This window comes from Loxodonta africana, chromosome 21, assembly GCF_030014295.1.
Source record: "Loxodonta africana isolate mLoxAfr1 chromosome 21, mLoxAfr1.hap2, whole genome shotgun sequence".
Taxonomy (NCBI): domain Eukaryota; kingdom Metazoa; phylum Chordata; class Mammalia; order Proboscidea; family Elephantidae; genus Loxodonta; species Loxodonta africana.
The window spans coordinates 10618992-10746623 of NC_087362.1; the positions used below are offsets into that span (position 1 = coordinate 10618992).

At 40.9% G+C, this 127632-nt stretch overlaps 2 protein-coding genes across 3 annotated transcripts in view; one reads left to right on the top strand and one right to left on the bottom strand.

Moving 5' to 3' along the window:
* The window catches only part of SPCS3 (signal peptidase complex subunit 3), a 14006-nt gene extending 11556 nt beyond the window's left edge, over positions 1 to 2450 (bottom strand). Inside the window, exons 1-2 of the mRNA XM_064273552.1 lie at positions 2229 to 2450; positions 271 to 346 (exon numbers count right to left, since the gene is read on the bottom strand). Of these exons, the coding sequence (XP_064129622.1) occupies positions 271 to 346; positions 2229 to 2371 (219 nt within the window). The 5' untranslated portion in view covers positions 2372 to 2450. The remainder of the gene's footprint in view (positions 1 to 270; positions 347 to 2228) is intronic.
* Positions 2451 to 70718: 68268 nt separating this feature from the next.
* ASB5 (ankyrin repeat and SOCS box containing 5) lies at positions 70719 to 119926 on the top strand. 2 transcript variants are annotated; one of them, XM_003415821.4, is made up of 7 exons: positions 70719 to 71069; positions 110519 to 110598; positions 113911 to 114018; positions 114756 to 114906; positions 115063 to 115197; positions 117797 to 117988; positions 119107 to 119926. In XM_003415821.4, the coding sequence occupies exons 1-7, from the start codon at positions 70874 to 70876 to the stop codon at positions 119232 to 119234; spliced, it is 990 nt and encodes a 329-aa protein (XP_003415869.2). In that variant the 5' UTR covers positions 70719 to 70873; the 3' UTR covers positions 119235 to 119926. The 2 variants fall into 2 exon arrangements, with proteins under 2 accessions (XP_003415869.2, XP_064129623.1); XM_064273553.1 differs by lacking the exon at positions 70719 to 71069 and adding an exon at positions 104085 to 104549.
* Positions 119927 to 127632: the final 7706 nt, after the last annotated feature.

Consider the following 127632-nt stretch of genomic DNA (forward strand, 5'->3'; position numbering starts at 1 on the left):
AAATCACAAATTCGAACTCTATTTTGTAGCTCAGGTCTAATTTGTTTCTTTGAAGAACTGAAACTATCTTTACACAATATTGTTAACTCATAAATCTATAGAAACGTTTTCTGCAGGTGTTAACACTACTTTACCAATGAAAACCTAAGCACAAAAATCGTCAAGGCTGATTCAGTTCGATAGCCACATTTCCTGTCCCCAAAATCATTAAGCAACATTTATCTCATTATAAAACTACAGAAAAAGCAACAAATTGTTTTCTTAAAGGATATCAGCAGTTATATCAAATGTAATGAATCCCAGATCACTTCTTTCTCTAGGTCCAGTGAAGTCTTCTACATTTTTTCTAGAAGTAAAGATAACAGCTTTACCATCCTTGAAACACAACAACATACAATATTCACATGTCCATAATTCCTTAAAGTAAAAGGATCTAGTCGTATGCGCAGGTAAAAGAGCAATTCCACAGAGAGAAAAGTAAAAACCAAAGAAACTTCTAAGTGTGCAAACAGGGTAAACATTCTAATCCGAAATAAAAGGAGGTCTTTAGATAATTACATATGCCTTTAAAAAATTCCCTAAAAAAAAAAAAAACACCCTGGGATACTGAAAATTGTTCAAAGAAACTGCAAATGTTTGATGTAAAGCAATCTGATTAAATGAGTAGAAGAAAACTTACATATGAATACAGGGTGGTGTGAAAAGCCAGTATGAAATGGTAACAGCTGCTATTTATTGAATGCTTACTTTGTTCTGAGGAGCCCTAGTGGTGCAGTGGTTAAGCACTCGGCTGCTAACCCAAGACAGTCAAACCCACCAGCTGTTTTACAGGGTCGCTATGAATTGGAATAGAGTCTAAGGCAACAGGTTTGGTTTTGGGTTTACTTTGTGCCAGGCCCACTGTTCTTCAGTTATTTTAAAAAGCCTTCACATCAAGCATATAAGTTGGTATTACGTTCATTTCAAACAAAAGGAAATTAAGGTCCAAAATGACAAGCAACTTGCTCAAGATAACAATAGCTAACATTTGTTGAATATTTACTCTGCCAAGCTCTTAGAAAAGAGCTCCACTGCTGAGTTCCACTGCAGGTCGATGTGAACCTCGAACAGCATGTAACAAGCATCAATACAGCACCAAAAAAAAAAAGGCGGGGTGGGGTGGGGGGCACTCATGACTAGCATGCTGGGGACTCTGACAAAGACATAAAGGAAACTAAGACGAAGAACAAAAGTGAATTGTTGGAGGATGGACTCTAATAACAGGACAACAACAAAAAGGTACGTATGGAAGACAAAGCTGGAGAATCAAAAATTGTAAGATTAAAAAACAAAAAAAGGCTGCAGCGAAATGACACTGTCACTCCGAAATTGTATTTTGGCATTTTCAGATGTATCCAAACGACTGGCTCTTCAAAAGGCACCCACACACCCCGCATCAGAAGCTAAGATGTTGATTATTCCCCTTGCATCCTGAGATCTGCCAACTTCAAGGCAGCTCCGCGTATCTACTGGCTTTTGAAGGTGGAAACAGAAAACGGTAAGGGAAACGTCAGGCAGGGACAACTCCGGTGACACAGAGGCGGCCCGCCTCCCCAGCCTCTCCAGTCTCCCCAGCCTCTCCCTCCAGCCTCTCCAGTGTCCCCAGCCTCTCCAGTCTCCCCAGCCTCTCCCTCCAGCCTCCCCAGCCTCCAGTCTCCCCAGTCTCCCCAGCCTCTCCCTCCAGCCTCCCCAGCCTCTCCCTCCAGCCTCTCCCTCCAGCCTCCCCAGCCTCCAGCCTCCAGCCTCCAGCCTCCCCAGCCTCCAGCCTCTCCCTCCAGCCTTCCCAGCCTCCAGCCTCCCCAGCCTCTCCCTCCAGCCTCCAGCGCTGCCGGCCCGCGGCGGACCCCCGCCGGCAGAGGCAGCCCCCGGCCGCCGAGCGGAGCGAGCCGAGCGGAGCGGAGGGCGAGCCGGCGCCGCGGCCGTGCTGTTGTGTTGCTCCCTGATTGGCCGGGCGCGGCGGGCGCGGCGGAGGGACAGGACGGAAGCGGGGCCGGCGGCCGACTCCCGCTCCCAGTTAGTTCGAGAGCAAGCCCGGGAAGGCGCGGCGGCGGGCGAGCTCCGGGGCTCCCGGGGAGCCGGGGCGGCCGCGGGGCCCACCGCCGACGTCTGCGCGGGCCGGGCGCCGCTCGGAGGGCTCCCCGGACTCCCGCCCGGGCGCCCCTCCGCCGCCGGGCCTCGGCCGCACTCACAGCATGATCCGCGAGACGTGCAGCCGCACCGGGACGCTCCGGTCTTTGAAGGCGGTGGTGATGAAGCAGCCGAAGGTGAGCGCCGCCATCACGCTCAGCGAGAAGGCGAACAGCGAGTTCGCCCGCGACAGCACCGTGTTCATCGTGACGGTCTCCCGCGAGCCTCCGCACGCACAGCGGGCTCCCGTTCCGGCCCCGACCGGCTCCCTGCGAACCGCGCCGCCTGCGCTGCGCGCCTCCCGGGAGCGCGCGCCGCCCCGCCCCGCCCCCTAGCCTCTCCCCCGACGCGAGCGCGCGCGCCCCCGCCCACCGGCACACACCCCCCGGGCGGGTGGACGGCCGGAAGGGGAAAGGCCCGCCCCTTTTCTCCTGGCCCGGCACCGCCCCGCCCCGCCCCCTAGCCTCTCCCCCGACGCGAGCGCGCGCGCCCCCGCCCACCGGCACACACCCCCCGGGCGGGTGGACGGCCGGAAGGGGAAAGGCCCGCCCCTTTTTCCTGGCCCCGCCCCGCCCCGAGCCTCTCCCCCGACGCGAGCGCGCGCGCCCCCGCCCCCGGGACACGCCCACCGGGCGGGTGGATGGCGCGGAAGGGGAAAGGCCCGCCCCTTTTTTCGTGGCCCCGCGCCGCGGCCAGTCAGCGATGACCAGTGCGGGGGCGGGGCTTCGTCAGGAAACCCCGCCTCCTCCGGTCCCCGCTTCCCTTCAGCCGCCGCCTTGGCTCGGAGAGCAGGGTGCTGGTCGCCCGCCGTTCTTACTTGCTTCTTAAGTCCAGGGACGTAGGACTGTGGCATCTCGATTGCTTATGTTCCGTGAATTTGCGATTAAAACTGGCACAAAAGCAAGGTGGTTTGGAAGGAATTCTTTACAAAACGGCTGGGCTTTGTCCAACCTGGTCAAAGTTGACTTCAGCTTTTAGGAGGGTGAGGGGAGAGGGAGGAAATGCGGTCAACCAGGTCCCTAAAAGCAGTCAAGTGCACCGGCTTTCCGCCTTTACCGTACGTTCCGCCTGCAGCCTTAGTCCTATACCTGTTAATGCCTTTGCCCCTTGCAGATAGCTAAGGCTGCTTTAGAAGGTAAGAGTTGATGGTACCGATTCTAAATATTTGCCTTTTATCAGGGGGTTATCTGATCACTAAAAGGATGCCCTCACCTTAGGCTTAAAGAAGATAATGGCTGTGAAATCGCCAGACAGCATAACGGATAAGAATTTAAAATTGACAAGCCATCAATAAATAGCGGAATTAATTCAGCAAATTTGCAGTACCCTGAGGGGCTTTAGGGGTTCAGACTGAGCCAATTGACCCTGAATATAGTCTGCCAACACCGGTGTTTCTTTCACACTCCGGTTTTTGTAATTATAAAAATGGAATTGAGCTGGTCCAGTAATCCGATGAAATATATATATTTTTAATTCTCAGTTCATAAATGTAAAGAAATTAACACCAGAATATGATAGGTGCAAACCACAAAATGATAAAGATCTGACCCTGATGCTGGTTTTTATTTTCTTGCTGAGCCCTTGCTTTTTTGCATTATCCGTTATCATTCAATTAATTTTCAAAAAGCCATACAGGCGGGATTATTAACAAAGTACCTACCATGTGCCAGATACAGTTCTAGGTCTTGAGAATACAGCCTTAATAAGGCAAAATTCTGCTCAAATGGAATAGACCCAAGTAATGAAAAATGGATAAACTATGAACTAAGGCAGATCCTTACTTGAGTTTGAAACCTTAGTTTTTATTTTCCAGACAGCCATAGTTTATTCAGTAAAGTAAATATTTATTGAACACCTACTGGGCTGCAAGTAATGGAGAGATGTGTGTTAACTCCTTTCTACCCTTTGGAAATTTGTAATCTGGGAGAGTTAATAAGATAAAAACACAAAACTCTGAAATGCACAATAGATACAAATACCAAGGAAAGGTACAGAGTGCTATGGACTTCAAAGGAGGAAGAAATCACATCTGTGGGATACAGGACACAGCAGTGTATGTGAAATACTGAACAGTGCCTGTACAACTCATGCCGGCTATATTCTGTTAGAGTTTGGCTCAGAGGAAGGATGACCAGAAAGGCTATTCCAAGTGATGCTGAAGTGTAAGTACAGGTGTGTCTAAGAGATACCCAGTAGTCTGGTCCAGCTAAACAGTGTGTACATAAAGGATTATGCAGAAATAAGGCTGCAAAGGTGAGTTAGGGGACTGCTGTAGAAAACTAGGCCAAGGAATTGGGACTTTATTCCATAGGAAATTACAAAAATAGAGTTATTAAACTATCAACCATGAGTTATATGCGGAGGGTAAGTGGCTGTGGATGGTGACAGTAGGACTGGAAAAAGGAAGTCTGATGGGAGGGACATTTCAGAGACAAAATCATATGATTTAGCAACTGTTTAAAAAACCGGAAAACCAAGCCCATTGCCATCAAGTTGATCACGACCCATAGTGACCCTATAGGACAGAGTAGAACTGCCCCATAAGGTTTAATCTTTATGGAAGCAGACTGTCACATCCTTCTCCTGTGGAGCAGCTGGTGGATTTAAACCACCAACCTTCCAGTTAGCATCCAAATGCTCAACAACCACTGCGCCACCAGGGCTCCTCTAGCAACCCTTAAAAAAAAAGCTAGATAGGAGTAAAGAAGAAAAACACCAAGCCCATTGCCGTGTGTCCAGTGGATTCTGACTCTCCGTAGCCCAAGTGTTACCAGGTAGAACTGCTCCAGGGGGTTTTCTGGGTTGTAATCTTCACGGAAGCAGTTCGCGGAGCTGCTGGATGGGGTTTGAATGCTAACCTTTAAGGTTAGCAGCTGATGACAAACAGCTAACACCACCCAGGAACTTTAGATAGGGGTAGTGTCTGCAAAACAGACTGAAAGCAGATCGTGAAAGCACAAATGAAGTTGATGTGATTGTTATGACACCATTGTTTGAACTTGAGAAGCTGGGCATTCCAGAAACACATACAAGTCTACAAAAGGAGCAGGATAGGGTAGGATAGTGAATTCTCTTGTTCTGTTGTATTTTTTACATTTGTTCCTTTGGATTTTCCATCCATCATATCACCTACACCGCAGATGATTTTATCTTTTCCTTTCCAATTCTTAAATACTAATTGTTTCCTCTTGTCTAACTGCAGCGGCTAACACTTCCTACGCCATGCTCGAGAGCAATGGAGACAACTGGTACTTGTCTTGTTCCTTTCATTTCTCCAGCAAGTAAAATGCTGGCTTTGGGATGGAGATGTGTCTCGTGTGCGTATGTGTGTGTGTGTGCCTGTACATATGCCATTATATAACATATATTACATATTAATGTTAAGGAACCAAACCTATTGCCGACAAGTCGATTCCGACTCATAGCTACCCTATAGGACAGAGAAGAGCTGCCCCATAGGGTTTCCAGGGAGCGGCTGGTAGGTTCGAACTGCAGACCTTTTGGTTAGCCGCTGAGCCCTTAATTGTTGCACATCATTAATTCCTATTTTATTGAGAGATTTTGTTTTGTCTTACTCTGAACAAGTGTTGAATTGTTTTCAGATGTATTTTCTCCATCTTTAGAGGTGATCATATAATTTTCCCCCAAGCTGTATTAATATGATAGATTATATGAACGGATTTCCTAATAGTGAACCATTGTGCATTTCTGGAATCAACTCCCATTGGTCACGATAAATTATTTTTTAATATAGTCTTGGCCTCCACTTAAGTTTTTTGTCATCAGTATTCACAGATATTGAGTAGTGGTTTTCTTTTTTGATTATAATTTTATACTCAAAATAGAAAGTGCAGTTGTATGTTTTCATTCTTTTTCTATGCACTGGAATATTTTAAGTAACATTGGGATTATCTGATCTTCTCTAAAATTTTGGTAGAAATTCCCCTGGAATACTGTTCTTCTGTTTTGATGGCTATTGTTAATTCTAATTAAATATATTTATGCTTTCTACCCTTGTTACTTTATTATTTTAATTGGTGTTTTTTTTTTCTTTTAATTTTTTTCAAGGAATTAGCTTTTGTATTTACTAATTAATTCTACTTTTTTTTAATTCATTAATTTTTGCTTTTAACATTATAAATTCTTTTTCATACCACCAGGTTTTGCTTTTTGTTTTGTGTTTGTTTTCTAACTTTTGGGAGTGGATGTTTAATTGATATATTTTCATTTTTATTGTTATGATAACTACTTTAACTATATCCTGAAATTTACGATGTATTGTGTTTAAATATTTCTCCTGTAGTTTAATTGTGTGTGTGTTTAAATTTCCGTGGGGAAGGACATTTTTCCTTTTGATTGTTTTAAATTAATGTCTGGTTTATTAAAAGTAGACAGAATACTGTTCATATTATTTTTATTCTTTGGATTATTGAGGTTTTCTTTGTGCCTAAGATAACGCTTTTTGTGAATATTCAACGTGCACTTGAAAAGACAGTGCATTTTCTATTATTGGTAAACAGAGTTTGGTATATATCTATTAGATTATGTTGTTTATGTCTTTTGTATCCTTATACGTTTTTTGTTTTCTCGATTTTCTTGAATTGTTAAAGTCTCCAAGATTACTGTGTTTTTGTCTGTTTCACTTTGCATACCCTTTGTAAAAGTTATGTTACTGGGAACATAAGTATTAAAGAATGTCGTATCTTTATTATGAATAGTAGCCTTCAGTATTAACTGACTCTTTTAATGCTATTTTTATCTCAATTCTACCTTATCAAATATCAAGATTACACAGAATGAAATTGAGCCTGCTATCTCTAAAATAATACTGTAGTTGTTGTTCCTAGGTGCTGGCAAGTTGGCTCCAACTCATAGCAACCTTACATATAACAGAACAAAATGTTGTCCAGTCATGCACCACCCTCACAATAATAGGCATGTTTAAGCCCATTACTGTAGCCACTGTGTCAGTCCATCTCATTGAGGGTCTTCCTCTTTTATGCCACTTTACCAAGCACGATGTCCTTCTCTAGGGCTGGTCCTTCCTGATAACATGTGAAAAGTATGTTTGTAAGGAGCAGCTGGGTGTAATTTCTCCTAGCAGATTTGTTCATTCTTTTGCCAGTCCATGGTACATTCAGTGTTCTTCACCAACACCATGATTCGAATGTGTCAATTCTTCTTCTGTCTTCCTTATTCATTGTCCAGCTTTCACATGCATATTAGGCTCTTGACAATACCATGGCTTGAGTCAAGCCCACCCTAGTCCTCAAAATGACCTCTTTGTTTTTTAAGATTTTAAAGAGGTCTTTTGCTTTTTTGCAGCAAATTTGCCCAATGCAATGTGTTGTTTGATTTCTTGACTGCTCCTTCCACGGGCGTTGATTGTTTGACCCAAGTAAAGTGAAATCCTTGACAACTTCAATATTTTTTTCCATTTATCATGATGTTGCTTATTGGTCCAGTTGTGAGGATTTTTGTTTTCTTTATGTTGAAATGTAATCCATACATTTACAACTTTTTGTAAAATTTATGGCATTTGGCTCAGTATTTTGTATGCCCTGGGGGTGTAGTGGTTAAGAGCTCGGCTGCTAACCAAAATGTTGGCAGTTCAAATCCACCAGCCACTTCTTGGACACCCTATGGGGCAAATCCGCTGTGTCCTATAGGGTCATTTTGAGTTGAAATTGACTCAATGGCAATGGGTTTGGTTTTTTGTGTTAATTTTGTACTCTGATAATTTCCACTCCGAACCTATTTACAGTAATGAGGGGAGCAAATGGAATGCCTTGCTAGCACTTTAATAGATAGGGAGTAGTCAGTTTGGGAAGACATATCTAAATATATTTCTGAGGAGTAGGAGGGACCCTAGGTGTGGTGTGATGGATTGCTTTTGTGTGGTCTTACTTTCCGTGGTCTTGTAACTCCCACTCAAGTGATTGGGTAGGACTGTGCAAATAAGGTAATTGTGGCCTACCAAGAAAATCGGTCAGTTTTGCCATCCCTCTAGGTTTAAAATGAGCGAGTCCAGAGGCAGGAAGAAGAGAATCTCACCACCACCAAGGAGGAACAGCCAGGAGCAGAGCATGTCCTTTGGACCCATGATCCCTGTGCTGAGAAGTTCCTGGAACCAGGAGACAGAGAAAGAGAGAGAGAGCTGTAACAGTGAAGACAGTGAGAAGTGGTGGCAGAGAAACAGCAGCAGGAGAGAACAGCAGAAGAGAGCCTGATGGGGTTCATAGCCCATGGAGTGAGAAAGCTCTGTGCCTTCGGACAGGAGCCTTGCTGGAGGAGTAGGGTGCCTCTGGGCACTTGTTGGAGCTAGATTTGCCTACCCATGGAGCTGGAGCTGAGCACCTTTGGGCCAAGGCCTACTGGCAGAGTGGGGTGCCGGAGCAGGGCAGAGGCCAGGGCCTGAGAGGCGTGCCTGTGGGCATGGCTGTGAATAAGCTGTCCTAATGGAAGAACTGTATCCTGAATATTCCTGAACCTGACTTGTTACCTGTTACTTCCCTAATAAACCCCATAATCATGAGTATTGTCTGTGAGTTCTGTGTGGCCATTGCGATGAATTATCAAACCCAACAGAGAAGTAGAGAATGCCGTGGGAGGGACAGTTGGTGTCGGAATTAGTAACCATGGCAGAGAGAGGAAGCATGCCTGACCTCTGCCTCATAGGAATCGGCCTTGGGCTGTTGATTTTGATTCTCTTTTCCCTTGTGATGGAAACCCTGGTGGCATAGTGGTTAAGAGCTATAGCTGCTAACCGAAAGGTGGGCAGTTTGAATCCATCAGGCGCTCCTTGGAAACTTTATGGGGCAGTTCTACTCTGTCCCATAGGGTTGCTATGAGTTGGAATGAACTCGATGGCAATGGGTTTTCCCCTTGTGAAGTTAGAGGAAGTGAGAAACCACCCGCACAGTTGTTCTTACACTAGGAGAGGGTAAAGTTTAGATCTTATTTGCAAATAACATGCTTCTGTAACATGACTAAGAAGAGGAAAAAGAAGTAAATCATTTTATGAGAAGATACTTCAAATAAAGCTGTATGCACATAGACAATTGAGCTTTGTAGAAAGGAGATAAACCTAAAGACATGAGCATCCTGATGAAATATATTGTTGGGATATCTAAAGTGTCCGTGAAGCGTCAAGCTACACAAGGAAGTTGCCGTGATGGAGCTTGGTATGGGAGTGGCACATTGAGGACTCCGATTTGAAAATATTTTTCAGAAAGGGCTTATAAATGATACCCTGTATCACGTAGGATCAGGATCACGTATTTGCTGATTTTGTTTTGTATCCTTTACTGTAATAAACCTTAGCCTTGAGTATGACTATATGCTGAGTCCTAGCAAATCACTGAGCCTGAATGGGGCTGGTGTTGAGAACCCTGACAAAGACTGTTTCCCATTTCCGAAATTTTCATATTCAGAAACTTAGCCCCATTTTATTCTGTAAGGAAGAAGGTTTTTGTTTTGTTTTTCCTTAATCCTAAATCCTATGAATAAACTAAATCTTTTGTCCAGGACACTGTTCTGCTCATAAATTTGACCTATTTTACCTTGTTTTTCTACTATACTGTGGTGGCTTGCATGTTGGTGTGATGCTGGAAGCTAGCCCACTGATATTTCAAATACTAGCAGGGTCACCCACGGTGAACACATTTCAGCAAAGCTTCCAGATTAAGACAGACTAGAGGAAGAAAGGGCTGGAAATCTACTTCTAAAATTAGCCAATGAAAACTCTATGGATCACAACAGAATATTGTCCAATATAGTCTGGAAGATGAGCCCCCTAGGTTGTGCGAAGGCACTCAAAATACACAGTAGTTTGAACAAAGAACCCAAGCATAGCAGCAATTGTGAAGATGGTGCAGGAACGGGAAACGTTTCCTTCTGTTGTTCGTGGGGTCATCATGAATAGAAGCCAAGTGGACAGCAACTGATAGGAATACCTTGCTTTCATTCTGTGTGACCCTCGGATTCCTTGCCTTCTCCCTTCTGGCTCCCAATGCCTGCATAAGGCCCTAGTGTCCTGTTAACCCATCCAGACACATTTCTCTAGGTTCCTGACCTCAAATCACCTGTTCAATCTTGATTTGCACGGTCTTCTTGCTTCCACACACATCCACAGCATTGGATGGGAAGTACTTTCACTGATAATTCTTAACCATTGAGCCATTCAGTGGCTTCATCGGCTCATCTGACCTCCCTGTCAGGGGAATGATTCAGGCAAAATCCATTATTACAGTCAAGTGTTTTCTTTGTGTGGACCTATTAACACTTTCAAGCTCTTATGTATGTAAAGCTGAAAAGAATTTAAAATTAACATACAATGAAAAGATTTGAAAACCCTGCCTACACTTTTTTGTTGCTTAGAATACTAAAAGTTAAAACTCTATATCCATCTCTATTATTCCATGTTGATTGAAAAAATGAATAAAAAAATAACAGGAGGCGGGGCCAAGATGGCGGACTAGGTGGATGCTACCGCGGATCCCTCTTGCAAGAAAGACTCAGAAAAACAAGTGAATCGATCACATACATAACAATCTACGAACTCTGAACAACAAACACAGACTTAGAGACAGAGAACGAACAAATACGGGCAGACAGCGATCGTTTTCAGAACCAGGAGCCAGCGTACCAGGCAGGTGACCTTCGGAGCCCAATCTGGGGCAGAGCTCAGGGGGGCAGACGGCACAGACAAGGGGCCCAGCCCTACCCCCCGAACTCATCCTGGGAGAGAGCCTAGCCGGTTGGCGCGGGCGGCGTAGCGGCGCAGCCGGTGGGAGAAGCACCCAGGAGGCAGTGACTGATCTTGGAGTGGGGAGAGCAGCGTCCCAGCCGGGGAGCCGTCCCGCTGGGAGTTTGGCGGAAAGCGGATGTGGCGCGAACGTGGCGATCAGCTATATTTCCCTAAAGCGACCCCGGGGGCGGGCCCAGCCATTCGTGCAGGCGACGTCCACCCAGTTCGCGCGAGCGGTGCGGCGCACCGGAGGGACAAGTCCCCGGGAGGAAGTGACTGGTCTTGGAGCGGGGAGAGCAGCATCCCAGCTGGGGAGCCGTCCCACCGGGATTTTGGTGGACGCGGGCGGAGCGTGAACGCGGGGATCAGCTCTATATTCTGAGGTGCTACACTCCTAGCTCTCTGATCCCTCCCCCACCCTCCCCAGGCGGCTCCATTAACATCCGAATACCCTGAGCCAGAGGGAGAATTCAGATAGGGATCTGACTGCATTTTTTTTTTAGCTGATTACCTGGGAAAACTAGTTTCCCAGTGATGGCTTGGAGACAGCAGTCCATATCAAACCACATAAAGAAACAGAGCATGACAGCTTCTCCAACCCCCAAACAAAAGAATCAAAATCTTTCCCAAATGAAGATACAATCCTGGAATTATCAGACACAGAATATAAAAAACTAATTTACAGAATGCTTAAAGACATCACAAATGAAATTAGGCTAACTGCAGAAAAAGCCAAGGAACACACTGATAAAACTGTTGAAGAACTCAAAAAGATTATTCAAGAACATAGTGGAAAAATTAATAAGTTGCAAGAATCCATAGAGAGACAGCATGTAGGAATCCAAAACATTAACAATAAAATTACAGAATTAGACAACACAATAGGAAGTCAGAGGAGCAGACTCGAGCAATTAGAATGTAGACTGGGACTTCTGGAGGACCAGGGAATCAACACCAACATAGCTGGAAAAAAATCAGATAAAAGAATTTAAAAAAATGAAGAAACCCTAAGAATCATGTGGGACTCTATCAAGAAGAATAACTTGCGAGTGATTGGAGTCCCAGAACAGGGAGGGGGGACAGAAAACACAGAGAAAATAGTTGAAGAAATCCTGACACAAAACTTCCCTGACATCATGAAAGACGAAAGGATATCTATCCAAGATGCTCATCGAACCCCATTTAAGATTGATCCAAAAAGAAAAACACCAAGACATATTATCATCAAACTTGCCAAAACCAAAGACAAACAGAAAATTTTAAAAGCAGCCAGGGAGAAAAGAAAGGTTTCCTTCAAGGGAGAATCAATAAGAATAAGTTCAGACTACTCAGCAGAAACCATGCAGGCAAGAAGGGCATGGGACGACGTATACAGAGCACTGAAGGAGAAAAACTGCCAACCAAGGATCATATATCCAGCAAAACTCTCTCTGAAATATGAAGGAGAAATTAAGATATTTACAGATAAACACAAGTTTAGAGAATTTGCAAAAACTAAACCAAGACTGTAAGAAATGCTAAAGGAGATTGTTCGGCCTGAGGACCAATAATATCAGGTACCAGCACAATACAAGGTCACAAAACAAAACGTCCTGATATCAACGCAACTCAAATAGGGAGAGCACAAAAACAAACAAATTAAGATTAATTCTAAAAAATAAATAAATAAACAAAATAATACACATAACAGGGAATCATGGAAATCAATAGATAAACGATCACAATAACCAAAAAGAGGGACTAAATATAGGAGGCATTGAACTGCCAGATGGAGAGTGATACAAGGCGATATAGAATGATACAAGTTAAGTTTTTACTTAGAAAAATAGGGGTAAATAATAAGGTAACCACAAAAAGTAATATCAATTCCATAACTCAAGAAAAAAGCCAAGAAAAACGTAACGACTCAACTAACATAAAGTTAAACATTATGAAAATGAGGATCTCACAATCTACTAAGAAAAATGTCTCAGCACAAAAAAGTATGTGGAAAAATGAAATGGCCAACAACTCACATGAAAAGGCATTAAAATGACAGCACTAAAAACTTATTTATCTATAATTACACTGAATGTAAATGGACTAAATGCACCAATAAAGAGACAGAGAGTCACGGACTGGATAAAGAAACACGATCCATCTATATGCGGCCTACAAGAGACACACCTTAGACTTAGAGACACAAACAAACTAAAACTCAAAGGATGGAAAAAAATATATCAAGCAAATAATAAGCAAAAAAAGAGTAGCAATATTAATTTCTGACAAAATAGACTTTAGACTTAAATCCACCACAAAGGATAAAGAAGGACACTATATAATGATAAAAGGGACAATTGATCAGGAAGACATAACCATATTAAATATTTATGCACCCAATGACAGGACTGCAAGATACATAAATCAAATTTTAACAGAATTGAAAAGTGAGATAGACACCTCCACAATTATAGTAGGAGACTTCAACACACCACTTTCGGAGAAGGACAGGACATCCAGTAAGAAGCTCAATAGAGACATGGAAGACCTACTTACAACAATCAACCAACCTGACCTCATTGACTTATACAGAACTCTCCACCCAACTGCTGAAAAGTATACTTTTTTTCTAGTGCACATGGAACATTCTCTAGAATAGACCACATATTAGGTCATAAAACAAATCTTTGCAGAATCCAAAACATCGAAATATTACAAAGCATCTTCTCAGACCACAAGGCAATGAAGCTAGAAATCAAAAACAGAAAAACTAGGAAAAAGAAATCAAATACTTGGAAAATGAACAATACCCTCCTGAAAAAAGACTGGGTTATAGAAGACATCAAGGAGGGAATAAGGAAATTCTTAGAAAGCAACGAGAATGAAAATACTTCCTATCAAAACCTCTGGGACACAGCAAAAGCAGTGCTCAGAGGCCAATTTATATCGATAAATGCACACATACAAAAAGAAGAAAGAGACAAATTCAGAGAACTGTCCCGACAACTTGAACAAATAGAAAGTGAGCAACAAAAGAACCCATCAGGCACCAGAAGAAAACAAATAATAAAAATTAGAGCTGAACTAAATGAATTAGAGAACAGAAAAACAATTCAAAGAATTAACAAAGCCAAAAGCTGGTTCTTTGAAAAAATTAACAAAGTTGATAAACCATTGGCTAGAATGACTAAACAAATACAGGAAAGGAAACAAATAACCCGAATAAGAAACGAGAAGGACCACATCACAACAGAGCCAAATGAAATTAAAAGAATCATTTCAGATTACTACGAAAAATTGTACTCTAACAAATTTGAAAACCTAGAAGAAATGGATAAATTCTTGGAACAATACTACCTACCTAAACTAACACATTCAGAAGTAGAACAACTAAATAGACCCATAACAAAAAAAGAGATTGAAACGGTAATCAAAAAACTTCCAACAAAAAAAGTCCTGGCCCGAAGGGCTTCACTGCAGAGTTCTACCAAACCTTCAGAGAAGACTTAACACCACTACTACTGAAGGTATTTCAAAGCATAGAAAAAGACGGAATACTACCCAACTCATTCTATGAAGCTACCATCTCCCTGATACCAAAACCAGGTAAAGACATTCCAAAAAAAGAAAATTATAGACCTATATCCCTCATGAACATAGATGCAAAAATCCTCAACAAAATTCTAGCTAATAGAATCCAACAACACATCAAAAAAATAATTCACCCTGATCAAGTGGGATTTATACCAGGTATGCAAGGCTGGTTTAATATCAGAAAAACCATTCATGTAATCCATCACATAAATAAAACAAAAGACAAAAACCACATGATCTTATCAATAGATGCAGAAAAGGCATTTGACAAAGTTCAACACTCATTCATGATAAAAACTCTTACCAAAATAGGAATTGAAGGAAAATTCCTCAACATAATAAAGGGCATCTATGCAAAGCCAACAGCCAATATCACTCTAAATGGAGAGAACCTGAAAGCATTTCCCTTGAGAACGGGAACCAGACAAGGATGCCCTTTATCACCACTCTTATTCAACATCGTACTTGAAGTCCTAGCTAGGGCAATTAGGCTAGACAAAGAAATAAAGGGTATCCAGATTGGAAAGGAGGAAGTAAAAAAATCACTATTTGCAGATGACATGATCGTATACATGGTAAACCCTAAGGAATCCTCCAGAAAACTACTGAAACTAATAGAAGAGTTTGGAAGAGTCTCTGGTTATAAAATAAACATACAAAAATCACTTGGATTCCTCTACATCAACAAAAAGAAAACCGAAGAGGAAATCACCAAATCAATACCATTCACAGTAGCCCCCAAGAAGATAAGATACTTAGGAATAAATCTTACCAAGGATGTAAAAGACCTATACAAAGAAAACTATAAAACTCTGCTACAAGAAATTCAAAAGGACATACTTAAGTGGAAAAACATACCCTGCTTATGGATAGGAAGACTTAACATAGTAAAAATGTCTATTCTACCAAAAGCCATCTATACATATAACGCACTTCCAATCCAAATACCAATGTCATATTTTAAGGGGATAGAGAAACAAATCACTAATTTCATATGGAAGGGAAAGAACCCCCGGATAAGTAAAGCATTACTGAAAAAGAAGAAGAAAGTGGGAGGCCTCACTCTACCTGATTTCAGAACCTATTATACAGCTACAGTAGTCAAAACAGCCTGGTACTGGTACAACAACAGGCACACAGACCAATGGAACAGAATTGAGAACCCAGATATAAACCCATCCATGTATGAGCAGCTGATATTTGACAAAGGACCAGTGTCAGTTAATTGGGGAAATGATAGCCTTTTTAACAAATGGTGCTGGCATAACTGGATATCCATTTGCAAAAGAATGAAACAGGACCCATACCTCCCACCATGCACAAAAACTAACTCCAAGTGGATCAAAGACCTAAACATAAAGACTAAAACGATAAAGATCATGGAAGAAAAAATAGGGACAACCCTAGGAGCCCTAATACAGGGCATAAACAGAATACAAAACATTACCAAAAATGATGAAGAGAAACCAGATAACTGGGAGCTCCTAAAAATCAAACACCTATGCTCATCTAAAGACTTCACCAAAAGAGTAAAAAGACCACCTACAGACTGGGAAAGAATATTCAGCTATGACATCTCAGACCAGCGCCTGATCTCTAAAATCTACATGATTCTGTCAAAACTCAACCACAAAAAGACAAACAACCCAATCAAGAAGTGGGCAAAGGATATGAACACACATTTCACTAAAGAAGATATGCAGGCAGCCAACAGACACATGAGACAATGCTCCCGATCATTAGCCATTAGAGAAATGCAAATTAAAACCACGATGAGATTCCATCTCACACCAACTAGACTGGCATTAATCCAAAAAACACAAAATAATAAATGTTGGAGAGGCTGCGGAGAGATTGGAACTCTCATACACTGGTGGTGGGATTGTAAAATGGTACAACCACTTTGGAAATCCATCTGGCGTTATCTTAAACAGTTAGAAATAGAACTACCATACAACCCAGAAATCCCACTCCTCAGAATATACCCTAGAGATACAAGAGCCTTCACACAAACAGATATATGCACACCCGTGTTTATTACAGCTCTGTTTACATTAGCAAAAAGCTGGAAGCATCCAAGGTGTCCGTCAACGGATGAATGGGTAAATAAATTGTGGTATATTCATACAATGGAATACTACGCATCGATAAAGAACAATGACAAATCTCTGAAACATTTCATAACATGGAGGAATCTGGAAGGCATTATGCTGAGCGAAATGAGTCAGAGGCAAAAGGACAAATATTGTATAAGACCTCTATTATAAGATCTTGAGAAATAGAAAAAACGGAGAAGAACACATACTTTTGTGGTTACAAAGGGGGAAGGGAGGGAGGGAGGGAGAGGGTTTTTTTATTGATCAATCAGTAGATAAGAACTGCTTTGGGTGAAGGGAAAGACGACACTCAATACAAGGAAGGTCAGTCTAATTGGACTGGACTAAAAGCAAAGAGGTTTCCGGGATAAAATGAAAGCTTCAAAGGTCAGCGGAGCAGGGGCTGGGGTCTGGGGAACATGGTTTGAGGGGACTTCTAAGTCAATGGGCAAAACAATTCTATTATGAAAACATTCTGCATCCCACTTTGAAATGTGGCGTCTGGGGTCCTAAATGCCAACAAGTGGCCATCTAAGATACATCAATTGGTCTCAACCCACCTGGAGCAAAGGCAAAGGAAGAACACCAAGGTCACACGACAACTAAGAACCCAAGAGACAGAAAGGGCCACATGAACCAGAGACCTACATTATCCTGAGACCAGAAGAACTAGTTGGTGCCCGGCCACAATCGATGTCTGCCCTGTCAGGGAGCACAACAGACAACTCCTGAGGGAGCAGGAGACGAATGGGATACAGACCCCAAATTCTCATAAAAAGACCATACTTAATGGTATGACTGCGACTAGAGGAATCCCAGAGACAATGCTCCCCAGACCTTCTGATGGCATAAGACAGGAAGCATCCCCGAAGACAACTCATCAGGCATGAAAAGGACTGGTCAGCAGGGGGGAGAGAGATGCTGATGAAGAGTGAGCCAATTAAATCAGGTGGACACTGGAGAGTGTGTTGGCAACTCTTGACTGGAGGCGGGATGGGAAGATAGAGAAAGAGGGAAGACGGCAAAATTGGCATGAAACGAAGAGACTGAAAGGGCTGACTCAATAGGGGGAGAGCAAGTGGGAGAAGGGAGTAAGATGTATGTAAACTTACATGTGACAGACTGATTGGAATGGTAAATGTTCACTTGAAGCTTAATAAAAATTAATTTAAAAAATAAATAAATATGGAGAAGTTAAAAAAAAAAGAAAATATCAGAATTCTTCATATTCTTACTGTGAAATGCCTATTCAGAAAAAAAATTTTTTTTTTCAAAAGATCTTATTAGGGCTTAGCTCCTGGATGCTGGAACGTGTTCAGTGTTTTTCTGAACTACTACACTTCCTAGGGAGCCGTGGTGGCACAGTGGTTAGGAGCTCGACTGCTAACCAAACGTTGGCAGTTCAAATCCACCAGCCACTCAAGGAAGTACAAACTACCACTCAGGAGTTGTGAATGTGCTCTAAAACTGAAATGGTTGGAGCACAAACTCTGCTTCGGTGGTTTAGTCATATGGCTCTTGTGGGAGTCAGTCACAAGGCATGTGGTATTCTAGGAGCACGTGGTGAAGAAAAGGACTTGTGGCCTGGCAGAAGATCTGATAATAGGTGCTGAGAAACAGACCTTCCAGGTGCACTGATTTTACCACATAAAGGAGCAAGACCCAGGGTCTGGAAGTGTTGCAAGGGCCATTGTGACTCTGCCCAAGTCAGCATATGGGGTCTCAGCTATACATGATCCCTTCTGGGTGTCTGTCTACATTTGTGGTGTTCATTTCTGTGGTACATTTCACTATAGGTTATCAGATTTACCCACTGCCATCAAGTCGATTCCGACTCATAGCGACCCTATAGGACAGAGTAGAACTGCCCCATACGGTTTCCAAGGAGCGCCTGACGGATTTGAACTCCCGACCTTTGGTTAGCAGCTGTAGCACTTAACCACTATGCCACCAGCTTTCCATATCATATTTAGTAGATAATAAATTTTGCAACAACTTTGCTGAGAGAGATTCCAAGTGATTTTTTACACAAAGATCCCTAGAAGAAAGCAGTCAATAGATCATTTCTCCCTTATTGTCTCAAACAAGGCTAAAGAAGAGGCAAACATTTAGTCAAACCACAGACTGAATTTCTTTTCTCCCTTCGTTGAGCCTTTGGATAAAGATGTGTGGTGGACAGAAAGGAACACACTTGTCACTTAGCTTCCCTGGGATCAGCAGCCTAGAGTGAACTTACAATTCTATCAATCTTTAAATCAATATTTTTTTTTTAAATAATTATTGTGCTTTGAGTGAAAGTTTACAAATCAAGTCAGGCTCTCACACAAAAACTCATATACACATTGCTACATGCTCCCAATTACTCTCCCCCTAATGAGACAGCCCGCTCCCTCCCTCCACTCTCTTTTGTGTCCATTTTGCCAGCTTCTAGCACCCACTACCCTCTCATCTCCCCTCCAGGGAGGAGATGCCAACATAGTCTCAAGTGTCCACCTGATACAAGAAGCTCACTCCTCACCAGCATCCCTCTCCAACCCATAGTCCAGTCCAATCCACGTCTGAAGAGTTGGCTTCGGGAATGGTCCCTGTTCTGGGCCAACTGAAGGTCTGGGGGCCATGACCGCTGGGGTCCTCCTAGTCTCAGTCAGACCATTAAGCCTGGTCTTTATATGAGAATTTGGGGTGTGCATGCCACTGCTCTCCTGCCCCCTCAGGGGTTCTCTGTTGTGTTCCCTGTCAGGGCAGTCATTGGTTGTAGCCAGGCACCATCTAGTTCTTCTGGTCTCAGAATGATGTAGTCTCTGGTTCATGTGGCCCTTTCTGTCTCTTGGGCTTGCAATTACCTTGTGTCCTTGGTGCTCTTCATTCTCCTTTGGTCCAGGTGGGTTGAGACTCATTGATGCATCTTAGATGGCTGCTTGCTAGCGTTTAAGACCCCAGACTCCACTCTTCAAAGTGGGATGCAGAATGTTTTCTTAATAGATTTTATTATACCAATTGACTTAGATGTCCCCTGAAACCATGGTCCCCAAACCCCTGCCCCTGCTACAACGGCCTTCAAAGCATTCAGTTTATTCAGAAAACTTCTTTGCTTTTGGTTTAGTCCAGTTGTGCTGACCTCACCTGTATTGTGCATTGTCTTTCCCTTCACCTAAAGTAGTCCCTATCTACAACCTAATTAGTGAATACCCCTCTCCCACCCTCCCTCCCTCCCCCCTCTCGTAACCACAGGAGAATGTTTTCTTCTCAGTTTAAACTATTTCTCAAGTTCTTATAATAGTGGTCTTATACAATATTTGTATAATTTCACTGGCTAATTTCACTCAGCATAATGCCTTCCAGGTTTCTCCATGTTATGAAATGTTTCACAGATTCCTCATTGTTCTTTATGGATGCATAGTATTCCATTGTGTGAATATACCATAATTTATCCATTCACCCATTGATAGGCACCTTGGTTGCTTCCATCTTTTTGCTATTGTAAATAGTGCTGCAATAAACATGGGTGTGAAGGCTCTTATTTCTCTAGGATATGTTCCGAGGAGTGGGATTGCTGGATCATATAGTAGTTCTTTTCTAGCTTTTTAAGGAAGCGCCAAATTGATTTCCAAAGTGGTTGTACCATTTGACATTCCCACCAGCACTGTATAAGTGTCCCAATCTCTCTGCAGCCTCTCCAACATTTATTGTTTTGTGTTTTTTGGATTAATGCCAGCCTTGTTGGAGTGAGATGAAATCTTATTGTAGTTTTGATCTGCGTTTCTCTAATGGCTAATGATCGTGAACATTTCCTCATGTATCTGTTAGCTCCCTGAATGTCTTCTTTAGTGAACTGTCTATTCATATCTTTTGCCCATTTTTTAATTGGGTTATTTGTCTTTTTGTAGTTGAGTTTTTGCAGTGTCATGTAGATTTTAGAGATCAGGCACTGATCAGAAATGTCGTAGCTAAAAACTTTTTCCCAGTCTTTAGGTAGTCTTTTTACTCTTTTGGTGAAGTCTTTGGATGAACACAGGTGTTTGATTTTTAGGAGCTCCCAGTTATCTAGTTTTTCTTCTGCATTCTTAATAATATTTTGTATACTGTTTATGCCATGTATTAGGGCTCCTAACATTGTCCCTATTTTTTCTTCCATGATCTTTATCGTTTTAGATTTTATATTTAGGTCTCTGATCCATTTTGAGCTCGTTTTTGTGCATGGAGTGAGGTATGGGTCTTATTTCATTTTTCTGCAGATGGATATCCAACTATGCCAGCACCATTTGTTAAAAGACTGTCTTTTCCCCCATTTAACTGTTTTGGGGCCTTTGTCAAATATCAGCTGCTCATATGTGGATGGATTTATGTCTGGACTCTCAATTCTGTTCCATTGGTCTGTGTATCTGTTGTTGTACCAGCACTAGGCTGTTTTGACTACTGTGGAGCTATAATAGGTTCTAAAATCAGGTAAAGTAAGGCCTCCCACTTTGTCCTTCTTTTTCACTAATGGGTTGTTTTTCCGGGACCTCTTTCCCTTCTGTATGAAGTTGGTGATTTGTTTCTCCATCTCATTAAAGAATGTCATTGGGATTTGGATTGGAATTGCATTAAATGTATAGATCACTTTTAGTAGAACAGACATTTTTATAATGTTAAGTCTTCCTATCCATGAGCAAGGTATATTTTTCCACATATGTAAGTCTCTTTTGGTTTCTTGCAGAAGTGTACTGTAGTTTTCTTTGTATAAGTCTTTTACATCTCTGGTAAGATTTATTCCTAAGTATTTTATCTTCTTGGGGGCTACTGTAAATGGTATTGATTTGGCGATTCCCTCTTTGATGTTCTTTTTGTTGTTGTAGAGGAATCCAACTGATTTTTGTATGTTTATCTTGTATCCTGATATTCTGCTGAACTCTTCTATCAGTTTCCGTAGTTTTTTCGAGGATTTCTTAGGATTTTCTGTGTATATAATCATGTCATCTGCAAATAGAGATACTTTTACTTCTTCCTTGCCAATCCGGATACCTTTTATTTCTTTGTCTAGCCTAATTGCTCTGTCTAGGACTTCCAACACAATGTTGAATAGGAGCGGTGATAAAGGGCATCCTTGTCTGGTTCCCGATCTCAGTGGGAATGCTTTCAATCTCTCTCCATTTAGGGTGATGTTGGCTGTTGGCTTTGTATAAATGCCCTTTTATGTGTTGAGGAATTTTCCTTCTATTCCTATTTTGCTGAGAGTTTTTATCATGAATGGGTGTTGAACTTTGTCAAATGCCTTTTCTGCATCAATTGATAAAATCATGTGATTCTTCTCTTTTGTTTTATTTATGTGGTGGATTACATTGATTGTTTTTCTAATGTTGAACCATCCCTGCATACCTGGTATGAATCCCACTTGGTCATGGTGAATTATTTTTTGATATGTTGTTGAATTCTATTGGCTAGAATTTTGTCGAGGATTTTTGCATCTACATTCATGAGGGATATAGGTCTATAATTTTCTTTTCTTGTGGCGTCTTTACCAGGTTTTGGTATCAGGGATATGGTGGCTTCATAGAATGAGTTTGGGAGTATTTCGTCCTTTTCTATGCTCTGAAATGCCTTTAGTAGTAGTGGTGTTAACTCTTCTCTGAAAGTTTGGTAGAACTCTGCAGTGAAGCCGTCTGGACCAGGGCTTTTTTTCTTTGGGAGTTATTTGATTACCTTTTTAATCTCCTTTTGTTATGGGTCTATTTAGTTGTTCTACCTCTGTTTGTGTTAGTTTAGGTAGGCAGTGTGTTTCTAGGAATTCATCCATTTCTTCTAGGTTTCCAAATTTGTTAGAGTACAATTTTTCATAGTAATCCGAGATGATTCTTTTAATTTCAGTTGGGTCTGTTGTAATATTGCCCCTCTCATTTCTTATTTGGGTTATTTGCTTCCTCTCCTGTTTTTCTTTTGTCAGTTTGGCCAGTGGTTTATCAATTTTGTTGATTTTTTCAAAAAACCAGCTTTTGGTCTTGTTAATTCTTTTAATTGTTTTTCTGTTTTCTATTTCATTTAGTTCTGCTCTAATTTTTATTTGTTTTCTTCTGCTTCCTGTGGGTTTCTTTTGTTGCGCTCTATTTGCTCAAGTTGTAGGGATAATTCTTTGATTTTGGCCTTTTCTTCTTTTTGTACATGTGCATTTATTGATATAAATTGTCCTCTGAGCACCACTTTTGCTGTGTCCCAAAGGTTCTGATAGGAAGTGTTTTCTTTCTCATTGGATTCTCTGAATTTCTTTATTCCATCCTTATTGTCTTCTATAATCCAGTCTTTTTTGAGCAGGGGATTGTTCAGTTTCCAAGTGTTTGATTTCTTTTCCCTCCTTTTTCTGTTATTGATTTCCACTTTTATGGCCTTATGTTCAGAGAAGATGGTTTGTAATATTTCACTGTTTTGGATTCTGCTAAGGCTTGCTTTATGACCTAATATGTGGTCTATGCTAGAGAATGTTCCATGTGCACTAGAAAAGAAAGTATAGTTGGTTGCTGTTGGGTGGAGTGTTCTGTATATGTCTATGAGGTCAAGTTGGTTTATTGTGGCAATTAGATCTTCTATGTCTTTATTGTGCTTCTTTCTGGATGTCCTGTCCCTCACCAAAAGTGGTGTGTTGAGGTCTCCTGCTATTATTGTGGAGCTGTATATCTCACTTTTCAGTGCTGATAGAGTTTGTTTTATGTATCTTGCAGCCCTGTCATTGGGTGCATAAATATTTAATATGGTTATATCTTCTTGGTGTATTGTCCCTTTAATCTTTATATAGTGTCCTTGCTTATCCTTTATGATGGATTTAACTTTAAAGTCTATTTTGTCAGAAATTAATATTGCCACTCCTGCTCTTTTTGATTGTTGTTTGCTTGGTATATTTTTCCCCATCCTTTGAGTTTTAGTTTGTTTGTGTCTCTAAGTCTAAGGCGTGTCTCTTGTAGGCAGCATACAGACTGATCTTGTTTTTTAATCCATTCTGCCACTCTCTGTCTAATTATTGGTGTATTTAGTCCATTTACATTCAGGGTAATTATGGATAGGTATGAATTTAGTGCTATCATTTTGATATCCTTTTTTGTGTGTTGACAGTTTCTTTTTCCCACTTGATTTTATGTGTTGAGTAGATTATGTTTATATATTGTCGTTTCCTCATATTTGTTGTTGTTGATTTTGTTTCTGCTGAGTCTCTATTTTTTTCTTGTATTTTATTTTGATGAGTAGGATAGTTTGTCTCCTTTGTGGTTACCTTATTATTTACCCCTATTTTTCTAAATTTAAACCTAACTTTTATTTATTTGTATCACTGTATCTTCTTCTCCATATGGAAGGTGTATGATTACATTTCTTAGTCCCTCTTTCCTATTTTAATATTGCCTTCTGTATAATAACATCACTGTTACCCTGTTTTGAGGTTTTTTGTCTTTTTTTTTTTAAATAATCTTGCTTTGTTTTTTTGGATTTCCCTGTCTGGGTTGACTTCTGGTTGCTCTGCCCAGTGTTCTAGTCTTGGGTTGACAGCTGATATTATTGATTTTCTAACCAAAGAACTCTCTTTGGTATTTCTTGTAGTTTTGGTTTGGTTTTTACTAATTCCCTAAACTTGTGTTTATCTGGAAATGTCTTAATTTCACCCTCATATTTAAGAGACAGTTTTGCTGGATATATGATTCTTGGCAGGTAATTTTTCTCCTTCAATTTTTTTAAATATGTCATTCCATTGCCTTCTTGCCTGCATGGTTTCTGCCGAGGAGTCTGAGCTTATTCTTATTGGCTCTCCTTTGTAGGTTAGTTTTTGTTTATCCCTCGCTGCTCTTATAATTCTCTCTTTATCTTTGGTTTTGGCAAGTTTGATTATGTCTTGGTGACTTTCTTTTAACATCTACCTTACGTGGAGTTTGATGAGCATCTTGGATAGATATCTTCTCATCTTTCACAATATCAGGGAAGTTTTCTGCCAACAAATCATCAGCAATTCTCTCTGTATTTTCTGTTATCCCTCCCTGTTCTGGCACTCCAGTCACTCATAGGTTATTTGTCTTGATAGAGTCCCACATGATTCTTAAGGTTTCTTCATTTTTTTTAATTCTTTTATCTGATTTTTCTTCAAATATTTTAGTGCCAAGTGATTTATCTTTCTAATTTCTTCAATTGCTTTATCTGTGTGTTCCTTGGCTTGTTCTGTGTATTGCCTCATTTCCTTCCTGATGTCTTGAAGGGTTCTGTATATTAAACTTTTGTATTCTGGCTCTGGTAATTCCAGGGATGCACTTTCATCTAGAAGATCCCTGGGTTCTTTGTTTTGAGAGCCTGTTGAAGTGATCATGGTCTGTTTCTTTATGTGACTTGATATTGACTGTTGCCTCCGAGCCATCTATAAGTTATTGTATTGGTTTATGCTTGCTTAGTGTGTCATAGCTTCTTGCTTTGTTTTGTTTGGGTATACCCCAATGGGTTGCTTGAGTGAGCTAGCTTGATTATTTTCACCTTTGGAGCTCTGACGTTCTGTTCCCAGCTGGCTAGAGCTGTTATCCAGTAAATCAGTCTAGGAGTCCATTCACTTTTCTTGTATGAATTCAGCTCAGGTTTCCAGGTAGCTGATCATCAAGTGTGTGGTACAGGCTCTGTCCTACAGTCTTAGAGGGGCAGGGGTGATTGGTGTAGGTACCGGTATCTGATTGCACCAGGGGGTCATGCTCTGAACAAGGCAGGGGGCTAAGAACTGAACCCCGAGTGTCTCTGAGGAAAGCATGTCCCTGTTCCCTAGAGCATGCAGATGGGTGGGTTCTGCAGACGGACCACAGGCACCCAAAGTTTTTGGTTGTAAGGACTGGGAGGTACCAGTTATCTTTGGACCCCTGTTGTGGGTGGCTGGGTGACCTGAGTGGAGCTACCAGTCCTTAGGTCCCTGATGTGGGTAGGTGAGGACCTTGTTTAATAGGCAAAGCAACGTCAAACATTAAACACCCACCTCTCTACTGCACAGCTGAAATGGTTGGAGTCTGCCAACAAGGGCCTATTCTCCCAAAATAGGCCCACACAGGTCCATGCAAGAGGGAAAGCTGCTCAAAGTCCACGTATCATTTATGTCTGGACAGGAGCCGCTTTTGTCCTGAGCTCCCCTGGTTAGTGGAGCTGGCAAATTATCTTTTCCCCCAAATGCAAATTTTTTCCTTCCCCAAGGCCGGGAGTGTGGCTCTAGTTGCTCAACAGTACCTACTTCAGCCCCAGGTAGTTCAGCCGCAGAAGCCGGCTTGGGGACGGGGGGAGCACAGTAAAATATACACAAGTACTTAGCTTTGGCTGAGAACGTCGTTCTTCTCAGGTTCCAGAGGTGTGAGTAGGCTGTGTGGCTGGCTGCTTCTCCCTGAGGAAACTGCAGCTGAATGCTAGTACCTGTCCACCGCTGCCGCCACTGCCACCGCTCCAGGAATGGTGCCTGAGGGCTCCCGGTGATTCAGGTCCTGTAACTCCCCTCTGCTTCTGAACAGTCTCTTCCTCCCCCTGCCCCTCAGTTCATTTTCTAATCTTGCCTTTGAAGCTCAGGGCTCCCAGCTTGTCACAAATATACTCGTTTCACTTGTTCTTTTCAGGTCTTTGTTGTAAAGAGGGCTTGCCAGAACCACCTGTCTATTCTGCCATCTCGGCTCTGCCTCCTTGAATCAATATTTTAAAGTAAGAATTATTTATTATGTGTGTAACACATTTTAATAGTTAAAGATTTGGTGAGAGTGTTTCTAGAGTAAAACACACAGATGATAGAATTCTAGGGATATATCTTGACCATTTACACTACTTCTTACAGAAGTAACAGAAGTAGTTCTTGGTAAATCTTTTCTCTAAAAGTTGCATTTTCTAGAACCATCACCTTGACAAATTGCATGTACTCATTGGGCTTGATTTTCCAGTTATAAGAAGAGATCAGTAGAGACCATCTGTAGATATACGCATAGTTAATTAGTTAAATTATTTTCTATTACCTGGAGTGAAAGAATGACAGAAACATTGGGATAGAGAAATGAAATCATATAGAAAGATGCCCTTAGGAGGAAAACCACATATCTAAAAGCTAAATGTGAATAGACTGCAGATTAGCAGTCAAAGTCTCTGGTGTTTAGAAAGACATGGCTTCCACACTGTAGTGGGCCTTTAGAAACTGCAAGAGCTACCCAGGTCCATTTATACACTCACTGTACCTCTGATGCTGAGTGGAAACAGCAGGACAACCACTGAAGCTGCTGCTGTGACTGTCACCTGTGCTCTCAGACCCAGCTACAGCTGTAACTAGCCCAGTTTCAAATTTGAAGCTACACAGAGCTACAGAGCAAATGCATGATATAGTTGAAATAATAAATAGTATATAACAACAACAACAACAACAACAAAACAGGCTGAAGGAGAGAATGACTCCCCTAATTGCCCTTCCCCATTACTGTTTGTAGCTCTAGCTCTGCCTGTGGGAGAGGAGATCTCTTTGAATGAACGAGGTTTATTAATTACCATCATCTTCAAACCACGGACCTTTCTGTTAGCAGCCAAGCACCTAACAACTACACCACCAGGGCACCTTATCTTTGTAATACCAAAAAACCAAACCCATTGCCATCCAGTTGATTCTGACTCATAGCGACCCTGTAGGACAGAGCAGAACTACCCCATAGAGTTTCCAAGAAGCAGCTGGTGGATTCAAACTGCCGACCTTTTGGTTAGCAGCCAAGCTCTTAACCACTGTACTACCAGGGTTCCTATCTTTAGATACTATTTATTTAAAAGCTTAATGTGTGCCTAGTGTGGTGCAGGACTGGGCAGTGTTTCATTCTGTCATACATAGGGTCGCTATGTGTTGGAACCAACTAAAGGTACCTAACAACAACAGTGTGTGCCAGGCATCATGCTAGGCATTTCATTTGATTCACTAGGTATACAATAATGGACAAAGCAGATCTAGTCCTACGTGTCATGACTTACAGCCCAGTGGAGGAAATAGTCTTTAAACAAAAAATCAATGATTCAAAATTGTAATAAGTGCTGTGAAAGAAAAGAAGGAATTGCTAAGAGAGATTATAACAGAGCTGACCAACTTTTGAGTGTTTACGGGAGCCTGTAGGGAATTCGGAGCCCTAGTGGTGCAGTGATTAAGAGCTCAGCTGGTAACCGAGCAGTTCAAATCTACCAGCTGCTCCTTAGAAACCCTACATGGCAGTTCTACTCTGTCCTATAGGGTCGTTACGAGTCAGAATCAACTTGACGGCGACAGGTATAGAGAATTCAGTTAGGATGCTGAAAGCATCAGAAGAAACAGAAGCTCTGAACCAAGGAGCTCTAAACAACAAGTGAATCTCTTCTCTCATGCTTGGTAGTTTGAAGGTAGAGCAGGATTCACGGTTGGTGGATTCAGTGACTCAAGTGTGTTATCAGCGGCTGGGTTCATTTTTCTTTTACTCTGCTGCTCACAGTATGAGCTTCCTTTTAAGACTGAATCTTTTTATGGTTATAAGATGTCCCACATAAAAGAGAAGCTTATTTCTCTTTCACTTAATGAAGAATGGTTGCAGCTAGGATTACTTGCATTCTTGGTCACATACAGCAAGAGAGAGAAAGAGAAACTCATAGAATAAGCCCTTCCCTTCAGTCACATTAGGCCACTGTGACAGAAAGACTGCCAGTTGTCCACTGTTATGGATTGAATCGTCTCCCCCCAAAATGTCTGTCAACTTGTCTAGGCCATGATTCCCAGTAGTGTGTGATCGTCCACCATTTTGTCATCTAATTTTCCTATGTGTTGTAAATCCTACCTCTATGATGCTAATGAGGTAGGATTAGAGACAATATGTTAATGAGGCAGGACTCAATCTACAAGATTAGGTTGTGTCTTACCCTAATATCTTTTTAGATATAAAAGAGAGAAGCGAGCAGAGAGACATGGGGACGTCATACACCAAGAAACAAGGGCCAGGAGAATAGTGCATCCTTTTGACCTGGTATCTCTGCATTGGGAAGCTCTTCAGCCTGGGAAGATTGATGACAGGGACCTTCCCCCCAGAGATGACAGAGAGAGAAAGCCTTCCCCTGGAGCTGGCAGACTTCTAGCCTCCTAGAATTTTTGTTTGTTAAAGTTATTCACTTGTGATATTTCTGTTATATCAGCACTAGATAACTAAGACATCCACCAATATCCATTATCTTCATTTTTCACGGGCACATGGGCAACTGGAATAAAGATTACATTTTCCAGCCTCCTTTGCAGCTAGATGTGGCCTTCCGACTAAGTTTTTAGCAATGGGGTGTAACTAGAAGTAATTTATGTCATTTCTAGGATATATCTATGCAAGAATGGTGGTGTATACCTTTCTTTTTCCCTTCTTCTGGACGTGATGGCTGAAGCTCTGCAGCCACATATAGAAGAGGGCCAAGCAACATGGATCCTGAGTGCCTGACACCTGTAGCACCATACCAGCCCTTGACCATCTCCCTCTTACTTCTTTCAAATGAAAGAGAACTCAATTTCTATCTTGTTCAACCTACTAGTTGGGGGTATTTTCTGCTACATACAGCTTCTAATAACATATTCTCTTAAGTCATTGTCCAGACAGCGGAATGCCATATGACTGATTAGTTCTAGTCAGTATTCTTCCCTGGACTAAGGATTTGGTCAGATTCCTGAATTACATAGGTTGTATGAGGGAGGGCTGGACAAAATCAAGGTGCTGTTAGGAAAAAAGGGAGAAATGGAAGCTGAGTAGCTGACCAACAGTGACCACCACCGATTATTAGTTAGCGAGGCAAAGAGAGAAGGGCAGAGCAGGACAGAATGAAGGTATACGTGGAGTCTCTGAGTAAGAATGAGCTCGGAGGTGGGTATGTTCAAAGAAAGGGAAGAAGAGCTGTATGATTAAGGAAGGGGAAGAATGACAGAAGACAAGGGCCAGATCATACAGGGCCTTATTGCAAAGCTATCCATATGTTCATGTTTGCCCAGAACTATCCTAGTTTAACCAGGTTGTCCTGGAAAAATTGTAAGAGTTCCCTCTTTTGCTTTCAGAAATGTCCTGGTTTGGATGATAAATTCTATGATTATCCTATGAGTGAATATAGCCCACATTAAGGAATTTGATTTTATTCTGAATAAATGGGAAGCAGTTTTTTTCCTAATTTTGTCTTAGAGCACACATCAGGCTTTTACAGTTGTCTCAAACTTTATCTTCTAGATATTCCCTTGTTTCTTTTGCTAGGTTGAGTTAGAAAGTTCTTTCTGATTTGGTTCCCAAGGTTATCTATATCTAGTACCAGAAGCACAGATAAATGCCTGTTTCTGCCTCTTCTGAGCCACCTACAAGATTGCTTTTGACGTTTCCCACAGGATCGTTTCTCTCTCCCTGGACTTCTCATCCAGCAACACAGTTTTGGTATAAGCAATCTTGTGTCATTATAAACTATCTGTATTTTAAACATTACCTCTATGTTTTAAAGAACCTTGCTTATGGCACTTTCAAACCTTTTCTAACATTATTTTGACTGGTCATATAACTACCCAGCCTACTGAAAATTAACCTTCTGTCTGCTTTGTGACTTTGGCAACTTACTGAGCCTTTCCTGGACCTGTTTTCTTATCTGGAAAATTAATCTGATAATAGTATAACCTCATATGATTATTATGAGTAATAAATGAGACACTTCAAGTAAAGCACTTAGAATAGAGCTTTATATTCTGAATATATTCTATATATTATCTATATATGTACTTTAGAATATATAGAAACCTACATTGTTGTTGGTTACTGTCGGTTGATTCCAACTCATGGCAACCCCACGTACAACAGAAGAAACGTTGCCCAGTCTTGCACCATCTTCATGATCATTGGTACCCTCAAGTCTGTTGTTGTGGCCACTGTGTATTTTGAGTGATCTTCCAACTGAGGGAGCTCATCTTCCTGCAGTATATGGGGCAATATTCTGTTGTGATCCGTAGGGTTTCTTGTTAGTCTGTCTTAGTCTGAAAGTTCCACTAAACCTTTCCACCATGGGTGATTCTGATGATATTTGAAATACTGGTGACCTAGTTTCCAGATCATAGCAACACATAAGCCACCACAGTATGACAAACTGACAGATGGGTGGTAGATAGAAATATAAAGAGACGTTTCTTTATATTCTAGATTTATATTATAACTAGTTAAAAACCAGATGCTGTCAAGTTGACTCTGACTCCTGGTGACCCCACATGTCATTGAGTCGAACTATGCTCTACAGAATTTTCAACACCTGATTTTTTGGAAGTAGATCTCAGGCTTTTCTTCCAAGGTGCCTCTGGGTGGACTCAAACCTACAACCTTTTGGTTAGTAGCTGAACACAGTATCCATTCGCACCACCCAGGGACTCCATATTTATATTATAATACTCAATAAATGTTATTTCATATTTTTATGGTTATTATTTATGTTTTTTCTCTAGGCCTTAACTTTTTCTTTAAGTCCCTGCCCTCCTCTGTAAGTCAGCCTGTATATCCGTGTTCTCATGCCATGGGACCATCGTGCACCAAGCAGCCTTTAATCAGTCATTCCTCATCCAAATCAATGCTTTTCATCTGTAAAACCTGAAATCGGGAAAACAAAAGACTTGGAATATGAGTTAGTTACTTCATTGAGACCAGAGTGGAGAGGTACAGTATCGTATACAAAATGAATTGGGATGAAAACTGTTTTTTTTTTGTTTTTTTTTTTAAGTCATACTAAGTGTATTTGAAAGATTAATCCAATACAAGCAATATAACACCCATGATTATGGTCATGGTCTGTCAGTTCAGAAAAGAAAAAAATCCTTTGTTTTTGGTGACTTCAATGCTGACACAATTATATGTGCAATCTTTATATTTCTATAAACTGTATACATTTTATTCACAATCTCTAAGATTTAAATAATAACTACACCCTGGTGGCATAGTGGTTAAGCACTGTGGCTGCTAACCAAAGCGTCGGCAGTTTGAATCCACAAGGTGCTCCTTGGCAACTCTATGGGGGCAGTTCTACTCTGTCCTGTAGGGTCGCTATGAGTTGGAATCGACTCAACGGCACTAGGTTTTTTTTGGTTTATATGATAGTTAAACTTTATTTTAATTCTCCATTAAATATATTGCAGATCCATTAGAAATGCTAGGAAAGATATTCTTGTGCCCCATAATGTAAAGTATCAGAGCCAAGATACTCTTGAACAATTCTTCCCAAATGGTGGTCCATGAATTGGCTGCAATAGAATCACCTGAAACAATTAAAATATAATTTTCTGGGCTCCACTGAATCATAATTTCGGAGGGTGAAGTCTACGGCAAGGTGTCCTTCGCAAATTATACTTGTTGCAAGGGACCTAGCTTTGTAAGGCTAAGATTACGCTAAAGCTCATGAACACCAACGTGTGAAGTAAGGTGACACTCCGCTATATGTAGTTATACCCCCTGATTTTGTTGAAACTTAAGAATTTGTGGAAATAACTTGAATCCTGCCTACAATTGGGGCTTATAGACAGTAAGAAGGAAAGTGTTTCGCAGTACAGAAGATGTTGATGGAAGCCTTATTACAGCACGGGAGAACATGGAACCTGATGGGGGTATGCAAATTGGCATCATTAGAAGCCCTCTAAATTCATGAGGGGGAAGAATAGGCAGCATTAGCCCAAAACTGATTCCTGTGAGGAGGAGGTCAGACATACCTCCACTCTCCAAACTTTCTACCAATTCTGACACCAGCCTTCCCTCCCCCAGCACTGTCTACTTCTCTGCTGCATTTGATAATTCATTGAAATGACCACACAGAACTCACAGACCATAGTCATGATTAAGGGGTTTGTTAGGGAAGTAACAGTTTACAATTTAGGATCAGGATCAATTTGGAAGCAACAGGAACAACTCAGGAGATAGGATACAATTCTTCAATCAGGACATCTTCGAACCAAAACAACTCTCAGCTCCTATTGCCACCTAGAGAGCTGACCACCTTTGGGCAGGAGGCTCTCTGGTAGAGCGGCGTGCCTCTGGGCACTTATCAGGGGGAGCTAAAGAGTTGTAACACTTGCCCAAGCAGAGCAGCAGGCCTAGCAGATCATCTTAGCAGATCTACAAACCCAGAAAGGCCAGACCCTGGGTATACCTCTAAGTGGTAAAAGCCAGAGACACCTGGGGCTTATCTGGCCCTTTGAAAAATATACTTACATCCCAAAAGGTTAGAGTAAGAACCCAAGATGCTATCCATCCTGTCTCAAAAGAACAATGGTTTATTGTTGTTGTTTTTCTCTCTTTTCATGAAATGAAGGGCCACCCGTCTCTCTCATGTATTTAAAAGGAGAAAACCCATTGTTCTCTATACTTCACCCATGAAATATTGGCCATGCAGGAGGTTTTTCCAACTGGCTGTCATTGCTTTGCCCCAGAGGGAAGGTCTGAGGAAAGAGATCTAATGTTCTTATTATTTACTATAAAGTAATTAATTTAAAAAGGGGGGGACCCCTAATTCAGAATAAAATTAATAAGGATAAACGTTAAAAACTCAATGCCCCCCATCCTGCCTTCCCAAGAATAGTACACAAGAAAAAAAATTTTTTTTTTCCCTCCCTGGTGGTGCTAGCAGTGACTACAGATGACCCAGGTCTAGAGGCAGGTGGGGCAGGAGCCAGGGGGCAGGTACAGGCACAGAGAGAGAGAGGATGCCAGAAGGGCACCAGAAGTCGAGGACATCGGTCCCACACTCGCAGTGATCTGAGCAGCAGGCAGAGGGCATTAAAGCGCCCCAAACCAACTCTGGTATATTAGACAGCTTCCAGGAAAAGAACTGTAGACGGTGTTTGAACAACTTCGAGATTTCTAGCAGAATTCAACAAATGGAATGGGCTGAGGTCTTCATGGAATGCGGATGACAACTCTTGTTAGGCACAAGCTCTGACCCATGTGCTAGTGAAACCTAGAGAACTTTCTTACTGTTTGCTGCTGGTTGAAAAACTATTCACATTTTCTACCAAGGATATGAAGAAAGGAAAAAAGAGGTAGGAAGGTGAAGAGAAATCTCAGAAGCAACTACAGTCTTCAGAGAAAGGGGTGGAAGAGAAAGCAGACCCAACGCTGTAAACGTTAGCATCTCTGGTCTGTACAAAAACGAAACCCATTGCTGTCAAGTTGATTCCAACTCCTAGCGACGCTGTAGGATCGAGTAAAACTGCCCCGTAGGGCTTCCGAGGCTGTAAATCTTTACGGAAGCAGACTGCCACATCTCTCTCCCAAGGAGCAGCTGGTGGGCTCAAACCGCTGACCTTTCGGTTAGCAGCCGAGTGCTTAACCACTGTGCCACCAAGGCTCCTTGTACACCTATAGTTGGACACAGAAACTAGACTTAGAGTTCTATACAAAGTGAGCATTCAACATCTTTGTGGCTCACTGAAAAATAACAGGTGTGATTGAAGCATGTCCATCAATATAAAATGACAGAATGTCTGTACAGGATATTTTTTGGGGATCCAAAGATACGCTCTGGGGGTGAGTAAGAGTTAGTGGCAATAGATGCACACTTTTTAATTTCTATACTATTTACGATTTTTTAGGGTAAACTTTTTGGCTTCGTCATTTGTTTACCGTTTTGTGAGTCATTTCATGCTCTCATACTGTATTTTTAGATGCCGACTGAACCGCTACTATTTTAAGTAGAACTATTTGGTAGAGACCTCAAAATGAGGGCTATCTGACAGTATTTGTCATAGTGGACTGAGGAAAACAAAAATATTTGATGATTTCAAGTGACCAAAGGCAACTTCTTAGATAGTGTAGTGTTGCTGCTGTTAGAACAGATAAATTGGCATTTTTATTTATAATCTCTGTGAATCCACATCATGCTTTTGGTAAATTTGGTATGAAAACTAAGACAATGTCATTCTGAATGATCAGAAAACTGTAACATAAGTGTAAACTAATAGAATTATTATTCTTAATTATAATAGTATATTGTTAAACTGGTCAAAACTAAACATACCAATTTTTCAGTTAAACCAGCCACGTTAAAGAGTAAGAGTCAGGTTTATAGGCCGTGAAACACTGGTTGGATATCTGCATTGTGTTTCTTTTTTTATATCTGATTGGGAGTAGTTATACCCGAGGGGTTTTGTCTTTATAAAAGATTGCTTTAATGACGAGTTGTTCATCATCTGCTTTATTGCTGTCTAACAGTAATTTTTGTCCATGGCCCGAGTTCAATGCAGATAGAAAAGGGCAGCGTAGATTCCAAATTAGCTCATTTATTATTATCTCCTAAATCTTTCTTGAGGAGCCCTGGTGGTACAGTGGATAAGAGCTCAGCTGCTAACCAAAAGGTTGGCAGTTTGAATCCACGAGCTGCTCCTTGGAAACCCTATGGGGCAGTTCTACTCTGTCCTATAGGGTCACTATGAGTCTGAATTGACTCTTAGAGTAAAGTAAGAGTCAAATGAATGGGATCTTTCAACCTAGTTTTTATTGGTATTAAAGGTGATATATAGATTTTAATTGTGCTTTAGGTGAAAGTCTACAGCTCAAGTTAATTTCTCACACAAAAATTTACATACATATTGTTTTGTGACATTAGTTGCAGTCCTCACACCTTTCCACCCTGGGTTCCCTGTGTCCATTCAACCAGCTCCTGTCCCTTCCTGCCTTCCCATCCAGCCTCCAGACAGGAGTCACCCATTTGGTCTAGTGTTTCTGATTGAACTAGGAAGCACATTCCTCACATGTATTATTTTTTGTTTTATAGTCCTGTCTAATCTTTGTCTGAAGAGTGGGCTTCCCGAGTGGTTTTCGTTCTGGGTTAACAAAGCGTCTGGTGATATTTTGACCCCCCATCTTTGCTATTATTATTTGTCTTCTTTCTATGGGAAAAATAAGAGGTATTATTTATCAGACCCTCCAAAGAGTCTTATTTTCTTACACTGACCGGGGTCACTGAGAAATAAGTTAGCAGCATGGTTCAAGGCCTTGGGGCTTAGACGTTCATGTGTAGGCAGTGCGTGGTGAGCTAGTGTGAACGCTGGCTTACCCTGTAGGTACACTGCGTACTTTTAGGCCCATCCCACTTTTACAGGTCCATGAAAATGTTTTAATTTCTTTTGAACTCTGAAGAAAAGAAATGGATATAATTCAGTATGGATTATATTTGACTTTATGCTTTTTTCAATTGTAAAATATAATTTTTAATATACTTTTAAATTTTTCACTAATATTTTTATGGAACCAAAAAACCAAACCTGTTGCCTTTTAGTTGATTTCAACTCATAGCAACCCTATTAGACAGAGTAGACCTGCCCCACAGGGCTTCTAAGGGGCAGCTGGTGGATTTGAACTGCAGAACTTTTTGGTAAGCAACCTGAGCTCTTAACCACCGTGCCACTGGTACTGCATTTTTGTGGTAGGGACTCATAAAGGCAAAAGTGCCTAAGGCCTACAGAAGCCGTAATGCACCCACACTTGGAGGTTTGTAGGGGCCTATATTGATTTAAGATGGACAGCCAATTATAGTGGCGCAGTCAGCTTTAAACTGCTATGACATGAGTTAAGGTGGCCATGTGGACGTTGACCCCGATGGGCGCATGCGGCTTATCGTGGCTGCTCCTCACTGAGGAAGAATCGCAAGTGTGCGAGGCTTCCAGCAGACAGCACTTGGGTTGCGTTTCTCTCAAGCAAAAGCACAAGGACTTCAGCAAAGGTGCAATCTCGGGGTACAGGCTACTGCAGCTTATCTTTAACATACACTTGACATACATTTTAAGAGTGTGGGGCCTCAGTAGATGCTAGTGAGACCAGCTTCTCAATAAGCAGAAGCAGCTGGAACAAGGATTCATTATAAAGAAAGAAAATCTTTCCGATATTAGGAGGCAGAATGTTTCTGTTGCTTTTGGAATGAAGGATAGCAGGTTGCTTTGCTCCCACAGAATATCAGTAAGGTTCTAACTATAAAATTAGGATGCCCCAAATTCTACACTCAGGTAAAAACTGGACTGTGGCACATCAGCCTTGACTTGATATGGCTTTTCCATGGATCAAATATAAAAAATACTGAAAGTGGGTAAACTTCAAACTGACATAGTGGGTATGAAGAGTAGAACCAAGTTGCTGATTGAACCTGAACTGCCCAGATTGAGGGAACATTCTCCAGAGAATTTTAGAATTCAAAGTAGAGGTAAGAGAGTGTCTGGAGGAATTTATATAGGACTCCCGAGGCCTTTCATGGAGCAGACATTAACGATCCCCAAAGTAGCTTCAGTTCAGGAGTTTTTTGAGAGTGATTTCCCAGCTGGAACAACTGTGGGGAACTTGTTGAACACCTTCTTCAATATACAGATTTTTTGTTGGTGGTGTCATTAGGTTCCATTGAGTTAGTTCCGACTCATAGGGACCCTGTGTGCAACAGAGCAAAACACTGCCCGGTCCTGCACCTTCCTCACAATTGTTGCTACGTTTGAGCCCATTGTTGCAGCCACAGTGTCAATCCATCTCACTAAGCCTTCCTCTTTTTCACTGACACTTTACCAAGCATTATGTCCTTCTCCAGGGCCTGCTCCCTCCTGATAAGATGTCCAAAGGATGTGAGAGAAAACCTCGCCATTCTTGCTTCTAATGAGCACTCTGGCTGTACCTCTCCCTAGACGGATCTGTTAGTTCTGCTGGCAGTCCATAGTGTATTCAATATTCCTTGCCAACACCATAATTCAAAGGCATCAATTCTTCTTCAGTCTTCCTTATTCATTGTCCAGCTTTCAGGTACATATGAAGTGATCGCAAATACCATGAATAAGGTGCACCTCGTCCTCAAGGTGACATCATAGTCTTTTGGACACTTTTAAGAGGTCTTTTTGCAGCAAATTTGCCCAGTGCAATATGTCCTTCAATTTTTTGACTGCTGCTACCATGGACATTAATTGTGGATCCAAGTAAAATGAGATCCTTGGCAACTTCAATACTTCAATATATTCTCCATTTATCACGATGTTGCTTATTGATACAGTTGTGAGGATTTTTGTTTTCTTAATGTTGAAGTGTAATCCATACTGAAGGCTATATAGTCTCTGTTCTTCATCAGTAAGTACTTCACGTCCTTTTCACTTTCAGCGAGCATGGTTGTGTCATCTGCATATCACGGACTGTTAATAAGCCTTCTTCCAATTCTGAGGCCCCGGTCTTCTTCATATAGTCCAGCTTCTCGGATTATTTGCTCAGCATACAGATTTTATTCAATCGGTTATGGTGAAAGGATATAACTCTGATGCACACCTTTCCTGAATTTAAACTACAAAGTATCCTTTTGTTCTGTTCAAATGACTGCCTCTTGGTCTATGTACAGGCTCTGTATGAGCACAATTAAGTTTCCTGGAATTCCCGTTCTTTCCAATATTATTCATAATTCGTTATGAGCCACACAGTCGAACGTTTTTGCATAGTCAGTAAAACGGTAGACGTCTTTCTGGTATGTTCTACTTTTGGCCAAGATTTATCTGACATCAGCAATGATATCCCACATTCCATATCTTTTTCTAAATCCAGCTTGAATTTCAGCAAGCTCCTTGTTTATTTACTGCTGCAACCATTTTTGAACTATCTTCAGCAAGATTTTACTTGCATGTGATATTAATGATATTGTTCAATAATTTCCACATTCTGTTTGATCATCTTTCTTTAGAGTGTGCATAAATATGGACTCTTCCAGTCAATTTGCCAGGTAGCTGTCTTCCAAATTTCTTGGCATAGATGAGTGAGCAGTTCCAGTGTTGTTTGTTGAAACATCTCAATTGGTATTCTGTCAATTCCTGGAGCCTCGTTTTTCACCAATGCCTTGATACAGCTTGGACTTATTCCTTCAAAACCATCAGTTCTTGATCACATGCTACCTCCTGAAATGATTGAACATCAACCAATCCTTTTTGGTATGGTGACTCTGTGTATTCCATTCACCTTCATTTGATGCTTCCTGTGTCATTCAATATTTTGTCCATAGAATGCTTCAGTATTGCCACTTCAGGACTGAATTTTCTATTCAGTTTTTTTAGCTTGAGAAATACCGAGTGTGTTCTTACCTTTCGGTTGTCCAACTCTAGGCCTTTGCACATTTCATTATGATACTTTGTCTTCTCAAGCTTCCCTTTGAAATCTTCTGCTCAGCTCTTTTACTTCATCATTTCTTCCATTCTTTTTAGCTACTCTACATTCAAGAGCAACATTCAGAGTCTTTTCTGACACCATTTTGGTCTTTTCTTTTTTTCCTGTCTTTTTAATGACCTTTTCCTTTCTTCATATATGACGTCCTTGACATCTTCCCACAGCTTGTCTGGTCTTCGGTCATTAGTGTTCAATGCATCAAATCTATTCTTGAGATGGTCTCTAAATTCAGGTGGAATACCTTAATTTACTTCGGCTCTCATGGACTTGTTTTGGGTTTTTTGTTTCAACGTGAACTTGCATGTTCTAGTCTGTTCCACACTCGGCCCCTGGCCTTGTTCTGACTGATGATATTGAGCTTCTCCATTGTTTCTTTCCACAGATGTAATAGATTTGATTCCTGTGTATTCCATGTGGTGAGGTTGAAAAGGGTATTTAAAATGAAGAAGAGTTGCAGAATTCTTTCATTCAGTCTCTGGTGTTGTTTCTATCACGAAGACCATATTTTCCAACTACCGATCCTTCTTATTTGTTTCCAACTTTCCCATTCCAATCATCACTAATTATCAATGGATCTTGATTGCATGTTTGATGGATTCCAGGCTGCAGAAGTTGGTATAAATATTCAATTTCTTCATCTTTCACATTAGTGGTTGCTGCGTATATTTGAATAATAGCCATATTAATTGGTCTTCCTTGTAGGCATATGGATATTATCGTTTCACTGACAGCATCGTACTTCAGCATAGATCTTGAAATGTCCTTTTTGATGATGAATGCGGCCCCATTGCTCTTACAATTTATTATTCCCAGCATAATAAACCCTATGACTGTCTGATTCAAAATGGCCAATACCAGTCCATTTTAGCTCACTAATGCCTAGGATATTTATCTTTATGTGTTTCATTTCATTTCTGATGACTTCCAATTTTTCTAGATTCATATTTCGTAAATTCTACTTTCCAATTATTAATGGCTGTTTTCAGCTGTTTCTTCCATTTTGAGCAGTGCCACGTCAGCAAATGAGGGTCCCAAAAGCTTTACTCCATCTACGTGATTAAGATCAACTCTACTTGGAGGAGGATGCTCTACTCCAGCCATATTTTGAGAGCCTTCCAACTGGAGGGGCTTACTTGGCACTATATCAGAGGATGTTCCCCTGATAATAGTAAGGTTTCCATTAGCTAATTTTTTTTTTTTTTTTTTTAGAAGTAAATCACCAGGTCCTTTTTTCTAGTCTGACTTAGTCTGGAAGCTCCGCTGAAACCTGCCCACCATAAGTGAACCTGCTGGTATTTGAAATACAGGTGGCATAGCTTCCAGCATCACAGCAACACACAAGCCACCACAGTAGGACAAACTGACAGACGAGTGGTGGACAGATTTCTTAAGCCTAAACAATTCCATAAGAAAAGACAGTGGCCTTAGTCTCTGAGGCACAAGACTATAAGACACCGTGGAGGCTCTATTACCCTACAGGGCTCATCAGCAAAGCTCGTTAAGTGCAAAAAATGTGAGGTTCAAAAGGAAAATGGAAGTTAAGATGGAAAGAAAGTTAGATGGAAAGAAAAGTACCTCATATAAGATGTGGTGACTGGAACTGTCTCCACCCCATATTTCAAATATTTAAAAAAAGACTTCACTGTCACAAATGCCACTCTCTGAGAGAGGAGATAGTACGCATGGATGGACTTTTCTCTCCAGATACGGTAAATTTATCGTACCAAAATTAAACTCTTACTGAGAAATTTCTTGTCTTTAATTCAACATTGTGGATTCTGTACAGGTGACATCTTTTGACAGGCAATCTGGTGAAGACAAAACTCAGATTTTTTTTTTTTCAATCAACCTTCTCTACATTCAGATACCATTAAATTTCTGACATGGCCTTTGGCAACACTAATACTGGATTCTAGGAATGTAATTTTTCCTGGGATAGTTGCCAGGAGCAGTAGACTGACTGGTTTTCTGCAATTGCTGGGTATATGGCCAGGGCTGTGATAATCCTATATGTCCTACTATTGAACTTTTTAATAAGTGAGGAACATTTGAGACATGGCATTGAGTTAATGCGACTTCTTATGCCCTGAAGGTATTATAGTCATTCAAGTTAGAGCCTAGATAAGAGCCTACTCAAGAATTCCAACTCTACCCAGTTACTGAGAATCACTCTGACTGAGGCTGAACAGAATAAGAAATTAGGAATATTGTGTCTGGATTTTAATGTAGATTAAGATTTTTTTTTTTTTTTAACTTTGGATTGGTAATTTATGAGAGCAAGTAATTTGATTTTGGACTCCAAGCCGTTTACATTTTAACACATTAAGGGATTATTAATCCTTTTTTGAAATTGCAAAATGCAACAGCATATTAAAAAATGCATAAAGCAAATGTTCAACTTAACACATTATTACAACGTGATCACGGAAGTTCAAGAAATAGAACACTGTCCTTTCCCGTGTGCACCTCTGTTATAGACTGAATTGTATTCCCCAAAAGATACATTAAAGCCCTGCCCCCTGTGAACTAGACCTGGTTTGGAAATAGGGTCATCGAAGATGTGATCGGTTAAGTAAACATGAGGTTATACTGGAGTAGAGTGGGTCCTATTCCAATCTGAGTGGTGTCCTATAGAAGAAGACAAGAGGCACAAAGAGACAGACAGAGAAAAGATGGCCATGTGAAGATACATTTACGTGCCTAGGAATGCCTGGGACTACCTGAAGCTGAGAGAGACAAGGAAGAATCTTCCCCTAGAGCCTTTGGAGAGAACAGGGCCCTGCCGACAACCTGAGACAATAAATTTCTGTTGTTTAATGCCACCCGCTTGGTGGCACTTTGTTATGACAGCCCCAGGAAACGAATTCAACTTTATACTTTTTTCACCACCACCAAAATATATATCCCTAAACACAATGATTCAGTTTTGTCTTTATATGAACTTTATACAAATTAAAATTGGGAACCCTGGTGGCGTAATGGCTAAGTGCTATGGCTGCTAACCAAAGGGCCGGTGTTTCAGATCCTCCAGGCGCTCCTTGGAAACTTTGTGGGGCAGCGCTACTCTGCCCTATTGGGTCACTATGAGTCGAAATCAACTCGATGGCAACAGGTTTGGTTTTTTTTTTTGGTATATAAATTAAATCAGATAGTACTGTCTTAGTTATATAGTGCTGCTATAACAGAAATACCACAAGTGGGTGGCTTTAACAAACAGAAATTTATTTTCTTACAGTTTAGGAAGCTACAAGTCTGAATTCAGGACACCAGCTATAGGGGAAGATTTTCTCTCTCTGTCAGTGCTGGAGGAACGTCCATATGCCTTGGCTCCTTGGTGATCTTCTTATGGCATGGTGTCTCTCCTCTCCCCTATCTGCTTCTTGCTTTCTTGTTTAATGTTTTTATATTTTAAAAGAGATTGACTCAAGACACACCCGAACTCATTAACATAACAAAGACAACCCATTTCCAAATGGGATTATAGCCATTTATAGAGGTTAAGATTTACAACACATAATTTGGGGGGACGCAATTCAATTCATAGCATACTTTTTTTTGGCATAAGAAACCATATTCTCAACATTGTAAGACTCATACATGTCCTTGTGTGTAGTTGTAGTTTGTTTTCGTAACCAACTGAATGCCTAGGCATGGTTCACTGATGGCTGACTAAGGTGAAGCCAGCTGGTGCCATTGCGCTGCTGCGGCTGTTCAGTCTCAGTGCCTGCAATGCAGAGGTGAAAATGGATGTGGTCGCTCCACTCAGCAGACAGAATTCAATTCCATTCTCTTAGGTCTGGCCAGTGCTCCCCTTGATGAGCCTTGTTATATTTTCATTGATCCTTGGGCTGTTACCAATGACCTAGCTGATCTGCCACTTGGAAAAATGCAGACTGGAAAATTAAAGACACACTTCTTTGGGTCCACAAACTATGGAAACAACTCACAACTGCTAAATGAACCACCCGTGTCACTCATGTAGATGCCCATGGTAAGGGCCATGAGATCAACTGGAATCAAGCTGCTGATTGAGTCTGTGGTATCCAGTTTGCAAGCATTGCTGCTCTGATCCACCAGCACACTGAATATGGCAATGCTTTTTTTTTTTTTTTCTACTATAATAGACTCAGCACAAAGGACTCAATGTTTTTGATGCAGAGGCCACCGCTGCAGCAGACTTATTACTGCTAATCACAGTTGACTCATTTGTCTCCTGGTGAGGGAGGCCACACTGCATGGGGCATAGCTCCTGCCCACTCCTAGCAGACTGGCTACATCAGGCCTTTGACCTTCTCTTGGAGCCATCAGTGGTGCCTTACCACTATTAACATTTTTTTCTGCTTATGATATTGTTTTGTAGTCCAATCAGCTAACCTTTGTGGCCCTTGTAACTAATGTGTGCCATGTGTTCAGCTTTCTCGACCATTTTCAGTCTGACAATGGTATGCTTTTTATCACAAAAACTACTTATCATGAATTGAATTGTGCCCCCCCCAAAAAAAAATGTCTGTCAACTTGTCTAGGCCATGATTCCAATTATTGTGTGATTGTCCAGCATTTTGTCATCTGATGTGATTTTCGTATGTGTTATAAATCCTACCTCTGTGATGTTAATGAGTTATGTTAATGAGGCAGGACTCAAACTACAAGATTAGGTTGTGTCTTAAATCAATCTCTTTTGAGATATAAAAGAGAGAAGTGAGCAGAGAGACACGGGGACCTCATACCACCAAGAAATAGGAACCTTTGGGCCCAGGATCCCTGAGCTGAGAAGCTCTTTGACCAGGGAAGATTGATGAAAAGGAGAGAAAGCCTTCCCCTGGAGCTGGTGCCCTGAATTCATACTTCTAGCCTCCTAGACTGTGAGAGAATAAATTTCTGCTTGTTAAAGCCATCCTCTCGTGGAATTTCTTTTATAGCAGCACTAGATAACTAACAGTGGGTGGATAGTCAAGGTATTCAGTGGACTTTCCAGGCTCCCTACCCTCCACAGGCATCTGGTATTATTGAGGGTTGGAAGAGCTTTCTTACAAATTAACGCAAAAAACTTTACCTCTCTCACCTCATCCTGATCCTCACACATCTCAGTAAAACAGCTTGGTCACTGAGTTTCTAGGCTTTATAAAATGCCTACATGTCTCTCTTGCATCTGATTCTTCTGAGTGAGAGTAGGAGATTGTTGGAAAACAGATGAAGTTACAGCTATTGAAATGTGACATGGCGATTCTGTGGTACTGGAGGGAGAGCCACAACCTGGGCAGGGAAAGAGGGACAATGAAGATATCTGCCCTTCAGAACTGACCCAGAGCTTCCTCACAAAGAAAAATATCCTAGTGGGGATTTCCGAATCTGTTGCAAGCACCTTCGATTTAATTACCTGCTTGATCTGGTGTCCCCAGCCAAACAGCTTGTGATTGTGTGTCGACTTGGGTGGGCCATGATTCTCAGTGTTTATATGTGATCACCCCCATGATGGAATCTGCTGTGAGTAGCCAATCAGTCGAAAGGGAGTTTCACTGGGCGTGTAGCCTGCATCTGAATATAAGTGGACGTTCAGGCTTTTGCCCTTTCTGAATCCTGCAGCTGCCTCTTGTTTATCTGACCTCTGATTCTCGGGACTTCCACTAGCAACTTAACTGCCAGTCTTCACAGCCTGTGAGCAGCAGCTCTGCTCTCCAACCAGCCAATCTTGGGTTCACCAGCCCCTGCAGCTATGTGAATCATGATAGCCTCTATCCTGATTCACGGACTTGGGACATTCCAGCCTCTACAATCATGTGAGCTGTTTCCCTGATGTAAATCTCTCTCTCTCTCTATATATATATATTTATAGACTTTACTGGTTTTGCTTCTCTAGAGAAACCAACCTAAGACATTTGGTACTCAGAGTGGTTCTAGAGAAACAAAATTGTAAGGATGAGTTTTCTAAATTGGTTCTCAAGTCTGGTTAGTCTCAAAGATGTTGATGACTCTGATTCCAACACTAAAGACGGCACTGCTAATCCATGGTGTGAAGTGACAATTCAAATATGCAAAATATCAACACCAATAGATCAGGTATTGGTGAAAGGCAAGGCTCTGGGTGATTGCCTATATGATACCTTTCTACAGTTTTGTCATAATAAATATAAGGAAGCTGGTTGATTGGTTCTACTTTCACTAGACAAACTGGTGAAAGTAAGAGATGCTCTTGGGGCTTTAGAGTCAAAGCTCAATTGCTGCGTAAACGACCTCAACATTTCCATTTGTGCTCTGAAAGAAAGGCTTATTTCTTGCAGTAACAGAGCTGATATTGCTGAAAACAAAACCCAGAGTCTGATTGTAAAAGTGGCTGAATTACAACGCCAGCTCAATTGCCAACCTTGAGACGTGTCTGAAGTTAAGGTGAGGGCATTGATTGGGAAGAAATGGGATCCTGAAACTCAGGATGAGGACATATGTGCAGATAATCAGGAAGCTGGAGATACTGAGCCCCTAAGCTCCATTGAATCATGCCTGCCAACAAAACCCCTCCCATCTGAAAGGTTACTTCATGTTTGTCTGCTACATCGCCTGCCCAGAAAAACCATTACCCTCTTCACTTCCATCTAATGAGATTAGCCCTAGCCTAGCTGCCTCTAAAGACCCCTTGCCTGAGTCATTGCCTGGGGCATCACCTGAGGCAGATGCTTTACAAGACGATGCTGAATGTTCTCAAAACAGTTCCACACTACATTCTGACTTCTAGACCTGTAACTAGACTTAAGTACCAGCAAGCCCCAAAAGGTGAAGTACAAAGTGTGACGCAGGAGGAGGTACACTACACCCCAAAAGGACTACTTGATTTCCTAATGTGTACAAACAGAAACCTGGGGAATATGTGTGGGAATGGCTATTAAGGGTGTGGGATAATGGTGCAAGGAACATAAAGATGGATCAGCCTGAGTTTATTGGTATGGGTCCACTAAGCACAGATTCTTCATTCAATGTTCCAGCTCGAGAAGTTAGGAAAGGGTCTAATAGTTTTTTTGGTTGAGTTGCTGAAGCATGGATTATGCAGTGGCCTACACTAAATCAAGTTGAAGTACCAGACATGCCTTGGTGTACTGTAGATGAAGGTATCCAAAGGCTTAGGGAAATTGGCATGCTAGAGCGGATTTATCTGGTTAGACCCACAGATCCACACATGGAATGCCCAGAGGACACATCTTTTACCACAACTATGAGGAACAGATTTGTGAAGGGAGCTCCAGCATCCTTGAAGTCTGCTGTGATTGCTATTTTATGTAAATCAGATTTGACAGAGGGAACTACCCTGATTATAATGGGGCTGACTGGACCCTGTGGCAGTAGGGGCCAAAGTGGTAGCATTCAATCAACAAAGACAAGATGAGTGAGGATACAGTGATGGACAGCAGAGTCAAAGCAGTGATCAGAATAGTCTGACTCATATGGACTTATGGCGTTGGCTACTTAGTCATGGTGTGCCTAGGAGTGAAATAGATAGGAAATCTATTAAATATTTACTTGATCTGTACAAAAAGATGAATTCTAGGTCAGATGAAAAGCTGTCTAACTTGAATTGCCAGAATAGAGAGTCATAACCCCTCAATCAGTTCCCAGACTTGAGCGAGTTTAAAGACCACAACCCCTTGAATGAAGGGGAGACTGGGTCCCCTTGAGGAAGGACTCCAATACATTGCCAAAAATTTATACTGTTAATCTCTCTCCAGCCTTCCCCAAAGGGATCTACAGCCTTTTGTGAGAGTGACTGTTCATTGGGGAAAAGGAAATAATCAGACTTTTTGGGGACTATTGGATAGTTGCTCTGAACTGCCACTAATCCCAGGAGACCCAAAACATCACTGTGACCCATCAGTCAGAGTGGGGGCATATGGAGGTCAGGTTATTAATGGAGTCTTGGCTCATATCCATCTCACAGTAGGTCCAGTGGGTCCCTGAACCCATCCTGTAGTGATTTCCCCACTTCCAGAATGCATAATTGGAATAGATATACTCAACAACTAGCAGAAACCTCTCACTGGATCCCTGACAAATGGAATAAGGGCTATCTATTATGGTAGGAGAAGTCAAGTGGAAGCCATTAGAACTGCCCCTACCTAGGAAAATAGTAAACCAAAAGCAATACTGGATTCCTGGAGGAATTGCAAATATTATTGCCACCATCAAGGACTTGACAGATGCAGGGGTGGTGATTCCCACAACATCCCCATTCAACTCACCCATTTGGTCTGTGCAAAAAACAGATGGATCTTGGAGAATGACAGTTATTACTGAAAACTTAACCAGGTGGAGACTCCAAGTGCAGCTGCTGTTCCAGATGTAGTTTCATTGCTTGAGCAAATTAACGCATCTCCTGGTACTTGGTATGCAGCTATTGATCTGGCTAATGCCTTTTTCTCCATGCCTGTTTCAAAGGCCCACCAGAAACATTTTGCCTTCAGCTGGCAAGGACAGCAGTACACCTTCACTTGCCTACCTCAGAGCTACATCAACTCTCCAGCCCTATGTCATAATTTAGTCTGCAGGGACCTTGATCACCTTTCCCTTCCACAGGACGTCACACGGGCTCATTACATTCAGGATATTACACTGATTAGACCTAGTAAGGACGAAGTGTCAATGCCTCTGGACTTATTGGTAAAACATTTGCATGCTAGAGGGTGGGAAATTAATCCCACAAAAATTCAGGCACCCTCCACTTCAGTGAAATTTCTAGGGGTCCAGTGGTGTGGGGCATGTCAAGATATTCCTTCTAAAGTGAAGGATAAATTATTACATCTGGCTGCTCCCACAACTAAAAAGGAAGCACGGTGCCTAGTGGGCCTCTTTGGATTTTAGAGGCAACATATTCCTCATTTGGGTGTGCCACTCCAGCTTGAAAAGCTGCTAGTTTTATGTGTGGCCCAGAACAAGAGAAGGTTCTGCAACAGCTTCAGGTTGCCATACAAGCTGCTCTGTCACTTTGGCCATATGACCCAGCTGATCCAATGGTGCTTGAAGTGTTCGTGGCAGGTAGAGACGTTGTTTGGAGTCTTTGGCAGGCCCCTATTAATGAATCACAGCACAGACCCTTCCAATTTTGGAGCAAAGCTCTGCCATCCTCTGCAGATAACTACTGTCCTTTTGAGAAATAGCTTTTGGGTTGTTACTGGGCCTTAGTAGAGACTGAACACTTAACCACGGGATACCAAGTCAAACCGTGCAGCCTCAGCTGCCCATCATGAACTGGATGTTGTCTGACCCAGACAGTCATAAAATCAGATGTGCACAGCAGCACTCCATCATTAAATGGAAGTGGTATATACGAGATCAGGCTTGAGTAGGACCTGAAGGCACAAGTAAGCCTCATGAGGAATTGGCCCATACGCCTATGGTCTCCACTCCTGTCACAATACCTTGCATCTCCCATTCTGCACCTTTGGCCTCATGGGGAATTCCTTATGATCAGTCAACTGAAGAAGAGAAACCTCATGCCTGGTTTACAGATGGTTCCGTGCAATATGCAGGCACCACTAGAAAGTGAACAATAGCAGCACTACAGCCCCTTTCTGGGACCTCCCTGAAGGACAATGGTGAAGGGAAATCCTCCCAATGGCAGAACTTCAAGCAGTGCACCTGGTTGTTCACTTTGTTTGAGACAGGAGAAATGGCCAGATGTGTGATTGTATACTGATTCATGGCCCGAGGCCAATGGTTTGGCTGGATGGCCCAGGAGTTGGAAGGAACATGATTGGAAAATTGAAGACAAGGATTTATGGGGAAAAGGATGTTGACAGACCTCTCTGAATGGGCCAAAGAAGTGAAAATATTTGTGTCTCATGTGAATGCTCACCAAAGGGTGACCTCAGCAGGGGATAATTTTCACAATCAGATGGATAGGATGATGCATTCTATGGAAACCAGTCATCCACTTTCCCTAGCTACTCCCATCATTGCTCAATGGGCTCATGAATGAAGTGGCCATGGTGGCAGGGATGGAGGTTATGCATGGGCCCAGCAACATGGACTTCCACTCACCAAGGCTGACTTGGCTACAGCCACTGCAGAGTGCCCAATCTGCCTGCAGCAGAGACCAACACTGAGTCTCAGATATGGCACCATCCCTAGAGGTGATCAGCCAGCAGCCTGGTGTAAAGTTGATTACATTGGACCACTTTCATTATGGAAAGGGCAGCATTTTGTCCTTACTGGAATAGATACTTACTTTGAATATGGATTTGCCTTCCCTGCACTCAATGCTTCTGCCAAAACTACCATCTGTGCACTTACAGAATGTCCTATTCACCATCATGGTATCCCACACAGCATCGCCTCTGATCAAGGGACTCACTTCACAGCAAATGAAATGTGACAGTGGGCCCATGCTCACAGAATTCACTGGTCTTACCATGTTTTCCATCATCCTGAAGCAGCTGGCTTAATAGAATGATGGAATGGCCTTCCAAAGACACAACTGCAGCATCAGCTAGGTGGCAATACCTTGCAGGGTTGGGGCAATGTTCTCAGGAGACTGTATATACTCTAAACTAGCATGCAATATATGGCGCTGTTTCTCCCATGGCTAGGATTCATGGGTCCAGGGATCAAGGGGTGGAAATGGGAGTGGCACCACTCACTATTACCCCTAGTGACCCACTCGCAAAATTTTTGCTTCCTGTCCCTGCAACCTTATCCTCTGCAGGTCCAGAGGTCTTAGTTCCAAAGGGAGGCATGTTTCCAACTGGAGACACATCACTGATTCCATTGAACTGAGAGCTAAGAATGCCACCTGGCCACTTTGGCCTCCTTATGTCTCTGGATCAACAGGCAAAGAAGGGAGTTACCATACTTACTGGTGTGATTGATCCTGATTACCAAGAGGAAATCAGATTGATATTACATAATGGAGTTAAAGAGTATGTCTGGAATGCAAGACATCCCTTAGGGCATCTCTTAGTACTACCATGCCCTGTGATTAAAATCAATGGGAAGCTACAGCAACCAAATTCAGACATGACTACTGATGGCCCAGACCATTCAGGAATGAAGGTTTGGGTCACCCCACCAGGCAAAGAAACATGACCAGCTGAGAGCTTGCTGAGGGCAAAGGCAATACAGAATGGGTGGTGAAAGAAGGTAGTTCTATATACCAGTTATAGCCACTTGACCACTGGCAGAAATGAGAACTGTAATTGTTATGAGTATTTCTGCTTTGCATATGTGCATCAAATATTTTTGTTTTCTTCACTTATAAAATATAAGATGTAAAACAGGGCTAGTGCATTTTCGGTTCTATATGTGTTAGTTGTATCATGTTAGGTGTAAGTATGACTTTGCAATTGTCTTTATTCAGAGATTATGTATGGTTTGGGAAGATGTGTACAGATGCCAAGTTGACAAGGGGTGGACTGCGATGGTTAAGATTACGTGTCAACTGGGCTGGGCCGTGATTCTCATTGTTTATATGTGATTGCCCCCATGATGGAATCTGCTGTGAGTAGCCAATCAGTTGAAAGGGAGTTTTCTTGGGCATGTAGCCTGCATCCGAATACAAGCGGACATTCTGGCTTTTGCCCTCCCTGGATCCTGCAGCTGCCTCTTGTTAACCTGACCTCTGATTCTTGGGATTTCAGCTAGTAGTTTACCTGCTGACCTTGGGATTTGTCTATCTTCACAGCCTGTGAGCAAGATTCCTGCCCTCAAACCTGCCGATCTTGGGTTTGCCAGCCCCTGCAGCTACGTGAATCAGGAGAAGCCTCTATCCTGATCCATGGACTTGGAACATTCCAGTCTTTACAACTGTGTGAGCTGTTTCCGTGATGTAAATCCCTCTCTCTACATATATATATTTATATGCTTTACTGGTTTTGCCTCTCTAGAGAATCCAGTCTAAGACACAGCTCTAACCACAAGTTGATCCCCTGAACTTTATTGAGAAGTCAACTGGAAATAGCAGAGGATAGCCTCAGCTCCTGCGACTTCCTATCGGTGCCTTCAGGTGTTTTTTCATGGCCACTCCCATGGCCATCACTTGGCTTTGCCACGGGGTGGATAAATGCCCCCTGGCTGGAGTATACACAAACCAGACAAGTTGGACTGACTCTCCTAGTGCAGTCCTTCCAAAATCAAGGACTAACCTAAATTATTGAAGCTGAACTGAAACTCTAAGATTTACCAGCTGGCTGGGAGGATGTGTTGGGGACCCTGTAAATCTGTGTCCTCTCCCTGTCCCTGACCAAAGTAGTCATTATGTTGAGGAGGACCAAAAATTGTAAACAACACCATGTATGCCCTCTAGACTGGCATTTTTGATGGGCAATCTAGTGAAGACAAAATCCTGTAAAACCTACACATCTTGTGTGGAAGCTATCGGCTTACATCTTAGGAGTGATTTAGAAAACACCACAAGTAGTTTGTGCAGCTCTTAGACCACTATGGAGACCTCTCCAAAATGAGGCCACCTATTTTTTATGATTGCCTAGAAGAGCAACCCACAGGGACAACTGATTCATTCTTTGTGCACATTCTGAGGGCAGCTATCCCTATGATAAGAGTCCTCCAGTTAGAAAGTGGTACAAAAGTTGTCCCTAACTTTAGCTAAAGTGGTCAATGAAACCACTTGGCCCTGGAAAGCAGATCCTGTTGGTTTATGGGAGTTGTTCAGCTATTGGTCCAGGCCCCTGGGGGGCATGGTTGAAATCAGTACTGCAGATTTTCCTCATCCTGCTGCCTGGAGTCCTGTTAATAGTCCTCTTAATTAAATGCTGTATGAGAAAAATGAAATAGACTTGTTCCCAGCCTCTGTTGCTCAGGTTAATCACAGTGGCTGAGAGAGTGGTGTACACTTGGTTAAAGTCACCAAAAGCCAAGATGGTGTAGAAATGAGGGGTGGATATTACTGAAAGATAATTCCCCATGAGTTTTTTGTGCTCTTTTTGTAAGCAGAGGCACTTGCTATCTTTTTTCTAGACTATCTTTTCAAGGACTTGTATCGCAAATAGCCTTGAGAGACAAAGATACTGGCTTCCTCTGGAGCAGAGGGTAGGTTTGTTTTCTGTATAGTATAACAGAGATACAAGATTCCTGACGGCGCAGTGGTTAAGTGCTCAGCTGCTAACCAAAAAAGTCAGTGGTTCGAACCCACCGGCTGCTCCGTGGGAGAAAGATGTGGCACTCTGCTTCTGTAAAGATTACAGCCTTGGCAACAATATGTGGCAGTTCTACTCTGTCCTATAGGGCTGCTACGAGTCAGGTTCACCCCTATGCCAAGGGGTTTTTAAAGCTCACTCACATGTAGCGTACATCTGGACCCCCGACAATGCCTGCGTGGGACTTGGGAGGCAAGACCAACTGACATAAACATGATGTTCATGCTGCTTGCAATGCCATGAAAAACAACGTTCAATCTCAGATCCTTCGCAGTTCTTGTCAGGGAGCATTTTGTTTTTTTTAATTAGTCTGTCTGGGGGTTAATGAGTTTCTTGAGTTTTTGGAATGATATCTTTTACTAATTTGGAGGAAATTCTCAGCCACTATCTTTTCAAATTTTCTTTTCCCCCGTTCTCTCTTCCCTAGATTCCAATTAAGTATATTTAGATTTTCTAATTGTATCTTTCATCCCCTTGTCCTTTCTCTCTTTTAGATCCTGGATAGTTTCCTCTGATTCATCCTCAGATATACTAACTTTCTTATAGTTACATCTAATACGTTGATTAGGAGTCCATGGGTAATGCAGATGGTTAGGCGGTCAGCTTCTAACCAGAGGTGCCTCGGAAGAAAGGCCTGACGACCTGCTTCCAAAAGGTCAGAGCCCTGAAAATCCCACGGAGCGTGGTTGTAACCCAAAGCGTACGGGTCGCCATAGGTTAGAATCGGCTCAGCAGCGGCCGGTTTGCTGCTGGGTTAATCTGTTGACAAGGCATCCATTGAATTATCAATTTCAGATATTGTGTTTTTCAGTTGTAGAATTTCTATTTCTTTTTCACTTTTAAACCTGTGATGTCCTTTTTTGAATATTCCATTTTTTACTGAGATGTTAGTTTGGCTTCTGTCTCCGTGAGCTTAGTAAAATACTTGAGACATATTCTGTTTCTAGAAACTTCAATGTATGAAATACCTGTGGGTTTGTTTCTGTTGTTTTTTCTTTGTGCTCATTCTCATTCATGTTGACATACTTTTTTGGGTGTTTCATTATTTTTGAGTGAGTGCTAGGTATGCTTGAAAAACATGTATAGAAATAATTTAAGGTCAAGAATATTACCTCCCTCCAGAGAGCATTTTTGTTTCTTTCTGTTGGGTGCCTGTGGGTACCAGCAATTTTGAACCATCTTAATCCAATTTCAGGGATTAAAATTTTCTAGATTATCTAGATCAAGGTCTTTGAAAGGGGTTGGTTTACTTCTGGTTCATTCGTACTCCTAGAGTTCAGTCCTTTTGGATATCAACTCCACGTGCGCAGTGACTTCAACTTTCATCCCCCTTGTCCCAAGAGACTGTTAGAAGGATTTCTTAGCCTTTCTGCCTTCTCTTCATGATAGGCAAATGTTCCTAGGGCAAAAGTATCTCCAAATTCTATGTTCTCCTCTATGGAATTTCTTTTCGCCCTTGATTCTTGGTCCAGTGATTTCTCACTTCCTTCGTAGCTTTTTAATGCTATTAGGAACATGGTTTTAATATTTCATCCAGATGTTTTGTTGTCTCCCATGAGAGGGTTGTTCTGAATTAACTAGCCTGCCATTACCAGAAGCCAGGATTTAATTTTTATTTTAAAGAGTGTAATTTACATAGAATAAATGAACAGATATTAAATGTACAGTTGATAAATTTCTTTTTTTTAGTTGTGTATATTTATGTTACCTTCACATGAATAAAAATAGATAACACCCCCATCTTCCTGGAAAGTTTTCTCATTCACCTTTCAACATGCCTCACACTCAGTATGCTGCAAAGGACCTCTTTAAAGTGTTGAAAAGCAAAGATGTTACCTTGAAGACTAAGGTGTGCCTGACCCAAACCATGGTATTTTCAATCGCATTATCTGCATGTGAAAGCTGAACAATGAATGAGGAAGATGGAAGAAGAATTGATGCCTTTGAATTGTGATGTTGGTGAAGAATATTGAATATACCATGGCCTGCCAAAAGAAGAAACAAATCTGCCTTGGAAGAAGTACAGCCAGAATGCACCTCAAAAGCAAGGATGGTGAGACTGCGTCTTACATACTTTGGACATATTGTCAGGAGGGATCAGTCCCTGGAGAAGGACATCATGCTTGGGAAAGTACAGGGTCAGTGGAAAGAGGAAGACCCTCAGTGAGGTGGACTGACACAGTGGCTGCAACAACAAGCTCAAGCATAACAACGATTCTAAGGATGGCACAGGACCGGGCAGTGTTTCATTCTGTTGTGCATAGGGTCGCTATGAGTCAGAACCGACTTGACGGCACCTAACAACAACAACAACACTCTCAGTAATCAACGTAACTTCTGTCACCATATATTCGTATTGATGACCTTTGTCTTAGTTGTCTAGTGCTGCCAAAACAGAAATACCACAAGTGCACGGCTTTTACAAACAGAAATTTATTCTTTCATAGTCTAGGAGGCTAGAAGTCCAAATCCAGGGTCCTGGCTCCAGGGGAAGGCTTTCTCTCTCTGTTGGCTCTGGGGGAAGGTCCTTGTCATCAATCTTCCCCTGGTCTAGGAGCTTCACAGCCCAGGGACCTCAGATCCAAATGACACACTTCGTTCCTAGTGCTTCTTCCTTGGTAGTATGAGGCCCCCTCAGCTCTGCTGGATTCTCTCTTTTATGTCTCAAAAGAGATTTACTCAAGATACCACCTAATCCTGTAGATTAAGCCTGCCTCATTAACATAACTGCCTCTAATCCTGCCTCATTAACATCATAGAGGTTAGAATTTACAACACATAGGTAATTACATCAGATCACAAAATAAAAAAAATGGAGGACAATAATACCAGCAATCATGGCCTACCCAAATTCACAGACATTTTTCTGGGATATAATTCAATCCATAACAACCTTGAACTTCATATAAAAGAAATTACATAATCATTTCTCTTTTCCTCAGCATATGCTTATTAGTCCTTTTATTGCTCAATTGTATTAGGTTGTATAAATATACCACAATTTTTATTCATTCTCCTACTGACAGACGTTTGGGTTGTTCCCAGTTTTTGTTCATGTGAAGATATCTATTATGAACATTCTCAGGATTCATTCTTTGAAATGTCATTTCTCCTAGGAAATGAAAGGGCACTTATATTTAAATCTCTATGTTATTGGAGTCTCCTACATCAAGCTACATCTTCCAGCTTAGTCTTCATCGCTGGTTCTGATTGCCATATTTTTTGTTATTTTTTAATCTATTTATTGAACAAATTCTTATAAAGCAGTATGTGCTAGCCACTATTCCAAACACTTTTAAATATCAACTTAGTTAATAACCATAACTACTAATTGACATAATTAATTGTAATTTACATAGAATAAAATGAACGGATCTTAAAAATTTTCATTTTTTCAGTTGATAAATTTCATTTGTATTTGTGAAATATAACTATAAAGAATATTCATATTTCACAAATGAATAAACAGAGGCACAGACGGGTTAATTAATTTACCCCAAGGTCACAGGTCTAGCAAGTAAGAGAGTCAGGATTCAAATCCAGACCGTCTGGCTCCAGAGACAATGCTGCCTTCCCAGAGTTGTTCATATCTAGATAGGGAATACTCCCACAGGCTGTCAGATAACCTTAGAATAAATAACTAAGACCAATATATAGGCTGCAGATGTTCTTTATAATAAACCACTGGTACAAAAATTGGATAAATGTAAAATAAAATGATCTTATTTGGATAGATTGTTAAATAGAAGCAACTCACCTAAGTCAAAGATGGGGAAAAATATAGTTTAAATACCCATGATCCCAATTAATTTCTCACTAATGGTCACTGACTTATTCAGGGAGCGATCTTTCATTTTCTTCGTGTATCAGTTGCCATATTTATGGGTCAAATATGTGAAAGGATGAAAGGAGTCTTATCTTCCAGTATCCTCAATATTCTAAGGCCGGCCTTCCCTTACCATAAAAAACAAAAAAAAAACCTGATCTTGGTTTTATTAACCACAATGTAATGCATTGTCATTATATTAGGTTTCTCAGGCTGTCATAACAAAATATCACACACTGGGTGGTTTAGAAGAAGAGAAATTTATGTCTCACAGTTCTGGAGGCTAGGAGTTCGAGATCAGGGTGGGAGCCATATTGCTTCCTTCTGTGGGCTCTGAGAGAGACACCGTTCCATGCCTCTCTCCTAGCTTCTGGTGGCTCCTGGAAATCCTTGGAGTTCCTTGGCTTGCAGCTACATCTGCCTTTGTCACAGGACCATCTTTCCTCTGCTTCCTGTCTGTGTATCTTCTCCTCTTTTATTAGGACCCAGTCATTCAGGATTAGGACCTACTATGCTTCAGTACGACCTCATGTTAACCTAACTCATAGCATCTTCAAAGACCCTATGTTATGGATTGCATTGTGTCCCCCCAAAATATGTGTTGTGAATCCTAACCTCTAGACCTGTTGTTATAATCCCACTTGGGAATGGGTTTTCTCTGTTAAGAGACCATTCAGTATAGGGTATGTTTTAAGCCTTTGAGATATAAAAAAAACACAGACAAGGCATAGAGAAGAAGCAGAGATGGGGGAAGAGAGATGCCCAGCCACATGAAGGCCGCCCAGGAGCAGAAGCTCAAAATAGATAAGGACCTTCCTCCAGAGCCAACAAGAGAAGAAAGCCTTCCTCTAGAGCCAGCACCAGGAATTTAGTCCTGGTGGCACAGTGGTTAAAGCCTTCAGCTGCTAATCGAAAGGCTAGCAGTTCAAACCCACCAGCCACTCCACGGTAGAAAGATGTGGGGGTCAGCTTCCTTAATGATTTACAGCCTTGGAAATCCTATATGGAAACTATACTCTGGCCTACAGGGTAGCTATAAATCAGAAATAACTCAGCGGCAATGGATTAGCCTCCAAACTGTGAGAAAATAAAATTCTGTTTGTTAAAGCCACAGACTTGTAGTATTTCTGTTTTCCAGCACTAGATAACTAAAACAGCCTATTTTCAAATGAGGTCACATTTGCAGGTGCCAGGGGTTAGGGCTCCAACATATACTTTTGAGGGACACAATTTAATCCATACCACTCGTTTTTGTCTGTCTTTGAAGCCGTCAGCTTTGGCTGTCTCACAAGCCCACACTGCCTTTAGTGATATTACCAGTAAAGGCCAGGAGGGGGAGCTCCCGGAAGGGTGGTCTATGGAAAGCCTCGCCAGGCCAAGCTAGGAGGCCCTTACCATGAAGAAAAGAAGCTCAAATGGAACTTAAAGGAAAAGCGAGGCGTGAGAATGGTTATTCACCAAGTGAGAAAAACAAGAGAATATAAATGCTAAACTCATGCTGGAATTGGTGATCAAATGAAGACTTCTCTTGACGTTTTGTTACTTTTAGATTCTGGGCATTTGACAAAGAAATGAGAAAAACAAATTGGAAAATCTATTGTTAAAGAGTTGACTTTTTTTTTGTTCCAGGTTCGGACAGAGTCAGCTGATGTTGAGCACAACACCAGGAGAGCCAGGGCCTTATCTGCCTTGTTCACGTCACAGTACGTGCTTGAGAAATACAGCTGAATGAAGAAGAGATATTTGATGTGGTAAAGCAGAGCAGTCCCGAAAAACCAAACCAAACCCGTTGCCTTTGAGTCGATTCCGACTCATAGCAGAGCAGTAGCTGCAGTTAGTTGGTAGTGTAAACTGGAGTTTGCATTATTACTGGAGGTGGAAGAGGTAGGAACTTGTTTCTTATCTTAGAAAGGATCATACAATCAGGGGTTCGCACTCTGAGGTGTTGCCTTTAAAGGGAAACTAAACAAAGCTCGGGGCCAACTCTCACAAACCCTTACAATAAGCCTGTGATATAACTATCATTCTGTTTTATTAAGTGAGAAACCAGGCTTAAAGGGATTAAGGAATTTTCCCAAGTTCACAAAGCTCATAATCAGAGGAGCTGGATTTCAAACATGAGTCTTTGAAATAGCTCGTCCGAACATTTTCTGCTGTCTTATCCTGTCTGTCCTAGGATATACACAATGCCAGCTGCTAGATGCTCCTCAGAGCAAATTCCCAGGCTTTGAAGTGGCCCTGTAGGTTCCATCATCTTCTTTCTTTTACCAGTACAACTTCAATTCATTAGAGTCATACTAAAATAAAACAAAAGATATTTTACCACTACCATTCTTATTGCTACATCTTTGGGTAAAGTCTTGCAGTTCCAGAACCATAGTTTCATAAGCCAGGAGCCATGGATTCCATCGTGAGATCAGTTTCATTTCTAAGACCTGAACTTTCTGGTATCCACCTGGTGTATCTGTTGAGTGTCATGGTCATAGGGTCTGGGCAAATAAAGTATTTCAAAACGTTTGTGGCGAAAAAAGTTCTTTTGAAGTTACAGCTATGTTTCACATCATGAAGCAAAATAAAAATAATTTATATTACATATAACATTGGTTATAAACTCTGGTGGTGGAAACGGGCATATTTTCTAATAGCAGCGGGAGTCTGACAGATTATTTAACTACATGTCTGTGATAGGATGTGAATATAGTACTCCTGGAAATTGAATGTTTGTTTACACAAGCACACAGCAAAATTTCAGTGTCTGGCATGCAGTGAATCCCAATTTTAATAATTTACCTAACAAAATAATAGAAATTGTTACAACGTAACTAGTATTTGTTGAGCTTCTACCCCGTGACAATAAAGTGCTTTATATGAATTATTGCATTTAAACTTCAAAACGTGAGGTAGATACTTTTCTCATGGGAACATTTTACACATGAGGAAACTGTGGCATAGGGAGGTTAATAATTTATTCAAGATTACACAGCTAAGGTGGAGTCAGGGCATGTACTGAGTGATTTTTTTTTTCTATAACACTGAGCGAGATATTTAATATTAGAAGATGATCAGATATTTAGAATTCTTTTCTCATATTGTTTCATCTTATTAAGCTTATGAAGGAAAAACATGAGGTCAGCCCATTTTCTCTTTTCTGTAAATAACCAAACTCTTGCCAACCAGCCGACCCTATAGGCCAGAGTAGAACTGCCCCATAGGGTTTCCAAGGAGTGAACTGGTGGATTCCAACAGCGGACCTGTTAGTTAGCAGTCATACCTCTTAACCACTGCACCACCAGGGCTCCTTTCTATAGAGAGATGGAAGAATAAACTCTTTGCCTCCTTCTTATCTGGGTGCAGTGGTCATGAAGGAAAGAAGAATTAGCCAGATACATACCCCAGGCAGCTACAGTACTCCTCATTCCCAGGTTTATATTAATAGCAGCAAATGTGAAGATGGCTAGAGGGCACACTATGACTATTATCCAGCTAGAGCAATGAACTCAGAAGAAAGGCCTGGAGATCTACTTCTGAAAACTCAGCCATTGAAAACCCAATGGAGCACAATGCTACTCTGATACACATGGGGTTGCCATGAGTTGGAATCGACTCAGTGGCAGCTGGTGGAAAAGTACAGTGAATGGTACTTTGGGGCTATTAGTGTCCTCTGGGCCCTGACGGCTAGCAGGGACAGCCAGAGGCTACGTAGTGGGCCACTGAGAAGGTGACCACCGCGGCCTCCACAGATGTTGTCAAGGGCTACTCTTTGCTCATTTTCTGTGAGATGAGAGTGGTGGAAATGGAGGTGTGGAGAGGAATACAAAGTTGACTGTGAATCATCAGGAAAAGATGAAATATGCACTATTATTGCTCTTATTATATGGAAGTGATAGATTTATAAATCTAATGAGAAAATATTGAAAAATATGAATTTTCTCTAAAATTCACAATTGGAGTTAAAAGTAGACCCAAAAGGACATAAGACAGCACAGTACCTATGTTGTCAAAGAGGCTGCAATCTTAGGATCCTAAACAGGGTCTTTCACAGATCCCAATTTTATTAGCCAGTTGGCCACATCCCAGGTGCCGTGGATTCAGCTGTGTCCCTGCAAAATATCTGTCAGCCTGGCTAGGCCATGATTCCCTGTATTGTGTGATTGCCCACCATTTTGTCATCTGGTGTGATTTTCCTGTGTGTTGTAAATCCTATCACTATGATGTTGAGATGGGTTTAGCAGCAGTTACGTAGACCCAATATACAAGATTAACTCAATCTCTTTTGAGATATAGAAGAGAGAAGTGAGCAGAGAGACAGGGGAACCTCGTACCACCAAGAAAGCAGTGCGAGGAGCAGAGGGTGTCCTTTGGATCTGAGGTTCATGTGCAGAGAAGTTCCTAGTCCAGGGGAAGATTGATGACAAGGACCTTCCTCCAGAACCAACAGAGGGAGAGAACCTTCCCCTAGAGCTGGCGTTCTGAATTTGGACTTCTAGCCTCCTAGACTGTGAGAGAATAAATTTATCTTTGTTAAAGCCGTCCACTTGTAGTATTTCTGTTATAGCAGCACTAGATGACTAAGACACCAGGATAAGTGATATATTTTACCTCTCTGAAGAACTGATTATTATTAATTTCTTAAAGTATATAAGAATTCTTATCAAATTGCCATGCCAGGAATACTTATAAGATCACTGTGACATCATTTCACCTTTAATGTGATCCTACACTTGGATCTCCAAGCTGATGTCACAGTGAAAGTTTTCTCTTTAAATATTCTTGTAGAGATTTGGTTGGCTAAAATGAGGTGGTTAGAACAAATTCTTAATCACCAAAGATTTGGGTGGGGACAGTAGGCTTCAACCAATGAAATACACAAGTGTTTAGCCAAACACTACTTATCAGTCAGCCATCTCACAAATGTTTCTGTAAACCACAGGGCGAAGGAGAGTAGGAGGACAGAGGGTAAACTAGACAGAATATTTCAGTACTAACCTACGAACAATAACCTGACAGAAATGCAGTGAGAAAAACCTGGTTTAGAATCTAGCACTTCCGCTTCAAGATGTATAATCTTGGGCCATTGACTCAGCTTCTTCAAGTCTCAGCTTCCTCGTCTGTTATACTGTCAGGGATAATAACACCTACTCCATAATTTCTTCAGAAGTATCCCAGGAAATATAAACATATCAGGACTTCAGTAAAAGTGACAGAAACTCCAATTCAAATTAGTTTAATTAATAAAAGCTATTACTTCATATTACTGCCAAATCCAGAAATGGTTAGCTTCAGGTACAGCACGATCCAGGTGCTCAAATGAAGGTGCCACGATACTGCCTTTCTTTGTACTCTCTTTGACTCTGCTTTTCTTTGCATTGGCTGAATAAGAAGGCAGGATATTTGCTTAGGGGCAATGACAGCTCCTAGCATCTACAGGCTTAGATCTTGTTCTCTTAGCATCCGCTACAGAGTAAGAGCTTCTTTCCCAAAACTACAGGGGAAGTCCTAGAAATACCTTATTGGCCCGGTTGAGTGAAGTGTCCTTCTCTGGAGCCGGGAGGTCAACTAGAGGGTCTGAGAATGGAGAAGGGTTATTTGCTATAGAAATGCTGAGTTTTCATAGCTAAAATATCTAAAACAGTGCTCAGCGTGTGGTATTTTACAAATATGTATTAATAGTGAAAATAGAGTTTATTTTTTACCATCAAATATGTAGAGCTACCAGCTTTCAGTCAAGACGTTCTGGACTGCACATTTGTGACTACAAAGAGCCTGTTCAAGGCAACCCCTAGTCAGGGCTGATCACAATGTGATGCTCCACGCGACTTAGCTCTTAGGACAAAGGATTTTCTGAGTTTTTAGAGAAGCTCTTTGATTTTCCCCCAGAGGGCCTGGATAAAATCTAAGTTGATGACAACTCCGTGGATAAATATCTTCCTTATTTTTATGGACAGTTGTAATCCTGGCAGAAACCACCCTCTTGTTCAGTTATACTGGAAGTATCGCTAGAGGGCCAAGGGCACGAGTTTACTCGCAGGAAGGAGTCAGAACAGAAGAGCTACCCTGGCAGTGTGCTGGGAGACCCGGGACTCTACACGCTTCCTCTCAGCGGGCGGCGGCGCAGGCGGCACAGCGGACGGCGGGGGGTGGGGGGGGCACAGCGCACCCGGTAGGCGGCGCAGCGCACCTGGCCGGTGGCACACCGCACCTGGCCGGCGGCACAGCGCACCTGGCCGGTGGCACGGCGCACCTGGCCGGCGGCACACCGCACCTGGCCGGCGGCACACCGCACCTGGCCGGCGGCACACCGCACCTGGCCGGCGGCACAGCGCACCTGGCCGGCGGCACACCGCACCTGGCCGGCGGCACGGCGCACCTGGCCGGCGGCACACCGCACCTGGCCGGCGGCACGGCGCAACCAGCAGGCGGCACGGCGCACCTGGCCGGCGGCACACCGCACCTGGCCGGCGGCACGGCGCAACCAGCAGGCGGCACACCGTACCGGGCGGGCCGCAGCGCCGGGAAGGCGGCGCAGTCCACCGGGGTGGGGGGGGGGGCGGCACAGCGCACCGGGGCAGGTGCCTTAGCAGCCGCAGAAGCAGCAGGGGCAGCCCGCCGTCCCAGCCTTGCGCTGGTGCTGCCACCCTCGCCACCTCTGCGCTTCCTCTTCACTAGCACCAAGGCTGAGCAGCTGACTCAAGAAGACTGCTGAATTCAAGGACACTTTCTCCCTTTTTTTTTTTTTTTCTCCTTATTCGATAAAGATACTGAGGGCACCGTCACAACAAAGGAACTTGGAACTGTCATGAGGTCACTGTGTCAGACTCCAGCAGAAGCTGAATTACAAGGTGTGATCAACGAAGTGGACGCTGATGGTAATGGCTCCATTGACTTGCCAGAAGTTTTGACTGTGCTGACTAGAAAAATGAAAGACACAGTAAAAAAGAAATCCGTGAGGCATTCGGCGTCTTTGACAAGGACAGTCATGGTTACATCAGTGTGGCAGAGCTACGACACGTCGTGACAGACAGGAGAAAAACTAACAGACGAAGTAGATGAAAGGACAGAGAAGCAAGTCAACTAGGAAGAATTCGTACCGATGGTGACTGCAAAATGAAGACCTACTTTAACTCCTCCCCCCCTTCACCCACAGAAGAATCAAATTGAATCCTTTACTTACTTCTCATCAAAAAAAAAAAAAATTCATTTCTTCATTCTGTTTCTGTATAGCAAAACTGAATGCCAAAAGTACCTTCTGTCCACACGCAAACAAATCCTGCCTGTATTGGTCGATGGCCGTGCCCCCAAAAGATCAAGCTATACCTCAGTTTTACAATATAAATGCTCGTACTATTCCTTAATGATAAGGAGGCACTTAGTGGGCTCCTCAGAGTTCCATTTGCTAAGGATTAATACACTGTTTAGGGTGGCCAATTTTTCATGCCTGCAGCTCGACGACTGAGCACAGTCAGGCATTTGTATTAAAAATGAAAGAACAAATTCAAAACCTGTTCAAATGGGTCCTAGTTCAATTTGTTAGTGTAAATTTTCATAGCTGGTTTACCGAAAACAAACGTACGTGAAATTGGTTTACCTCAGGATTATATGCAGAGAGATGGGTGAGGGATGACCTGGTGAGATGTAGCCCCACTGGTCGGACGGTCCTCTTGTACTCCCACCTGCTCGCTGGGACCCATGGCGATGGTGACACTCCCTGGTGGCATGCCTGCCTGTGTATGCTGGTTTAACATCTGCATTGTGCTAGAGTGACACGGGGGTCAGTCTGTCACCGTCCACACAAATTTTTAAAAAGAAACTTTTACCAAGGGAGCACCTTTGGACTCTGTTTTAAAAATCTTCCGAACCTGCCTTGGAGTTGGGAGGGTAGGCTGTGGCTGTGAACTTCACACAGCCATCCACATTGCTGTTCAAGAAACTACAATTTACATCCATTCCGAGTTGTAAATGCTGGTCTTTTTTTTTTCCCAATAAAAAACCATTAAAGAAAAAAAAAGGAAGAGCTCTCACCCAAACCTCCCCCAACCAAACCAAAACAAAACCAATTGTAACTGTGATCTCTCCGAGAGCTTAAACTTCATCAATAATTAAGGCCATTTTGTAGGTACCTCGAGTTCTGCTGTGAACATGTCAGCTGTTTCAGAAGCATTACATCATAATGTCCGAACCTGCACGTGGAGTTACAACACCGTGTGTGGGTTCACCTTGGCGAGGTATCTGTTTCCATGAATGCAGCTTTCGGGTACGTGAAATAGCTTATGATTCAGCAGCATCTATTGAATGGAGATAAGGCTAAATTCAGTCATTAACTCCCTTTAAGTATTTCAACTTTAAGTGTAAACATTTTTACTTTTATTTCAAATTCCTATGTATTCTAAACATCTAAGACCCTAGTGTATTTGAATCATATGAGGGCATTATTTGTCTTTATTTTTTCTCATGAAATTTTACTCACCAAAAAATGAGGGTTATATCTTCAATGGTGTTTTATAAAAGTATAACAGTGAGTCATTCCATTACCAGCAACAACTTGTGCAACTTTTTCCCTTTCATCTTCCAGCCTCCACTGGCCTTCAGGTTTATGTACAGATGAACGATTTCTCTCAGTTTCCATTCACTATATACAAGTCACCTTCGACAACCCTGTTTTGGAGCTGGGAAGATGCCTGTTGTACATTAGTGACCTTGCTGTTTGAATTATGTCCCTGTAGTTTTGTAGAATATTAGGAATGCAAAAGTCAGTGGACCCTTTAGATTTCTACAAGGGAACAAGGAATCGTATTTCTTTAAAAAAAAAAAAAGGAAATAGTAATTTCAATGGGGTCACTGTATTTCCTCTACATTAAAATATTTATGCTAAGCTTTATCAATTGGAAAGCACTAGAAACAAACCATTTTTATTATGTCCCACCGACAGTTTCAGTCTAATAGCTGGGATCAATATAGTAGCTACATCAAAACAGGTTAGTCCCATAATCTCTGGTAATGAGATTATCACTTTATGAAAATTTAAGGGTGAACCTGGTCACATTGGAAAGTGCAATCTCTTCCTCATTATATTGACCATCTGAGGGACATGAAACTAAGCTCCCAAACCTTGCTTATTTTGTGTGTACTTCATGTCACAGGGCCCCTCACATCACAACCAAAATGCCAATGCATCTGATGCCAGTGGGTAGCCTGTGGAAGATCTCTCCTCTAATGCCTGTGGTGGTGAGGAGCAGACGGCACCTGGAATGGTGACAACAGGAGGACACCAAGGAGCTTTCTTTCTCTGGAATTTGATTAAGGATCATTCCTGTAACACTGATGTCCTTCTTTCCACTCCAATTATTAAAATACTGAGTTGAGGGTCACCAGTGAACTCCTTCTGGCTGGACCCAATAACCTTTTTATATCCTCATCATTTTTATTCTTAGTCAGTCATTTGACATTATTTTTCACTCCCAAAGTTTGCAATGTACTAATTCTCTCAGCAACCCTATCCTTGTTCTCCTTTGGCCTTCTGTTTCGTCTCCGTGGTTTTATGGAAATGTCTCACCAACACTTGGCTTAGAATAGTCTGGACGCATCAGCCAGGTCATTCTTGTCCACTTACTGAGCACACACAAGGTTCCATCTCATTAAACCATCACAGCATGCCTGCCCTACTAGTTTAGGTACCTGATTAAATATGATCTTACACTGACCTCATTGTGTGTGTCTATGTGTGTGGCAATCTGACTGTGCGTCTCAGTCTCTGTTTGAATGAGTCATATTTGCTCAATCAGATTGTAAACTCTTAAAAATATAAAATATGAGTGACAACCTGAGCATGAATTTTAGAGTCAGAACTGTGTCTAAATAAAACCCGTTGCCATGGAGTCCATTCCAACTCATGGCAACCCTATAGGATAGAGCAGAACTGCCCCATAGGATTTCCAAGAAGCAGCTGGTAGGTTTGAACTGCCGACCTTTTCATTAGCAGCCATAGCTCTTAACCACTGCACCACCAGGGCTCCGTGTTCAAATAAAAAAAACATTGCCATTGAGTCGATTCCAACTCTTAGTGACCTTACAGGACAAGCAGAACTGCCCCATAGGGTTTCCAAGGAAGCAACTGGTGAATTTGGTTAGCAGCCAAGTTCTTAACCATTGAGCCACCAGGACTCCAGAGAGTAGCTCATAATTAACTTTGATAGGTCACTAAAGCTCTCTGAGTCCAAGTTTCCTCATCTTTAAAATGTAAATAATAATACCTACCTCCCTGAGTTGGAATAAAATAGTAAATGAGAAGAGTTATGTGAAGCATATGTTAGTACCTCAGTAAGTGATTTTTTCCCTATTTTTAAAAAATTGTGGTAAATATATATATAACAAAGCATTTGTCATTTCAACAGTCCTCACATGTACCATTCAGTGACACTGTTTATCATTTTGTTCAACCATCACCATTATCCATTTCCAAGTTTTCCATCGCCCTTCACAGAAGCTCAGGGTCCCCTAAGCAATGACTCTCCCTGCCGCCCTCCCTCTTCCCCACCCTTGGTAACCACGAATAAACTTGGCTGTCTACACAATTGCCTATTCTAGATAGCTCTCGTATTTGTCTTTTTGTCACGAACTTATCTAACTCAGCATAATGTTTCCAAGGTTCATCCATATTTTAGCATGTACCAGAACTTCATTGTATATACGCACAACATTTTGTTTATCCATTCATATGTTGGTAGGCATTTAGGTTGTTCCCATCTTCTGATTATCGTGAACAGTGCTGCAATAAACATTGGGGTCCAAGTGTTTGTTTGTGTTCCTGTTTTCAATTCCTCTGGGTATATACCTTGAAGTGAAATTGCTGAATCATATGGTAATTTAACTTTTTGAAGAACCTCCAGTTTTCTACAGTAGCTGTACCATTTTCCAATCCCACCAGCAATGCATGAGGGTTCCTATTTCTCCAGATCCTCGCCACCTTGCCAACACCTGTTGTTTCTGATTTTTTTTTTTTTTTTTTAATCATAGCCTCTTAGTGGGCATGGAGTGATAGCTCCTTGTGGTTTTGATTCGAGTTTACCTCATGACTCACGATGTCGAGCATCTCTTCAGGTGTTCATTGACCTTTGTGTTTTTTCTTTGGTAAAATGTGTAAGTCCTTTGCCCATTTTGTGATTGGATTGTTTGTTTTTTGTTGTTAAGTTGTTCTTTATATATTCTGGATATTAAACCCTCATCAGATATATTGTTATGGATTGAATTGTGCCCCCTCAAATATGTGTTGGAATCCAAACCCCTATGCCTATGGGTGTAATCCCATTTGGGAATAGGGTTTTCTTTGTTATGTTAATGGTCCATATTAGTATAGAGTGTCTTAAACCTAATCACTTCTGAGTTATAAAAAGAGCAAATAGACACAAAGATAGGCAAACACAGACAGGGAGAACATAGACCAATAGATACTAAGTGAAAATTGCCAAGGAACCAATGAATGTCAGGGCTACAGAAGCTGATACCAAGGTCTTTCCCCAGATCCTACAGAGAGAGAGCCTTCCCCTACACCAGGTGCCCTGAATTCAGACTTCTAGCTTCCTAAACTGTGAGAAGATAAATTGCTGTTCTTTAAAGCCACCCACTTGGGGTATTCCCGCTAAAGCAGCACTGAGAACCGAAGACATATAAGGGTTCCCCAAAATTTTCTTCCAATCTGTAGGTTGTCTCATCACACTTTGTTGATAAAGTCTTTTGATGAACAAAAACATTACTGAAAGAAATTAAAGTTGATCTAAGTAAATAGGACATCTGTGCTCGTGGATTGGAAGAATTAGTATTTTTAAGATGTTAATACTACTGAAAGTGATCTATAGAGTCAACACAATACCCAGCAAAATTCCAACAGCCTTCTTTGCAGAAATGAAGAAACCAATCCTCAAATTTATATGAAACTTCAAAGGGCCCCAAACAGGCAAAGCAATAGACAAAAGGGACCTAATCAAAATTAAACACTTTTGTTTGTCTTTCTTCTGTTTTTAACTTCTTTCACATAACCCATCATAGTAACACAGCATTGAGTTCAGTTACAATTACTGTATTTTGGTCTGATCACCCTGTACCTCTTCCTCTCAACGTGGTAAATTACTACTCAACATTTTATATTTTTAAAGAAAATGCCAATGCCAGGAAAATAGGTGCACAGTACTTTACATGTGTCTTTTAAATATTTTGGAGGGTTTATAATGTGAAAAAGGAGCCCTGGTTGCACAGTGGTTAAAGCACTTGGCTGCTAGCCCAGAGGTCAGAGGTTCGAAGCCACCAGCCACTCTACGGGAGAAAAGGTGTGGCAGTCTGCTGCCCTAAAGATTAAGAAGTCTTGGAAACCCTATTGGGCACCTCTACTCTGTTCTCTAAGGAAGTTAAGAGTTGGAATCAACTTGACGGCAGAGGGTTTGGTTTTTGGTGTAATGTGAAAAATGCAGCATCTAGTTTATAGTTGATGCAGTCATTCGCTTGGAGTTATTTTATTTAGCTTTAATTTTCATTTAGGGAGAAACAGAATTAGAGATGAAAATGATGAAAGTTGCTGGGGGAGAGTATACCAACCCAGAAAAAAGAGACAGGAATCAAGGAGCACATAAAAATAACACCTGACCTATCTTGATGTAAACTCCTACATATTTTTTCTACTAGTAAAACCACAGAGGTTTAAAGTTAAATGCTGAATGATGGTAGCCTTCATGAAATAAAAGTGTTCCTCAACCCAAAAGAATCCAGGTTCCTGCTGAGCTGACGTGGAGATCAGTATTTATAATAGCACTTACTGGTAGAGAGGAAGGAGTGAAACCTGAGATAGACACACTGACGTGGCGAAGGCTGGTTTTATTTCTCCACGGATGTGGAGGTGGCTATAGTGACTCAGGGCATTAGGACGGTCCAGCTGTCCACAGGCAGACTTCCAAGTGCAGTCACTCACCATCGTGCCAGAGGGGAGACTGCTGGGAGGGGAACCTCGGGCAAGTACTTAAATGATACGGTCTCACCTCTAGTGCAAGACAGGAACGTTTAGTTAGCACGTGTATTTTCAGTAATTAACTTGGAAGTTAATTTTCACTGATTGCTAAAGTATGCCTGAAATGCCACACTGGGTCTGATTTGAGGGCAGCTCCATCAAGTTTTTTTTTTGCCTCTGATAATGATAAAAAACCGAAAGCAAACACACTGTCACAGAGTCAGTTCCAACTCCCGGCGACCCCACGTATTACAGGGTAGAATTGCTCCATGGGGTTTTCTCGGCCGTAGTCTTTACGGAAGGAGATTGCCAGGAGGCTCTTCTGTGGTGCTGCCAGGTGGGTTCGCACTGACAGCCTTTAGGTTAGTAGTTGATCGAAAACCATTTGCCCCACCCAGGGGACCTGATAGATACCAAGGGCTATTTTCAGAAAGAGCTTGGTAATTTCTTTCTAATATATTGACGTAATTTATTTTTCTGGGAGCCACTCCGTCAATGGGGAAGGTAGAAGCCTGCTTTAGTTGACATACTGATTTTACAACAATATCTCACTCGTCTCAGGAATGTTTCATGGTAATCAGTCCAGGGAATAATGTACACAGCAAAAAATGCATACCCTGAGGCAGATAACCATACTGTGCTTTCAGATATGACCAGTCACTGATACGATTCTTTATTCCAAGAAGAGCCATTTTGATTTTCTTATGAGATACTTTAGTTCTTAAACATATCTTTATTTTTTGTTATTTTGAAAACTTTTTCAGAAGAATTGGGAAGCAGTATAACAACTAACAAGGAGCCCTTGAGGCACAGCGGTTAAAGCGCTCGGTTGCGACCCGACAGGTCAGAGGTTTGACCCACCAGCTGCTGTGCGGGGGTCGGGGGGGGATGTGGCAGTTTACTTATGTAAAGATCATAGCCTGGGGGACCCTGTGGGACAGTTCTACCCTATTCCGTGGGGGTCACTATGAGTTGGAATTGACTTGATGGCAAAGGGTTTGTTTTTCTTTCCTTCCTTTTTTTTTTTTTTTTTAAATAACACTTAACTGCCCCAAACCCAGTCATCAGGTAAACATATAGATACGCTCCCCGTGTGATGTGCGATTTCATGTTTTGGCTTAAGTGCTCTAATGTCGCTGTTCTACAATATTTTTCTTACTAATTTACTCTATTTGCCTTTTATAATCTAGCTAACCAAAGCTCACCGATATAGGCAGTTGCGTTTTATTCATGAAATAAATCAGATTGGGGTTAACAAAGATGATAGGCCTAAAAAGTATATTGTTTTGTTTGGTTTTGGACAGTCTGGATGGAACACTTGGGTTGACTTAATAATTCTTTGTCATATGCTGCTTCCTCTAGGAAGCCTTTTCCGACTCTTCCCCACCAGGATGAAGTTCTTCCTCTTTGTGCTCCCTTGCCACCCTGTCCTTATCTGTATTATATTTGCCTGATTCCTTGTCCATTTCCTTCTCTTGACTGTGAAATCCCTGTGACAGGGACTATTAAATTATCTTGGCATCCCCAGCATCTTGAAAAGATAGCTGACATGTAATAAGTGCTTAAAAAGTGCTAACTGGCTGAATAAACTGCCTAAAATTGTTACTTTATGATTTTCCAGTCTACCCACGTGTAGACAAAATAATTTGTTTTGGACAACAGTGAAAGCCGCATAATTGGCTAATTTCATGAGTAGTCATTAAGATCATCAAGCCCGTTGACTATTTAGTCATCTAGCTCATGGCCCACAGATAGTACCATTTTAAAGACATGAGCGGACTGATTTAATTTTATCTCAATGTTATGAATATCATTGGCATTAACAACAGGAACCCCATGTACAAAATTTTCAAATTATTCTTGATAATTAAATACCCAAAAGCGAAATACTTTCAATATAAATTTCAATATCCAGATTTTGAAATCCAGAGCAAAGAGGTGGGGTGTCATTTTATATTGAGAATGGAAAGTTGAGTCTTGTGAATGGGCCACGTGATACAATTGCTCCCATGGAATATTGTCAGACCAATAGGCGTTTGCAAAGAACTTTTGCGGACTGTATAAATATTTTGAGCTGCAGGCATCATTACCAGCTGATACTTGCTTCCCTCAGGACAGCTGTTCAGGAGCACCCGGACGGTAGCCAGGCACATTTGAGACTTGGATCTGACTGAAGACAGCCACAGATTCCTGTGCAGCAATGTCGGTGTTAGAAGAAAACCGGCCATTTGCTCAACAGCTATCCAATGTCTACTTCACCATACTTTCACTTTTCTGTTTTAAACTTTTTGTGAAAATCAGTCTTGCCATCCTTAGCCATTTCTACATTGTGAAAGGCAACCGCAAGGAAGCGGCCAGGATAGCAGCTGAGTTTTATGGAGTAACCCAAGGACAAGGTATGTTTGTGATAATGCTCTCTTGTTTCACGTTGAATTTAACTCCCATTTGATCCAGAGTTCACGAAAACGTAGCATCTTTTCTTTATGGATTGCTTCAGAGTGGATAATTTGTAATCTCCTCCTTGCAGAAATTATTTGTCAGCTCACTTCATGGATTCATGAAAAAGAAAATGACTTTGCTGGGTAAATGTTTGGGTTGATAAAATAAAGATCAAGGTGTTATTGCAAAAGAGGTTAATGGAAACACACTACTAAATACATATTTTTCTATAAATAAGCATTAAAAACTTTGGACATTTCATTGAATGTCAAGCTGTAGTTTTAGACGTTAATAACTGATAGCAGTTCAATTATTCTTTAACATCTACGTGATTTTTTAATTTAAGGATTATTGAATGATCATTATTTTATTTAATGATTATTAAAAATAGAATTTGAAGATTTTACTTGTTTTTATTTTACTAAGATTAACCATTTGATTGTAAAATAAACCTTGATATGTCAAAAATTAAGATTTATGATGTTTTCTTGATATAATTGTTATTCAGTTGGTCAAAAACTGATTTTAAGAGGATGGGAACATGAATCAACAAACTCTACAAGTGGGCAGTCAGTTTCATTCATGTTTTGTAGAAAAAATTGGCATGTCAGATCAGACGAGAAACAATCATTTTAACCACAGACTGTAAAGATTACAAAACCATTTATGTTGTATTAGACCAATAATCTGTGCCATAGAAATGATTCATATGATGGACTTCAAGAACGTTTTACTTCTTACTGTCTTTTGATTAACTTCTGGTTTAAAAATTAGCAGGCATGGGCACACATTTTGGAGCCCCAAATACTTTGAAAGTAACTTAAATTTTTAAGAATCAAAATTCAAGATCACACAATTAGAAAATATAGATTAAAAAAGTAGAAAGGATGCTTTCTTAAAATCTATTTTTTAAATATTTTTTTCAGTTTCTGGCATAATTCATTTTAAATTCAAGGTTACTTTGGAGGTATATGGAGCGTTGAGTGAAAGTGAAAATCTCTCTTGATGTGTGAGGTAGATGATGAGTATATTCTTCCTAAGGAAAATTGTTTGTACGCAAAGTGAGGAATTTATTTACTCACTCAAGGTGAGGGAAATCTAAACGTCAGTGTGGAAGTCTCCCAGCAAGGGTGAGAGCTAGAGGGACAGGCGATGTGGGACTCTCCCAGCGAGGGTGAGAGCTAGAGGGACAGGCGGTGTGGAAGTCTCCCAGCAAGTGTGAGAGCTAGAGGGACAGGCCGTGTGGGACTCTCCCAGCGAGGGTGAGAGCTAGAGGGACAGGCGATGTGGGACTCTCCCAGTGAGGGTGAGAGCTAGAGGAACAGGCGGTGTGGAAGTCTCCCAGCAAGTGTGAGAGCTAGAGGGACAGGCCGTGTGGGACTCTCCCAGCGAGGGTGAGAGCTAGAGGGACAGGCGGTGTGGGACTCTCCCAGCGAGGGTGAGAGCTAGAGGAACAGGCGGTGTGGGGCTCTCCCAGCGAGGGTGAGAGCTAGAGGAACAGGCGGTGTGGAAGTCTCCCAGCGAGGGTGAGAGCTAGAGGGACAGGCGGTGTGGGACTCTCCCAGCGAGGGTGAGAGCTAGAGGGACAGGCGGTGTGGAAGTCTCCCAGCGAGGGTGAGAGCTAGAGGAACAGGCGGTGTGGGACTCTCCCAGTGAGGGTGAGAGCTAGAGGAACAGGCGGTGAGGGACTCTCCCAGTGAGGGTGAGAGCTAGAGGGACAGGCGGTGTGGGACTCTCCCAGTGAGGGTGAGAGCTAGAGGGACAGGCGGTGTGGGACTCTCCCAGTGAGGGTGAGAGCTAGAGGGACAGGCGGTGTGGGACTCTCCCAGTGAGGGTGAGAGCTAGAGGGACAGGCGGTGTGGGACTCTCCCAGTGAGGGTGAGAGCTAGAGGGACAGGCGGTGTGGAACTCTCCCAGCGAGGATGAGAGCTAGAGGGACAGGCGGTGTGGGACTCTCCCATTGAAGGTGAGAGCTAGAGGGACAGGCGGTGTGGGACTCTCCCAGTGAGGGTGAGAGCTAGAGGGACTAAAAAAAAAAAAAAAGAGGGACAGGCGGTGTTTAATTCTTCACCCACTTGCTCTGCTTAGGAACAGGTACAGCTGTATTTAAATGTGGCATACCGTTGTTGTTGTTGCTCTTGCTCGTTGCCTTAGAGTTGGCAGTGTCATGTGACAGCCTTGTGTGTCACAGAACGAAACACTGAAACGTTGTGCCATCCTATGCCATCCCCACAACTGTTGGAATGTTTGAGCCCACTGTCGCAGCCACTGTGTCAATCCATCTCATGGAAGGTTTCCCTCATGTTCACTGACCCTCTGCTTTACCAAAAATGGTGTCCTTTTCTGGAGGTTGGTCTTTTCTGATGATATTCCACTAAGTGATCCAGTTGAAAATAAAAAATTCGGTTGGTAAATGGAATGTTTTGTTTATAAAAGAGCAAACATAGGGATGTTAGATTTTTAAAACAAAAGCTGTATTTCTAGATATAAAACCCAACAGGTTATATGATAATAGATGATAAAACTTACTCTCCTGAGCAGCTTTGGCTCGTTACCGCTCAGGCAAATCTTGTCTACGTATTATGAGAACTGCCTTACATAAAAATGTAAAATGTTGGCTAAAAAGAAGGAAACACTTTCTGCAGATTAACGGAGGTTTTAGGGGATGTTACTGAAGTTCCTTTTTGTACCCGTTTACAAATAGAAAGAAATACCTGTCCTCCCTTTAAACTGATCCTGGTGTGCTTCTGCTGGGAAGCCACAGGAATATGGGAAATGGTCTCCACTTTCCCATCTGCTCTTAGCATTCTGTCTCAAGCTGTATTAGAACTCTAGGATTTGATCTCAATAAAAGAAAAAAGAAATCAACACTCACTATTAGAAAACATTTTTACATTTTTCCTGGGAATATAAAATGGGAACATATTTTAAACTTGATCTTGTGTTGTTTTCACTGTTAGATCAATTTAACAAAATTTTCCTTCCAGTATCTTGAATTAATCTATACATTAAACAATATATTATTATATTTTTTATTTAGTGTAAACATAATCAGTATTCAATTTTATTATCATTAGGAAAAAGTCGTGTACCTTGAAAATTCTTTCTTGATCTCCTACCTATAAGAATTAATTTTTCCTTGACCTGGAAATTATTACTTTCTCCTTTTTAACATAGCTTTTTCTTTCTTTTCTTTTTGTCCCCTGTAATTAAACTGGAGCCCTGGTGGAACAGTAGTTAAGAGCTCGACTGCTAACCAAAAGGTTGGCAGTTCGAATCCACCAGTCTCTCCTTGGAAACTCTAAGGGGCAGTTCAATTCTGTCCTATGGGGTTGTTATGAGTCGGAATCAACTCAGTGGCAGTGGGTGGTATATAATTAAACTATTTTTTATTTTGTTTGTATCTGTATAATTAATTAATCAGACTTTATTATCTTTGTTGAACCCAGCAATTTCTTCCTTCCTAGGGAAGATTATCACCTCTATGCCTCTTTGAATTAGGTTTCTCATTCCTGCTTTCAAATCTTAGCCACATTATTTCCCCCAACATTTCTGATGTGGAGTTGCCAAATTCCATGAAACATGAGATGATGGGTATATTTTCATATCTTTCATAATCACAGACGACACTGTTGACAGTATTCTGGATGTCCTCCCCCTGGGCAGTAGTATTTTGGTATGGAATAAGGGAAACTATTAGTCTTGCTAGATACTCTAACCTTCTGTTAGACAAATTGGAGTGAATTGTTTAAGCACTTTCCAGTCAGGCTTGAGACCAGGTACAATTACACAACAAGAATACTGAAAAACTAAACAGTAGCTAACTGTGTAAGGTGATTTCTTTCTTGATCCCTTTGCTATTCCAACAAACGTTTCAAATTTACCTTTCCATCTTTTGTACTGAAGACCTTTATCAACTGCACCACCATATTGAAGGGACCTACACTTTTTTTATGCTTTTCTATATAACGACTTTTTATATAGTTCTTGTTGTTGAATGTTCTGGTTGCAGTATTTACCAGAGGTCGAGTCTATTTTTGGAGTTCCTGGGTAATGCAGATGGTTAACGCTGGTTAATGCACTTGGCTGCGAACCAAAAGCTTAGTAGTTCAATTCTACCCAGAGGTGTCTTGGAAGAAAGGCCGGTTGATCTACTTTGAAAAAAATCAGCCACTAGAAACCCTATGGAGCACAGTTCTACTTTGACATACGTGGGGTCACCATGAGTCAGGATCCACTTGATGGCAACTGGTTAATGTACTTTTAAAACCAGCAATATACTTGGAGGCTGACAGTGAGGCTAAGAGGAGTTGAAAGGTGTTTTCAACTGTAATATTAAACAGTGCAGAGAGAAAACGAGAATGCAGGGGAGTACACTGTTGCAAGGACTAGAAGCCATGAGCTCCTAATACCCAAGGACTCTTCAAAAGACAGCTTCTCTCTTCTGTTAAGAGCAATACCTTCGTGTTCTGTCTTAAACTCTGAAGAAAGTCCAGCAGTTTTACCTGTAAGTAGACAGAGCCAACTCTAAAAGCACGTTTTTTGAGTACCCTGATATGAAGACATTGAAGACACGGTCTGCACAAAGGTGAACTATCTTGTTCCCACCCTTAAGTAATTTATATTTTAATTGAAGAGATAAGATAGACACATGTAATAACTTTCCAGATGTATTAAGTACCAAACGAGTCTAGAGAATGAAAGAGTCAGCTCTGGATTTGGACTTGCAGAGAGATCTTCATGGAGGAAGTAGATCCTAAGTGGACCCCAGGAATGAGCAGAGGGGTGCACACAGGATACTGGGAGATAATATATTTGGCTGGAGTGGAGGGTTCGTGTAAGGAAAAATGGCAATAAATTGGGCCCATGTGTAAAAGGATTTCAGTGGGAGGCTAAGCGATTTGGACTTAATTTCGAAGGCAATAGGAGTCACTAAGAGATTTTGGTACGAATGAAGGTGGGAAAATGAAAGAAGACGTGTAAATCTGTAATTTAAAGTATTTTGATACCATGGTAATCTTTGGAGTTGGATAATAAGACAGGCTTGAGATAGTAGACCAGTTAGGACCCTGCTATAAGGAGACGAAGACCTAGACTACTTTAGTAGTGGTGTGGATAGAAAAGAAAGAACAAAAAATACAAAGGAGAAGAAAGGATAAATCTAGTGATGCCATTAAGCAACAGTGGCAGAAGTAGAAAGTGTTACTTTAGGGTATTTGAGTAGGTCTCAGATTTAGATACTAACTTATCTGAAAGAAAACATGTGCCAATCAGAAGAGGGATTTATTAGCCACTGAGGCCAAGTCTGCATTTACCAACCAAGACCACCCCCAGGAGCTGGACCCTTAGCTTCGTGGTAGCTCTGGTGGGTCATCCATCTGTCTCTGGTGGGAAAAGTCAGGGAACAGTGGAACCAGAATTTGAATTCTAGTCTTGCATTAGATTTATTTGATGATCTACTTGGCTCCACTTTTTGATCACCATGTAACATTTGATTCTGATTTGGCTCCCCATCTAGATGTGCCCACAGAAAAAGGGTAGCTGGCTCACCTCAAAATTCTCGTAGTCTTTATGAGATTTATGGTTTTCATTGTAAATTAATATATTTGCACCTTGATATCAATCTTCAGTGCTATGTGTGCTTGAGTTGTAAGTCAAGCTCCGAGAGGTGAATCGCCAATAGGGGGGACCCTGGTGGCGTACTGGTTAAGTGCTACGGCTGCTAACCAAGGGACAGCAGTTCAAATCCTCCAGGCGCTCCTTGGAAACTCTATGGGGCAGTTCTACTCCGTCCTATAGGGTCACTATGAGTTGGAATCCTTGGAAACTCTATGGGGCAGTTCTACTCCGTCCTATAGGGTCACTATGAGTCGAAATCGACTCAATGAAAAAAAAAATGGCAGTAGGTTTTTGGGTTTGGTTTTATTGATAGGTCAGATGTTTGAAACTGCAAGGCTGTGGACAAAGTTTTGGGCTGAGGGAACTCCATCAAGGTAACATGTCTCTCTGGGCCCTGGGTGGTGCAAACAGTTAATGCGCTCAGCTGCTAAGTGAAAGGTTTGAGGTTCGAGTGCACCCAGAGGTCGTTCAGAACAAAGGCCTGGTGATCTACTTCTGAAAAATCAGCCAGTGAAACCCTACGAAGCACAGTTCTCTTCTGACACACTTGGGGTCGCCATGAGTCGGAATCCACTTGAGGGCAACTGGTGACGTGTCTGTGAGGCTGTTTGAGAAGCCTTGTGGTGACACCGCAGCCTTCTCGGAGACTTCTCTCATGTCTGAGGCTCATGTAGAGCACCTGACGGAATACCTGTGCTGTGATCTCGTGAATTTGGCTTCGGACTTGTCCTTAGGCATGAGATTATTTTTTCGTCCAATCGATTGTTAATCTTTTGAAATAGGGTACAGTGTAAATGGTACCACGACAAGTCAACTGACAGAAGTACACTTCATTTTGAAGAACAGTGTAACCGGGGGGAAAAGGAGCTGGAGTTGGATGTGATGGGAGAGGGGATCTTACAGCTTTTTCTTCTCCGTCAGTAAAGTCCATCCCAGGTTAAAAACCAACTTCAGGAATTTAACTTTATATTTATAATGGATACAGCGGTGGCAGCAGTCCTATTCATTATGCCAGTTTCTGAGGAGCGAGTCGTTTCATGTGGTTTTTGGTGTTGTTGTGCTTATTGTGAGGAGCCCTAGTGGCACAGTGGTTAAAGCACCCAGCTGCTACTGAAAGGTTGGTGGTTCTAACCCACCAGCTGCTCTGTGAGAGAAAGATGTGGCGGTCTGTTTCCCTAAAGATTACAGCCTTGGAAACCCTGTGGGGCAGTTCTACTCTGTCCTGTGGGGTCTCTAGGAGTTGGAATCCACTCAACAGCAGTGGGTTGGTTTTGGGTGCTCATCGTGCATGACTTTCATTATATTAGGAACATTTCTCAGAACCTCAGCAATGAAAAGTTTCAGGAAGCAAATCTGTAGGATGGCTTCTTTGATGCTATTCATTACATAAAGATATAAAAATACCCTCAAAATGTGAGAGTTTTTGGACACATTTACTATACTTAGGTGGAACAACTCTGCATGAGAATAACTTTAAATCAATAGAACTGCTGTTCTATAAAAAAGCCATGACATTTTAATCAAAAGTACCACCAATTTTTTAAAAAAGAGGATTTAATTTTGTCTAAATTCTCTGTTTTTCTTTAGTACTGGAGCACTTTTTTGGAAGAGGCCATTATAATACTGTAAATTAAAACAGAATCTGAGGACAAAGTTTCATGTTCAGAAATTGCTTTGTCAAATTTTAATGACCTATTTTCTCTTCCTAGATGTGGGGAAATACCTGGGTTTTTAGAATTAAAGAAATTGAAATAGCTGGTGATGGCTTAGAAGGGAAATCTCTTTTCCTAGGCATTTTTTTCTCACACCTTTTTGTCCTTTTGTTGCTTTCTTTAGTCATTCAATTATTTGTCCTTTTGTTACTTACACCATTTATTGTGTGTATTCTATGAGAAAGGCACTGTGCACATTAGGGATACAGACATATAAGCAAGACCCAGTCCCTTTTATTCTTTAATTGGCTTTATTATACAGAAATTTTAAAGGGTTGACTATATCAATGACACCTATCAAAATACACAAAATTTATTTTGAAAAATGTCTCACCAAAGTGCTTGTCATTTTTCAAGAAGCTTAGTTGAAAAGCAATGGGCAGGCTTGTTCCTTTACTAAAAATAAATTCTCATAACCACAAAACATTGAGCCCTTAGGTAAAGATTTAGCTAGGCCACATATGAGGTAGAAATAACAAGTGGAGAAGTGAAGAAGTTAGTAGAGCGTAAAAGCGGAGAATTGGGAAATTTCTGTGCATCCTGAACAAAGACACATGCACGATTTGGGAAGAGAGTGTGTGTGTTGGGAGTACAGCTTTTCTTTAACTGACTTTTCCCAAGCAGAGCTATGCTTGTCTTTGTGCTCCCTCCTCTGTGCTCCCAGCAACCCCGTTGCCGTCGCGTCGATTCCGACTCACAGCAGCCCTATAGGACGGAGAAGAACTGCCCCATAGAGTTTCCAAGGAGCACCTGGTAGATTTGAACTGCTGACCCTTTGGTTAGCAGCTGTAGTACTTAACCACTATGCCACCAGGGTTTCCTGTACTCCCATAGCACCTTGTTTAACCCTGTGAAATAGCCCTGATTGTTTTTAAATTAAATCACTTGATTAGCCCTCTGTCTCTACCATTAGACTGAAAACTAGGTTTCGACCTTCTGCTTTCCTGTTTACTGTCTCTCTTAGTGAATGATAAATTATTAAAATAAGCTATTTTTCTCATTCATCGATGTAAGTGATATAGTTTACATTTAATTCACTTCAGTAAATACCTGGATGCCTACTCCCTCTCTGGCACAGTAGTACGTGCTACGGGTGTGTTAAACCAGTCCAGTCACTGTGGAGGAGTTAATTCTGATTCACGGTGACCCCACGTGTGTCACAGTAGAGCTGTGCTCCATAGGATTTTTAGTGCCTGATTTTTTGGAAGAGATTGCCAGGCCCTTCTTCTGCGGTACTTCTGGTTGGACTCAAACCTCCAACTTTTTGGTTAGCAGCTGAACATGTTAACCATTTGCACCATGCAGGGACTCCACAGGTACATATACTACATATATATGTATATATAGAGAGAGAGCACCTGCCCTGGTGGTGCAGTGGTTAGCAAAAACCAAACAGTAAACAACTAGAAAATCATAATAAGGTGTTAAACTGAAAACAATCAAGCCTGCAACTAATGGTCTCTCTGGGAGTCATGTCCCTGGGAAGTGTCAATGGTTTGCACCTGACTACTAACCTAAAGGTTGGTGGTTCGAACCCACCCAGCAGCATCATGGAAGAAAGCCCTAGTGATCTGCTTCCATAAAGATTACAGCCAAGAAAACCCTATGGAGCACTGTTCTGCTCTGTAATACATGGGGTCACCATGAGTCAGAACTGACTCAACAGCAATGAGTTTGGTGTTTTATTGGTTTTTTTTTTTTTTTTTTTTTTTTATGAAGTAAGGAACGGAAGAGATTGAGGTTGGAGGGACATGAAATAGGCCTTCAAAGGCAGAACATTTTTGGTTCAATAGATAGAAATGGAGACTCTACCGGCCTGAAGAAAAAGAGAAGCATTTAGAAGGTGGCACTAAATCTTGTGAGCAGTGAGCAGTTACAGGCCTGGTTCGTCCGGTGCTAAGGATGAAGCATAAATGTAACATAAGGATACATAGCTGGGCAGTTGGTGCCAAAAGGAAAAATAATCACACATCTTATAAAGTCATATATGCAAAAATACATCGCTCTAGTAAGAGCTTTCTCTTGCCTTTACTGGATTCAGTATATGAAAAAGAGTTATTAGCTAAAGACAGAAATAATTACCAGCATAAGTATTTTACAAAATCCTTGGTGTCACCATTTAATCTATGAGTACTGTGTATTTCATGAACTGTACCTCTGAGAAGACAGGCGACTTCCTAAAAATGAACTCAGCAGAGCACATTCTCAGAGTGGATCCATGACAGTTCCATGTGTCCCTGCAACAATTTTAGCGCATCAAGTTTATTTTCTACACGGGGAAAGCCAGAGGAAAAAATGGCCCCAGTGACAGACAATCCATCTTACTGAGAGCAGGTGAAGTATTTGGAACGCCTCTTCCTCTGAAGCCACCCTTCAATAGTTTAATAGTGTTTTGGTTTTTGTTTTTTAAGAGAGTTTGCTTACAGTCTATGTAGAACTGTTGGCATTTCCTCTTTCCAGCTGCATAGGGAACAATTCATTCATTCTTTCCAGCCTCTCCTCAGCGATGCCACAAAACAGACCACTGGCTCTTAGACTGGAAATGCAGAAAGAATAGCAGACCGCAGAGGGAGAGGCTTACAGAGTCTGATGATTGTCAAATCGTTAATGCTGAAGGGAGCTTTCACGCGGTCCGTGATTAAACAAGTTCGCTCTGTGAAATTTAGGCTAACTGCGAACATGTATTATTAGACCGTGACTATTTTTCTTAATCCTAGAATTCTCCATTGACTACCCTGCGAGAGTATTTTAAAAATCTGTCCTTTAAGTTGACTTAGCAATTTTCTAGGAGATCCTCAGGGGCATGAGAGGACAAGGTTCCCATGGGCCCCCATCCCCTCTTTAGACAGAGAAGTTTTACTTTCATGAATCTTCATAGGTTGGGCTTTAAGGGAATTTTTTCTTTAAAGAAAGGAATAAAATTAAATTTAGAAACTAAACCGTCCCAGTCTGTTTAAAATATTATTTAAGTTACGGGCGTCTTTGCAGAACCCAACCACTACATAAGCTCAGTTACAGCTGAATTTACAGCTGAATATCTTTTCGACATTTTTTCCTAGGGAAAAAATGTTAGAATGGTCAACATTTTGGGCAAGTCAGTAATGTGCATAACTATGTGAAATGGCGTGAAGGCACTCTTTTTCCATCAGGGCAGCTAAAATTTCCATGTCATCATTAACTACGAGTAAAATAGAAACATTCAGAAATACATAACACTCTTTCCAGAAGGCTTATAGTCTTAAACAATGGGCAGAGCACAAACAAACTGAAATTTAATACCAAAATGCCATTCATGTTACTAAATAGAAGCACAGGCTTATCTGAACTGTTAGGCGTGCAGCTTGATTTAACGAAAGTGATCAAATCTGAGCCTTTGTTGAAAATCTGCTCTTCACTGTCATAACCCTGCGGGGTCCCTTGTTAGTTGATTGAATCAAGTGAGGCTGCCAAAGTGCTAAAGAAAGCCATCCTTCTTCTAAAAAGATCGCAGAAAACTACAATAGCAGTTGAACAATGGCCATTTAGGTAATGGTGACTTTGTGAACGATCAAAGCTGTAAGACAATTAATGCTGTTGGTAGAAAGAGCTGAGGGGCTCGAGCTTCCTTCCTGCAGTATTAAGACTAGGTGTGAAGCTGAATCTCTATCAAGCAAAGACAAGGCTTGACTACTGAAAGCTGGACAGGAATCTGATGGACAAGGACTTTTCGCCAAAATGATACTAACCTGTGCGAGGAGCACTGTCTTCTGGTGACTTCATGAGCAGAAGAGGACCATTTCTGAGAAGCACAGTTGTACAGAATGACCCCGGAAATTTTCAGAAGGCATTTCAGGCTAGCTACTGGATTGAAATGTGTCCCCCAGAAATGTGTGTTGTGAGTCCTAACCCCAGTACTTGTGTTTATAATCCCGTTTTGGGGAATGGGTTTCCTTTTTTATGTTAATGAGGCAGTATTAGTGTAGTGTGTGTCTTAAACCAATCTCCTTTGAGATATAAGAGAGCAGATGAAGCAAGCAAGCCAGCATAGATGGGGAAAAATAGACATCAGACTGCATGAAGATCGCCAAGGAAGCAAGGAAGAAGCTGAAGAGAGAGTAAACAGAGAAGAGATGCTTCCCCCAGAGCCGGCACCCTGAATTTGGACTTCTAGCTTCCAAAACTGGAGCCCTGGTGGTGCAGTGGTTAAGCACTTGGCTGCCAACTGGGAGGTCAGTGGTTCAAACCCACCACCTACTCTACAGGGGAAAGATGTGGCAGTCTGCTCCCGTACAGATTACAGCCTTGGAAATCCTATGGGGCAGTCCTATTCTGTCCTGTAGGGTCACTATGAGTTGTAATCAATTCGATGGCTCCAACAACTACAACAAGAAAAAGCTGTGAGAAAATGAATTTCTGTTTGTTAAAATCACCCACGTGTGGTATTTCTGTTATAGCTGTACTAGACAACTAGGAGACTAACCTAGTCTTTAGTAGACTCTAACGGAATAATCCACGACCTGCCTGTCAGTTTGTTATACTGTGGCGGTTTGTGTGTTGCTATGATGCCGGAAGCAATGCCGCCACTATTTCAAATACCAGCAGGGTCACCCATGGTGAGGATGGACAGGTTTCAGCGGAGCTTGCAGACTAAGACAGACTAGGAAGAAAGGCCTGGTCATCTACTTTTTTTGAAAATTAGCCAATGAAAACCTCATGGATGACAACAGAATATTGTTCAGTATAGTGCTGAAGGGGAAACCCCCAGGGTTGGAAGGCATTATACAGTGGCCACAGCAATAGACCAAAATACCACGATCACCCAAATGGCACGGGATCAGGCAATGTTTCAGAACGTTCTACAAAAGGTCACCATGAGTCGGAGCTGACTGGGAGGCAACTAGCAACAACAAAGGAATAACGTCAATGATAAAATGTTGGCTTTTTGCCCCCTGAGGTGGAAGAAATCCAGTTCTATGTAGTAATATCCAAATTCTAACATTCTGAAAGAAACGTTATTTTTTCAAAATAGCTAAATCCTAGGTGCTTTTCAATTGGCATTTTTTGAGATACTCAAACTATGTTTACAACTCAAAAAAATATAAAATATATATCACAGAAAGTGTGCACACTGGTGCTTTGTGAGCTGAGTGTAAAACAGACTATACACATAACTTAATTTTTGTCACACCATGTAAACTTGTTACTTAAAGAAATCCCTTTAGAAATGCATTTTATAAATATAAATTTTTTGTATACTGCATTTCCTTAAATTGGGGCACATCTCTACCTTGCTTTTACTATAAATATTATATGGCAGATATCATGGGAGGAGGGAACAGAGGCTTAAAAATGTAGAGGGATTTGCTCCAGGCTGTTGATTTGGTTAGATCAAAGCCAACATGTGAGCCCTGGTCTTCTGACATTACTGGTTCCGACCATTTGTACAATTTTGTTTCTTTGATTTATACAGCGAAATAAGCAATGCCTTTTATCCGGAGCTCATCTCTGTATCAGGTATCAGGCTATCTTTCAGGGTCTTTGTGACAGTCCTAGCAAGACATAGGATGACTTAATACTTTCTGTGTTGCTTTCTCCCCTCCCGCGTGATACCCTAAACAAAGTCAACACTGAATATACTATCAAGATGGCATCGTTACTTGTTTGTAAGCCTCACGAAGACAGGGACTCACCCAACCTCACAGCCTAGCACATGGCTGGTAATGCATTTTCAAGGAAGGAAGGAAGCGATAAAAGAAGAAGGAAAAGCCAGAGGGTTCAAATTTAAATAACTAAATGGATTTTACTGCCATCTTTAACACAGGGGTATGTCTATTCTAAATGTGCCTGGCCTGATATTGTGGACCCATATACACTTAAATGTTAGTGGGTAAGTGGGTCTGGGAGTTCATTCTCAAAGAACAAATCTATAGGTAATATCCTCTACTCCTTCTTCTTTTTAATCTTATTGTTCCTTTTCCCTGGTTCATTTTTAACCTCGTAAAATTGGCATTAGTTCCCCTACCCCCAATAAAACAAACCAAAACAAAATCCTTTACATGTTTCTTTTTAACTAGAATCAGTTAATGGCTGTTTAACGTAGTCAAGTATCTTCTTCATGTAATATTAACCCGAAGCTTGCTTACCTTTTGGTGAAGAAAATTACCCGTTCACCTTTAATTTCTCATTTTAAGTAAATATATTTTTATTCTTAATACTTTAAACATCCGAGCCAATCTTCCAATATTCTTAAATGTTTTTTCTTTGTTCATTTAAAATCGAATGCTCAACATGGTACTTCCATGTGTATACACAAAAACACCACTGCCGTGGAGTCAATTCTGACTCATAGTGACCTGTGTGTACAGCAAATAGAAAACACCGCAAACACTGTATGTCGCAGTTAATATAACAGACAGGAGATTGCTGTCTTGTTCTCTAAAGCTGATCAGAAAATTGTCAAGTGCTACTAGGTGTTGCAAGAAAGGATACGGCTTACGCAAAACACAGACTCACTCTCTTAAAAGCAACGCGAATCCCTTGTTTCTCAAATTTCCTGGAATCAGATTTAATAGGTGTGGTTGATGTGCCTCTTTTGACAATACCTCTAGACTTTAGTTCTTTGCCCTTTAAACCATTCTGTACGTAACTCAGGTGCCCCAGATTCTTTAGTATGTATTGCAGTAAAAAAAAACAGATAGTAATTTAAGAAATCTTGCTCTTGCCTGTGCACCTACCTAGACAGCTAGTGAGTTACAATGGGAGGAATGATCAGTCCCCAGCGTTAGGAACTCTCTTCTATGATCAAGGTATCAAAAGAAGGAGAAAGAGCCGCAGCTGCCACGGTGTGGGCCAGACCTCCTCTTTGGACACAGCTGGACAAGGGCAGCAAGCCTGCAGGACACCCGGAGCTGGTCAGCCAAAGTAGATGTGACATCGCCTTGGCTCCCAGAGTTAGAGTTGAGTCCAGCACACTTGGAGCTCCTGAATTCCTACCCTTTCTGCTTTCAAGATGGACTTCGGCAAAAATGTCCAACATGGTGGAGACAAACCTCGGTCAATCCCTCTCTTTAATTTTCACAAAAATTATCAACATAAAATGCCCCAGCTGCTGCCAAGCACCTCAGCCTTCCATGGGCACATAGTTACATAGTTAGTGGTGATAACTACAGAGAGGAGACAGATTATGTGTAAAACTGTTCTTACATTAAATCCTTGTCCACGGTGCGAATCAGATTTTCTTCCCAGCAGCTGTTGTCCTCAGACTTGGGAACAGAGGTTGCTGATTTCATTCCCTGGATGGGTTTGTTACCCTTTTAAATTTCAAGCTGACACTTGGCAGAGATAGAACAGTGTGTGAACAAAGTTGGTAAGGAGAAGGGAAGGAAGAAAAAGGTGTTAGGTTTTATGATGATAGTAAACACACAGTTCTTACTTATTCGCCCAGGGCTGTTCTGAACACATACCACATAAACTCATTTAATCCTCACCAGAACTGTATGATGTAGGCACTATGGATTATTAGATCTGTTTTTGCCTTATTTTATATTCACTCCTTTAGATTTGTTGGCTGGTAACCCACTGAGTGCTTTGGGTGACCTGCCCTCTGTAAGCCTCGGTTCTTCTGCAAAATGAAAGAGACAAGATCAGTGGTTTTTCAACTGTTGTATTGACACTGTCTTTTGTGATTATCTAGAAGCTCAATTTGTAAAGCTGGTAGAATGGAAGCTACACTGTTTGAAGACAGAGTCACAACTTTACAGGCACACTCTGAGGTAGTTCCATTGAACTCAGAGGGTTCTTTGAAGCCATTTGTAAACCAAAGACCTCAACTACTAGATGAAAAGTTCATGATTGAAACCCACCCAGAGGCACCTCTGAAGGCAGGCCTGGCATCTGCTTCCAAAAGGTCCCAACCTTTAATACTCCATGGAGCAGTTCTACTCTGTACACATGGGGTCACCATGAGTCAGAATCGACTCCATGGCAACTGGTTTTAAAGTAGATGATAGCTGAGGTCACTTCTACCTCTGAAATGCTATGACTCTTTAATGTTTTCCTGACAATCAGTAAATCATTTTTGTACCAGAGAGCTTTTAGGGTAGAGAGCCCAAGTGACTTTTTGTGAATTTATCATTCCCATGACCTCAGCCGTCTTATTCCAGAACAACTGTCTTAGTCACCAAATAACATTTAATGACGACTATTTTAGAACACTCCTTGTGGTCTTGCGGACAGTAATTCGCTTCCTTTCTAAGATTGCTCGAGTTCACTAGAAGCACGTTTGTGGCAACTTTGCTCCCCAGCCAGTCTGGAATACTTTTCTGTGTCTGAGACCACATGTTTTCTCATCTTGTCCACTGTGCACACCCTCAGTACTGAAAGAAAATTTCTGGGTCATCTCGGTCTCTTTGTTCCATAGCAGTGAACAGCAACTCCTTAACAGAAATGGGAGAGGAACTAAGTTCTCTCTGTTGCCCTCAGTCATACAGCAAATATGCAGCAGATTTAGGCAGTCAGGGCAAGCAGAAAACTAAAACCAAACCAAACTCATTGCCGCTGAATTGATTCGTAGCGACCCTATAACCAAAACCAAAAAACCCCGTTGCCTTCAAGTCGATCTTGACTCATAGCCACCCTATAGGACAGAGTAGGACTGCCCCATAGGGTTTCCAAGGAGTGCCTGGTGGATTCAAACTGCTGACCTTTTGGTTAGCAGGTGTAGCACTTAACCACTGGGCCACCAGGGTTTCCAGCAACCCCATAGGAGGCCCAATAATACTTCAGCTTGGAATAAAGAACATCAGAGTAAGAAGAGCCAAACACTTACTCTTCTCTTTTTGGGGTGTTGTGTTTTCTGTTAACTTCCTCCTTGAATTTAAAGTCCTTTATGGCTGGACTCTTGTTGTTAATTATTATTTTCTTAATAAACACATGAAAATGTAATTATTAGGGAAATAAAAATCAAAACATAAGCTATTCCGACATATCCATCAGATTTGCAAAAATAAACAATACTGGCAAGCACCAGAAACTCTCAGAGAATGCTGGCTTTACTATAAATTGGTACAACCACTTTGGAAAACAACGTGGTAGAACCTAGAAAACTAAAGAGACACATACCCTATGACCTAGCAACTCCACTCCCAGAGATATACAAGCTTAAAATATACTACAATCAGAAACAATGAAAAGAATCTATTTATAGAATTTAATAAAAGTAAAGCAGAAGCCTGTATAGCTACCATCCATGTCAAGAAAGAGAACATTCTTAGAACCACCGAAGCCTTCCAGGTATCCTTTCCAATTACAGCACTCTCTCCCTAGTCCCCAAAGAGAGGGCGATTACCTTTTATGTAATCATTTCATTGCCTTTCTTTACAGTTTTAGCACCTGTGAAGGCATCCTTCACTGATACAGGTTAGCTTTGCCTTTTTTAAAACTTCTCTTAATATTCTTTCATGACTTTTTTCATTGAACAATATGATAGAAAGATTTATCTATATATATCTAGAGCTTTTCAATACTGTAAATTCAGCTCCTGGTTTGGGAGCGATTAGGGATGATATTGCTGTAAACATGTAGCACAAATTAAGCTTGTATATCTCTAGCAGAGCAGTTGCTGGGCCATAGGGTATGTGTATCTTCAGTTTTTTGATAGTGCCTCACTGTGTTTCCAAATTATTTCCACCTATCAAAAAAAAAAAGATTTTTTTTTTTTTATCTGTAGTAAAACCAGCATTGTATGAGAAATACTGGTGCTTGCCAGTATTCTTAATTTTTTGAAAATTTGGTGGCTACATAGGGCCATCTTATGTTTTAATTTTCATTTCCCTGCCTAATGATATTTCCATATATTTACTGTCCATTTGGACTTCCTCTTTTATGATGTGCCTGGCAGATATTTTGCCTTCTCTTCTATTGAGTCAATTGCCGTTTTTTAAATTCATCCCCTTTTTAGAAGTTATTTATATATTCTAACAACTAGTTGGAAAATGAAAAAAAAAATTGGAAAGACGATTTGCAAATATCTTCTGTGACTTGATTTTTCATTTTTTTGTGATTTTTCTTTTGACGAAGAGATCTTAATCTTCATACTCAAATTTATAAATTATTTCCATTTTGGTTAATGCTTTTGTGTAATTTATTTTAAAAATCTTTCTATTATCCAAGATAATGAAAATGTTTTTCTGTATTCTCTTCTTAAAGCTTTCCTTTTACATTGATCCACTTAGAATTAGTTTTTTGAATGGCATAAGTTCATTTGTTTCCCAAATACAGGGCCAGTTATCTTCACACCATTTATTGGGAAGCCAGTTGTTTGTTCTTTAATCTATTGTCCCTGAAGTGTGTAAGACTAGTGTCTATTCATGCATGGGTCAATTTCCGGACTCTTTTATCAGTTATATTTCTCTAGACTGTATGTACCACACTGTATTGCTGTTTTAGAGTACATCTTGATATCTCGTAGAGCAAGCCCTCCCACATTGTCTATTTTTTCAGTACCCTCAGCTATTCTTAGCAATTTGAAATCCCATATATCAATTTTTGAAGCAGCTTGTGTGGTTCAGAAATCATTTGTTAAGTCTTCTTTAAGAATTCATTAAACTTACACATCATTTATTTGAGGGAGAATTTACAGCTTTGCAATATTGGGCCTTCAAATCAATAAACATGATTTTTTTTTCATTTTATAGTTTTTCCTTAATGTCTCTCAATAATTTTCATTACTATTCCCCAAGCAGGTCTTACGTATTTTTTATTGAGCTTATTCCTAAATGCTGATTTGTTTTATACTGTTATAAATAGTAACTTTTCATTTCTTTCATTTTCCACCTGGTTATTTCTAGTACAGAGAAATTGAATTAAATTTTGTATACTGATTTTTATACCCAGCACTATTTGCATTTGGAAGGTAGAGTACAGGAGCAACCATTTTTACACCCTGCAGTTTGGTGTAGGCACCAGGCACCGTGGCTGCTTACTTTCATTGTCACTGCTCTGCCACCTCACCTCATTGTGGAGCAACCAGGACCTGCCTCTACTTCAACTTCCCCCATCAGATCTTTCCTTCAACTTCTTGGAGTCCTGGGCCAAGGGTATGTGCAGTTCTTTGCTGAAGAGCACCAGCTTCTCTCAAGTCACCTATACCATTGAGGACAGAGTTGCTGAGAGACAGACACTATTACAGATTTTCTTCACAAATTCCAGTTCATCTTTGTCTTCCCCCAGTTCATCTTTAGCTCCCAATGCCGACTTCCAGCTAGGCTGTCTATAGTGACCTCAGGCCCAACATCAGATACAAAGGCAGAGACTTCTTAACCAGCTCCTACAGCTGTAAAAGCAAACCCGTAGCTGTTGAGTCAACCCAAAAATTGTACAAGGTATAAGCTTGTATATCATATAAGCTATAATAATCCTTTATTCTATATCACCCAGAGTGATCAAATCTTTACTGATACATTATTGAAACTTGAAAAGAACACCACAAGAAAGGAATAATTTAGACCAATCTCACTTATGAATATATCTGCAAAGATCTAAACAAAATCCCAACAAACCAAATGCAGCATGAGGGATTTATTCTGATAAGATTTTCTCTTTTAATTAACATCTGGCCCATAAATTAAGCTGAAAGATTTTAATCTATTAGCAGATAAAACTTTGCTTTTGCAGGAGAACATGATCAAACCTACAAAAATTATTTGGGGATTATTTCAAATCAAATCCCAGACTTATCACTGAATCCACAGAGAACAGATCAGGAGATGGCCAGAAAGAATGTGGGGAGAACAGTTAGTAACTTATAGTGTTTTCTGTAGGCTGTTGATGGTATTGAAAATGAATAAATATGGACATAATCAGGTAAATTTAGGGGAAAAATTGACATGGTGAGTAAACAATTGGATTATGCACTTTCAAATAACACATCACCACTTGAAAGCCCTGAAGTAATGGCAATGAAATGTATTAAGAAATTTTCAGTGCAGGATATTACAGGCAGTCCCGGGTTACGAGTGAGATCTGTTCCTAAGCGTGCCTTTAAGTCGAATTTGTAGCTAAGTCAGAACAGGTGCATACAGTTCTCATTTAGCCTGACTTTAGTGCTAGAAAAGTCTCGAAGCCTTTTCAATGATTTAAAAGCTGCACGTGCAGCAAGTAAAGGTGATTGTGATGAACAGTTTGTTGAGAGTAGGGGTTGGTTCGATCGTTTCAAAGTGAGGGCAAATTTACATATCATTACAGGGCAAGTAGGAGTTTTCCGAAAGGTGGACGTTTATAACCCGGCGACTTACCATATAGAGCATTTATTGTACATTTAGGACTATCATCAGTTCTTGGCTAACCTGGCATTTATCTAGTTAGAAACTTGGGTAAAAAGCGTTCAGTCCAATTTAGCAAAGCTGCGTGTTGGAACTGCCTGAATCATCTGCCTTCGTTACCACTGGCAAAACCTTTTGGAAGCTAGGAACCACTGATATTAATATTCAGGAGATGGTGCACCAGAGTGTTGCTTCCAATCACTTCAAAATTTGTGACATTGCCCTTTTTTAAATTTCCTCATTCCTAATACTTTAAATGCTTTTCTTCCAAGTTTTTTGACTTTTACATGAAAATAGCCAAAAAAAAAAAAAAAAACCCAGCGCCGTCGAGTCGATTTCTACTCATAGCGATCCTATAGGACAGAGTAGAACTGTCCCCCATAGAGTTTCCAAGGAGCGCCTGGTGGATTCGAACTGCCAACCCTTTGGTTAGCAGCCGTAGCACTTAACCACGACTCCACCAGGGTTTCCTTACATGAAAATGGCGGTTATATATTATATCAACCAGTATGTTTTTCTTTCCAACCAGCAGAGTCATTCATGCCATAGGTTTGATGTATTTTTGTGTCTGTGGCTCTTATGAGCTGTTTGTATGTTGCTTGGTTTTCATGAGCTGTTTTTGTTTGTTTTGTTTTGCTTATGAAAGGGCAAAGTTACACTGAATGTGCCAAGAACCTTTTATATACACCATAATCATTGAGCAACTAATGAGCCATGAATATTCTTGAGGTTTACCAATAACTGAAGTGCTTGAGAGATATAAGCTTTCAATTTTATTTTTGACTTTAATCCTAGATAGAAAGACAAGAGTAGATGAAGAAAACATGAATGGTGCATTGATATGTAAATTATACACAAGTAGGATTAATGCCATAAAAAGATAACAGTAATTGAAAGCTAACTATGTGGCAGACACTGTTCTGATTTATGTGTTCATTTAATCTCGCAGGAATTCCATGAGGTTGGTGTTATTGTTATCCACATTTTCCAGAGAAAGAAACTGAGGCACAAAGGAGTGAAATAACTTTTCCAAGGTCACTATTTTAGTATTGACTGAGCTGGGATACAGCCTCAGCTTTGGTAGTTCGATTGCTGAGCTGAGACCTTTAGCCAATACATTATACTGGAATATATATGGGAATGAGTAGTTCTATCAGGAACGCTGTCATACTGAGATTTGTTAAATCAGATGTAGCCGAATTGCTGATGCAAGTGAATTTACCAAAAAAAAAAAAGACACCTCAATGAGATTATAAATCTTTTTTTCTAGTTATTGTGATTAAAAAATAAAATTAAGGTTTTTATAAGTAGTATATACTTTCTAGGAGTTCCTGGGTGGTACATATGGTCACTCAACTACTAGCCAGAATGTTGGCGCTTTGAACCCACCCAGCGATGCCTCAGAAGACAGGCCTGTGGATCTGCTTCCGAAAGGTCAGAGCCTTGAAAATCCTATGGAGCAGGTCTCCTCTGCACACATGGGCTCGGTCACCACAAGTTGGAATCAACTCAACGGCCACTAATAACAACAACGCAATAAACTTTCTTATTCTCTATATATTATATGTTTAATGGAAACCCTGGTGGCATACTGGTTAAGTGCTACGGCTGCTAACCAAAGAGTTGGCAATTCAAATCCACCAGGCGCTCCTTGGAAACTCTATGGGGCAGTTCTACTCTGTCCTATAGGGTCACTATGAGTTGGATTCGACTCCTCAGCTCACAACAAGAACAACAGTGATCCACAATGGGCAACTAATCAATACGGAATGAATGGAGGAACGAATGAACTACTTTTTACCACCTTGCTATTTATAATACAACTGAAAATATAATTCAGTAATTTGAGTCTGTGATAGTCCCTCATGTTTTAAGCATTTAGGCATTTTGAACTAAAATTGTATTTTATTATTTTCTTTCTGCATCTAGGGATTATTTGAGCCTTTCAATACTAAAAAACAAAAATGAGGATATTAGAGAAATAATCTTTAAGTAGCAACTAAAGGAAAACCGCCCTTTTTGTTGCTGACTAAGCTTTCTTGTACACTTTAGCATTTCGTCCTAGGATCTGTATTAAAAATATGTTTCGTGTACCACATAATATTATTATTTTAAACTATATTTAACTGGATTTTCTATTATGCTTAGAGTTACTTTTTTAAATCATACCAAATTTGGCAAAATGGAAAAGACGTTTATATAATATTTATTCTCAAAGCCTTTCACATACATGCTAATACAATATACTTCACCAGTATTTGGGCATTGCTGTTAGAGGTGTGGTTTTGCAATGATCCAACTATATTTTCTCTAATTGTGATTCTTCAGACCCTTGTGGCCTTTCCTAACTACTCAGTTCCAACTGAGGAGCTATCGGGGCCACAAGATGTCACTGTAGGTTTCCCAGCAACCTTTGTATAAGACGTGAATGACCTTTGAAGCAAGAGTTAACTGTTGGATAACAATCGCTCTACTTTTCCCCAGACGCTTAAGTTTCTAGTCAGGTTTGCCCCCCAGACCACATCTGCCCTCATTCACCATCACTAGGCCAAAAGATTTAGACATTCATGTTTGAATAAAATAGAGTAGAAAATGACATGGAGCAGGAAGGGGGCTCAGGGATGACTCTCAACACTTATATTATGCATGGCCAAGTAAAGAAACCAAAAGCAGGGCAGCCTCCAAGATCTGAATAATGGCCTATTCCAGATGCGACTTTGTAAAGGTGGAGACTTGGAACTGACAGGTAAAAGGGAATAGAACAAATTTTGGTGATGATTTCAGGTGAATATTTTATCTTGTATTAAGTGAGCTCTTGGTAATTTATTTGAAGAAAATAAACATTTTTTTTAAGGATAATTGCTATGAGTCGGAATCAACTTGATGGCAGTGGGTTTGGTTTCTGGTTTTTAAATCTTAAATATTTTAAAGATATTCAGAAAATGGAGAGACCACAGATTTTACCCCAAGGTAAAGGTTATATTGATTTAGGTATCATTCATTATAGAAGACCGTTTATAAACTGAGCTGCTCTTTAGAAAATGATAACTCACAACTTGTATTTGATGATATTACGGAATTACTGGGTGTGTGTGTATGACTATGATATTGTAATTATATTTACAAAGAGTCCTCGTCTTTTAGAGATACGTACTGCAATATTTATGGATGAAATGAAATACTACCTGAGATTTGCTTCAGAATAATTCTAGTCGTGTGCATAGGGGGTCAGGTGGGTTATGGATGAACCCAGACTAGCCGTGAGTTGATAATTGTTGAAACTGGGTGATGGATATGCATACATGTTTGAAATACCCCATGGTAAAAAATGGGGAGAGGCAACGCTGGATTCAAGCAGGAGTGTATTTATCTTGATCTTTTTCTACAGTGAGGGAACAGTTTCTTATGGCATAAGCCCCACAACTCAGGGGTCTACCCTCAAAAACCATTATCCGTGTATCACTTACTCATCCAAACACCTCAATCTTTCTAGAATGTGTTCTATTTTCCGATTATACCACTTCTTGGAAGCAACGGGCTCTCTAGGTTTGTAGTTGGTTGTGTAAACTAAGAAAAACAGTTTACATTTGTGTCCCAAATTTAGCTTCTAAAAATTACAGAAGGCAATCCAACTTTCTAGTTTTTCAGAATTTATTGAAAAAGCTTAGCCACGTCTTGCACAATTATGTAGAGTTCTGTTATCAGCGCTCTTAGATTTCCACTTTCCGTGTTGGAGGACCTAAGACTGAGAAGGTCCCTCTCCTGCAGAAGTGCCTCCATCTCACCAACGATTTACAGCACTCTTCTTTGAACTGTCCCAGCTTGAACACCACTTTCTTACTGAGGATTGATGACCAGACTGAACACAGGTTTCCGAGTTTCCAGACACATTAAACCAAAACCTGTTGCCGTCAAGTCGATTCCCACTCATAGCAACCCTATAGGACAGAGAAGAACTGCCCCACAAAGTTTCCAAGGAGCGCCTGATGGATTTGAACTGCTGACCTTTTAGTTAGCAGTGGTAGCTCTTAACTAACTACTATGCCACCAGGGTTTTCTCAGACACACTAGCATTGGTTAAAATGGGAGTCTAATGGTTCCTAGTTCATTTCCCATATCCTTCTCACAAGGTTTAAAGAATTTTTTTAGCCTTTGTGGGTAGTCATAGAAGGCCATCTCCAATTTGTAGTACATCTCAAGTGCTGTTTCTGAGACATAATCGTTCACACTCCCTTATCTACTACAGAATATAAGTTCTATCATTTTCCTAAGTGTTTTATTTAGTACCAATTTGCTTTACAATTTCTGCCCACTCATAGGAGCCAAATGATATCTTACAGTTTATCCAGTTCACTTCCGTATTGTTCTCCAATACAAGGTCTAAAATACAAGAATCTAAAATACAGATTCTGTATTTATCTAAAATACACATGTAAATTACACTGGACTGAAGAGGTACCTTCATTGACCATCTTCCAGCCTTTTCTAACTTCACCTGGGAATGGGTTACTCACACAAATAACCTAGGCTGAGCTGGCTCTGAGCTCCAGTTTTACTGGGAATGTCTGGCTTCTTCTGTGGTAACATAATATGCCCAATGATTGTATGCTACCTTGCCCTTTGTGGTTAGCCACAGAATCGAGGTGAAAGAATGTTAGAGAAGAAAGAGTGATCTTACCTAATCTCCTCATTTTATGGAGAGGAGAACTGATGCATCATAAGCTACTTGTCCCGGGTCACACAACCCGTTTGTAGGATTAGAACTTAATTCAGGATGAGGAAAAGATATTCTTGGTATTCGTTAGTGATAACTTTGAGTAAACACTGGCAAAGTAATATGGCAGTGGATATTAATAGGGTAGTGCATGGGAAATAAGTACTGATAAAATGTTTTTTTCTCTTACCCAGCTTGTTATTCGAAGCCAACATTCCCAATAGTTTTTTTTTTTTCCTGTATATACTCGCATAAGGTAGTGCCTAAAAAAAGTGATAAGAAAATAAAGAGAGAAGAACCTGTCACCATTTTTCATCAAGATGGATCTCAATATGTTAATACCGTGTAACGCGATCACCAGCTCAGTTAATCCTTGGCTTCATATAATGGCTCGGTCACTGATCTTTACTCAGCCATGAACTGTGTACCTTGTTCAACGTTACATGCCAATACAAAAAAAAAAAAAAATTCCAGGCACAGGTTTGGTTTTTCCTTTCATCTCTCCAGCTACCCTTCCCTCTGCCTTTTAGGGTGAAAAATCTCAGCTGTACTTAAACTAACTGCTGACGCCTTTTGGTCTAGAAATGACCTCCGGAAAAATCACAATTGTGAGCTGTGCCTATATAAGAGGACCGTGATTTTTGCCCTGAAGCCAGTTCTAAACTTAGATCCTTACAAGATAAAAACACGAGCTAGCTAGCCAGCTGACCCTAACACACACACAGTATTTATTCCTGAGGATGGAGAAAGGCGAGGTAGTCACGGATCTCCATTACCGACCTTTCTGGCTGCAACATTTTGTCTGTAGCCATTTTCGACCGGCAATTTGACGCTTGATTTGATGTGTAGATAATTCAAACAGGCTTTCATATTTTAGAGCTAGAGCTCATTTCTATTCTGATTGACTAGGAAAAGCAGTTTTACCCATTTTTTACTCGGTATTATGCAAACGGTTAAATGCTTCAGGCTGCAGCTGAGTCCAGGGCTTTAAAAATAGAAAATACTCCCGCAGTGCCTGCCCATCCCCGGCCCTGCACCCAGCAGCCCCACTCCGCATATTTCAGAATAGAGTGCCTTGTCCAGGCCGTCCTCCAGCTAGCACACAGGGACCTTTGTGAGAGCCTGAAGGGAAGCCAAGCAGTTGGGCCTCCAGTCGTGGTATTTCTCCGGGCTAGAGCCCTTGCACTTACTTAAGACACCTGGTTGTCGCAGACAGAAGCGTCAACCAGACTATGTCCACAGATATTGCTGTCGCAGGGAACTGCATTGAGCAGATCCTCTCGAAAAGAAGGCTAGAGAGTGTAGAGGAATGTTCTCCCAAACGAAAAGCTAGCTGGGCTATTCTGACCAGCCAAGGTTAGTATAGCAGCCGTTTCCAATCGGTGGGTGTCCGGAAATGAATGATATCTGGCCTGTTTTTGTAAATACTAACTGTAAACTGTGGTTGCTGTCCAGGAGGCAGATTCTGAAATGTAAACGTATGGCATGGCAAAGAACTGCACCCTCTCTTCACCCTTTAGTGTACGGGAAATGCATCTGAGCCTTTTTGGTGACTAGTTTAAAGCCACCGGTAGACTCTTAGACTCCAGTTGTTTACCTTTTCGTTTCACTAGATGTTTCTAAGTTGGTATGGAAACAAGGAGAGATGCTATTTTAGGTAAGCAGGAAATGACTGATTATGGACAATTAAATATGAAGATTAATTACTTAAATTAGACCATCAAGTGGTGGGGGATTCCAAAAGATAATGAGTAGAACAACCTCCTTAACGTGTGCGGACACAAAGTCATTGACCTTAATGATGGAAAAATGTGAAACTATAAAGGAGAATGAAGACAGAACCAAAGAGGAGCTAGGCAAGAAAAGTTTTTAAGAGTAGGCTATATATTAGTATAAATTTTCATAGAAAACTAATAGGGTCAACAAAAGACTAAAATGTTGGAAATTCAGATTCAGAGCTAAAAATCGGAATAAAAATCTTAAGGATGTTATATACTATGTAATAGTTGCATTCTGAAGAACATTGTTTATAAATGATTATAAATTTTAAAAACATGGAAGGAATGTTTTTAAATAGGTTAAAATACCATCATTTCTTTAATAAAAGATTCAGAAAGCACCAGGACCCCTCTGCTTTCCCAACACACGGATCCTATTTAAAACTTTTTAGGGCTGTAATTATCAATAGAGATTAAGAACAAACTAGCATAGATAAAAAGTGGTTAACTACAAAGACAATTTAACAATTCAACAAAAGTTTATTGAGTCCCTACTATATGCTGGGCCCTGTACTTGAAGCTGGGAAACCAAAACCACACCCACAGATGCTGAGAAGTGGTAATAGATGGTCTCATCACCTCCATGATCCTTCAAGTCAAGTAGGGAGGCAGGCAAATTACTGTAGGAATAAAGAGCATCTCCTCATTTCTTAAATGAAAAATAAATTATCTACATATACACTTGATCACAGGTATTAGCAGCATAATGGGGTTGGGGAGGGTGGTTAAAAAAAAAAAGACAATAACTCAGATGTTTGCCTGGATGAGTCTCACACCTCCTCAATGCAAATAGACTCCAGAAGAAGTTGAAAAAAGGTTATAAAAAAATCTAATTTTGTGTAAAGAAAATACATTTATAGACAATCTTTGACAAAATTTAAATATATTGAAAACATAATAAAGGAGAAATGCCCTATGTCTTCATAAAAAAGAATAAGTCTTAGCAAGTTTTCATTGAATTTAGCTTCAAATTTTTCCAACACTGTGAACGAGAATATAAACAGAAATTGCTAGAGGTAATTTGATCATATACATTGACATTTGAGGAATTTACTCTAGATAATTAGACACGTTTACAAAGATAAATAATAGTGCCAATTCCACAAAAACCAGAAGCCTCGTAAACTTTGTTTAGTAGGGAATTAACTAATTAAATAATGGTATAGCTATTTTTAGTATCCTGTATGGAGTCATTTAAAATGATGTAGAATGACATTTTTGACATGGACTGATGACCATGTGATGCCATTAAATGAAAACAAATAGGTTAAAAGAATATGAATAATATGGTTGCATCTTGATTTTAAAATGCATGTGTATTTAGAAAAAAGCCTGGAAGGATAACCGCAAAAATATTTGTAATGGTTATATTTGAATAATGGCATTATAAGTAATTTTTGTGTGTTTTAAAATTTCTTTATTGTTCTATTTAATACGCCTCTTTTATAATCAGAGAGATAATACATCAGTTGCTGCTGTATCGTTGCTACTATTTCAAATATGCATATTAATATATGAAAATGTAGAAAATAACTCTGTTTTCATCATCATCTCAAACTCCTCATTTTTAGGAGGTAACTTTGGGTGCTGGGTAACTTTGTTTAACTAGTGAATTAGTTATATACTATTTATTATGTGTTCATTATGGATTAACAACCCATAGGAGTTCCTGGCTGGCGCAAACAGCGCACGACTGCAAACAGAAAGGTCGGTGGTTCAGACCCACCCAGAGGTGTCTAGGCAGAGAGGCCGGCCATCTGCTTCTGAAAGGTCCCAGCCGTGGAAACACTTTGGAGTGCAGTTCTACTCTGCACACACGGGGTGGCCACGAGTCAGAACAGACCTGACAGGCAACTGGCAACAGCTGTACACTGTAAGTTTTAGGGTTGACCAGAGGATATTGTATCTGAAAAGTTCACCGAACCTTCAAAACAACTGAGTTTGCCTGCTGACTTTGTCAGTTGCTGTTGTAACTTGAGGCAAGCCATTTAATATCGATTCCAGCTCATAAAAAAAAAACCACCCTATAAGACAGAGAGAACTGCTCCATAGCGTTTCCAAGGAGCCCCTGGTGGATTCGAACTGCTGAACTTTTTGATTTGCAGCCTCTTAACCACTACGCCACCAGGGTTTCCATGTAAAGTGTTATTGCCCCCATTTCGTAGTTGAGGTACTAAGGATACTGATAAGCAATTAGGGGAAATTTACCAAATCACAACAGCAAATATTTATCAGATGTCTAGAGCATACCTGTCTTCTTCCACAGCTCCCACTTTTAACCCCACTACCCAGTTCCACACAGCCTCTCACACAGGGTTCTTACGAGGATGGGTGTGATCATATATGAGAAAGCAGCAAAATCCCATTGTTGGACGGCTGTGGGTGAGAATCTGATTTAAGGTCCAAGATTCACTGGCAGCACAGGGAGGCCACGTGTACTAATTGCCCACACACAAAGGAGCTGAGGGTTACAGCAGGAGGGAGCACTTCTGGGGAGCTATCAGAGGGCTTCTTGGAGGAAGCAGCTTTCGAACTGGGCTTTGCAACAGGGTCAGGATGGAGGGTCAGGGAGAAACCATTTTATGCTGGCGGGAAAGAATCTCAGTTCACAAACTGACATGGTCAAAAGTGACATGTTAGTTTCCAAATTAAGCCTGGTCTGAAGCTCCCGCCATACTAAGCAGTCTGGGGATTACGTGAATCTTTTTTATAGCGTCTCTTTCCAACCTCCTCGTCAGAGTTAGTGCAATGGTTGGCGCTGAAAGCTGGTCCATTAGAGACAACCAACCGGCCTTCAGATCACAGGCTTCCTGTTCATAAACCTGCTTACCAAGTCCATTTCATATTTTGAAAAAGTCCAGGGACCCTGTTGCTCCACACCAAGCATGGGACAAACTCTTTGCTGAAGTTACGGACACAGAAGTCTGGAGTCCACCTCGCTCCTCGAGGCCCTACTTTCTCTCAGGGGTATGGCCACGGCATGGACCCAGGTTCCTGCAGTCACTGTGGACCAGCAGACCTCCGTTCCCTTTCCAGAACGAGCATCCATGTCTATTCCTCCCTCTGTCTCTACCTTTTGCTCTTCCTCTCTCACAGCTTCCCTCCCCTCTCTGGATTCCTTTCTCTCTTCCTCTCACTGTCCTCCTCACTCCATCAGTGTACCTTCCCCCCAATATACCCCCTCTTAAGTGAAGAAGAACTCACCTCTTCATTTAAGAGAAACTATATTCGAACCCTGGTGGCATAGTGGTTAAGAGCTATGGCTGCTAACCGAAAGGTCAGCAGTTCGAATCCACCATGCACTACTTGCAAACTCTATGGGGCAGTTCTACTCTGTCGTATAGGGTTGCTGTGAGTTGGAATGGACTCTACAGTAACGTTTTTTTTTTTTTTAAATATTTAAGCAGCTTCTGCTGTTTGGACTCCATAAGCCCCTGTAGGCAAGCAATTACAAAGGACCAAAAAACCAACTGCCTTTGAGATGGTTCCAATTCATGGGGACACCATGTGTTTCAGAGTACAGCTGTGCTCCATAAAGTTTTCAATGGCTGTGAACTTTCGGATAGATTGCCATTAGCCAACATTCTGGTTAGCAGCCAAGTACATAACCATTTGGTCCACCAGGGACCACCCTAAGCAAGAAATTAGAAAGGCAGCAGGCAGGAAATACAAGGAGAACAAAAACACAGATACACCTCAATATGCGACTCGGCAACACTTGAAAGGGAATAAGGCAGGAGAGAGATAATACGAAACAAGAAGGGAAGTGTTTGTTTCAAGGAACATGTACAACTGTCCACTGAGGCTTACGCAGGGGATATGTGAAGGCAGAAGTAGAAAACAGAAGATGTAGTCCGTGTTGTAGATAATTAATTCGAGGATATGAATAAACCCAAAAACCACTGCCATGGAGTCGTTCTAACTCACAGCACCCCTACAGGGTTCCTGAGGCTGTAAATCTCTACAGAAGCAGACTGCCACATCTTTTTCTTGGTGGTTTCAAACCGCCAACGTTTCAGTTAGCAGTCGATAGCTTTAACCACTGCACCAAATGATGGGACTGTATTCAATAGGGAGCCATTAAAGCTTTTGAGCCCTAAGCTGACAAGATCCCAGAGGTGCTTTCTGAGTGGCTGTGTGCTGTTGAGCAGACTGGGTGTTGAAATCACCCATCCTGTGTCCTACAAGCCAAGGCATGCCCCTACAGTGGGGTATGTCTGCCTTGGGAAAGGGGTGCCTTTTTCTAGTTTTCTGAAAGGCACTATATGGGCTGGCTGGGGTCCTGGGGGAGTCCTGGTGGCACAGTGGTTAAGAGCTCAGCTGCTAACCAAAAGGTCGGCAGTTCAAATCCACCAGCCGCTCCTTGGAAACCCTATGGGGCAGTTCCACTCTGTCTTACAGGATCTCTATGAGTCAGAATCGACTTGATAGCAACGGGTTTGGTCTGGTTCAGGAGCTCTGGGTATTTGGGGAGGTTGGAAGTGGCAGTCTCAATTAATGTAAGTGAGGTAGTGGGATAGAGATTGGTGTGAAGAAAGCCGTTCGTTCATAGGAGGCTTTTGTCAAGTACCAGATGTTAACTTGGACTTGCGTGGAAGCTGACCATACTTTATCACCAGTGTCTTGAAATGAGCAAATTGCCTAGGGAACACCTTAAACATTTAGTGAATTTATTAATGGTGAATGGATGTCAAATGCAAGATTATTGTTTAAGGGAATATTCTCAGGACTTATTGGCCAATTAAATATGATAGGGAAGACCAGTTAGGAGACTATTGCAACAAATCAGGTGAGGATAATGGTATGTTGTACGGAAGTAATAGCAGTCAGAGTCTGGATTATATTTGAATAGTAGAAGCAAAAGTATTTACTGATGTTTGCCTGTGGGGTGTGAGGAATTAGGATGATTTTAAAGTTTTGGGCCTTGAAAAACTGGACGAGTGGAGTTGCCATTTACAGATAGGAAGGAGACTGAAGAGGACAAGGTTTGAGGTTTGGAGAGATCCAAAGTTCAGTCTTGGACATATTAAGGTCACTTGCCACTTGGATATCTAACTGAATAGGCTACTTGGAAGTAAAAGTATAGAATTTGGAGAAATAGTCTGGTCTGGAGATATACAGTTGGGGTAATCTACATATGGATAATATTTATACCAAGAGACTAGAGAAGGTCTCCTCAACGGTGAGTGTAGACAGAGAAAAGATGCAAAAATAGAGCTTTTGAGAGCAGTCAAACATTTAGAGTTTTGAAAGATGAGGATCCATACATAAATAAAATGAAAAGAGTAAAGGAAGCAGCCAGGTACAAAGAATAACTGCCTTCTTGTGAAAAAAAAGCACATGAAATAGTCAATAAGAATTTTCCTTGAGAATTACTATGCTTAAATTTAAGATATTATTATCATTGAGTGTGCTTTTAGAAATATATCAAGGCACCAGGAAGATACCTAGATGAAGAAAATTGAAAACCGTGGCACTGAAATTTGTGGGAGAGAAGTCAGGGTTTGAGTTACAGATTGGAGATTTATTTGTGTGGGTGTGATCATTTTCCCTAAATTTCAGCCATTCCCTGTCTACTTACATCTCCTATAGATATGTAGGCAAAAGGAGAAAATGAGATAAACCTTCATGATCTTAAATAAGCTACTCTTTCTTCTGATTAGAAGATGTAGTTAAAAGCTAAAGGAGGCAAATATTGAAGTGATCATTTAAAGTGAAATTTGGGTTGCTTTTTTTTTTTTCAAATGTGTCTGGTACTATGCCAAGTACTTCACATTTACTACAACCTTAGAATTTCCACCCCCTTTATAGATGAGAAAACTGGGGTTCAGAATTATGTGCCAAAGTCCACATAACTAGTAAGTACCTGCGGTGGAATGTGAACTCAGGTCTCTCTGATGACCAAATCCAGCATGCTGTGCTCATGGCCCCAGTTATCAATGACGGCTCAATGAGGTGTCTCTAACGGCACCACTGTTTTCTGAGAAGGGTCTTAAAACTCTTTGTCTCTTGATTTTGGGTATTCGTGTGGGAAACCACTGTCATCACTTTGTTGAAGACTCCTTCCTTTCCTGGAGGTAAACCACAGCAGTGTGTTCCTTTATCTGTTGTTTCTTCTGTTTGTTCCCAAACAGTCTTCTTATGAGATAATGAAGGGATCAGAGATAGTGAGCTACAAGAAATCAGTTGGAGGAAGTTGTATGGCCACGCATTTCAGTATGTATATATACCTGTACCTGTAGCCGTGGTCAAACTTGTTGCATGGATTCTGACTCACAGCGACCCTATAGAACAGGGTAGAACTGCCCCACAGGGTTTCCAAGGAGTCTCTGGCAGATTTGAACTGCCGACCTTTTGGTTATGAGGCGTAGCTCTTAAACCCCTAGGCCGCCAGGGTTTCCTGGGGCAAGTTAGGGGCCCTGAACTTAAGCTTCATTGGCTTGACAGTAAACTCACCTCTACTTGTGAAGACTTGTTGTCTTAAAATTTTATAGCTGAGGGAGCTACAAAATGTTTTCACATTTTGCGTTATGATTCATGTGTGAAGCTGTCATTGGTGCTTATCTCTTCCTATTATTTCCTGTTTGGGGTAAGAGTCGGCCCTTTCCTATTTTGAGACCCCTTAGGAAAAGTGTGTATGACCCGAGCTCGGTGTGGCTCTCCTCAGGGCTCTCCGATGTGTCTACACCCCACTTCTACTGAGGGAGCTAAGATTGGGGGAAGTCAAATACTTTCTAAAAAATATTTCCCCCATAATGATGGACAGAGACCTAATTGTAGTGCTTTTATTTTATTGCAGGGCACATATTGTAAGGTAAAACAAAAGTTAGGACCAGCAGTTTCTGAAATAACAAGGAAGGATCAATAAGAAAAGGCTATTTGGCAATAAATCAGATTTTCAAAAGCTGTTTTTCTTTTTGGAAGAGAAAGGTCATATTAGAAGGAGCCTCCAAAAAAAAAAAAAAAAAAAACAAATCCATTGCTGAGGGGTGATTCTGACTCATAGCGACTCTATAGGACAGACTAGACCTGCCCTATAAGGTTTCCAAGGCTGTAAAGCCTGACGGAAGCGGACTGCCACATCTTTCTCCCTCGGAGCAGCTGGTAGGCTCCAGCCGCAGACCTTTTGGTTAGCAGCCAAGTGCTTTAAGCCTGCGCCACCAGGCTCCTTTCCAAGGAGCTTAGAGTTCCTTAAAGTGGCCAAACAGGACTAGTAAATGGCAACTTTTTTTTTTTTAATGCTGATGTAAAGCTATGAGTCGGATTTACCTGGACAGTGGCTGGCTTGAAGTGCCCTGGGGAGATGGTGATTTAGGTATGGTACAGTCCTTTACAAAGCTGGATACGTCTAAAACCAAACGTTTTACTCTAGCATGCGGTGTTTACAGAACAGGGCAGACTCGCCCTGTAAATTATGTGCCAGATGACTGGGAACTAACGTTGTTTCTAAATATAGCCAGCGTCACCTCCTGTGTAGCTAGAGAAAGACCGTAACAATCAGCACTGGATTAGCACAGTGAAGGTTGAAAATATTTTGTAGAACAATTGAACACCGAATGACGTATGCTAAAGAGTTAAATTCAGTTTTTTTTTTTTTAAGCTAGGCTGCTTCGGTTGCTTTCATTTCATATACCCAGTTAAAGACAAAAAAAAAAAAAAAAGACTAAAATTACTGGATTGTTGTACATGAAGATATTTATATGTAGATATGTGTTTTTGGTATTAAGAAAGCTTATAAATACTTCTAATATAAAGCATATCAGTATTGAAAGGTAAAATAGCTAATCTCGAACATATTTGAATAGAAATTTAAACCCATTGCTGGAGAGTCTATTCCGACTCACAGCGACCCTATAGACATTTACAGGTATTAAATTTCAGATTTTGAAAGAGAAAAATAGGAGTGAAGACTTAGTTCAAAACAGAAATTGAAATATGATATAGTACCCTTTGATTCTCACCTGTTACCAGATTAATTATAGAAATGCTTCTATGGAATTACAAGGAAGCAAATGAGGTGGGGTTGCTTGGGAGTGAAGTAAGCAGAATTCAAAACAAAAACGTCAAAGTTATTTTTTTTTCATTGAGCAGCATGCATGTACTGTAATTCTCTTAATAGATGAACATAGCTTTCTCATTTCTTACTTAGGAGAGAAAAATGTAGCAGCAGTTGGTGATCATTGGCTTACATGCATTTGTATTTATAAATCATTCAGTTGCTTTACATGGTTTAATTAATCTGATAGCACTGAAAAACATTTTAGCCAACCGATGCTGTTATTTATGCCCTGAGTTTCCTTAGTTTTGGGGAAGAGGGTTGATTGTTTCCTAAGATTTATACCAAAATATCCCCTTTATGTTAGCTTATGTTTAGCAAATAATACCAGGTAATTTTTTTTTTTTTTATTGTTTGCTGGGACTTTATATAGCATGTACTAACACACTACTTGCTCCCCCTCTCTCTCGAGAGTCTGGCTTCATAAATAGTGCTTCTTTCCTATGTTATGAAGAAGCCAAATCTCAGAGAGGTTAGATGACTTTGTGAAGGCCATGTTCATAAATGGTGGGGGATGGAAGGACGACTCCAGGCCTGCCTGGCCTCGGTCTATTTTCTCAGGCCCTAGACTCTGTCTCACTTCAATTCCTGCTCCTCAGCACTTCTGTCTCCTCCACGGGTCCGCAACACCTGCCCCATTCTTTAAGGAATAATGAGAGAGCAATTGAAAATTTCTGTTCCAGTGTGTTCAATATTAAATATCCTGCCTTTCAGTACTGATACGCTTTAAGTTCAAATACTTTCTTTATTTTGTCCCTTGTGTTTCCTGTTTTCTAAATGATTCTTGTTCTTCTTCCTGTCTTTCCTGCCTTTTTGCCTTTCTCTCTTCATCCTCCCTTCCCTTTCTTCCTTTCTTTGCTCCCTGCCTCTCTCCCTTACTCCCTCTTTCTCTCTGTCTATCAGCAAGCAATGCTGAAATTGCACAGAAGACTAATACAATTATTTTGATGGAAAAGTCCATTTGTAGGCAAGGGAGGCAAGCTGGTGACCAGGGGTGGAGGGTATGAAGCACCCCTCAGCTGCAAATATTGTTAGCTTTCCTGCCCCTTAAATGTCTTCCTAATACACAGGAAAGAAATGAGTCCAAAATGACTTCAAAGGGCCAGTTCTCTAGCCTCTTTCCCAATCCCAACATCTGGTTAATTGCGGCGTTAGCTAGTGGCAGCGGAAGAACGAGCAGTGACAATGAATCAGCATCATATAATTCAGCATACATCTTTTAGAGGTATATTAAGGATAATGAAAAGTATTACGCCATTACACAGGAGAGGAGACACAATCCTTATAAACATTGTAAGTGATTATCCAAATTCAAGCATATATTTAAGCATTAATTACTTAAGTCATTATTAATTTGCTATTGCTTTGCTGATAAAACTGAAGATAGTGTTCTCACATAGGCAATCTATGTGGAAAGTTAACGTTGTCGTTTTCATGTTTCGTTATAATGAAAATCGATATATGTTCTAAAGTCCTCCAGAGTCTCACTGTGCAATCAACTTACTTACATTAACAATAAAACAACGTGTATGGTTTTGAAAGCATCAAGTTTCTGTTTAGAAGCTGGAACTTGAAACATCGTGATTCCCCAAAAGTATATTCCTTCTGATGGCAAGTTTTGTCATTGTATTTACGGAGAACTTAATGTTCCAACTTCTTGTAAGTCATTAGTTTGCCACCCAATTTTGTGCTCTTAGCAAATATATGGGTGCGCGACATAGCAATTCTGCCTTTAATATATAATAGGAGTTTTTCATATTGGAAAGAAATAATGCACAAAAGCTAATAACAGTGACTCTTTTTCAGCTAAAAGCACGAAGAATTGAGTGTCCGGCTTACTCCTTTTTTTGGATAAGCAAGAAGTCGTGCTAGGTGGAAACTTTAAGCACACACACATATATGCAATTTACTCTTCCTTTGAGGTGTGCAAGGTCCGTAATTTTAAACCTCAGTTATCATTGATCTAGGACTGGAGATAAACACTACTGCAAGATACTTAGGAGAAGGAAGTTGTGCTATCTCCAAGGCATACCCTGGGAGTTGTTTTTTTTTCCTTAAATACTTGATAAAACTTACTTTCCATTTTTTTTCTCCTGAAACAAGAGGGCAAAAAAAAAAAAAAAAAAAAAAATCTGGTGAAAGGAAATCTGAATGAAGCAGGCTATATTTTAAAACTGTAGGAGACAATTAATAAAGACTGTGCACACAATTGAAGCTGTCTGAATATCTAAGAAATAGAATCAAAGTATTAGAAAATCTTTTTCATTCGCATCCCACTATATTAACTATAGAATACCTGGTGGCGCAGTGGTTAAGAGCTTCAGCTGCTAACCAAAAGGTCGACAGTTTGAATCCACCAGATGCTCCTTGGAAACTCTATGGAGCAGTTGTACTCTGTCCTGTAGGGTCACTATGAGTCAGAATCGACTCGAAGGCACTGGGTGTATTAACTATAATTTTCTCCAAAATTTAGAATCATCTGTAGCTTTGGGTTCCTTAATTTAAGTCATTTAATTACATTTCTATAAACCCCCATCCCCCCAAAAACCTAAACCCTTTGCTGTCGAGTTGATTCCAGCTACTAATAACGACCCTATAGGACGGAGTAGAAGTGCCACATAGGATTTCCAAAGAGCAGCTAGTGGCTTTGAAATGCTGACCCCTTTTTTTTTTTTTTTTTTGGTTAGCAGCTGGGCACTTAACCATTATGCCATCGGGCTACAGGTCAAATTTCCCTATCTCATTTCCACATGCACCTGCTCCTCACTTACTATTTTGTTATCTGTCGTTTCACATTTACGACAATACTAAAAAAATGTACTATTTTTCCCATTAACCAACATGTGTCTGGCAGTAATGAATGCCAAGGTGCAAGGCAAGAGTAACGCTGGCTGTGATGGTTAAGGTTTATGTGTTAACTTGGCTAGGCCATGATTCTCAGTGGTTTGGCAGTTATGCAATGATGTAGTCATCCTCCATTTTGGGATCTGATGTGGTCATCCTCCATTTTTGTATAACTCCGATTTTCACATAACAACCTGGTCCTTGGAACTTAACCTTGTTGATAAGTGAGGAGTGGGTGTAGTAAACTGTATCCTGCCGCAATAACTGCCTGTTACTTTTGCTAAGAATAAAATAAAATAAAATGTTTTTTAGGTTGTCATTCATTGCCATTGAGTCAGTTCTGACTCATGGTGACTCCATTGTGTCAGAGTAGAGCTGTGCTCTATAGGGCTTTCAAGGCTGTGACATTTCAGAAGCAGATTGCCAGATCTGTCGTCTAGGGCACCTCTGAGTAGATCCTAATGACAGCCTTTCCACTAGAAGTCAACCGCTTAACCATTTGAGCTTCCCAGGTATTAGAAGGAAAAATAGACCAAGGAAATAAGTGACAGCAATGAAAGGGTCCCACAGAAATGTATAGCATTTGCCATTGTTGTTAGGTGCCATGGAGTCACCTCTGACACGTAGCAACCCCACGTACAGCAGATCAAAGCACTGCCTGATCCTGTGCCATCCTCACGATTGTTGCTACATTTGAACCCATTGTTGCAGCCACTGTGTCAATCCATCTCATTGAAGGTCTTCTTCCTCTTTTTTGCTGACCCTCCATTTTACCAAGCATAATGTGTTTCTCCAGGGACTAGTCCCTCCTGATAACATGTCTAAAGTATGTGAGGTGACGTACAGTATTACCAGTAACTAAAATACCTAGCATACTGTATGTGTGTGTGTGTGTGTGTGTGTGTGTTGAGGGGCAGAATTACAGAGTTAAAAGTATTGGCTCTGGAGCTAGGAGATGAGTCTGACTCGCACATCTACTCCTTTCTATCTGTGTGACCTTGGACAAGTTACCTAACCTCTCTGTGCCTCAGTTTTCTTACCTAGAAAATAGAGATAATAAAATTACCTTTCTTAATGGATCAGTGTGGAATTAAAATAAGTAAACATATGATCAGTGATTAGGACAGGGCCTAGCGTATGGCGAGGGCTGAGTAAGTGTTCTCTGGTTTTTGTTTTTGTTTTTTTAGTGTTCCCTGTTTTTATTTAGGTATATGAGGTTATCACTAAAGAAATTAACTTTGTTCAATCCCAAGACAGTTACTGCTTCTCCAAGGCTGTCAATAGCACTCAGTGCTTTGAGCAGCAGTTCCCATTTTTTTTCAAGTATTGCAATTTTTAATACATTTGAAGACCCTCAGCTGATAATAGCTGTCATTTTAGTATCTTTTGATAGAGAAAATACATCATGATTAAACCACCTAACTCTGTCTCAAGAATTTGTTTTATTAATCACCTAGGTTTGAAAAATAGTAATCTAAATACATTCAGGGCACCTTTTAATCTGCTAATGAAGGTTGGTTGTCTTACATTCGTGTCTTGTTTGTAGTTTTGGCTCCTCTGACCCTGGGATAACCACATAATAACGACACGATCTCAGCGTGTGAAAGTAAGGTTTAATGGCCCAAAGTGATTTCTTCGTACCCACTCCAGAACTTTCAGAGTGATGGGAGAGCTACACTTATTTTAAAACTAAACTTCAATGCGTTTGAGGTTAAAGGAAGCGCTAAATACAGTCTTGCAGAAAGAGCCCAGGCTGCAGATACCGTGAATTAAAATTCTCCAAAACTGGAAGGGCTCTGAGAAGTTTCTCAGTCTGTGTACTTTTTTTTATACTTAGACGTAAATGAATAGATTTGGAAGTATTCAGCTGAGCCTTCACACATTCGAACCAGTGGCTTTTAGGGGACAGTTTACATGTCTATAGGATACTCTTTATAAACGTTAACATAAATATAATTCAGACTGCACTGTGACATTAGCAAAACCAGATAATCAAAAGCAGGAGTGCTTCCAGACCCAAACTGCCAGGAGGTGACTCTCACAGTTCGCAGTGTTTCTCACCATCAGACATCCTGCTGCCTCTTGTTATAAAACAGGTATCATCGCTGTTTCAGAACAGACCTCTGAGGCAGGTATTACTTTCCCAGCAGTAAAATCACTCTGCATAACCTGAAAGCCAAAACAAAGGAGGCAGTGTAGTGTCCTGCTTAGGACAATTGGTTTCTGGGCCTTTCAGGTAAGATACAAATTTCCCAGGACGCTTGCAAGTATCTTGGTCACCTCGTCGAACGCTGAGCCTGGACAATTTCTATTACATAGGAGTTGATTGTGTCTATTAGGGTTTACTTGAGCTCACAGATTTTTGTTTTCTTCTTTTTTGACAGGTTCCTGGGCAGATCGATCGCCACTCCATGAAGCAGCAAGTCAAGGTCGCCTTCTTGCTCTGAGAACACTATTATCACAGGTAAAATAGCACCTAGAGCTCAAAGCCTGCCCCTTCCCCCATGAGCATACAGCATCAAGTGTCTAAACAAATGGATTCAAGTTTAATAAAACCACTTAATAACACTACTACCTTTTAATTTTAACTCATATCAGCCAATCATTTCTTATTTATCTTTGAAACTTCTTTATAAATATTTTGCTGGAATCTCATGTCTTAGGATTTCAAATTTCTAATATTTTTTGTTTTCATGTCTTAGGATTTCAAATTTCTAATACAGTATATTTGTTCATTGATAGATGTATTCAAGTAGTACTTAAATTTAGTGTTATTTCATAAGCATTCTAAGCATGCTTAACTCTAGCTAAATGCAGATTTAACTCAGTCGTAAAACATTCTAAAAGAAGCAATCAGACCAGATCCCTAAACAACTTTTTTTTTTTAATTTTTTTGAGGGGGGGTGCATCCTGGTAATCTCTAGAAAACCCTGGTGGTTTAGTGGTTAAGTGCTATAGCTGCTAACCAAGAGGTCAGCAGTTCAAATCTACCAGGTACTCCTTGGAAACCCTATGGGGCAGTTCTACTCTGTCCTATACGGTCGCTATGAGTCGGAATCGACTCGACCGCAACGGGTTTGGTTTTTTTTTTTTTTTGGTAACCTGTAATACGCTCTGGCGATTTGACAATGAAAGCTGTGGAACAACCATTTCTACCCCTGCCTGCTCATTAGACTAACCAGAGGAAAAGCGAAAAACCCAGACCCCTAATTTCAATCAGAAAGTAGCCTGGCTTGGGCTGGTGCATTCTCTGTAAGCTTCCAGGGTGACTTGGATGTACACCCAAATCTGGAAACCATGGCCTCGCGCTTCCCAGTGTAAAGGAGAAAGGGATTTTCTCAGATGGCTGTGAGGAAAGGAGCCTGTGTGCCCAGCTGAAACAGCACCTCCATGGGGCTGGGGGTGCTGGATTCTAGGCGGGCACTTGAAGAGAGTCAGCGTGTATCTGAGCCTCCACTTTCTCATTTGTAAAATGTAGAATGAGATGCCCCCTTAGGGCCTTCCAGGTCTGGGATAACCATGTGACTCAATGGAAAAAAAAAAAAACCTGTAAAAAGGTCAGTAATTTTAAAACGGTAATCCCTTAGCAAGGGTCATGCAGTTCTCCGAGAGGAGAGCCGTGTTGGGCTATTTCTCAACATGTATCACATGTCCACCCACAGGCCGGCCAAGGAGAGCCCCAGGCTGCCCCCAAAGCCCAGTGCAAAGGAAACCTCAGCCTGCTCAGCGGCTCTGTCACGGTGGACGCAGCAGAGTGGATTAGCTCTCCATGTTTGACTGCTGCTAACTGCCCCCCAAACAACCCAAAACCTTCGAGTGAATTCCGACTCATAGCCACCCTATAGGACAGATTAGAACTGCGCCATAGGGTTTCCAAGGAGCGGCTGGTGGATCCGAACTGTTCACCTTTTGGTTTGCAGCGCTAACCAGGGCTTCTGACTGCTGCTAGACAACCTGAAATCTTCAAAAGGATAACTTAAGGAATATTAAAAATTGCCACTTGCTAGTAGGAAAAACCCAGTACCCAGTGCCCTCGATTCAAAGAAGTAGGGTGATTATTTTCTTGCTTTTAAGATTCTTCATGTCCATTCTGGTATTACAGACTGCTGAATCTGTAATGCAGGGGTTTGACCATACATATGATTGCCAGGAGGCAATGGATTACCAAAGATAGCAAGGTGGCAAAGAATCTAGATCTTAACTGCACTTAATTACTTTCCTTGGATATCATTAGTTCAATTGGAATAAAATTTTTTTAAAGTATTTACTTAGTTTTGATAGAATAATAATAAAGTAACAACGTGAGCATTTTCTATGTCAAGTGTTTTTATAATAGTTGCTTTACAGATACCATCTCATTTAATCCTCATGATAACCCTCAGAGGTTAAGTTACTTGTTCAAATAAAGGACAATTATTGTATAGGGGTGCCAGGCTGCAAACCTGACTGACCCCCCAGTCAGAGCTCTTAGCCACAAGCACATAACCTAGTCAACTCTATTTAGTGACAAAAATTCACAAAGCAGCTCACTATGATTTTGAGTGTTTTTTTTCTCAGGCTGGGCTGGCCTGGCCCTGGTGGTGCAGTGGTTACGCATCTGGCTGCTAACCAAAAGGCTGGCAGTTCAAATCCACCCGCCACTCCTTGGAAGCCCTAGGCTCTATGGGGCAGTTCTACTCTGTCTTATAGGGTCACTATGAGTCAGAAGGGATTCCACAGCAACGGATTCGGTTCCTACAGGTACCCGTACTAGTAAAGGAGCCCTAGGGGCACAAGCCCTGGTGCCACAAACAGTTAAGCAGTCCACTGCTAACCTAAAGGTTCGGGGTTCAAACCCAGCCAGCAGCCCCATGGGAGAGAGATCAGGCAATCTGCTTCCATAAATATTATAGCCAAGAAATCACTGTGGACAAGTTCTCCTCTGTGCTATGGGGTTGCTGTGATGGGAATTGACTCAATGACACCCAGCAATAACAACAACAACCAGTGCTAGTTGCCCATGAGTGGATTCCAACCCATGGTGCCCCCCCACCCATGTATCAGAGTAGAGCAATGCTCAGTAGTTTTCAATGGCTGCTTTTTGGGGGGGAAATAGGTTGCCAGGCCTTTCTTCTGAGGTGCCTGAGTGGACTGGAACGTCCAACTTCTCAGCAGCTGAACATGTTAACCATTTGCACCACCCAGGGACTAGCCCCAATCAGTGTAAGCGATTCAGTCTATAAAAAAAAAATTTTTTTTTTTTTTTATAGACAGTCATAATCCTGCAAAAGAAAAAAAAACAATCAAAACAACAGCAACAAGAGCCAAAAACAGCACATAAGGGCAAAAACTTTAGGAAAGCAAAATTTAACGAAAACGTGTCAGTATCTATTCAACAATATACTTAAGGCCGTGTCAGATCTAGGTGTGATGGTGCTACAGTGATGGGGCTAAGTAGTCCTGATTCCCGGGTGACACTATGACATTTGAATTGGTAAACTGCTTAAATTAATTTGCCTGAGATACTTTGTTCTTTAAAATTTCTCTCTTACTAATGACATTTTGGAGCCCTCGTGGCATAGTGGTTAAGAGGTTGGCTGCTAACCAAAAGTTTAGCAGCTCAAGTCTATCAGTTGCTCCTTGGAAGCCCTGTGGGGCAGTTCTACCCTGTCCTATAGGGTCACTATGAGTCCAAATCGACTTAACGGCAATGGGTTTGGTTCGGTTTTTAACGACATTTTAGACAGCTGATTTTGTATAACTTCTTCACCTTCGAAATTATTGATGTCGTATTTAGGGCTATAACGTAAACGCTGTTACTATAGACCACGTCACCCCACTGCACGAAGCCTGCCTCGGAGGTCATGTGGCATGTGCTCGGACCCTTCTGGAAGCTGGGGCTAATGTAAGTACCTTCTCAAAACATTAACAATTTTAAATCTACTAAGAGCCAAACAAAAGTCTCACTTTTCTTTCTTTGTTTCTCTCTCTCACTCTCTCAGTAGTTTTCAAAAATAACGGAGTAAAAATAAAACTCTTGAATTGCCTCAGCCTAATCATTGCACTCTGGGAAGGGTTTGCAATCATTGCAGAAATCATTGCTGCATGATCGTATACAAGGTTCTTCAGGTTGACTCCCGTGCTCATTGCTCGAAAGGGCAACGGGGAACATCCTTATGCCTAGAAAGTTTGTCCGTCTGTTGGGTGATTCCTCAATTTTCTTAAGATAAATTATCAGAAATAGAATTACCAATGTTACCAGTCTGAACTGCCAGCAGCAAAGTGGCTTCATCGCAACATTCATGGCCATTGTATTTTTTTCCTCTCCGATTTTTTTCCTAGTAACCGATTTTCATGATTTTTTACCAGCTGCATGTTCATGCATGTAAATTAGGTGATTCACAGGAGTGAAGATGCAACTGGCAAAAACATGTTTTACCCCGTCATGTTTGTGTTTGTCTCTCGAAGTCTCCAAGTTTTCCTTATTGATGTGTGAGATAAATACACTCTGGCGTATTTACAACACACATTGTTTGCCAAGTATTCTGAACAGATCGTACAACGTTTTAAAGCTGTGTGATCGAGTCAGTTAACGACGTACGGTTCTGTAAATTTCACTCTCGGTTTTCTGGTTTGGCCTAGGTAAACGCAATCACAATAGATGGTGTGACGCCATTATTCAACGCCTGCTCCCAAGGCAGTTCGAGTTGCACAGAACTGCTTTTGGAGTATGGTGCCAAAGCCCAGCTGGAGTCATGTCTTCCTTCTCCCACACATGAGGCTGCTAGTAAAGGTAACATACTTATGTGAGTAAATGACAAGGGGAGAAAGTCCCTTCAGCAGCACACAGTGCTGCATTTATCTTTCATGAATAATGTTGTGGGGGAGAAGTGCTGGGGGATGGGCATTATTAAGTAAAAGTCAACTCATCCCTCCTTTGTGTTGGCAGGTCACCATGAATGTCTAGAAGTGCTGATATCCTGGGGCATAGATGTTGACCAAGACATTCCTCATTTGGGAACTCCCCTGTATGTAGCTTGTATGGCACAACAATTCCATTGCGTCCGGAAACTTCTTTATGCTGGTATTTGTCTTTAAAATGTTTTCCGTTCTGCCCAATTATCCAGTTCTGTATTTAGTTTTTTTTTTAAATAAGCATCTTTAAAAACTATATCTCATTACAAAAATGTTCTTATCGAAAATATACGCATATGTAAATGTACAACCAATAAAAAAGAACTATTGGTGATAACTCCACTTTATCTCAAAGCTCACAAATGAATACGTAGTCTCTGTATTTTATATACACATTAGCAGACATAGGGTATATAATGGAGTCCTAAAGCCCCCTACTTATATAAGGTCATAAAATTAAGATTGTCAACGTTGAATATGTTTCCAAATATGTGCATGTATCTGTGAACAAATCCATCAAAAGAAATTTAGAGATAGTAACTGCTTGAGTAACCTTCTCCCCTACCAAACATAAAAACTCAGTACTTTCCCATCCTTTGGACTTATTGTCCCACTTAATCTGAGAAAGCTTCCTAGCCTTTTTTTCACCTGTTTTTTAATAGACCAGTTCCTCAAGGCGCAGCTCTAACCCTCTGAAAACTTTTTTCCTGACCTTTCAAGACCATAGTGGTTTCTCATACCGTTGAATGGGGAGTTACTTTAGGACATAGATGATGTCTTTTTTCCATCGTTTCTTTTCCCTAGCACAGTGCCTCTCATGTGGTACATGCTTAAAATATAAGCAAGATGAATAAATGGATTTGACACTACTTATGATTTATGACGGAGCCCTGGTAGCACAGTGGTTAAGAGCTCAGCTGCTAACCAAAAGGTCGGCAGCTCAAATCCACCAGCCACTCCTTGGAAACTCTATGGGGCAGTCCTACTCTGTCCTGTAGGGTTGCTATGAGTCTATATCAACTCAATGGCAACTGATTTGGATGTTTTTGGAAACAAATATACTGATATATATTTTTAGCACCCCTTAATGCTTACATTATTTTAGTTAAATTATAAGCTTCTTGCAAGTAAGGTCTACATCTAATATTTCATTCCCATTACGTCTAGTAAGAGTCTTCAACATGAGTTATTTTTGTAATCATTGATTGATTGCTGGCCATATTCTCCCATAATTTTGGTGTAACCAACAGAATTCATGCTTTATCACCTTTCTTTATTTTGCTAATGTCATTCCTTCAAGTCAACATTTTATATTGGGTTAAAAGAATATATTGAAAAAGTGCTGTTAGTAATTGTTGATGGATTATTTTCAGGCCCTGTTCTTCTTATAAAATTGATGCAACTAACAGAGTTTATGTGTTCTTTTCTTTATTTTGCTGTGGAATATAATTTTTCCACTAAACATTTTATATTTTGTTAAATAATATTGAAAATTAATACATTTGTTGGCATTTGAAAGTAGAAGGAAGGCCACAAAGGACTCTTAAAATGTACTGCTTTTTATAGATACCATCAGTTTTACTTAAAGTATCAGAAAACAGACTTGAAAAGGACTTAGCATGTTTATTGGTAGCCATTTATATACCGAAAATATTGGATTATTATTTTCTACACTGTTTTTAAATATCATTTATTCATCACACATGAATTTAGTGACCATTATGTGACAGACCTTGCACTAAGATAAAGTAAATATGCAATAGTCATTTCACGTTGAGGGTTTTTTTTTTTAATGTAAGCATTTTCTAAGTTTATTTTTTATGCAAAAATATGATGTGCCTTTTGCATTTAAGAGGCTCAGTGCCCTTGTGTATTTATTGATTTAAACTGCATGAGTGAGAAGTGACAGGAAAATCTATATACATTTTTCTTAAATAACTATCAATAAATAAAAGAGTTCTATTGCCCTGGTAGAGCCCTGGTGGCACAGTGGTTAAGAGCTATGGCTGCTAACCAAAAGGTCAGCTGTTCAAAGCCACCAGCTGCTCCTTGGAAACTCTATGGGGCAGTTCTGCTCTGTCCTGCATGATCGCTGTGAGTCTGGATCAACTAGACGGCAATTTTTTTTTTTTTTTAATTGCCCTGGTGGTACAGTAACTTAAGAGCTCAGCTGCTAAACAAAAGGTCAGCAGTTCAAATCCACCAGCAGCTCCTTGGGAACCCTATGGGGTAGTTCTACTCTATTCTGTATGGTCACTATGAGTCAGAATCAACTCAACAGCAAGGGGCTTGGGTTTTTTTTTTTTTTTTTTTTTTATTGCATGAAAACACATAAAAAGAATAAGCAATAAGCCCTTGAATGATGTTAAGATCAACCAACCATGACAGAAATATAGAAATATGTATGAATCAACTTAATTGTACACTACTTATAATTTCAGTTAAAATAATCACTTTTGGAACTGTTTAAAAAACTTAGACATCTTTTTTTATTATGAAACCTTTTAAGCATACAGAAAAGTGTAGAGAAAACACACGAAATGTGTGCACTGACTGAATATACGGAGTTATGTATGTATGAAATACACACATATATGTATATACATAGCAGTATGTGTGTGTATATACATATATGTAAAGAAATAACTCATTACAGAGTTGAGGTCCCTTTTGTACCTTCATCAAGCACCCTCTCTTCCCTCCCCCACTAAGGTGACTCATCTCACCATTCTTGTTTATATTTCTCATCATTTCCTGTCTACATGTAGGTGCTGATGTACAGAAAGGCAAATATTGGGATACCCCATTGCACGCTGCTGCTCAACAATCCAGTACAGAAATTGTAAACCTACTGCTAGAATTTGGAGCAGATATCAATGCTAAAAACACGGAGCTTCTGCGACCTATAGACGTTGCTGCTTCTAGCAGTTTGGTGGAAAGAATACTGCTTCAGTGTGAGGGTAAGAAGAGTACATTTGGAGATGTGTAAGCACAAAAATACCTTTCCCTGAAATATATGGATATACAGTAAAACTTGTGAAAGCCAGAACCTGTGTAAGGTCGGAATCTGTCAGAGAAGGAAAACTCAAATATTTTCCACTAAAATGAAGGATAGAAAAGCGGTAAGACCACACTCTGCCAAAGGTGGAAAAATTGTGAGACCCAGAAAAACATGGCAGTCAGTCCCATTGAATTCCGGCTCTCAAAGATTTCAACTTTTTTGTTGGCATGTAAAATAATGGCAAAAAATTTGAGACATATTTTGTAAAAGTGGCTAGTTTTCTAACTTAGGCTCTCTCTATAGAGATGATACCATGATGATCTGAATTTTCTTTTTTCACCTTACATAAACTTTCATATTCCTTTAGTTAAATACATTCAATTTGTTTTGAGATGACTAATATGTGGTTCTGATTTAATATTTACTCATTAATATGGAGAAACATACACGACTTTTCAAGGACACGCACCTCCTATAACCTGTTGTGGAAACATAATCAGGAAATATTTTCATACATAAGACTTTGGTTTTAAAAGAGAATTTTGTAAGTAAAAATAAAATACTATTTTATTATAATAAAATTTCACTTTAACTTAAATGCTATACCTCTCTGAGAAAAAAAGAGTTTTTAAATTTCCGTTTTTGGCATGTAACACGTATATCTCCTTTTAAAAAGCAGAATTTGTTTCAGAGGCTTTAAAAATGCAACACTAATTTCATAAACCTGAAGATCATAGTGTTTTAGAAAACATAAACTGAGCACATACCAAGTATAAAAAGACCTCATAAATAAAAGCAATATAAATGCTTATATGAATTCCCCTAGTATGTGATCATACCAGAAACCCTGGTGGCGTAATGGTTAAGAGCTATGGGTGCTAACCAAAAGGTCGGCAGCCTCAATCTACCAGGTGTTCCTCTGAAACCCTGTGGGACAGTTCTGCTCTGTTAGTGACCATACAATCCTAGTTCACTACAACACATTATCATTGTTTATGGTTTTATTTAACATATCTTACAACATATAAAAAATCCATTTTGATTTTAATTAGCAAATACTTTTATGTCTTTTTGTAGCTACTCCAAGTTCTCTTTGCCAACTTTGCCGACTCTGTATCCGAAGCTACATAGGAAGACCAAGATTGCACCTTATTCCACAGCTCCAGCTGCCAACTTTACTGCAGAATTTCTTACAGTACCGATAAGGCAGTAAAATAACCCTAAATACTTTGAAAATCAAAACTTTCTATTTCATCTGCATAGTGTATGTTTCATATTAAAATCAATAAATAGAGGGTAGAACTGAGTCTGAGAACACCCAGGGAAGGAGTGGAATATCAATTTCAATTTTAAATGTGCTAGTTAGCTTTATTATTTTATGCATCTTCACTGTCTTTGGACTATTTAAAAATATCTATATATTATTAGCTATTCCTACATATCTTTTTGTGGATATAGGAAAAAAATGAGGAAATTCTTCATTTTATGTTGTTTTTAGAGTGGAAAGGGAAAACATGAACTCTTACTGAAATTATTCAAATTGTATTACATTTTAAAAGGTCTATATCCTGCAAAAATGACTTACATCTTTCATTCTGACCACTGTAATTAATTATTTCTGTATTTTTAATATCAATACAAATGAGTATAGTTTAGGAGAAGTAACTAGTATCTTTTTGAAATAACAATGACTCTTATTCAAGAAACCTGTTACCTTGAATATACACTTGTCATTATAATGATCAATTCCTAAAGGAAGGATGAATTGCTTCCCCCTCCATCGAAGACACAAGTCACTTAACTTTACCACCTTCACTGGGTCTGTTACAGAAATTGGTAGGACTAAAAGTTAGTACTACCCTCTCACCTTGAGATGTTTGGAACATTTTATACCTGCTAAGGCTTGTTTCGAAGGCTTGTTTGTGGGTTCCCTTGGTGGCACACACAATTAAGCATTCAACTACTAGCCCAGAGTTTGGTAGTTCAAACCCACCCAGAGGCACCTCAGAAGACAGGCCTGGTGACTGCCTCCGAATGGTCACAGACATGAAAACTCTGTAGGACAGTTCAACTCTGCACACATGGAGTCTCCATGAGCTGGAATCGACTGGACATCAAAAGCTATTTTATGACTTTCTCCTTCTAAGGGGAACTGGTGGTGTAGTGGTTAATAACTATGGCCGCTAACCAAAAGGTCAGCAGTTTGAATCTACCAGCCACTCCTTGGAAACCCTATGGGACAGTTCTACTCTGTCCTATAGGGTCACTATGAGTCGGAATTGATTCGATGGCAATGTGTTTGGTTTTTGGTCCTTCTAAGGAGTAGCCTATCCAGGTTTCTCTTCAGTACTTTTCTGTCTTCCACTTCAGTCTTCTTCCATTTCAGAAATTGTCATCAGTTAATGCCCACCAGGACTGAAGAAAATGAACTTTATATCTAATTGGTTAAGAGGCCCTAGGTCATACTCCAGGGCTCAGGTCAGTCCGAGGCTGTAGAAAATGGAAGATACAAAGCTTAAAGTGTGGAGTTTTCACAGAAAATAGAAAAGGGTGCCACTTAGCAAACTTAGAGACCTTAAAAATGTTGCCCTATGTATAGACCTCAATAATGGTGTTTCTAATTCTTTTTATACAAAGCAAGAGTTCAGAGTACACCGTGTTTGCAAGTAATAACAAAAGAGTGTTACATAAGAGAAGATCTTACTAAGCTAGTGTCCTCTGCTGGGTTAATAATATATTTATCCCCTTCAGCTTTAACTGCACTTGAGTTCAATGTAAAATGTAATAAACATGTTTTATCAGTGCCTCCTTTGTAATTTAGACTAGGCTTGAGACGATTACGGATTTAAAAATGAGATCATCAATATACTTAGAACTCTGTGTAAAGTAGAAGAAAATAATCAGATGGGTGTTATAAATTCATCAAATTTTGATCAAGTAAATATTTTGACCACTATTTTAATAACCCAAACGTTTATTTTCCTCTCCTCTTGGGTCTTGACTACTTTCTAGCAAACTCTGGGAAAATAAAATTATTATTGTATATAACCCCAAAGTCACTAAGATTGCACTCTGAAAAAAAAAATCAGTTATAATCCCAAAGTCACTAAGATTGCACTCTGAAAAAAAAATCAGTTATAATTAAAGATATTTGTTCAGATTTTCAAAACTAGAAATAAAGCTCTAGCATGTTTGTAAACAATGATCTGTGTGACTTTTAAATATGTCTGTGTGACTAAAAAGACTTAAATATGTCTGTTTTACAGAATATCTCAGTCTGACAAATTTGTAACGTCCTCATGAGTAATTTGCATTAAAATGGATTCTTATTATAGAATAACCTCATTGTATATAATTAGATGTTAAAGCTGCTTTTTATATAAACCAGGTTCATTGTAGTATTTTCCCTGAGCTTGATGTAAAGTCTTAGATTGAATGTAAGAGTAATGGAGTACCTCCCTCTTTATTAAATTTGTGCCAATAAGGGAAGTAAACATCAAATATCAAACTTGACACCTTAAAGTGTCAGTGTATCTGCATCTTGTATCTTAGCTTGAGTGTGATTATCTCATCAAAGAAGTGTTCTAATTTAAATGTATCACATAAAAATGTTTGTTAATATATTGAAGTGTGATTATGATGCCTTGAAATAAAACCCTTTTTTTCTCTGTTCTAATTAATTTTATAATGGAAATTATGGCTTAGTTCCACTAATTACTTTTCCCACCAGTTTTCAAAGCACTGTATCATGGGCATTTTCCAATCTAAAACACATGAATTAAGTGTGTGTGTGTATATATATATATTCATAGTATATATAGCTTTTGCCGTCGAGTAGATCTGACTCATAGTGACGTACAGGGCAGAGTAGAACTGCCCCATAGTGTTTCCAAGGAGTGGCTGGTGGATTCGAACTGCCAACCTTTTGGTTAGCAACCGAACTCTTAATCACTGTGCCACCAGGGCTCCACATTTCTATCTATCTTTTTATAAAACAAAGAACACACACACTATTTGACATAGGTTTTAAAAATATAGTGAAATAATTACTGTAGTAAGGGACTTTTGATACTTACTTTTGGGGAAAAATACTTGTAGTATTTTTATAACCAGAGTAGCATATTTAATGTTTCTAAGAAAGTAAATAGAAAAATAGTGTAAGAAAGAAGGATCTGGTCAGAATAGAGGGTCTAAATTTACCTGTTGATGTTTTCATTATTCTATAAGGTTATCATACTGAACTGACTGTGGTTATCCATCACAAAATAACTTCCTGAGTTGGCATTTAAATTCCAGGGGACTTCTGTGGAACCCAGTTCTCAGTGGGAGTGTGCACCTGGCAGTGCCCATCCTTTGGGAGACAGGTGTATCAGGAGAGCTTGTCTTAGGCAGATGATACCTGTAACCTGTGTTCATCAAGTCAATTCCTACTCATAGCGACCCTACAGGACAGAGTAGAACTGCCCCAGAGGGTTTCTAAGGAGCACCTGGTGAATTTGAACTGCCAACCTTTTGGTTAGCAGCTGTAGCTCTTAACCACTACGCCACCAGGGTTAGCTGACAGATCATGGGCCTTTATATAGGTGTAAGGAAGCTCATAATAGGTGAGCTGAGTCTCCCAGAACTCATCTTGCCTCCTTGCCTCTGCAAATGTCATTCTATCTGCCTGGAATACACCCTACTCCATTCTCTACCTTCTAACTCCTACGTTTCCACTGATAACTAGCAAAAAAATTATTCTTCAAAGAAGCCTTCCTGACCCCCAGTCTGGGTTATGCAGCCATCTGTTTGTTCCCTTTGGGACCCTGGGCAGACCTCTGATAGTGCCCATAATACTTGTCTATCTTCTCCATAGAGTTAGTTCTTTGCAGGCACAACTGTGCCATATTCACACCTTCTCCCTTCAGGGACTGCCTGTCCTAAAAAAAAAAAAAAAAAAAATTTGGTCCTACACCTCTTCAATTGGCTTGAAAGAAAGCTTTTTCCTTCCCTGTCCACTAGAGATGTGTGTGATTGCATGTACAAAGGAAACATTCTTTCTCTTAGAGTGGGGAGCAAGAAAAAGAGACATTAAACTCATGCAGCTGCTTCTTTATAATTCTTTCTGCTGCAATAATAGAAGTTAACAACTTCATTCAAGAGACGGACTCTGTCGTTTGGTGTGGAGACATTGGAGAAGTTAGAGATCCCTCTTCTTTAGGAAGGTTACCACTGAGCTCTCCCTTACTCCACCTCCTCTGCACGAAGCTGTTAGAAGACGAGCCCACCCATGATAAATGAACTCTGGGATCTAAGGTTGCAATGTAAGCTAAATTCTGGAGTAACATACCACAGAGTAGGATGGCCTTCTTGAGGACACTATTAAAAAAGTAAATAAATCCAACCAAAAGTTACTCAGCTTCACCGAACAGCACATGCCCTGGAAATCTGTCACACCTACAGCTACTGCCAAGTTCAGCACACACGTATGAATCATACTGTGCCTACCTCCATAGCTGACTGAACATTTTCGCCAAGAGCAGGCAATACTTAGGCAAGCCATGATTTATGGTATGGCCTGGCATGAAAACAGGACTTGGGCCAATTAGATTTTTTGATGTAGAGTACCGGCAAGATAAATATGCCCACGAGGCAGTTCACAGAGGAGGCTAAGTGGTACAAGATAGAAATACCAAGAGAAGAAAACTGTAAGGGCATGTGAGAGAGACCCCCAGAGCCACAGGTTTATACTGATGGTGGGCTTCTGCACAGAAAGCAGATCCATGGGCTCCAAGAGCCGACTTTTCATGGACTTTCCTTCCTTGCCTGTCTGCTTTTCTGCCTGTCTCAGGCAGCCCGACCTGAGGGCAACAGCCACAGATGCCGTAAATAGGAGAATCACAGAGCTTTCAGAATTTGCAGGACGCTAGACTAGAACAAGAGCACTAAATATGAACTGCTTTGGCACTTCAGATAATGCCCTGGTCACTCCAATTATTTGGGATAATCTTAGTGAGGCTCTGTTCCTTGAAGCAAAAAGAGATAACTAAAACAACATAATCAAAGTAAAAAGACAAGATAAAAACTTCCACAGCTTCTCAAAAACAAAGAAAATCCCACTTGAATGCACCTGTTTGGCTGGTCTTAAACCAGCAGTTATCCATAGAGATAGAAAGCCTTTTGACCCTGATCACTTATTGCTAGGCCTCTTCAGACGCTAACCAGCAATGCCAAAGAAAAACCAAAGCCACTGGCCGTGGAGTCGATTCTGACTCATAGTGACCTTACAGAACAGAGTAGAACTGCCCCATAGGGTTTCCAAGGAGTAGCTGGTGGATTCGAACTGCTGACCATTTGATTAGCAGCCGAACACTTAACCACTTGTATCAACAGGGAAAAGTGGTGGGTAAATGGTCACTTTTTAGCATGTCCAAAATATTCACACGAAAGGTAGGAGGAAGCAGAGATACAGATACGTAGCCTATTATGCAAATCTTAGTGTTAGAAAGGTGGTTTTTTTTTCTCCTGTGCTAATCCTATATAATCCTACAAAGTAAAGACAGACCCACCACCACCATGGACTGCCAGCGAGTTGATTCTGGCTCATGGTGACCCTATGTGTGTCACAGTAGAGCTGTGCTGCATACTGTTTTCAGTGCCTGCCATCTTACAAAAGTAGATCATCAGGTCTTTCTTCCAAGGAGGCTCTAAAAAAAACCCATAGGTGGACTCAAATCTCCAATCTTTTGGTTAACATCAGAGTGGGTGATATATAAAGAATTCCTCTCATTGCTGTTCTGTTCATCCAAGTGGAGGAAGCACCCCTAGCACTCCTGGTTTCTCGCCCTGCTCCCCCAGCCTCCACCCCACCCCACCACCCCTCTTCTCTGCACCTTATGGGAGGTGATGGTAAAGCTGGAAGAAGAAACTGAGCACCCACGGTCCCTTCCTCTCCCTATTTGAATTGAGCACCCACAGTCCTCAAGCACTCTCCCCTGCTTCCCTACACTGCACGTTTTAGACCAGCCCACCTGCCCTGCCCAGCTCCAGCACTGCCTGCGACTGGGGAGACACTTTGCTCTAATCCTGGGCTTCAGTATCAGGAAGACCCTTGTCCGTAAACACAAGCCAAGTTGTCAAACATCCACTTCATCGGGAATAGACCTGATTTTTTTCAACTCCCTCGGTCTCTTGTCTTATTTCAGAATTGTTTTAGAATTTAGGAGGGAAAGAAGAGCGTTTTTTAGCCCACTTATAAATCAATAGAATAACTTACTCCTAAGGCTTACTCTTTAAAGTGTTGAAAAGCAAAGATGTTATCTTGAAGACTAAGGTGTGCTTGACCCAAGCCAGGGTGTTTTCAATCGCCTCATATGCATGCGAAAGCTGGGTGATAAGGAAGACCGAAGAAGAATTGATGCCTTTGAATTGTTGTGTTGGTGAAGAATATTGAATATACCATGGACTGCCAAAAGAACAAACAAATCTGGCTTGGAAGAAGTGCAACTAGAATGCTCCTTGGAAACCAGGATGGCGAGACTACGTCACACATACTTTGGATATCAGGGATCTGCTCCTGGAGAAGGACATCATGCTTGGTAAATTAGAGGGTCAGTGAAAAAGAGGAAGACCCTCAACGAGGTGGATTGGCACGGTGGGTGCAACAATGGGCTCAAGTGTAACAACGATTGTGAGGATGGCGCAGGACCACCAGGCAGTGTTTCATTCTGTTGTACATGAGTGGCTATGAGTCAGAACTGATTCAATGGCACCTAACAACAACAAACAACAGCAAAGACCTACTCATAAGTGGAAGCCCACTTTTCATTAACTATTATCTTGTTGCAACAAGGTTTAGTCACACTGGAGAGTGAAATATTGCTAAGGTCTGCAAAGATAAATGCAGAATTATAACTTTCTCACCACAGTTCTCGCTGTTCATAAATTCACATGCTGTCTGACCTCCTTCATCTCCCAAAGCCAGATAAGTGTATGTGGAGCACAGGTCTACAGCTGCCCTCCTCACCCCCCAGTACCCACTTCCTGTGCTCTGGTCTGTGAAAGCAGCCCTGTCATTCACTGTGTTATCCCCATCTCCTTCCAGGAAACTACAGTATCTACCCACAGCACTGTACTGCTTCAGAACCTAGGCCTCCCCCTCAGCAGTACATTTCTGCAAGTTTGAGATACTCAGTGTAGAACAGCTTTCTCAAGCTTGGCTCTATTGACAGATAATTCTTTGTTGTAGGGAGCCATCCTATACATTGTAGCATTTTAGCAGCATACCTGTCCTCAATCAGTACTAAACTCCCAGTTATGATAACTGAAAATGTCTCCAGGTGTTGCCAAATATCCCCTTAGGGCAATAATGCCCCAGTTCAAAACTGTAGATGTAAAATAATCCCTCAGTGACCTCCTTGGGACAGACATAACTCCCTTGAGGTACAAAGTCCTGAAGATATATGTAGTAGGTGTGTAGGGGGTGTTAAGGAATCTTTGCATTTACAGTGCTGCAGCTGAGCCCTTGTAAGTGCCAGACCTTGTGTGACTGCCCAGTTTGCAAGCCCATGAGGCCAGCCCTGCAGTCCAGCCTGAGAAGGACTTAAAAAACCAAAACCAAAACCAAACCCACTGCCGTCGAGTCGATTCCGACTCATAGCTAGAAACCCTGGTGGTGTAGTGGTTAAGTGCTACGGCTGCTAACCAAGAGGTCGGCAGTTCGAATCCGCCAGGCACTCCTTGGAAACTCTATGGAGCAGCTCTACTCTGTCCTGTAGGGTCGCTATGAGTTGGAATCAACTTGACGGAGTAGGAAGGACTTATGCATTCAAATAGGGTCTGAGTAGTGATTTTCCTGCCAGGATGATGGGAAAATGTCCTTTTAAATGATCACTATTGCCCAGGAGTTGACTATTGAATTAAACACACATGTATAACACACACACATACACACACACACTTTACTATCCAAGGAGAACCATTAATTCTCAGGGACAACACAACTGAAACATACAAGGAGGAAGAGAGATATTTTCCTCACTGTCTAATAATTTTTAAGGAATCTCAAAGTGAAATCAGCACTTCATGTTATTATGTTTCCAATTATTATGCAGAAACATATCCACTATGTACATAAAGACATGTTGCCTTAGTCAAGAAATTACTCTTTGTGAGGAAGAGCTCAATTTCATTCTCATCCAAATGGTCTCAGACTGGGGAAATGGAAGGCAGTAATTCTCTTTTCAGTTATATTCTCCTAAGAACAAAATGTTGAAGGTACTGGAAAGAGTCTCATAAATGTTATTCTTAAGTGTGCATGACGAGGAAAATTCACGGGAGCAACACACCTGTATACGCCTCCATTAGTTACACTGAGTTAGACTTTGCTGCGGGGCCACGCAATAGAGGGTCCTCATGTTTGGTTTAGTGCTCTGCCATTGCCATCTTGAAATTCTTAATTTTTGAACAAGGGCCTCCACATTTTCATTTCTGCACTGTGGTGTGCAAATTACGTTGCTTATCCTAGTTTACTGCGGGACCATCAGTGCACCAGTAAATAACATTCATCTCTCAGGGATTCTCCCTCTTTGAAGATGGAAATCTCCTTACCCTATTCTGGTACAT

What these genes read in the sequence shown, in the direction of transcription:
- ASB5 (XM_003415821.4), top strand. Translation starts at nt 70,874, where the DNA reads ATGTCGGTGTTAGAAGAAAACCGGCCATTTGCTCAACAGCTATCCAAT. An exon ending in TGGAGTAACCCAAGGACAAG is followed by an intron (nt 71,070 to 110,518) that starts GTATGTTTGTGA and finishes CTTTTTTGACAG; the next exon opens with GTTCCTGGGCAGATCGATCG. An exon ending in AATACTGCTTCAGTGTGAGG is followed by an intron (nt 117,989 to 119,106) that starts GTAAGAAGAGTA and finishes GTCTTTTTGTAG; the next exon opens with CTACTCCAAGTTCTCTTTGC.